Source organism: Macaca fascicularis, chromosome 7, assembly GCF_037993035.2.
Source record: "Macaca fascicularis isolate 582-1 chromosome 7, T2T-MFA8v1.1".
Classification (NCBI taxonomy): Eukaryota; Metazoa; Chordata; class Mammalia; order Primates; family Cercopithecidae; genus Macaca; species Macaca fascicularis.
In genome coordinates, this window is record NC_088381.1 from 152,170,025 (window position 1) to 152,314,203 (window position 144,179).

The following is a 144,179-nucleotide window of genomic DNA, read 5'->3' on the forward strand; positions in this document are numbered from 1 at the left end:
GCTAGAAAGGTCCAAATTTCTACTTTGATTTTTTGAAGAAAATCATCTACAATACAAAATACATGCAAGAGAACTATGTTTTCTCTGTGAAAAGTGAAACAAATTATTTCAAATAAAATAGAAAGAAATCTTTGCCTGCAATCTTCCTGAAATGCCATTTTTTTTTTTCCTTCAGTAGAATATATTTAGGGGCTTTAGCCAGTATTATGATGGATTAGCTGAATTCTGGCAGCTCTTCTTCCCTCAACAGGCCGTCCTTGAGCAGTTGCGTTAACTTATATTGAAATCAATAGAAGGATGATTTGTTTGTACCGGAGATATTTGTTCTTGGAATTGAATACTTATTTGCCTAAGAGATTTCTAACATATCATATCTTACTGAGAGGCAAACATGGTTTACTGTCCTATCAGTAAATGGAGACTTGCATTAAAATACAAACTTCTTGAGTATGTTCTTTATTATTTGGGGAATTGTTAATTGTATAGAAACGGGTATTATCATAACTCAGGAGCCTAATAGAACCTCCACAATTACAGATGTTTCTGTTTTACTGGAGAACCGGCATGCATTTTAAAAACACATCTATTAAGAACTACTGTGTCAGGTACAATGAAGTCTACAAAGAAGTAGAAGCCTGCTTCCTGTCACCAAGACTTTACAAACTCTGAAGAGGTAACAAACAAAATAAAGTAACAAATAACAGAAAAATAATAAACACAACTTTGTACAGTACAGACTACAAAGGGCAGCAAACCAGGAGAGAAGGAAGAGTTTTTAAAGACTCAGATATGGAGTAAACATCTGAAAACATCAATGGACCCTCAAGAGATAATTTACATGACAAACAGGATTTGATTGGCACAAAAGAATGTGGAAGCAAGCATTGTTTCATGAAGATCTAAGAGCAGTGACAAGGAGGTACCTAGAGCCGGGTACATGAAGAAACAGCTAGTCCACAGGAATGAAAGGTAAATGAGAACAGTAGGCTTCCTGTTGTAAATAATGTTGAAAACAAGACTAAGCAATCAATCTAGAATTCATGGCAGTGAAGACACTTTTACATTCATGAGCAACAAGGTGGTTTTGAAAAAGCATATGTGCAAATATACGTTTATGGTGGCAGCAGGGGCCCATCTGGAGCGGCCACTGTGAGGAAGCCAGCTGCACCAGGGCAGTCCTGGTGGAGGCTGTGGGGAGCTAGCAGGGGTTAGGAGCAGGCGGGAGCCCCGTCCCCTACCAAGTTGGAGGGAGCGGGAGTCCAGTGCTCCTCGGCGCAGGTACTGTCGCCAGTCGGGGCTCTGCACGAGGCATCCTTGTGTTCTCAGGGTTCAGGAAGCCCCACTTCCCCCATAGGCTCAGAAGTGCCTGCTCCCGCTCCCTGGCTTCCCGGAGCTCCTGGAACCCTCTGATTTCAGAATACAGTTGAAGTCAAGTCCAGGCGCTGTAGCCCGGACCTTTGGCACCTGATACCTGTTTCCTGTGTCACTTATTTTAGTAGCTCTGCGTATGTTCTGGATATAAACATGGAGATGCATGTTTGAAGAATATAATGCAGAAAATTTATTATTCTTTACTTGAACATTTTAGTCGTATTATTTTTGCATTTATTTTTCCTAAGTGTTTTATTCCTTTACTTATATTATAAAGATATTGTTTTCTTCTAATACATTTAAAGATTGACTATGTTCATTTATGTCATTAGCACAGCTAAAATTTATTTTTATGTCGTGTGAGATAATCAGATTTTAGTTTTTCCGTATAAACATCAATTGCCTCAAAATTATTTATTTAAGAATAGAATCTATTATTTTCATTTATTTCATGACAGCAATTGCTAAATTTTTCAACTCTCTCTAAGCATGGCTCCATTTCTCAATCTTATTCAACTAGCATTTGTAAATTTGTCTTTTCCTTTTAAACAATGTAGATTTCTTAATTCTGGATATCTGGAAGGAAATGTTTTATCTTTGAAATTTCTTTAATAATCTTATTTTTCTCCCTTTATCTACTTCTTTATTTTGCCATATACATTTTTAAAAATTAGATTGCCAAAATTTTTTAAACCATAATATTTCCACTACTATTGCTTTGCATTTCTCATTTATTTGAATAGGAATAACATACTTTTATGCACAAGAAAAAATATTCATTCTGTGCCTTTTATACTTTTCGATACATGTATAGATACTACAAATTTTTGTTATGTTTAATTTTTTCTTATATAAATTATTTGCATTATTCTAATAGGCTATCATATCGTAAGTGTACTATTGATTGTGTTTGTGTTGGAGCACGGGAAATATGTGCTTGTATCTAAAAGGAGAGATCAGAGTGAAAGAGAACTTCTTTTTCCCATCAACTAAAACCTTTCTTTGGCATAACATTTAATCATTATGTCTCCTTCGTGTGCTCTCCTTCCAGCTTTCTCTGTCTTGTCTTATTTTGCATGACTTCAACAGTTTGAAAATTACTGATCTGATATTTTGTGGACTGTTCCTCACTTTAGATTTATACAATTCTTTTTCATGATTAGATTAGGGTTAGAGCTTTTGGTAAGACTATCACAGAAAGTAAAGTGCGTTTTCACAGCATCGTATCAGGGTAACATAATATCTACATGACATCATGGTGACACTAACTTTGATCACTTGGGCAACAGGTTTTTGGCCAAGCTCCTCTCCAATGTAAAGTTATTATTTTCCTTTGAAAGCAAGTCAGTGTGCCCAGCCCATACTCAAGAAAAGTGAGTGATGTGGTTTGTCCCTGTCCCCACCCAGATATTTCATCTTGAATTGTGACTCCCCTGATTCCCACGTGCCGTGGGAGGGACCTGGTGGGAAGTGATTGAATCATTGGGGCGGGGCTTTCCCATGATGTTCTGGTGATAGTGAATAAGTCTCATGAGATCTGATGGTTTTATAAAGGGGAGGTCCCCTGCACATGCTGCCTTTCCTGTTGACATGTAAGATGTGCCATTCTCCTCTTTCGCCTTCCACCATGATTGTGAGACCTCCCCAGCCATGTGGAACTGTGAGTCCATTAAACCTCTTATCCTTTATAAATTACCCAGTCTCAGGTATGTCTTTATTAGCAGCATGAGAACTAATATAGTGGGATTAGGCTCACCTCTTTGAGGGGAGATTATTTATGTATACTATTTGGAATTCTTCTGCAAGAATGATTTATTCTCTTCCATTTATTTAATCATTCAATTATTTATATCACTATGGACTCATAGATGTGTATTTTATCTTAAAATTTTATTTTAATTTTTGTGTGTTACATTTTAAAGAACCTTATTACTATTACCATGAACTCATTAAAATAATTAGAAAACAATTATTGCACTGTGTGCTGAAAAAGAAAAATAGAATTGAAAATACCCATTATACTCATTCCTGAAGGATTTAAAAATATTAATCTATGCAGCTACCTGGAGGGATGGATAGTAATGCTTTCTCAGTGTTGTTTTCACAGATTCTTCTAAAACTTTAATGCATTTGACTTTTCTTGAGTCAAGAAAAATCATATTGCTTGATACACCCAAGTCATATTGCACGTCATACTGCCTTGATACACCCAGTATGTCCAAAAACAAGACATTTAAATTTGCAATCAAACTCTTGTCTCTTCTCTTAAATGTGTCTTCATTAAGCTTACATTCTATAAGTTCAATTTTACCTCCCTTTTATATTCCATTTAGAGTACTTAAACCATGCATCAAATCATGGGTTTTGTTTCACTAAACACAGAATCTTTATTTGTGGCACATGCATGAGTTACAATTAAATTCCTTCTTTTCAGTACAGTTTCTTAAGAAGTATAAATGCAGATTGTACTAACTATGGATACACTAATGTATGCTTATCCAGAAAGTGTGACCATAACATTCCTATCTAGTGATATCAATGGACAGGCAAACTTGCATTCCCAGTGGCAAGCAGGTTATCTCTCTCTCAAGAGTTTTGTGACTTACCATATTTGTGTTGACACGCTTTCTCTAAAATGATATTATATCACTGTGTTTTTCTCTGTTTTAGTATTACCTGCCAGGCAAAATTATTCTTCTTGACAGTAAATTGTCTCTTGAAATGTCAGTGTTCCCTGCTTTAAAATTCCTTTCATCTGTCATCATACCCCTATTCTTCCTTTAATTAGATTTTTCTTAAGTTTGAACAATATTTTAGATTATTTCTCATGGAGGCTTACAAATTAACCCTTCCTTCTTTTTCTAGCCCTTCTTATTAGCTTTCTTGGGTTTCTTTATTCACCATTAGTGCAGTATACATGGATCTGTAGAAGGCATGGCCTTCCTCTGGCATCTCTCACTATTATGTGAGGCTTTTTCCCCCTGTAGTCTTCCTTAAAAAATGTTCAGTAGTCAAAAACTTGCTTTTATCATCTCAGGAAGAAAAATATATATAAATTGTTTTGAAAACTTAACTTGCATGACTCAGGCAAAAAAAAAAAAAAAAAGGAAAAGAAAAAAGAAGACGACACATTGTCAAAAGAAAGAGGCAAAAAATATATGTCTGCCACAGCTTAGAGACCTTTCCAGGTAAGACATGATAAAATACATCACCAGGACCGAGTGCCAAGGACATATCATTCTTCCTACTCTAGAGCAGAATTATTTACTAGATAGGAACTATAGGTGATTTTTATTCAGCCATGATTGCTTTGTGCAAATTGAACATGTTGCCAGTTTTTCAACTTGTCTAAGGTATACGGAAAACTTTCCTGTTGGAAGCCTTTCCTGTTCCACCAAAGTGGAGTATAATTAGGTAGCTGGAACTAGCTTTAAACATTTTATGCAAGATGAAGAAAAGAAACAAGTTAGTCACATGTAATAGACTTTTACTTAAATCTCTGGATGATGTTATAACCACCATGTACATTGAAGACAGTGTTAAGTGAAGAAAAATAAAACCCATGAATTCCTCAATCTGTATCTTTTTACTGATTGTACAGACTGTTTTAAACTTGTCTGTACAATCAGTAAGAAGGCAAAATCACATTTACAAGTGTGAATTAGATAAAAGTCTACTTTATCTTGATTTTATCTTGTAAATGACTTACATGTGCCAAAGAAACCATGCTGAGAGCAACTCATCTGTTAATTCTGGAGTGATGATGGTCAATTTATAAAAACATCTGAATTGCATAATGGAAAACACTATAATATTTAAATAGCGTAGATGTGTGGCCTTTGACAAATCACTTCATATCTCTGGTCTATGATCTATAGGATTCATTCCAATTCTAAATTTTCAGTGACTCCAAGGCAATGTTATTTGATATGTGATTCCAAGACCAGCAACATCAATATCATCTGGGAGCTGGTAAGAAATGCAATTTTTATTTTATTATTTATTTATTTATTTGTTTTTTGAGACAAAGTCTTGCTCTGTCACCAGGCTGGAGTGCAATGGCGCAATCGCAGCTCACCGCAACCTCTGCCTCCCAGGTTCCAGCGATTCTCCTGCCTCAGCCTCCTGAGTAGCTGGGACTACAGGAGCACACCACCACACCAATCTAATTTTTGTATTTTTAGTAGAAGCAAAGTTTCACCATATTGACCAGGCTGGTCTTGAACTTCTGACTTCATGATACACCCACGTCGGACTCCCAAAGTGCTGGGATTCCAGGCATGAGCCACCGTGCCCAGCCAAAATGCAAATTCTTAGGCCTCACTTCAGAACTATGAAATCAGAATCTCTGTGGGGAGGGTCAAGTAATCTGTTTTTACAAATTCTCCAGGAAATTCTTACAAACAGTCAAGTTGAGAAGCACTACTCTAAGACATTTGTTGTCAGTCGGAAATAAGCAGAAGACACAAATACACAGGCCACAAGGAACAACAAAAGCTATACTGGAGGAGGGGTTTTTCTCTATGTATAGAAGCACAAGTTAGACAAAGTTTATAATACATTTCTTGCTGTGGTGCAATACATTTTGAACAAATCTAAACAAAATGGATCACAATTGTCCACTTTGCAATACTCTTTCTCTTTCTTTTGTGAAAGTAGTTGTGTTCCTACAGTGCAGGGTACATTCTGACTCCAGAAAAACCAGCAAGAATGGAAAACTCTCCTACAAAAACCTTGTCAAACAAGTAGTGCTGACATTCTCACAGTGAGCTTATCCTTAAGTGGCAGTCTGGAGGCTAGTGTTTCTGCCATGAACCTGATGCAGTTTTCTGGTCCCCAAATGCATGAAAGGCCATTTTTTTTCTTCATGACATTGAATATCACACTATGGACTGTATAATGCTGCCAATTCTCTAGCTCTTACACGAGGCCTTGTGAGGAATAGATCCTACTGTTATAACAATACTCACTCTCCCTTTTAGCACAAGGAAAACTCATGATTCAGCAAGAACTTCCTTTGGCACTTATAATATAAACTTCACTACACCTAAGGCAGTATAAAAAAGCAATAGAGAGGGAAGGGAGTCAACCAGAAAAACAAGCCAGAAGCAAAAGAAAAAAAACGTCTTCCATAAGGCAAAGGAATTGGACTATCCAGGAAAGAAGATCTGATGAGCTAAAACAGTCGGCACACCTGGTACCAAGTAGAAGGCCCACAGTCACGCTTCTGAGCACTTTTTATCAATCATTCTTATAGAAACTGTTCACTTAATCAGCACTTGTGGAGTTTCATTTTAGTAAAAAATAGAAATAATAAAATCTGAAATCCTCAAAGTGGCAGAAGTAACAAAGCATTATTCTCATAGTAAGCCCAAAATAAGTCTTTACTGAATACACGAATGAATGAACGAGCGGATAACAATGTGTACAATTAGGTTTTGTCAAATACAAAAGCAACACAGAAGAAAAAGACTTTACTCAATTTTTAAAGGATAACAGTTTTATTTTCCCAGTGGATTGTTTAAGACAAAGGAAACTTTGAGGAGTAATACAGGTGTGAAGACAGTTTAAATGTTCTCAGTGGGAAGATATCACATTGTCACTGTAAAAAACTCAGGCACTGGTGTCATACTACTTCTGTTCAAATTTTGAGTTTACTACTTACAAGATGGATGCTATAACCTGTCATATGAAACGGAGACTAAAAATTAAGAAAGTCACCATTCCATCAACTTGTTTTGCAGATTAATATGCTAATGAATGTACATACATTGATACATTGGGTACCAGCTCCCTAAATTATTAATCTATTGTTATTTTGTCACTATTAAAGGCTTTATGAGAAGGAAATTTATAGCACTAAATGCCCACAAGAGAAAGCTGGAAAGATCTAAAATTGACACTCTAACATCACAATTAAAAGAACTAGAGAAGCAAGAGCAAACACATTCAAAAGCTAGCAGAAGGCAAGAAATAACTAAGATCAGAGCAGAACTGAAGGAGATAGAGACACAAAACACCCTCCAAAAAATCAATGAATCCAGGAGTTGGTTTTTTGAAAAGATCAACAAAATTGATAGACCACTAGCAAGACTAATAAAGAAGAAAAGAGAGAAGAATCAAATAGACACAATAAAAAATGATAAAGGGGATATCACCACCCACCCCACAGAAATACAAACTACCATCAGAGAATACTATAAACACCTCTACGCAAATAAACTAGAAAATCTAGAAGAAATGGATAATTTCCTGGACACTTACACTCTCCCAAGACTAAACCAGGAAGAAGTTGAATCCCTGAATAGACCGATAGCAGGCTCTGAAATTGAGGCAATAATTAATAGCCTACCAACCAAAAAAAGTCCAGGACTAGATGGATTCACAGCTGAATTCTACCAGAGGTACAAGGAGGAGCTGGTACCATTCCTTCTGAAACTATTCCAATCAATAGAAAAAGAGGGAATCCTCCCTAACTCATTTTATGGGACCAACATCATCCTGATACCAAAGCCTGGCAGAGACACAACAAAAAAAGAGAATTTTAAGCCAATATACCTTATGAACATCGATGCAAAAATCCTCAATAAAATACTGGCAAACCGAATCCAGCAGCACATCAAAAAGCTTATCCACCATGATCAAATGGGCTTCATCCCTGGGATGCAAGGCTGGTTCAACATATGCAAATCAATAAACGCAATCTAGCATATAAACAGAACCAAAGACAAAACCCACATGATTATCTCAACAGATGCAGAAAAGGCCTTGGACAAAATTCAACAGCCCTTCATGCTAAAAACTCTCAATAAACTGGGTATTGATAGAACGTATCTCAAAATAATAAGAGCTATTTATGACAAATCCACCGCCAATATCACACTGAATGGACAAAAACTGGAAACATTTCCTTTGAAAACTGGCACAAAACAGGGATGCCCTCTCTCACCACTCCTATTCAACATAGTGTTGGAAGTTCCGGCTAGGGCAATCAGGCAAGAGAAAGAAATCAAGGGTATTCAGTTAGAAAAAGAAGAAGTCAAATTGTCCCTGTTTGCAGATGACATGATTGTATATTTAGAAAACCCCATCATCTCAGCCCAATATCTCCTTAAGCTGATAAGCAACTTCAGCAATGTATCAGGATACAATATTAATATGCAAAAATCACAAGCATTCTTATACACCAGTAACAGACAAACAGAGAACCAAATCATGAAGGAACTTCCATCCATTCACAATTGCTTCAAAGAGAATAAAATACCTAGGAATCCAACTTACAAGGGATGTGAAGGACCTCTTCAAGGAGAACTACAAACCACTGCTCAGTGAAATAAAAGAGGACACAAGCAAATGGAAGAACATACAATGCTCATGGACAGGAAGAATCAATATCATGAAATACGTAATTTATAGATTCAATGCCGTCCTCATCAAGCTACCAATGACTTTCTTCACAGAATTGGAAAAAACTGCTTTAAAGTTCATATGGATTGAAAAAAGAGCCCGCATTGCCAAGACAATCCTAAGTCAAAAGAACGAAGCTGGAGGCAACATGCTACCTGACTTCAAACTATACTACAAGGCTACAGTAACCAAAACAGCATGTATTGGTACCAAAACAGAGATATAGACCAATGGAACAGAACAGAGCCCTCAGAAATAATACCACACATCTACAGCCATCTGATCTTTGACAAACCTGAGAAAAACAAGAAATGGGGAAAGGATTCCCTATTTAACAAATGGATCCTTTCCTTACTCCTTATACGAAAATTAATTCAAGATGGATTAGAGACTTAAATGTTAGACCTAAAACCATAAAAACCCTAGAAGAAAACCTAGGTAATACCATTCAGGACATAGGCATGGGCAAGGATTTCATGTCTAAAACACCAAAAGCGATGGCAGCAAAAGCCAAAATTGACAAATGGGATCTCATTAAACTAAAGAGCTTCTGCACAGCAAAAGAAACTACCATCAGAGTGAACAGGCAACCTACAGAATAGGAGAAAATTTCGGCAATCTACTCATCTGACAAAGGGCTAAGATCCAGAACCTACAAAGAACTCAAACAAATTTACAAGAAAAAAACAACCCCATCAAAAAGTGGGCAAAGGATATGAACAGACATTTCTCAAAAGAAGACATGCATACAGCCAACAGACACATGAAAAAAATGCTCGTCATCACTGGCCATCAGAGAAATGCAAATCAAAACCACAATGAGATACCATCTCACACCAGTTAGAATGGCGATCATTAAAAAGTCAGGAAAAAACAGGTGCTGGAGAGGATGTGGAGAAACAGGAACACTTTTACACTGTTGGTGGGACTGCAAACTAGTTCAACCATTATGGAAAACAGTATGGCAATTCCTCAAGGATCTAGAACTAGGAGTACCGTATGACCCAGCCATCCCATTACTGGGTATATACCCAAAGGATTATAAATCATGCTGCTATAAAAACACATGCATGCATACATATGTTCATTGCATGCGGCACTATTCACAATAGCAAAGACTTGGAATCAACCCAAATGTCCATCAGTGACAGACTGGATTAAGAAAATGTGGCACATATACACCATGGAATACTATGCAGCCATCAAAAAGGATGAGTTTGTGTCCTTTGTAGGGACATGGATGCAACTGGAAACCAACATTCTCAGCCCAAACTATAGCAAGAACAGAAAACCAAACACCACATGTTCTCACTCATAGGCGGGAACTGAACAATGAGATCACCTGGACTTGGGAAGGGGAACATCACACACCGGGGCCTATTATGGAGAGGGGGGAGTGGGGAGGGATTGCACTGGGAGTTATACCTGATGTAAATGATGAGTTGATGGGTGCTGACGAGTTGATGGGTGCAGCACACCAACATGGCACAAGTATACATATGTAAGAAACCTACACATTGTGCACATGTACCCTAGAACTTAAAGTATAATAATAAATTTTTTAAAAAAGGCTTTATGTTACCATATAACCTTTGAATAATGCATTTGTCTAAGAGAGATGAAAAATACTACCTGTTTCTCTTTCACCTAGTGTTTCAATTGCTGATCAGAGATAAGAGCGAAATACTTAAGGAAAGGAGACAACAGGCCAGACCTTGTTGCTCACATGTCAGTAAAGACTAAATATTTAAGGAGTTAAAACTCAGGCAATGCTAAACCTGTGACTTTAAACAGTCATCAAGGTTTATTTATTTATTTATTTTTTTATTTTATTTTTTTCCCCCAGTAATCAAATTTTCCACATCTACTCAAAAAGAGGAAAAGATTATGATGTTTTTACTAAAAGAAGGAGTCAGAACAAAGAAGTCACAATCAGAGCACATAGAGTGTTCAGAACGAAGAGAAAATGCCTATCACAAAGCCACAGCAGCTAAGAGGCACCCGAGGTCAGATGAAAGCTAGAGCTTATGAATTGGGCAATGTATTAAAAAAAAAAAAAATGAAGGAAAGTAGTGGGGAGGGAGTAAGGGAGAGGGGAAGTATGGCAGGGGGCAGAGGTTGAGAGGGAGTAGGAGATAAAATGAAACAAAAATTGCTTACCTAAAATGTAAATGGTGTTTTCAAAGTACATAGGAGAAAAACAAAGCCTTTTAAACAATGTTATTGATAAAAACTCATGCTTAAAGGAAACTTTTTTAAATTTAAAAATGAAATTTTGCTCTGACAAACTTTTAATTAAGCAGTTAAACAAATACAAATGTTTTTCTGAGAAAAGTAATCAGGACCCTGATACAGAGAAGTGAAATTGTTTAATAAAAAGATATGAGACAAAACGAGGTAAAAACAATATCCAAAATTGAACAGAGGAGAAAAATTGAACTAATACCAGTAGTTTTTAAAAAGTACTAATTTTGTAAGAAATAAATTTGTAATTAGTACAGTATGACATGTCTGGATTTCATATAAAATCATGGTTATGATAATGTATAAAAATTACATAATAACTCTATGGCTATCATTTCTTGATGTGGATTCAGCTATTCTTTATTAATTTTCAGCTATGTGGGTCATTCTGTATTAAAGAAAATTCTAAATAACTTTATAGATATTTACTTTGTTAGAGTCAATCGTGTCTGACAATTACAGGAAAGAGTCCACTGAGAAGATCAGTGGATAGAATCTACTAGAAACAATTTTCAGGTAATATCACCTTATCAGGCTCATTTTTTACTTTTTTCTGCTACATAGTATGCAACTCCTGGAGGTTTCAACTGTTGACTATAATTAGATTGTTGTTTTCTCTGCAGACCTGCAATACCCCATATAGAAATAGCCAGAATATCAAGAATTGGGCTCACTGATGAAGAGCAATGTATTGGAAATACTCTCTCAGAGTATTCTTTGATAATTAACACTAATAAATGAAACAGCACCTAATATTTTCTGAAGTATACTTTATGCCACGGCCCTCGCTTCGTGTGAATTATTATTATTTAATTCTAACAAACAGCCTATGATTTAGGTATTGTTATGATATCTTTATTGTTGAGGAAGAAATAGAGGCAAGAATTGATTAAATAAATTGCCTGAGGTCACAATGCTGCAGAAGGAAAGGCTGGGTCTCAAAAATGCATACTTGTCATACATTGATATTCTTATGATATCAAATTGTAGTTCAGTGTAAAAGTTGCTTCTTTTAATTATTTCATTTTTTATTTTACATGGTAGCTTTTATGAAATGGACACTTATTGAGTACTATACACTAATTATAAAGCATATGTTAGGAATCAATTGCAGATTTTTTTCTTAAATATTTAATTGGATTACTCACAGAAAATTTAAGATTAAAAAAATTATGCTTTTGTAAATTAAAGCACAAAACAAAACATCAGCATGTACATTCATCAATGCAGGTAATTCTGGCAAAAAAAATCAAAGAAAATAAAACATAATTTAGACTATGTCAATGTAAACTTCTTTTTTCTTGATTCTTCATTAAGAACATGATTTTAGCCAACAGAATGGATCTGATCAAATGATTGCATTTTATGGTCTCTGAAGAGTTCACCCTTTTTTACTTATTCAAGTTAAATGAAAAAGCAATACCCTTCAACTGATAAAAATTGTTACAAAGTTTCTATTAAAAACAGAAAATCTTATCTTATGGGTTAAATTGGAATAAAATATTTAAAGAAGCACACCGTTAAATTTAAATTTCGAAAAATGTTTTTTAGTATAAGTTTGTGCCATGCAATATTTGTGGTGGTAGACACAATATTTGTGGAGACAGACTGAATCCTCTTGTATTTTATTTGGCAGCCATCGCAGAAGTACCAAAATTAATCAAATAATTCATCAAGTTTCTGAAGATATGTCAAATATGTAAGTTCTCAAGTAATAAAAATGGCATTTGATGAAATTAAAAATCTGAGGGATAGACCTTTTTACTCTAGACTAGACACTTTCATATTCCAGTTTAATTAGCTGCTGAAATGCTTCCTGATGAGTTCCTTTTTAATGTTTCTTTCTTTTTAAAAATCACTTTGCTCTTTTTTTCCTGGATTACCATATTTAATGTGGTGAAACTGGGACATTTTATTTCATGTTTAGGAAAAGAAGTAGCCTGATAAATAATTAAATCTAGGATGTGGAATTTTTAGAATTGCCTTAGGATGAGGCACTGTTGCACTATCCTGTCTACCGTTCAAAGGATGTAGATAGAGACATCGGCTATCCTTACTGAAATCCTATTAAGATAAGATGAACAAAAAAATAGGTCAAAAGTCTCCATCTTGTACCCTACAGGTTTTTCTGTTTAGACAGCCTCAAAACCATTCTTTGCAAGGTTATTTTACCTTAGAGTATGGGGGGAAAAGTATGGGGAGAAAATCAACCAAAAAAGGACCCTATTGAAAGATTACTATCTGTAAGACAAAGCAAATGACCATGTTTCTTTATACTCCATAAATGAATCATAAAATATCTTAGTGCATTTCTCTGACAGGTTAAATTAAGAATAATAATTACTCAGTGGCTAGAATCAAAACATAAAAACACATTTTATATTTGTCTCCATACCCAAAACACCTGACTTGGGTTCATGCTGATAATAATAGTTAATGTTTATAGGGTTCTTATTTTATGCCAGCTTTTTTTCGGCGCTAATTGCTTTATGAGAGTTATCTTCTTAAACCCACCAACATTATGAAGCTGGTAGTAATATTAGCTCCTTTTAATGATTAGAAGACTTGCCTAAAATCACATGAATAATAAGTGACAGAACTTCTATAAGATATTTTTCTAAGTGAGAAAAACCTTCTGTAAAGTAGTTAATGGGTAACGTAAATTGTTCCTTAAAAAAGGGAGGGGGTGGTACATTCTACAGAAGCCTCCTGAACTAAGCAGACAATCTTCTTTCCAGTCTTTCTATTGACTAGTTCTAATCCTGATTATTAATAATTAGTTCTTTAATCACAATCCAAGAATTTTTTTGGAAATGTAATAGATTATAGACTCTAACCACATCCCACCTGATATTGTGCTATTTATTCTTAAGGGATTAATGTGGAATCACTTCCCAGTGCTTTTCGACCTTGGTTACCTTTAGAAACTTCTGGGAAGCTTTAAACAAATTCTGATGCTTGAGTCCTCCACTGGATTTTGTTATTCAATTGATCTAGAATGTGAACCAGGCATCAGGATTTTTAAAGCTTCCTAATTGCTGGAAACCAAAAAAACAAAACAAACAAACAAACAAAAACAAAAAACAAAAAACATTAACATTGTCTCTATATGAAGATAGTTTATTGTGTATACTAAATCAGTGATAAGTCTTAATGCAGTTGTTTACAGCAGTCTTTGAAGGTGTCTGAATAACATTCAAATTGACCCTGAAGCTTTTCTAGAGTATATGTGAGCTATTCTTAAAAAGGCATTACTTTTAACAGACATATAACTCAGCTTCTCTTTGGAATACAGAACGAGAAGAATAGGCTTTATCTATTCTCAGAGGAGGGTCAAAAAAAGAAAGAGGAAAGCTGCAAAATATATGAAGGTATGAATAAAGTTGCTTAAAATCACAGCAATGATAACAATAAAATTAAAATGAGAAGACATGCTTTCTCCTCAAGAACTAACATTTCAGCAGGCTGCCTGACTTCTCAACGTCTGGGGGTATTAGTGCAGTAATCCCAGTTCCCAGCCCCCAGCCCCCAGTTTCTAGCTCCAGCTTCTCATAGCAATTGGCATTCTTATGAGAAGAGCAAATAGGTCCATGCATGAAGCCTTTAGCCCCTTGAGGTTCCCAGAAAGCAAATTAATCCACATGCTAGATTAAAAATATAAAGAGGAAAGCAGAGGGTGGTGACTCTCGGTGGCGGCAGGAATAGACACTTGATGATTTAAGAATGTGTAAGTGGCTCTTGGCAACAGGGGTTGACTGTGGGCTTTGAGGCCCTCTGGGCTTATTGGCTGTGGGAGTCCTAATTATAAGCATAACAGATAAACTCATCATGACCACAACAAGCTACTTAATCTGGTCCTGCTAATAACAGTCAATTAAATTTGCATTATGAAATTATTTCTAGAATTGAAGGTAGGTGGACTTTTAATTATAGATTGTTTGGAAACATGAAAGATTTTGAATCAAGGGCTTGAAGCATTATCTTTGGTATGTGGTAATAGTTCTGATCCTTCCAAAATTGTCTCCTGTCCCTATAACAGAAAATCAGTGAGAAGTGGAGTCAAATTGCTGAATAATTTGGATATAGGAAATTAAGGCTGTGTGTTTATATTATTCCAACCTCTAGACATTCTATTATTTCTGGTTAATTTTAATCAAGATGCCAAATGGCCTTTTATCTCTACTTTTTTTCAGCACTGATTCTAACTACCTAAGATTTGTTTGAATTTGGATTTAAATAAATGCCTTCTTCTCAACTTCTACAGCTAGCATTTGAACTAGTGGATTAGTAATGAAGATGTATAAAGATAAAAAGGGAAAGGAACATTAGAATTACCTATATTAGGTCTGCAGTGTCTGAAGATGTCTACAGTCCTTTTGATTTCACACTAGCTGCCTGGGGAAGCCTAAGATGAATAAGTATTAAACAACATATTTCAGATTCTGAGATCACAGGGGAAGGAACCTCATTTAGCCACAGGTCTCTTACTGTAAACACAATTTCCAGTCATAGAAGTAAAAGAAACATTGTTTCCACATGCACATTTTGGAATTCCTTCACTGGCTTATTTTTGTTTGCCTTGTTTGTTTATCTGATTGTTCGGCTTTTCTCTGTAAGGTTCCATCTTTAGATGCATACAAGAATAGGAAGGTAGGTTTCTCTGGAGATATTAAACAGAAGAATATTTATTGGTAAAGTAGATTTAGGTGTAAATTGGTGTGCTGGTTCTCAAACTTTAGTCAGGGTCATCTGAAGGGTTTTTATAAACACAGATTCCTGAACCTTACCCCCATTTTCTGATTCAGTAGGTCTGAGATGGGAACCAACAATTTATCTTTCTAAGAAGTGCCCATGTGATGCCGCTGCTGCTGGGCCAGGGGTCACACTTTGTACTACAGATCTGTTAACATTAATGCAAGAGTAACGTTAAGGCATATGGTCCAGAAATGCATGACCAGAGAATTCAGGACCTAAAGTCTCATTTGATTTACTCTAAGGATGTGATTTCATCAGGGACATCAGATTTTGTAACTTTCCCTTGAACCAATCCAACACATGAGAATGTATTCTGTGATGGTAGTCAATTTCTAACTTCTGTCTATATGTTACTGGCATTGGTGGAATGAATATATGATATCCTTCTACTTTGTTATTATTATTACCATTACTATTACTATGTCTCCATCATTATATGGTACAACTGAGGTAAAATTATTGTTACCAGGTTCTAGGCAGGTAAACTCAGTACTATGGATCTTTTTTTTACTAAATTTCTAAATCCTAGCATTACTGGGTCATGTTAGAGGCATTCCCTAACCCTGAAGATGATATAAATAACCTCAGTATCAGGCACAGCAAACTTTTCTAATAGTTCTTAAAACCACATTTCTGGAGAAACCCAGATTTTTGGCCAATGTTATTGTGTAACTAGACATACAAATGGTCAAAAAGACCAGGAGCTGATATGAATACATAACAGAAATGCAGAGCCAGAAATCCTTACATCTCAGACAGCAACAGTCATTGAACAAGCTAAAGCTAACACATCAAACAAGCAAACAAATGAAAAACAACAGCAAAAGCCTTCATCTGGGCCAGACGGGCACCAGGGTTTCTATAGTATGTTTCACTTTAATGAACCAATTAAATTTATTTCAGATTCCTATGCATGCCTCATACATAGGGACTTCAAATTCCTTACAAGTTTATTTCTTACCTTATGTTTAGAAAATATCTCTCCTCAATCATATTCTTACCTATTCCAGCCCTGTGTTACTGGGAGTTTTTGTATATTATGGTGCTTCTAGAGATGACAATTACCAATGATGGATCATAGATATTATGAAATGTTAGAGCAGGAAAAACCTGTGGCTGTGAGCAAATTTAATTTTGTTATTTTACAGCTAACTGTATTTAGGTAGTGAAGGGTGATAGTCACAGAGGTGGTGAGTGATACAGATAATAAAGAAGGGCTGAATTGTGATTCCCTGCATGGTGCATTTTCTCTTACTCAATATACTTCTTAAGGACTTGAGTTGTTCTGAAATATGCTTGTCAAGTCTAGCCTTATTTAAAGCTGTAGATATTGAAAAATTGATTTTTTTGTGTGTATATTACAGTGGGTATTAGAGTTCTGATTCTCCAACAACAACAACAACAACAACAAAAAAAAAAAAAAAAAAAAAAACAGAACCAATATATATAGGTATCTGGCCCATCCATCCATCCATCCATCCATCAATCCTATCAATCATCTTTCTATATAGAGAGACCTTTTTATAGAATTGGTATGTGATTTTGGTAGCTAACAGGACTGAAACCCATAAGGCAGACAAGCAGCCTGGAAATTCATCCTGATAAATCGAGGTGAGAATTGATGTTGCAATCTTGAGTCTAAATTCTTCAGCATAAGCCAGCAGCCTGAAAATACTGACAGGGTTTCTGTGTTTCAGACTTAAGACAGAATTTCTTCTTCCTCTGGAAACCCTTGTTTTTATGCTCAAGGCCTTCTACTGATTGTATGAGGTATACCCACATTGTGAAGGGGACTCTGTTTTATTTAAAGTTAATTGATTGTTGACTGGGCACGGTGGCTCACACCTGTAATCTCAGTACTTTGGTAGGTCGCAGCACACAGATCACTTGAGGCCACTAGTTTGATACCAGCCTGGCCAACATGGTGAAACCATGTCTCTACTAAAAACACAAAAATTAGCCCAACGTGGTGGTGCATGCCTGTAGTAGCAGCTACTCAGGTGTCTGGGGCACTAGAATCGCTTCAACTTGAGAGGTGGAGGTTGCAGTGAGGCATAATCATGCCACTGCAATCCTGCCTGGGTGACACAGGGAGATTCTGTCTCAAAAACTAATAATAATAATAAATAAAATAATAAAATCAATTGATTGTAAATGTTAATCGCATCCACGAAGGCTTCACAGCAATGTCTACCTTAATGTTTGAATAAACACAATGCTTCATACTACTCTTCCAACTGTCTCTCCACCCCCTCCACTTCCGGTAGAATTTGCAACCCTAATCTTTGTGGGAATAGCAAATGTGAGGTTAATTTAGAAATTCTGGAGAATTAGTACCATCTATTCTTTGGCAGTATATTTGTATATATTTTTAACATTTTAAAAGATTTTCTTGAGTAAATTTTCCACCCATATTTTTCCCGTAAAAGAAAGTAAAAAGTTCTTTTCTAATATTTAGAAATCATATAGTTGTTGTTTTAAAGATGTGAGTAGATATAACCAAAAAATAATTTAAAAAAATAACAAAGTATATTTTACTATACTCTTTTCTGGGAAAAATCATATACTAAGCAATGCAAAAAGGTCTGTAAATTATAGTCATAATTTATTCTAAATTTAATAAACCCAATACTAGATTTTAAACTTTCCTGGATCTTAATGTTTTAATTACCCCAAATCGAGAGTTCAGGGTTTTTATTCCTACTTTTGTTTCTAAAAACAGAATAGATTATTTTACATGAACTGTGAAAATCTCATACCTGTTTTCACACATGCAATCATATTGCCTGGAAATGCTACCACCTTCTTCTATATGTGTATCTCAAAAATTTTGTTTGTTTATCTAACAGATTTTACTGTATATGCGTGAGGTTTACAATATGACATTCTGGGATATACAGAGGTACTAAAGTGGTTACTATAGTGAAGCAATTAACATATCCATCATCACGCATAGTTACCTTTTGGGTGATAAAAGCAGCTAAAATCTATTTCTTTAACAAAGATCTTAATGCAATATCATTTTATTAAGTACAGTCCTCAGGTTGTACATTAGATCTCTAGACTTGTTGATGCTACAGATCTGTTTCTTTCTATCCTTTTTCCTATATTCACCCATTTCAATATACATCACTCTGTTTCTGGGAACCACTGTTTTATTCCCTAGCTCTGTACATTTGACTTTTTTTTAAAGATTCTACATGTAAGTAAAATTATCTAATAGATTTTTTTCTGTATCTGGCTTATTTCTGAGTCTGGTTTTAAAAACTACATCAAGTGTCATGACTTCAATCCGTGATTCTACCTGCCACTAAATCACTCTCTACTCAGTTTCCAGAACAACATTTTGTTCTCCAAATGGTCTTATCTTATTAGGAATAGCTACCATATGTTAGGTGCCTACTATGTGTCAGGCACTTGCTTAACATGGTCACATTTAGTCTTCACAAAAGTCCTAAATAATTGATATAAAGTTCCTGATTTGAGAGATTAAAGGCTGAGTGCTAAATTACTTAAAGGAGGAAAATCTTGCAATTTATAATATGCAAAGACAAAATTTAAACCCCCTACTCGCAATCTGTGTTTCTCCACCCACTTAGAGTTCTGTCAGTACTATATTTTATTTATTCGTTTGTACCCAGCTCTAAATGCAGCCCATGGAACACAGTAATTATTTAATAACTCGAGTGACTAAATGAATGAGTGGCTGAATTATTGAGTAGATAAGTTCCTTTTTTAAAGCCTAAGTCTTTTGACAGCAAATTTGAGGAGAGTCACAAAGTATAAAAACTCAAATTGATATCATTTATTATCCAGTTCTCCTATAGATCCTATAACAAAATTTCTGCCTACCGGTTAGGGCTTTTTACCTTAGATACTAGATTAACAGATAATTATCTCTTTATTGTGAAGAATGTGAAGGTTATCATAATAAATGATAGAAAAATTCAACTAAAAGAATACATCCTGTGAAATACAACAGTCTGAGGGGAGAAGCTATCCAACACTGCGCCTTATTCTTCTGCAAAACATGTAAGAGAGATACATCAAATCAAATATAATTCACATTTGTAAAGCCTGTACAAACTTACCTGAAATTTTGGCAGGTAAAAAATAGGATGAGTCTGCTAATATGCTTCTTGATTATTTATAATAGAGTGGCATTTTATGTTTGCCTGCTTTGCAACCCTACACAGACAAATCTTTAGAAGCTTAAAGTCAAGTCATGTCCAGCTTCTTGAAAAAAGGACTATGATCCCTTCAAAATGTCTATGATTAGGATTCCAATGAATAAATATTATTTCAAACATAAAAAATGTGGGGCACAAAATCTGAAGGCTTACATTCCATTAGTTCATGGTGAACATAAAACAATTTAATCCAGGAGCATATATGTTAGTTTATGATACCAAAATTTAAGTAACATGTCCCTCCCTTACCTAGTGTTATTTCTAGATGGCAACCTGTACCATGCATTTAAGAAATCTACTACGTTGATATTCTATGGACTATTGAAGGCAGTAAGGGTTTTTCTGAACGTATCTGATAGAAAAGAAATTATTCTAAAATTTCTAAACTTGAATTTGGGCCTTCTCAGATATTTTCCCAGAAGTTAACGACAATCATTGAAGACTGCTTGCAGATGAGTATAACATATTTTGTAGGAAATACAGATGATCATTACTTTGGTAAAAAAAAAGAAAATAAACAAAAGATTTTATTAACTCATTAATTAATGAGAGAAACAGTAAGATGGTACAGCTGTTTTGGAGGAGAATGTAAAGAACACATAGACAATCAGGAATGATGACATGAATGTACGACTACATGCGCAATTAGTCAACATTATAAGGCAATAATCAAGTACAATCCATCAAACAGAACTTATTTGCATTTCTATGGACTGGAATTATTTGCATTATTATGAGATCTCTACAACTCAGAGTTATAAATAACTCAAGGACAATGAGAGATGAAGATCTGCCATAAAAGTAAGCTTGACAGAATAGGGCATTCAGCTGTTTTTTGCTCATTTTAAAATCTTTTATGGCCAGGCGCGGTGGCTCACGCCTGTAATCCCAGGACTTTGGGAGGCTGAGGCGGGTGGATCACGAGGTCAGGAGATCAAGACCATCCTGGCTAACAAGGTGAAGCCCCGTCTCTACTAAAAAATACAAAAAATCAGCAGGGTGTGGTGGCGGGCGCCTGTAGTCTCAGCTACTCGGGAAGCTGAGGCAGGAGAATGGCATGAACCCGGGAGGCGGAGGTTGCAACGAGCCGAGATCGCTCCACTACACTCCGACCTGGGCTACAGAGCGAGACTCCAACTCAAAAAATAAATAAATAAAATAAAATACAATCTTTTACAACATGGCCTTATACGTGAACAACAGATTTTGGAAAAAGTTGAAACTTGATTAGTAATTTGTTAGTAGTTGAGTCTCTGTGGGATATGGGATGTCAGACTGTGTTAAGGTTCTAGAGAAGGAAGTGAGGCTAATTTGAATGAATCAAAGGTAGGATTTTCTATGGTTTCTGAGTGTGTGAGGTAGGAAGAAGAGGAACGTAAGTGGGGAAGTTTGTCAGGCTCAGTATGAACCGTTCACCAACTCATCTGAAGTCTCAGCTTCAATAAAGCAACTAAAATGGCAAAACTTTAGTGTGATTGGATATGTAGAGAAATCTGATAGAAAGAACAGTTCACGAGTGTGTTGGGTGTTAGTATGGAACAGGGAGAGCATGTGAGAGCTCAGGAATAGAAGAGCAGAGGGACTTGGAGAGTTCTCATGAAGGTTGGGAGGAAGCTTAGTGCTTTTAAGGCCATTGTGGAATCCAAGCAGTGAGGCAATCCTGTTGCTCTGCAAAGAATCAGAGAGGTGTCCGCTCACTTTGGGATTATGTGTAAGATATTGAAGTCAATATCTATCACAAAAGTTATTTTGAGTAGTAAAATATGTATGCCCTTTACAGTTTTGAAGATTTTACTTGGAAATTAATTTGTGTATTTTATGTAGACATTTGGTTTCGTGCCTATCCGGCCCACAATGAATGCTAATATCCTCCGTGACATACCCAATTTCTGCCTTGATACTATCACTGTAGTTATTTCAGAGATGCTCAAATGCCTTTTTTTCTCTCCTTTCCTTATCTAATAAATTTCAACCAAATCCTGCCAGTTCCATGGAGTTTACTCTGGGTATTCTTGTGGACATTAATCTCCTTTGTCTGAAGATTTATAACACTTAGAACCATACTCTGAAATTTCAGTTGTGCTCTTCTCAGTTTGATCATAAGCTCCTAGAAGGTCTGGAACATAATACATAATATATCTATGTTTCTTCTTCAGTACAAAAGTTCTTCATTTAAGGGGTATAAGTTCTTATTAATGAATTCTGAAGAAAATGAAAGCCATGAAAAAACAATTCTAAGTATTCTTTTATGACCTCTAGGAATTTATATTAAAAATGGCATAATCAAATCTTCTCCACAAATATGAGTGAGGATCAGGTTAAATAACATTCCAAAATCATTTGCTGACAAATGTTGATATATTGGGCATTGCCATACTCATTATCTCACTTAATTGTGCTTATTTTCCTTGAAGTAAAAATTTTAAGAAATGAAAATGGATGCAGAAGTTAAAATGATCATTAAACGGCAGTTTGAGTTCCAATGTAAGAAGTTGTATTAATCTGTTCTCGTGCTGCTAATAAAGATATACCAAAGACTGGGTAACTCATAAAGAAAAGAAGTTTAATGGATTCATGGTTCCACATGGCTGGGGACACCTCACAAACATGGAGGAAGGCAAAGGAGGAGAACGGCACATCTTACATGACAGCAGGCAAGAGAGCTTGTGAGGGGAACTACCATTTATAAAACCATCAGATCTCATGAGACTTATTCACTACCACAAGAACAGTGTAAGGGAAACTGCATCCATGATCCAATTATCTCCACCTTGCCCCATCCTTGACATGTGGGATTATTACAATTCAAGGTGAGATTTGGGTAGGAACACAGCCAAACCATATTAGTAGTAGTAATCAGCACCTCTGATTTCTGATAATAGGTTGCTCGTATCATAGTTACCTCCCAGTTATGTTTGGGTTACACTTAAATAATTCAGAAGAGATCTCAGGCCATAGTAGAATGTGTCTAGAACATAATCAGCCTTCCTGGTAAATATCTTTTTATTTTTCTCTTCTCTCATTTTTTTCAATGTGCTTCTTCCTTTTTTCCTGTAACCACAAGGTTATGTAGATGAAAACAAAGGTGGATTCTAATTATAAACTATATATTCAACCATAAACAAATCAGTTAACTTATGATACTCCTATCTGAATAGTCTAAGTATCCTTAGTTGGAATATTACTTTATTGATAAAACATTAATCATTGAAGTTTATTAATAATAGATACTATAGAAAATGAATGTATCATTTTCATTTTCCCAATTTCACTTCTTTTTCTGCTGATGTTTATATCTTGGATCTTCCAATGCCACTGAAATGAACTACTTAACTCCCTGCTGACACTCAGATCTTAAATAGTTTAGATGGCAATCGAAATTGGTCTTTGGATTGTCTCAATCCCTAGAAAGTGTGAGATATTTTCTCCAACTGTTGCCTTTCACAGGATATAATATTTTAGTTGACTCTTTCCATCAATTTTCATGATAACCTTCTCATTCTTCAAATGAGGAGATTAAAGAGTTGTATCAAGCATTCAAAAACAAAGACAAACCCTTATACCTTCTGCATAATGTATTAAATAGAAATAACTTTACACAGAGAACTATAGACAAGTCCCCCAAAACCAGACAAGTTACCCGAGAACAGCTAAAAGAGCACACTCACCTGTGTGGCAAAATAGAAGATTCATAAGTAGCCATGGCAAGCCTACCGAGAGCCTGGTGATAGTTGGTTGTCCAAGATGGAATTCTAATTCAACTTTAAACTTACCCACAGAATTACCTAATCTTCCTGTAAGTTTAACTGTTAGTCTAAAGAGGGATAACTCTTTAGACCCTAGGAAACAACCTTCCAACAGAGAGTAAAAAATATTACCACCATAGTTGGCCCCCAAACAGCCACCAATTAAGAAAGCATTTAAGCTCAACATCTAACTATCTTAGATTCTAATCACTCTACTGAACTCCTAACATCACATTGGACTAATCTATTACTTAATAGAAGCAATAATGTTAATATAAGTAACATGAACATGTTCTCCATTGCATAAGCTTATATCAGACCTGAATAACCCACTGACAGTTAACAGCCTAATATTAATAAATGATATAATAAGCACCCTGTTATTTACAATGTTAACCCAACACAAGTATGCTCTAAGGAAAGATGACAAAAAACTAAAAGGAAATTGGCAAATCTTACCCTGCTTGCTTACCAAAACATCACCTCTAGCATTACCAGTATTAGAGGCACTGCCTGCCCAGTGACATATGTTCAACTGTGGTGGTAGCCTGACCATGCAACGTGGCATAATCACTTGTTCCCTAAATAGGGACTTGTATGAATAGCCACACAAGGGTTGAGCTGTCTCTTACTTTTAATCAGTGAAATTTACCTAACCGTGAAGAGGCAAATATAAACAAATAACATGAGAAGACCCTATGGAGCTTTAATTCATTAATGCAAATAAAAACTCAAACAAGCCTACAGGTCCTAACCTATTATCTCTGCCTTAAAAATTTTGGTTAGGGTGACCTTGGAGCATAATTCAACCTCTGAACAATCTAAACTAAGACCACACTAGTCTAAGCAAGTTAATACACATTGACTCAATAATTTGATCAATGGAATAAGTTACCCTAGGGATAACAACACAATCCTATTCTAGAGTCCATATTGACAATAAGGTTTACAACCTCGATGTTGGATCAGGACATCCTAATGGTGTAGCCACTAATAAGGGTTCATTTGTTCAATGATCAAAGTCCTACGTGATCTGAGTTCAGACCAGAGTAATCCAGGTTGGTTTCTATCTATTTAACGTTTCTCCTAGTATGAAAGGACAAGAGAAACAGGGCCCACTTCATAAACCACCCTCACTGCATAGACGATGCTATCTCAATCTAAAAAATCATCACATACCCTATCCAATAGCAGGGTTTGTTAAGATGACAGAGCCCAGCAATTGCATAAAACATAAAACTTTATAATCAGAGGTTCAACTTCTGTTCTTAACAATATGCCCATAATTAACCTTCTCCTACTCATTATCTCCACTCTTATTGCTATAGCATTCTTTACAATCATCGAATGAAAAATCTTAGGCTGTATACAACTACACAGAGGACCTAACATTGTAGGTCCCTACGGGCTGCTTCAACCATTCGCTGATGCAATAAAACTTTTCACCAAAGAACCTTTACGGCCCTCAACGTTTACTATTACCCTTTAAATTATTGCTCCCATCCTAGCCCTTTCTATCACTCTCCTCTTATGAACTCCCCTCCCTTGTGAAAATACCTCTATACGAATTTCACCTATGACTCCCTAAAGTCTATGTAGAAGCCCCTATTGCCAGTTCAATAGTACTTGCAGCAGTATTCCTAAAGCTAGGTGCCAATGGTATAATATGGGTTACTCTTACCCTCAACCCCTAACAGAACATATAGCCTACCCTTTCCTCCTATCACCTCTACCAGGAATAGTCATGACAAGCTCTATTTGTCTACCACAAGCCCATCTAAAATCACGTATTGCCTACTCCTCTGTAAGCCACATAGCACTTGTGACTATGGCTAACATTATTCGGACCCTACTGAAGCTTTACAGATGCAGTAACCCTTATAATTGCTCATAGACTCATTTCATCCTTACTATTCTGCCTAGAAAATTCAAACTATGAGGAAGTCCATAGCTGAACCATATTACTTACCTGAGGCCTTCAAACACTGCTTCTGCTAACAACTTCCTGATGACTTCTAGCAAATCTCACTAACCTTTCCTTACCTCCTACCATTAATCTAGTAGAAGAACTCTGTGATTATGGCCTCATTCTTCTGGTCAAATATTACTATTATGCTTACAGGACTTAGTACACTGATTATAGCCCTTTATTCCCTGTATATTCTAAGCACGACACAACAAAGGACCCTTGTATATTACATTGACGGTATTACATCTTCCTTTACATAAGAAAATACATTAATATCTATACATCTTGTGCCTCTCTTCCTATTATCCACAAACCACGAAATTATTATAAGGTTTGCATGCTGTAGCTATAGTTTAATCAAAACATTAGATTTTTTATCTAATAATAGAAGCCTGCAACTTCTTATCTACCGATAAAGTATGCAAGAACTACTAACTCATGCCCCCGTGCCTAAAAACATGGCTTTCTCAACTTTTAAAGGATTAGAGTTATCCATTGGTCTTAGGAACAAAAAACATCGGTGCTTTAAAAAAAGTAACAAACAGGTATTCTTCCACTGCTATAACAGCCCTAATCCCCTTAACCTTACTGATTACTATTTTCTTAGCCAACTCCTGCAAAAATGTTCCTACTCAAATTACGTAAAAACATCTATCGCATGCACCTTCATCATTAGCCTCATTCCTACAACCATGTTTATATGCACAGACCAAGAAGTCATCATCTCAAACCGACTTTGAGTAACAACCCTCTCAAACTCTCACTAAGCTTCAAACTAGACTACTTCTCCACAGTATTTATCCCAGTAGCACTATTTGTTACCTGATCTGTTGTAGAATTCTCAGCATGGTATATAAATTCAGACCCCAACATGAACCAATTTTTCAAATACTTGTTTATTTTCCTCATCACAATATTAATTCTGGTTACTGCCAACAACCTCTTTTAACACTTTATCGGATGAGAAGGCATAGGAATCACGTCTTGCTTACTAATTAGCTGAGGGTACCGCCAAGCAGAAGCTAATACAGCAGCCCGCCAACAGTTCTGTACAACTCCATCAGTGATACTGGCTTTATTTTAGCTATTGCATGATTCCTCCTGTCCTTTAATACATGAGGATTTCAACAAATATTTATTCTAGACCCTACTCCTAACTCCCTTCCATTAATTAGGCTTCTCTTAGCAGCAGTGGGAAAGTAAGCTGAATTCGGCCTCCATCCCTGACTTCCATCCGCCATAGAAGGTCCAACTCCAGTCTCAGTCCTACTGCACTCCAGAACTATAGTTGTGGCAGGAGTGTTCCTGCTCGTCCGCTTCCACCCTTTAATCGAAAATAACCTATCAATGCAAACCTTTACATTATGTCTGGGAGCTATACTACTTTATTCACAGCAATCTGTGCTCTAACACAAAATGACCTCAAAAAAATGGTAGCATTCTCCACCTCAAGCCAGCTGGACCCTATAATAGTCACAATTGGCATTAATCAGCCACACCTAACATTCCTTCACGTCTGTAGTCACGCCTTTTTTAAAGCTATATTATTTACATGTTCAGAGTCCATTATCCATAGTCTCAATGATGAACAACACATCTGAAAAATAGGAGGGCTATTCAAGACTTTACCCCTCACTTCCTGCTCCCTTATTATTGGCAGCCTTGCACTTACAGGTATGTCTTTCCTCACAGGCTTGTAGTCTAAACATCTTATCGAAACCACAGACATATCATACACCAATACCTGAGCCCTTTCTATTACTCTTATCGCCACCTCCTTGACAGCTGTCTACAGTACTATATTATCTTCTTCAATTTAATAAGACTACCTCGCTTCGTGATTCTGATTATTATTAACAAAAATAACCCCTTCCTAGTTAACTCAATTAAGGGCCTAACAATCCGGCAGCATCTTCACCGGATTCCTTATCACCAACAGTATTATTCCTGTTTTATCCCCCCAAATAACAGTACCACTCCACCTAAAGCTCACAGCCCTAAGTGTGACCACCTTAGGCTTCTTGCCAGCAATAGAAATTGATCTCATAACCAATAACCTTAAACTGAAATATCCATTACATTCAACTTCTCCAGTATACTAGGATTTTATTCAACCACAATTCACCATACAACCTTCCACTCCAGCCTATTCACAAGCCAAAACCTGGCCTCACTTCTACCAGAGCTAATTTGACTAGAAAAGTCTATACAAAAGACCATTTCACAAACCCAAATTTCAGCCTCTGTCACTGCATCTACTCAGAAAGGTGTAATTAAACTCTAATTTCTTTCTATTTTTATCCCATCCCTTCTAACCCTACTCTTAATTATCTAATCTATTACCCTGAGTAATTTCAATCACAATATAAATACTAACAAATAGTGGTCAACCAGCAACTACCACTAATCAACACCCATAACTCTACAAGGCAGCCACACCCACAGAATCCTCGCACAATAATCCAGCCCTCTCACCCTCAAAAATCATCCAACTCTCTATGCTATTAAAATCAATCATGACCACTAACCCATCATTCTTAACTATTCACCAAACCAGCACCAACTCTATTAATAATCCTAATAATAAAGCCCCTCAGATGTCAATACTTGACCTTCATGTTTCAGGATATTTCTCAATAGCCATCGCCACAGTATAAACAAAAACAATCACTATTCATCCCAAATAAATAAAAAAGACTTTTAACCCCATGAAAGCCCTACTGAAATTCAACACAATACCACAACCAACAGCATCACTGATAACTAACCCTGGACACCCCAAAAATAGAAGAAGGTTTCAAAGAGAAACCTACAAACCCTATAACAAAAAGAACACAAAATAGTGCATATGCCATTATTCTCACCTGGACTGTAACCATGACTAATGACATGAAAAACCGTCATTGTATTTCAACCATAAGAGAACACTAATGGCCAATACCTGCAAAACACCTTTGCTAATAAAAAGTATTCGTTACTCCTTCATTGATCTTCCCACACCATCAAATATTTCTATATGATGAAACTGCGGCTTACTTCTTGGTGCCTGCCTAATCCTCCAGATCATTACAGGATTGTTTTTGGCCACACACTACACATCAGACACCTCAACTGCCTTCTCTTCAGTCACTCACATCAGCCGATATGTAAACTACAGCTGAATGGTTTGCTTTTTTCATGCAAAAGGCACTTCAATATTTTTCATCTGCCTTTTCTTACATGTTGGCCGAGGTTTATACTATGAATCATTTACATTTCCAGAAACCTGAAATATTGGCATTATCTGCCTACTCACAACTATAGCAACAGCATTCATAGGCTACATGCGTCCATGAGGCCAGATATCATTCTGAGGTGCTACAGTGATTACACATCTACTATCAGCCATCCCATATATTGGAACTGACCTTGTCCAGTGAATCTGAGGTGGATTCTCAGTTAACAAAGCCACCCTTACCGGATTTTTTGCCCCCACTTCATCTTATTCTTCATCATTACAGCTCTAGCAACTGTTCACCCTTTATTCTTACATGAAACAGGATCTAACAACCCTTCAGGGGTCTCATCAGATGCCAACAAAATTATCTCCTACCCCAAGTTACATGTTAACTTGATGTCTAAGGTAAAAAACTCCTAACTTCTAGACAGAGCCTTAATAAACATATAGAGGACCTGAAAATTAATGTTCTATCACTTTGAGGTTTAATAGTTTGTGAACATTTAGATATTTACTTTGAAAGGGCAGAAAGATTCAAAACACTGAACAAAAGTCATTAAAATACAAATATTTGCAGTCTCTTTTCAAAGCAGAAACTGTTTTACTGACACAGAAGCGTCTTGCCTGTAATCAGTACTTGTTTTGATGTTATCAATCAAACCATATAATCTGTTACGCTGTGATTCAAAACAAATTAGGGTGAAAGAGATAAATCATTTGAAGGAAGTGAAATCTTCATTTTTATTTTGGGCCCTGCCAACTGTAAGCTGTATGATTTTGAGAAAGTTAACTTAGGCTCTTTGGGACTTAGTTTTTTTTTTTTTTTTTTTTTTTTTTATCTGTAAAATTTAAGTAACACAGTTCAATATTTGATTTTCAGCTCTAAATTCCCAGGCTGCAAGAGGGAAAGTTTTCTACGCCCTCAACTGTGACTAGTTTGACGTATAAATAAATAGCCGGGGCTTTGAAGTATCAGTCTCAGTTATTTCACCCTTTCTAGGGGTGAGTACTCCTTTTTCTTCAAATGTCTCTTGGGGCTCCCCATTTATCTTCTCTCCACATTGTATGCTTGTCACATTTTTTTTTTCTTTTTCTTTTTATTCTAATTACCATTTTTTTCCCCTCAGAGTACTATCTTAGCTCATCTATGCTTAACTATTTGAGGTAACACTTTCCTGTTATTATCTAAAGCAGGTTTAAAGAAAAAAGTTATAGACTTGGCACGGTGGCTCACACCAGTAATTCCAGCACTTTGGGAGGCCAATACGGGAGGATCACAAGGTCAGGAGTACGAGACCAGCCTGACCAACATAGTGAAACCCCATCTCTACTAAAACTACAAAAATTAGCTGGATGTGGTGGCGCATTCCTGTAATCGCAACTACTCAGGAGGCTGAGGCAGGAGAATCTCTTGAACCTGGGAGGCGGAGGTTGCAGTGAGCCAACATTGTGCCGTTGCACTCCAGCCTGGGTGACAGAGCGAGACGCCATCTCAAAAAAAAAAAAAAAGAAAGAAAATTTATATTCTTGCTCTCTGTAAATGTACTGGTTTATGTCTGTGTTTGAGTATAAAAAATAACCTTCTGCTTTATATTGTTGACACCTAGCTATACATATGTACTCAAAAGATCTTTGTACTCCTAAGGCAGTGGTAGAGTAAATTCATTTTCTTTGATGTATAACAAATTAACAAAGATTTGGTAGCATAAAACAACACATACTTATTTTCTCAGTCTCAGTGGGTCAGAAATCTAGGCATAGCTTAGCTAGATCCCCTGCAATGCTGCAATTAAGGTATCTGCCAAGACTGGATTCTCATCTGAGGCTTTCCTAGGTCATGTGGGAATAATCTGTTTCCAAGTTCATTCATGTGGTTGTTGGCAAAATTCTGTTCCTTGCAGATGTGTGGACTGAGAGCCTCGGTATTTTACTAGTTACAGGCCAGAAGCCACTCTCAGCTGCTTGCCATGTGGCCTTATTAGTAGGGCAACCCCCCACATGGCAACTTTCTTCTTTAAAATCAGCAAAAAAGAGAGCCTCCAAGTATGATGACAGGTGTTGCAATCTTTGTGTAACATAATCACTTTCATCTAATCATATACACCCATTCACCTTTGCCATATCTATTGATAAGAAGCAAATCACAGATTCTACCCGCACTCAAGGGGAAAAGATTTCACAAGAATGCTAGGAGGCTAGGGTCTGACCATCACAATGAGCAAAGGGAGGACTTCTGAACAATGACAAAATATTCACAATATTTTTCTTTTTTATTGATTTATGAAGGCCAGATTATTGATAATCTTGTAAATCATATGAAATAGCGTGACCAGTATTAAAAAGACAATGTCACATCATTGAAGATCTTACTGGTAAGGTAACATAGTCATGCATTTTAGGAAGATCATTGATTACTCTCTGGAAATGGCAATTTAAGGGGAATAAGAATGGCAATAAAAAAATCAATTATGCTGCCCATAAATCCATGTGAAAGGCAATGTCACATCAGATTAGGAAGTGGTTATATAACTGACAAGCACTGGATACATTTGAGATGCTGTTTTGAAAATGGGGCTTAGTGAAGAAAAGAGAATTTTAGTGAAGAAAAGAGAATTTTGAAAATGACTTCTCTGGTATGGATGTCGATGATGCTTGTTTGCTGCGATTGAAATCACTGAAAGAGAAGCAGACTAAGTGAAAAGTAGGTTAGTTCAGATTGGGGTAAGACTTTAACCTATAGAAAGTAATTGAAGGCTTATAACCCTACAATAAGAAGAAATGGTTGAGCATGTTCCCAGAGTAACACTAGTTTTAGATAAGATAAAGAAACCAAGTCAGAAAAGGTACTGTCAGTTAGGGATGCTGTAACAAATAACTTAGGTGGTTTATAAACAATAGAATTTTATTTCTCATTAACAGATACATATGTACTCACAGGATTTTATTGTGAACTCTTAAGAAAGTGGTATAGTATATCCGTTTTATTGATGCATAACAAATTACCAAAGATTTGGTGGCATAAAACAAGTTCCGGAGGCTGGAAATGTGCCTTCAGGGCACCAGCGTGGTCAAGTTCTGGTGAGGATTCTACCCTCATAACCTAGTTACCTCTCAGAAGCTTCATCTCCTAATACCATCACACTGGGGGTTAATATTCAACCTATGAATTTTCCAAGGACACAAATATTCATACGATAGCAAAGAATAAGAAGGGGCATTCGGAGAGAAGAGGATATCTACACACAATGATACCAGTGGATAATAGTGTTTTGGGAAAGAGAATATATATATAAAGACATTTTACGCATACTCAATTACTGCCAGTTTTGCTTAAGTTACAACTCTTTGGCCCCAAGGTCCTTCTAAAGTTATTTATAAATATAAAAAACTAATATTGCAAATTAGTTCTTTAAAGTGCTGTTTACATTCTACTACTTCAGGTGAAAATCCACTTTAGGATAATTCCATCCTGCATTGAATCCTGAAGAAATACAATCTGCATTGGCACTTTGAAAAGTGATAAATGCTGCACAGCATTTCAGGAAACAGAACAATTGAAACACAAATTATTTGTTCATTTACAGATTTATTTGGGATCGAAACTGCCATTTGTTCTGTAGTGACATGTACAGGTCTGGCATTTCTCTTCAAATTCTCTTGCAAGCTTTTATTTAAGCAATTGCAATTGCAGTACAAAGGATTTCTAGAGATTAATGACTGCCTGGGAGGGGTTGCTCCTTAGTCTATTAACTCCAACCAGTCATTAATTTCCTGGAAAAGTGCTGCGTGAAAGTTATTATTGCCATTATGAACTGAAAATGAAAGAAACATACAGTATGCATATGGATTTTACTCACTGCCCCAGAATGATGCAAAGTTAATTCATTTGTATGAGGATATTCAGGAAAAATGAAACCCTTGTATATAAACCACTCACTTTGCTTAGTCTTATTCTCGGCAGCCTAGTTTTGTCTGTGTTGAAACAATTAACTTACATGGACATTAGAAGAGCACAAGCACCCAGATTTAATCCAAAAACCTTGACCCAACCAATATATGTTAATCTTAAATACAATATGTTATACATAGTAGATTGTTAAAATTTTAGCCCACTTCATAATAAGAACTTTTCTAGTTTGACAGAAATAGTTCTATAAGGTACAGATGTTGGCACCTTATAGAAACATAAACTAATCATTTACCCAGCTTAAATACAGAAATATCAAATTAACCTACCAAGAACAAATACAGACCTTTTTCCCAAATATATTTAAAATGCTTTCCAAGATACTTATCACCAGGTTGATTTCTTAGTGCAGGCTGCTATTAACAGAATACTCTGGGCTAAGTAGTTTAAGCTATACGAATGTATTTCACAGGTTTCAGGGGCTGAGAAATTCAAAAATCAATGTGCTGGTGGTTTTAGTGTCCAGTGAGTTAATTATTCATGGTTTGCAGATGACTGTCTTCTTGTTTTGTCCCCACATGGCAGACAGCAGAGAGAGAAGAGGCAAGCTCTCTTGTGTGTTTTCATGATGGCACTACTTCTGTGTAGGATGATGCCACTCTCATGACCTAAGTAGCTCTTTGGTAGCTCCAAAGAGTCTGATGTCATACTGTCAAATTGAGGTTTAGGATTCCAACATATGAACATTGGAGGGACACAAACAGACCATAGTAGTCTATCATGAGTAGAACAGTGCTTCCAGAAGACATAGAATGTGATCAGGAAGTTATATCAAAACATACTTTACTTTTTGGACCCTGAAGTACTTTAAGATTTATTATTTAAGACCCATGAGCAAAAAATTATTTTATCTCTTATACATATATTTGTGAAAATAAATAAGGTTGTTAAATCCTATTTTTTTCTAAAGAGGTTATTAAATATTTATTCCAGTTATGGCCTTCATCTCTTTCAATTTATAAAATGTTTTACACCTTTGTCCATCTCTTTACAAAAAAAAATTACTATTACAGGCTACATCTACTCTCTTCCAGGCCAATAATTTTTAGCAGTATATGATTTTCTCTTTCATCAAGTAGAATGAAAATTTGATTATGAGACTTCATAATAAAAATGGCACATATATGTCTATACACCCATATACATACAGGTACACATATGCATATGCATGCATATGTAGATAGGTAAAAATACATTCATGTGTCTGCATAAATTCATATGCACACACACTACACACATATGCATGCATACACATTTGTATGTGCATAAATACGTGTAAATGTACACATATGTAGTAATTAATCCCCAAATGCCCAGCACATCCATTATACGCATTCACCAAAAAAAATGCTTTGCATCATACTTTTCACCTCTTTAATATCTCACAATTATACCTAAACTTTCATTGACTTATTATAAATCAAATAAAAATAAATATATGTTCAGTAATTTATTATGAAATCTAAAGCTAATTCTCTCTCTAACTTAAGTTGGTATTTTTAGTAATCTGTATTATAAAACATGTTGTGTATGTTTACAAAAAATGCTTATTCATGTGTGTATTTCAATTGAAATATGGAATCAATTGTTCTTTAAGAGAAAAAGTAAGCCTGATTTGTCTGGTCAGCTTGACCATAAAGATTTGCTTAAATATGTAGGTAATGTAATAATTATTCCCATATTTGGAATGACCTAAACCTCAAACTTAAAAGTATTGGCAAAATGAATTTAACATCTGTGATAAAAGTATTTTGTTAAAATATAGCATGATAATAAAAATTTATTAAAATTAATATTTAGATTTTAAATGCTGAGTGTATTAGATTAAATGAGGTGCTTCAAAATAAAAGTGTCACATACATAATCAACCATTTGATAAGATCTTGTTTTTGGTAAAATTTCCAGACTCTGAGGAAATAAATGCTACTAAGGAATTGATAACAAATAATTTTGAAAATAATATGGTTAACATTTTTTTCTTTCAACACTCTTTAAGGAGAAACTCATTACTTGTTGATAGATCATTACAAAGAATTTTTAATGATAAATCATTATTTTAGCTTTTAACACAAAAATTGAAAAACATGATTGTCATTGTTATAATAAAATTTATTTAAATTACATCAGTGTTTTTTTTTACATCTAGAAAAATGAAAAATAATCTTATCAAAAATATGTTTCACAACCAGTGAACACATTGATACATGAAGTCAAGAACACACACACATTTACACAGAACAGCCCAACTTCATTGAAATGCATTTGAAAAGTCTCTTTTTTAGATTTAATCGTAATCAGTTCATATTTGTATTGTATGTTTTTAAATCAATTGTGGACTAGTAATATTTTACTTAAAGTCCTTTTAAATGTAGCACCATTATTTCACAAAATATTTTAAAAATTAATTTGTAATTTTTTGTAGTAAAATATGATATGTTGATTACAAGGGGCTTTTGATCATTAATTTGTGTAATAACAAGATAAAATTATATGTAAATATATAATTTAAGCCAATAAAAGACGTTTTAAATGTTCTCACTGCTTTAAAGAATTTGTATTTTTTTCTTGTTCACAGGTATAATGAGGATACTAAGTGCAAAATTTATCTTGTATGAAGGCAGGACTATTTTGCTTGCTTTTTAAAAACTGAGCTTTACTTTTTAGAACATTTTTGAGATATAGAGAAAAATTAAGAAGATTGTACACAGAGTTCAATGTGCCCCACACTGAGTTTGCACTGTTCTTAACATGTTATATTAGTATCGCTCATTTATTACAATTTAAAAAAAAGTATGGATATATTACCATTAACTAAAGCTTACAGTTTAAACCGGTTTTTAAAATTTCACTTAATGCTCTTTTTTTCTTCCAGGATTCTATCCAGGTTACTGTAATACATTTATTTGTCATGTCTCCGTATGCTCTTCTTGGCTGTGACAGTTTCTTCATTGCATCTGATAAACTCAACAGCTTTGAGGGGTACTGGTTGAGTATTTTGTAGAATGTCTCTCTTGGAATTATTCTGATGCTTTTTATTTTTTTGTTGTTTACTTTGTGCTTTCTATGGTTAGAATGGGGTTAGGGGTTTCTCGCAAAAAAAGCATATTAAAGAAGTGCCATTTTCATCACATCACGCCAAGCGCACTTTCATATTCTGTGCTGTATTAAGAGACTATCACAGGCTGGGGATTTATAAAAAGAACAGAAATTTACCTCTCACAGTACTGGAGGCTGGAACATCCAAGACCCGGGTGTCAGCATTTTGTCTGGTGAGGGTCTTCTTACTCTGTCCTCACATGGCAGAAGGCAGAAGGGCAAGCTAGCCCAACACTGAATGAAGCCTCCTTTGTTAAAGTCCTTAATCTCATGAATGGGGAAGATCCCTCATGATCCAATCACCTCTTAAAGGCCCCACCTCTTAATATTATCACATTGGCAACACCTGGATTTTGGAGAAGACACATTCAAACCATAGCAGGTACATGTTACAAATATGATTTATGGCTGTTGATGCTGATCTTGTTCTTTGGCTGAAGTGTTTTGTCAGGTTTCTCTATTGTGTAGTTATTGTCTTATTCCCATTTCCATGTTGTGTCTTTAGAGGCAGTCACTGTATCCATCTCACATTTAAAGAGTGAAGAGTTTTGTTTCACCTCCGTAAGAGCAGAGTTTTTTACATAAATTATTTGGATTCCTACATTGGAGATTTGTCACTTCTCTTCCATTTATTTATGTGGTTATTCAACCACGTTTAAGTCAAAGTAGACTTCAGTGGATATTTATTTTCCGTGTTGGGTTATAATCAAATATCTCTTTATTTATGTTACAGCTCAAATTTTTCTAACTTTGACCAATGGGAGCTCTTTCAGTAGGCTTCTCCCTTGGACATAACCCCACCAATGTAAGAGTGTGTGTGTATTTTGAGTACTACTTTACCAGGCTTCTGTTGTATATTTTCTACCTTTATCCTGCTTGTCAGCCATTTTTCTTCCTTTTATTGCAGAATGGTATTAATAATCAAGATCTGGGTGTTAGGTGTGTTCCTTAATACTGATTTCATTGCTTTTATATAAACGTAGCTGATAGAGCATGAAAATATATGTGTGCATAATAATCCTGTGTACATACATATTTTCCAGTATTTTGGGGGTGTTACCCTCTGTAGCTACATTGAACCAAATATTAGTTCATACTGATGTCTTCATCTATAATTCATTACCACACTGATCATTCTAGACTTCCCCCTACCTTTCTCAACTGTATCTGTAAACTTTCTCTCTCCAACAGTGAGAAACATGGCTCCATGTACCACATATGTGCTGAATTGCTCACTTTTAGTACACCTGTATAGCAGTATTAGAATTGTAAACCCATCCCAAATGGAAGCAAATATAGCAACTTGAATAGAGTGATTATGTACAGTTCCTTTTGCCTTTATTCATATCGACTCCACTAATTTCCAAAGTTATTTAGGTCAGTATCTTTTCCCTGGACCCCTTCAGTGAAGTTGTTTTAATTATTTGTAATGCAGTTAGAACATTTTGTCACAGTGTGCATTCAATCCTGAGATCCTACATCCTCCTGAATAGGTTTTTCCCACATTATGTTTCTTTATGCTGTAAAATTCTGCAGGTTTTGACAAATGCATAAACTCCTGTATTTGCCATTATCATATCACACATAATACTCCTTCATTCTGAAAATTTCCATATGTCTCATCTATTTAACCTTTCCCCCTTTTCCTAGGATCCCTAGCAACCACTGGTCTTTTTAAGATCTCTTTGTTTGTTCTTTCCAGAATGTCATATTATTTGAATCATACAATCTGTAGTCATTTCAGATTACTTTTTTTCACTTAGAGATAGCTCTTGAATATTTATTCATGTCTTTTTAAGATATGAATTTGTGTATTTTAAAAATTACTGAATAATATTACATTGTATGGATGTACCACAGCTTATCTAGTTAAGGACACCCTGGTTATTTCCAGTTTTTGACAATTATGAATAAAGCTACTATAAACATTTATGCATAAGTTTTTGTGTAGACATAAGCTTTCAAATCAATCAGAGTGCAATTTGCTGCAATGCGTGGCAGGACTATGTTTAGCTTTGTAGGAAATTGTCCAACTGACTTCCAATGCTACTCTCCCTTTTTGCATTCCCAACGGCAATAAATGGGAGTTCCTGTGGCTCTGAATATTCACTAGCATTGCTACTGTCAGTTTGTGTATTTGTTTGTTTTCTAATTTTAGCCATTTGAATTGGTATGGATAGCAGGTGCACTAAGTTCACTGCGATCTTCCTTCTTGCTCTTTCTTTAAACCTAGGTATAAAATTCCCACGTGAAATATGCACCATTTTTAGCATAAGGGTGCAAAATTGTGACCCACAGAATTTTGTACAGATCTTGTTAAAACAACTTATATTTTAAGCCTCCTCACATAATTTAGTTGCTTTTTCACAGTTTTTTATACTTTGTGTAATTTAATACCTAAGTGAAGTGATGGACTCTAACTGCTTCTTTGGACTTTTATACCTTTATGAAAGTGCCCGTGTCAAAAAACAAAAACAAAAGCTTTTATTAAATAAATTTGTATGATTTTCTCCTGTTAATTTGTCTAAAGAGAATTTAATTCTTAGGCCCAGCCAGGGCTCCAAGAGGATGGAGGTGGAATTTATTTTCCCCTATAGTGGTGTTCATTGTTATTTTAATTTTCATTTCTCTAGTGAAAAAAATGATGTTTAACATATTTTTGAACACTTTTTTGCCATCTGTATATCTTTTTGTGTGAGGTATTTGTCAACTATTTTGTCCACGCTTGAGTAGTTTTTTTTTTTAATCATTGAGTTTGAAGGATTCTTTGTATATTTTGAAGATAAGTTATTTATTAGATGTTTACTAAATAAAAATGAGTGACCGCCAGAAGAAAACCTTTTAATATAAACAGATAAGGCCACATTAAGTGAATATTGTTGATCCTATGTACACAAAATAAGTATTTTATTTTTCTGATTTCACCAGTTCCAAAGAGAAATAATCAACGTGCTTATGGTCAGAATTCTTTCAATCAAGCTGTGTTAATAAGAATGTTGATATGTAGAAAATACAATTTTACAGTTCTGACAAAAAAAAGGAGTGGCATTAGTTTTGAAATTGTGAGATCACTCAAATTCATTTGGTTATATTTTAAAAACTGTCGTAACAAAAAAGTCACTATTTTTAATAGACCACAAATTCAAATTATATCCATTTTACTTTTTTCTTTTTTCTTTTTTTTTTTTTTTTGAGGCAGAGTCTCGCTCTGTCACCCAGACTGGAGTGCCGTGGCACAATCACGGCTCACTGCAAGCTCCACCTCTCGGGTTCACACCATTCTCCTGCCTCAGCCTCTGGAGTAGCTGGGACCACAGGCCCCACCACCACGCGCGGCTAATTTTTTGTATTTTTAGTAGAGACAGTGTTTCTCCATGTTAGCCAGGATCGTCTTGATCTCCTGACCTCGTGATCCACCCGTCTCAGTCTCCCAAAGTACTGGGATTACAGATGTGAGCCACCGCCCAAGCCCGTTTTACTATTTTAATTCAGTAATTTAATTAACTTTAAATGGGAACTTGTAGACATCCGCTTTATTAGTCAGGGTTCTCTAGAAAAAGAGAAACAATAGGGAATATACATATATACATATATGTGTATATATATATATGTAGGTATGTATGTATCATTTTTTATTAGTTCGTTTTCATGCTGCTGATAAAGAAATACCTGAGACTAGGTAATTCAAAAAAGAAAGAGATTTAACTGAACTTACAGTTCCACATAACTGCGGGAGCCTCACAATCACAGTGGAGGGCAAGGAGGAGCAAGTCATGTCTTACACGGATGCCAGCAGGCAAAAGGAGAGTTTGTGCAGGGTAACTCCCCCTTATAAAACCATCAGATTTCATGAGCCTTATTCATTATCACAAGAACAGCATAGGAAAGACCTGCCTCTATGATTCAATTACTTCCACCGGGTCCCTTGAACACGTGGAAATTCAAGATGAGATTTGGATGGGGACACAAACAAACCATACCACATATATATCAATGTGATATATAGATATAGATATAGATATATAGATATAGATATATCACATTGGGAATATATATAATAATATATAGTATATTATATATAATTAGATATATTTAATTATATATAATGTACTATATATTATATTAATATAATATGTAATATATTATTATTAATATATTATATATAATAATAGGGAATACACACACATACATACACATATATACATGGCAATTTGGCAATTATGAATAAAGCTGCTCTCTCTCTCTCTCTCTCTATATATATATATAGAGAGAGAGAGAGAGAGAGAGAGAGATTAAGGATAATTGGCTGACATTGTCATCAAGGATATAAAGTCCCATGATCTGCCATCTGCATGCTAAAGACACAGGAAATCCCATGGTGTAGTTCCAGTCTGAGTCCAAAGCTCTGAGAACTAGGAGAATTCTTTGTGTGATTTCCATCCAAGTCCAAAGGCTTGAGAACTGGGGGTCCTATGGTATATGTCCCTGTCCAAAGGCAGAAGAAGACCGATGTCCCAGCTCAACGAGTCAGGCAGGTAGAGCAAATTCTCCCTTTGCCTTTGTATTCCATTCAGGGTCTTGACTGACTGGATGATGCTCCCCCACACTGGGGAGGACAGTCTCCTTTACTCAGTCTACTGATTCAAATATTAATCTCATTAAGAAACACCTGCACAGACACACACAGAAATGTTTAGCCAAATATCTGGGCATTCCATGGTCCAGTCAAGTTGACACAAACAACTAACCACATCAACTTACAAACTAAAGTGACTTAAAATATGAGAACAATCTATTTTAATTTGACAGTTTTCATATTCTTTTACCAAAGAAGCTAATTACATTAATCTAAAATTTGGAGAAATAGATCAATTTTTACTGGCTAAAAGTACATTTTTCATTTAGTAACCTTTTCTATTTCTATTCGAGGGTTCTACATCTTGTTTTCTGTATGAGAACACTAGTTCTATTTAGCATAACACTTTTTTCCTGGAGTAATTTATAAGATACATATGTATGCATTTTAAAATATTAATATTATTGAAGTTATTTTTTAAAAAATAGGTTATCTAACTGCTTTTTAGTAGCACTATTAATGATAATATTTGTTATTACTTTATAGTTTAATAAAACACTTTAAAAATATTTTAACCTGTAAAGAGGTACATAATTGATCAAAATTAATGTGAAGAATAACTGAACAAATATTTTTGAAAGACATTGACACTGATGTCATAATTTGAAAGACATAAGAGTGCCCACTTCATCTCAAAAGATCTTCCAGTAACATTTCAGAGTGCCAAAATTTCTATTAAACAGCCACAGCATAGAAATGCTCCCTCTTTCTCCCTGGCCTCTAGATCAAAATTACAATCCAAATTACAGTGACGTACTGGCACACTAAATTTTTGATAAGAATTGATACTTCACTATGAATAGATAAGCTCATATTACTTCACAAGCTAACAGTAAGTTAAGAGGACCTGGGGCATATTTACGTTTGTTTATTTGACTGTTGGTAAGTACAGGATGGAAAGAAAGTCTTGAAGCATTATTACTGTGTCCAAGGGAAGGACTTGAGCTTGAGATTTGGTTTCAGTCCAGCTTGATATTTAAGAGTCCGGAAGCAGAACCACAGCATATTGAGTTATGCCTGATGTTTAAGCATGAGGTTTTACATACAAGTAGGGTACAACATATGTACACTGACCTATAGATGAAGATATGAGGCCATCCAAATTGGAAACTGCCACCTCAGTGTGAATCATGCTACTTGATAAAGGTAACATTTTCTACTACTACATACAATTTTTCATCTACATATATATATGGATGCATTTTAAATTATATATATAGGTATATAGAGATATGGATGAAATTATGTGTATATATAAAATATATCATATATACATAAAACTATGTATAAACTAAATTATGTATAATATGTATATACTTTTATGTACATACTATTATGTATATACAATGTATATACTAAAGTATATAAAGTTGTATGTATACTAAAAATATGTGTAATATACACTTAAAATTATGCATGTACATATTATATGTATATACTAATATAAATGAAATTATGTATATACAAAAATTAAATATAACATACTTACAATTACATATATATAATATACACTTAAAATTATAAGTTCATGAGGAAGAAAAGTCATTGCATTGCCTACAGTATTCACATCATAATCAAATATTTCTTTTTAAATGTATCATTGCTATATTCCATATTTTTTGATATGTCAAAGGCACTGTACTGGGTTCTTAGAATTGAATACTGTATGTTTGCTTCTCTGAAAGATTTTAAATTTTGAATAGAGCATTCATATAAAATATAATTTTTAAAATTATATTTTTATATTGATTAGTTCAATCATAAGACAATTACAGAACACCAACCAAGTGACAGTAACTATGCTAAGGTTGAGGGTTAAAAAGAAAATTAAAATGTGGCTATTCAGATGCAAGAGTTAATACTCCAGCACAGGAGATAAAAGTTAAGTCAATTAGCACAATAAGGGAAAAGGATATTTAAAAGACACATTTTATCTCATTTAAAATATAGCATGTGCTGTACTTAATAAATTTGCCTATCAAAATGATACTTCTGGGTACTTTTAAGAACATGCATATTTGTGCAAATAAAAATTGCATTCGTTTTCAGTATGTGAATAAAAATCTGTAAGAACTACATAATCAATATTCTGCCTTATTGTGGCAATTCTAAAATGCTTCAAAATAATATGAAGATAAGTAATTGACATGTGTGAAGAAAAAGGAGGAAACAGAGTATTGGAAAAAATTACTGGAATTATTATCACTTTACCAATTTTTTAATATTTGAATAGGTTTATAAATTATAGATCATGCAATGTAACTTTCTGATAAGCAAGGTAGAATGTTTGGAAGCAAAAAGGCCACCAAATATCCTCTTTTTATATGTTCATTCTTTTACGTTTAATTATAATAAAATTTATATAGGCTAGGTATTCATTAAAAAGTACACTTATAATAACTATATTTTATTGTATCCAAGATTCCTTCCATTGTGTACTACTAAGAAAGAAAAACAGGCTCTTACAACTCAGGAAACTTGCTAGTTTTAAGGGTAGAGCTTCCATTAGCACTTCTGTGATGTAAAGTAAATTATTTAACTTCTCTGAATCTTAATGTCCTTATTAATAAAGTAGTGCAATAAAATAGGTATCGATTAATATGTATTTTGCAGACCTGTTAAACCATGTGTTTTAATGTAGCCTAGACTAATGTTTCCCTCCTAAAAGATCAACATCTGGGAAACTAAGGAGGGAAAATAAGATTTGGGAAAAAATAAACAAATAACTGGGAAAAAGAAAGACTGTTTAGAAATGTTTTCTGTGGTTGCTGTAATTGGAAGAGTGGCATGGGGGCCATTTTGGAGTTGTCTGAGTTTTTCCGTTTCCTTTACCTGCTCTACTTAGTTTAGAAAAATAAATACCTGTCTCTTCACTGCAAAAAACCAAGGCCACTGTCTCAACCACTGGTTTAACTTTCTGCAGGGATAATCTGTGCCCAAGACAAAGGCCTGAACTTATGAAGAGATGAAGAAACACCTGTCTATGACTAGCCTCTAGATTGAAATCACTCATTCTTCCATTGTGAATCTCTTGATGCTGATGTACTGCAAAGCCTTATAACACTTTCCCTACAGGCAAGAGGTTAAAAAAGAACAAAAAGAGATAAAAATGAAGTGTTTATTTGCCTGAGGATCTGCAACATGAGGACACCCCTTCTCATTCTTTGAGACCACCTGGGTTGACAAAGACTCGATACAGCTTTTATTAGATGCATTATCAAACAAAAACACTGAGAGTTCCCAGGGAAATATGAGCTCAGGAGGACTTTAACTACAGATTTAAAAAACTGGATATCACCAGGAGCAAAAGTATTAAAAATTTTAAGATATAGATTAAAAACACAGTAAAAATACAGAAATACATTGGTAACATAAAATAAAAATGTATAGTAAATAATTAAATAATTAAGTATGAAAACAAAAAACTGAAATAAAGAACACAAAAGATGAGATAAACGATATATAGAAAAAAGCTGGAGAATACATAATTGATTGGAAAATCACATTTAGGAACTCTCCCAGAATGAAGTGGAAGAGAATATAGAAACTTATAAAATGAAAGCTAAATTGTAAAAGAATAGGAACGGTCAACATCCAGATAACAGAGAACCCTAAAGGACAAATAAAAATAAAGGCAATAAAATATTTGGAGATATAATGAAGATACATTTCTCAGAATTAAAGACAAAAACATTGAGTTGAAATGGAGTAAAAAATGCTAAGCCAAACAGATAATAGCAATAAAAATAATAAATGAAACCTAGACAAATTCAAAACAACTTCCAAAAGCTTTTAAAGAATAATAACAGGCAGTCTAAAAGGGGGAAAAAAAATAACTAGCTTGCTCTTCAATAGCAACCATGGATTAAAGAAGGTGCTAGAATAATATTTTTTAAGTAAAAAAGAAAATATGACTCGGAGCTTAGAACTTATTTAGCAAACATTTTTTCAAATCTATGGGTATAATTTCTGAAAAACTGTCTCAGGCACATAAGTCCTTAGAATGTCTTCTCCTAAATGTATGGTATAAAAATAAGTTTGTAGTCAAAGTTAAAAAATTCTGCAAGACAATGCAAGAAAAGACGCTGCGAGACAAATAAGAACTTAGGATAATCTCATAGCATCCTCAAGGTAATTATATTCTAAACAATTGCTAAGACCAAATAAAGGAAATGTATAAATTCTACTTATAGTTACCAAGAATTGAAATTCTAACTGGACCCTGTACATATGATGGAAATTATAGTGAGAAGAACAAAATACGTTGACTGGACCGAACTGAAACTATAAAACTACATTTTTTAAAGTGAGATTGGATTATAAGGGAAGGAAAATTTGGCAAACCAAAATTAAAAAGTAAAATGGAAGAAAAAATGCTGCTCAATTGTATTAACGTTACAATAAACATAAAAGGACAAAATGAGGTTGCTAAAAACTAGATTTGGATTAGATTTTTTAAAGTAGAAAATGAGAAAATCCAATTATAAGATGTTAAGAAGATATGCCTAAACATAGAGGATAAAGTTATACAAAGCAAAATGAAAGACAAAAAAAAAAATTCAGTATACTATGAAGCAAGATAGTTCACGATATTGTATTACAGCAGGCAAAATTATTTTAAAAACAAAAATCATCAGCAAATATTAATGTTTTATTATACTATGCCATTAGGCTTAATTTTGTAAGAATACATAAAATTAATAGCATGCATGCACCTCATAAAACCGTCTTCAACTATATAAAGCAAAATTTGACATAATGACAGAGACATACACAAACCCAGTGTCAAAGTAGAAGATTTTACTATGCCTCCTCAATTATTATACGTTGAATATGAAAGTTGTGAACAATAGATTTATTCAACTTAAGAGATGGTGAGGAAAAAGAGAGAAAGAGTATGTGTTATGTAAAAAGCAGTACATTCAGTAGTTAGAAATTACATGTTTTCAAGTATGCACTAAATATTTAAATTAAATTGTGTATTACGTTTTAAAAAATTACAATTGTTCTCAAAGAACTATTTATAATTCCCATCAACCACTTTATAATTCTGATTTCAACAGAATTAAATTAGAACTTAGTAGCAAAAAATAAATTTGAAGTACGGCTATTTGAAAAGAGTAACAAAATAGGCAACCTCCAAAAAGAGTCATAGAAATAAAACTAAAGAAAATGCAAATAAAAATTATTGCAAACAAAAATTGAGACGTGATTACAGATTGACCCTAGACGTTTGTATTCAGTTAAATTGTTATCTAATATAAGGATATAATAAAAAACATTCTCAAGAATATAATTACAGATAAGGCAAAAAAAATGTAACCGGGCCATAATTGAAGATAGCAAAGGTTAAAATATAATATGTATTCTATATGTAATTTTATCCCCCAACTTCTAAAATTTACATATGATAAAATAAAAATAAAATCTTAGAAAAATGTAACTTATCAAAAGTGACAGAAAAAGGGACAGGATCTATCAGTAGTACTATGCTTAAGAAAGTAAAGCTGTAATTTAACATCTTCCCTCAAAGAGAACTCATAGTCCAGAGGTTTTACAGTTGAGTTTTGGCAATGTTCAAAAACTAATTCATATCTTATAAAAACTCATCCAGATTATACAAAAGGAAGATTCACTATTTATTTTATTCTGTGAAACAAATGTAACGTTGACACCCAAATCAGAAAATTTCAGAAAAAGAAAAATCATAGGTCCCTTATGCTTATAAAAATAGATGCAAAAATCCCAAAGAAGTATTAGCAAACATCCAACAATATATTTAAAGATTATACTTAATAATCAGTGGCTTTCTTCTGAAATTACAAATATAATTTATATGATAAGTCTGCAGATACCGTGTCCTACTTTAAATAGAAAAAAATCTTGATATAATAAATTCTAGTAAATTAGAAATAGATAAAACTTCTTTTAACTAAAGAATATACCTACAAATACACAACAAACAACAGCTTAAGTGGAAAAATATATACATGTTAGAATATTCTTCCAAAATCAACACACTTGTTATCTCTACTTTTATTAATCACGATCTGGGATTTCTTAGCAAGCCAAATAAAATAATGAGAAATAAATGGCATAACATTAGAGAACAATTTTTCTATGGCTTCTGTAAAAATTACCACAAATGTGGTGGCTTAAAACAACACACATTTGTTCTCTTTCAGTTCTGGAAGCCAGAATTATGAAATGGTTCGCAGTTGGTCAAAATCAGGATGTCAGTAAGCCACATTCCCTCTAACGATTGCAGGGAAGATTCATTATTTGCCTTCTCTGGTAGCTGTCAGCATTCCTTGGCTTGTTACTTAAATTACTTGAATTATTGATTTTAACACCTTGCTTTAATCTTTGCCTCCATGATCACATCACTTTTTCCTCTTGTATCTGTGTGAAATCCCCTTGTGCCTCTCTATCTTACAAGCACAATTGTGATTGCATTTAAGACTGACTTTGATAATCCAGGATAATACCCCTATTTCAAGATCCTTAACCACATTTACAAAGTCTTCTTTTGCCATATGAGATATTATTCACAGACTGCAGAGATTAGAATGTGGATATTTTTTTGTGCGACCATTGTAGAGCCTAGGAAAAAGAAGAAGAAATATAAAACTTTAACTTTCTGTAAATCATATTACTGTCTACTCGCTAACAAAAAAAATCACAAATTATTATAAATACTAAGTGACTGGATCTGAAATTAATATTTGACACTTAAATTGATAATATTTCAATTATATAAAATGGCAACAAATATCAAGAGAAAATCATTTTAAAAACATAATACATGTTATCAACCAAAATTATAATAAGGTAAAATACTTAGTTGTAAACATAACCAGAATATCCAAGATTTACAAGGGATAAATTATAAATCTTTATTGAGAGAAATTAAAGAAGACAAAGGAAGAGATGTACAATGTTTATATATGGGAAGGTTTAATAGAATTAATTTAGTAAAGATTACATTTAATAAATATATAAAATTTCTTCAAATTTATCTTAAATTTTACTGTAATTTTGATAAAAATCTTAAAATTATAGAACTATTCTGAGGTGAATTTGCAATTTACATGAATTACCCAATGACCAAGTATAACCCAGATACATCTGGAGGAAATTTTCCTTAAAAAGATTAAGGTAGGATTTTTGTCCTGTATATGTCTATTTATTATTAAGAGATGACTGGCACATAGATATATGAATTGATGAATGGCATAGAATTACAAACCCAGAAACAAACATGTATATATAGAATATTCTTTTATCAAGGAAGAGCCATGTTGTATCAGTGGAGAATGGAAAATCTATTCTAAAATTGAAGCAGAACAAAATAGCTACCCATATGAGAATACAAACAACAAAAAAATAAGATTTTTGTCTTACAAAATACATCAATTCCAATTATACTACAATATAATTGTAAAAAGCAAAATTTTTAAGTACTTAGGAAAATACGGGTAAATACAAATACCTTTTTAACTTTTGGTTAGGAAAAGCTATTTTAACAAAAAATTAATAAATGCTAAAGAAAAGAAAAATTTATCTATATTAAAGCATAATACTTGTGTTCATAAAAAGGCACCTCAAATAACTAAAAATATAGGTCATAGATATGGTTTGGCTATGTCCTCATCCAAATCTCACCTTGAATTGTAAAAATCCCATGTATCAAGGGTGGAACAATTATCTCTACAAAGTAGAGATAATTGAATCATGGGGATGGTTTCCTCCATGCTATTCTCGTGATAGTGAGTAAGTTCTCACAAGATCTGATCGTTTCATAAAGGGCTTTCCCCTTAGCTTAGCTCTCCTTCTTCTGTCTCCTGCTGCCATTTGAAGAAGGTTGTGTTTTCTTCCCCTTCTACAATGATTGTAAGTTCCTGAGGCCTCCCCAGCCATGTGGAACTGTAAGTCAATTAAACCTCTTTCCTTTATAAATTACCCAGTCTCGGAAATTCTTTATAACAGTACAAAAATGGACTAATGCAGCAAATTGGTACCAGTAGAGTGGGGTGCTGCTATAAAGATACCTGAAAATGTGGAAACTACTTTAGAACTGGGTAACAGGAAGGTATGGAACTGTTTGGAGGGCTGAGAAGACAGGAAGATATGGAAAAGTTTGGAACTTCCCAGAGAATTGTTGAATGGCTTTGACCAAATTGCTGATAATGATATGGACAATGAAGTCCAGGCTGAGGTGATCTCAGATGGAGATGGGTAACTTCTTGGGAACTAGAGCAAAGGTCACTCTTGCTATGCTCTAACAAAGAGACTGGTGGCATTTTTCCCCTGCCCTAGAGATCCGTGGAATTTTGAACTTCAGAGAAATGATCTGAAATTGGAACTTATGTTTAAAAGGGAAGCAGAGCATGAAAGTTTGGACCATTTGCAGCTTGATGATGCAGTAGAAAAGAAAAACTCATTTTTTGGAGAGAAATTCAAGTACCTTGCAGAAATTTCTATAAGTAACGAGGAGCCAAAATGTCTCCAGGACATGTCAGAGATCTTCAAGGAATCCCCTCTCATCACAGGCCCTGAAGGATAGGAGGGAAAAATGGTTTTCTGGGCCAGGCCCAGGACCCCCTGGTCCATGCAGCCTCAAGACATGGTGCCCTGTATTCCAGTAGCTTCAGTTCCAGCTGTGGCTAGAAAGGGGCTGAAGTACAGCTCAGGCCATTGCTTCAGAGGGTGTAAGCCCCAGACCTTGGTGGCTTAATGTGGATTTGGCCTGCTGGCGCACAGAGGTCAAGAATTGAGGTTTAAGAACTTCGGCCTAAATTTCAGATGATGTATGAAAATGCCTGGATGTCCAAGCAGAGGTGTGGTGCAGAGGTGAAGCCCTCATAGAGAACCTCTGCTAGAGCAGTGACAAAGGGAAATGTGAGGTTGGAGCACCCACCCAGAGTCCCCACTGGGGCACTGCCTCGTGGAGCTAAGAGAAGAGGGCCATTGTCCCCCAGACTCCAGAATGGTAGATCCATCAACAACTTGCACCATGTGCCTGGAAAAAACCACAGACACTAAATATCAGTCATGAAAGCAGCCTAGAGATGGGGGAGTTATACCCTGCCAAGCCACAGGGGCAGAGCAGCCCAAAGCTGTGGGAGCCCACCTCTTGCATCAGTGTGACCTGGATGTGAGGCATGGAGTCAAAGGAGAGTATTTTGAAGCTTTAAGATTTGACTGCCCTGCTGGATTCTGGACTTGTAGCCCCTTCATTTTGGCCAGGTTCTACCACTTGGAATGGGTGTATTTACCCAATGCCTGTACTCCCATTGTATCTAGGAAGTAACTAACTTACTTTTGATTTTTGCAGGCTCATAGGTGGAAGGGACTTGTGTTGCCTCAGATGAGACTTTGGACTTGGACTTTTGGGTTAATGCTGGAATAAGTTAAAACTTTGGGGGACTCTTGGAAGGTCATAATTGTATTTTGAAATGTAGGAACATGAGATTTCACAGGGGCCAGGGTTGAAATTACATGGCTCTGTGTCCCCACCCAAATCTCACCTTGAATTGTAATAATATCCATGTGTCAAGGGCAGGACCAGGTGCAGATAATTGAACCATGGGTGTAGTATTCCCCAGGCTATTCTCCTGATAGAGAGTAAGTTCTCAGGAAATCTGATGGTTATATAAAGGGTTTCCCCTTTTCATCTGCTCTCCTTCTTCTCTCTTCTGCTACCATGTGAAGAAGGACATGTTTGCTTCCCTTTCTGCCATGATTGTAAGTTTCCTGAGGCTTCCCCAGCCAGGTGGAACTGTGAGTCAATTACACCCCATTCCTTTATAAATTACCTAGTCTCAGGAGGTTCTTTATAGCAGTATGAAAATGGACTAGTACAGTTATAAACTGAGAGAAAATATTTGTAACATATATAACTAACCAAGTGTTAAAAGAAAAAATTAGATGAGATAGAGAGAGAGAGAGAAAAAAAAAAAAACAGGCAAAGGCACTATTTAACAGAATACAATACACAAGTGGAAAATAGGACTATAAGACTGTAAGATGTTCAGTCTTTATGAGGAAATGTTTAATTTTAGTAATCACGGAAATGTAAATTAGGACTACAGTATGATACTGTTTTATAATTGTTCAACTAGCCTTGGCAAATATTAAATTTGACAAGATGAGAGTTGAAGAAATTGTGAATCAAAGGACCTCTTCACAGAGCAGGTGGAAGGGCAATTCAGTACAGGCATTTTGGAAAAGTATTTGATGTTTTTTAAGTGAAGATCTATGGTTATATGCCTTACAAGCAAGCAATTCCACTCCTCAGAAAAACTTTTGCAAGATGCATATCAGGAGGATAGTTCAGAAAGTTCACCAGAATGATACAAAATTTGGGGAAAAAAGCACCCCGCAGGAACACATTGGCAATGCAATGAATAAACAAACTGTGACATTTCAAATCAACCTCTGGTGACTTTTGCTCCCAAGAGGGCATTTGGAAATGTTTAGGGACATTTTTTGGTTGTCACAACTGGAGGGATGTTGCTGGCATCTTGTGGGTAGAGGCCAGAAGTGCTGCTAAATATCCTATAATGAACAAGGACACTCAGCAAAGAATTATCAGCCCCAAACCTCAATTGTTCTATCAAAGTTGAGAAACTCTGTGTTAAAACAATGAAATATCTAGAAAAGAAATTAATGGATACAACTATATTTTATAATATGGTTGAATGGTAACAGTTTAATATAAAGTGACAGTAATATGGTCCCAAAGATTATTTACAGCATCTTACCTTTAATGATAAAGTTAAAAACACCTAAAACTAAATAATATATGTGTACATATTGGCAAAATGTTTATGCCAAAGCTATATTAAGTAACATCACAGGAATTATGAAAACAATAAAAAGATACATCACTTGGCAAAAGCAGAGATATGAGAAGAGAGACAGGTTGATATAATCTATTGTGACTATTCTAGCTCTCATTTTCGACAGTAGGCTCACAGGTGTGTGTGGGTATGGGTGTGGGTATGGATGTGTGTGTGTGTGTGAGAGAGCGAGAGAGAGAGGAAAAAAAAAAAGGAGAGACAGAGAGACAAAAAATGAACTATTTATGGAGCAGTTATGAAAGTGTGTTATGAACTGAATATTGTGACTAAGTATAAATTTAATTTTGGTATTTCATTAATAAACTGCCATTTTCACAATAAACTTATATATTTGTTCACCATGTTTGCTTACCATCAAAACACAAAAACCTAAACATCAAGAATACTTTGCTATTTCAGAAACAAAATAAACATTAGTGAGATTTTAGATTCTTTCAGCCTCAAATGCTCTATCAATTAGCTTTTCTGATAATTGTCCACAGTAGTTTATTGTATGTAAGTTATTTCTGGAAGCAAACACACTAGCTAGTAAGCAGACTAGCCATATATAGAGATTTGTCTAGCATGTTTTCCTTTAATAATATATTTTTTAAACAGTATGATTTATATATAAATTATATGTAATTTATAGTTTAAAACAGTACATAAAAATACATATTTTCAATGGCTGGGCACGGTGGTTCACGCCTGTAATCCCAGCACTTTGGGAGGCAGAGGCGGGAGGATCACAAGGTCAGGAGTTCAAGACCAGCCTGGCCAACATGGTGAAACCCCATCTCTACTAAAAATACAAAAGTCAGCTGGGCATGGTGGCAGGTGCTTGTAATTCCAGCTGCTCTGGAGGCTGAGGCAAGAGAATTGCTTGAACTAGGACCTGGGAGGTGGAAGTTGCAGTGAGCAGAGATCTCACCACTGCACTCTAGTCTGGGCTAGAGCGAGACTCCATCTCAAAAAAAATATATATATTTATATGTATATATACATATATGTATATATACACACATATATATGTGTATATATATGTAAGTTTTTTTTTTTTTTTTTTTTGAGACTGAGTCTGGCTCTGTCGCCCAGGCTGGAGTGCAGTGGCCGGATCTCAGCTCACTGCAAGCTCCGCCTCCCGGGTTTATGCCATTCTCCTGCCTCAGCCTCCGGAGTAGCTGGGACCACAGGCACCCGCCACCTCGCCCGGCTAGTTTTTTTTTTGTATTTTTTAGTAGAGACGGGGTTTCACCGTGTTAGCCAGGATGGTCTCGATCTCCTGACCTTGTGATCCGCCCGTCTCAGCCTCCCAAAGTGCTGGGATTACAGGCTTGAGCCACCGTGCCCGGCTGTAAGTTTTTTTTAAGAGGAAGATATTAAAATCAAAACGACATTTTGGTGTTCCAGCAAGCTAAATTGATACTGTATCAGATAAGTGTGCTCACCAGAATTGGTAATGAAAGATCTCTGCCTAAAGGGCAGTCATGCAATTCAGTAAATAAACATACCCTCCTTGGGGTGAACAGACCTAGGAGCACAAAAGTTAGGATGCATAAAATAGATTGTTTGAATACAGCTCAGAAGAGAGGCCTGTTGGTCATTGATAACAATCTTGGTAAGATTCAACATTCAATTTTATTTACTTAATGACACCCAAAGTATTAGTATACATTTAATCTCTTCCTATAACTAAAAGTGATAAAGTTCTCAAAATGAGACTAGAATTTGTTTTCTCTGACTCTACTAAATTCCAGGTTTTATTTTGTGTTTGTTTGTTTGTCTTGCAGAGGAAGTGAGGTGTAGGGTATGGCAAAAGTCAGGAATAGTTACAAAATACTAAAACTACACATATGAGAAATGCCAGCTAAATTCGTGTGTGTTCCAGATGCAGAAAAAAAAAAAACAAAGATAAAAACAATGTCAGGATTGAGACAGAGATGGCCTTCCTCTTAGAACAGAATAAGAAGTCTTCGATGTTGAAATACATTCAGAGGCAGCCTCTTCCAATTCTATTTCATTAATGAAGTGGAATGAGTGGGCTGCCTACATTGTTGTATTTGACTAAGTTCACTCAATGACTGTAGTAACAGAACTAGGATCAGAGAAGAATGTTACCTACTCCTTCCACATCTGAGTCACCAACCAAAATATCTCAGAGGTTGTTGCCTTTAGACACCAAACTTGCTATTTTGTTTATAAGCATATGTACAACAAACCTATTTTTCTTAATATTTATAGATTATGATTTTTCTTTCTCTTGAAAGGCAAAACATGGTCTTAATCAAACTTTACATATGAATTTTTCAAAACACAGTTTAGTGGAAAATAATTACTTCCAGTGAAGCAATTTTTTATAGTGATTTGGAGAAACATAAGCAAGTTTTTAATTATCCTGGACATGAAGTCATGTCTTCATAAAATTTATTTATAATTGAAATAGGAGTCTATCACTTAATCCGTTTATTTTATTCTGAGATTCCCCCCACAAACAATGGAAAAGCCAACGTATAACTGGGCTTTATTTGAGCTCCAATTTTATTATGGTACACAGAAGAAAAGTATCAATTCAAAACTGGAGTGAGATAGGCATTAAGGGAACCTATGTGCTTATACCATAAACACAAGGATTCTTGTATTTGTGAATTATTATGGTAATTCTGCAAAGGCATGTGTCCTTAATATGGTGAGCTTAGGTTTTGAGTCACAGGAAGGAAGGTTTCAGCTCTGATAGGGCACTTTCAAGATGTCTATCCAAGGAAGAGTTAATTCACATATTTTCTCAAATTGTAGAGGAAAATCAAGTTGCTAAAGAAAAATTCCGAGGCTCTCTTCCTTGACTCCCACCTACAGTTTAATTTTCTTTATCATGAGAACCAGATGGGATTTAGACACTATTGTCTCCAATGGTCTATTAAGCGAAGCACAACATCATCAAATCCTTACCTGAATAAGATGTGTATCTACTTATGCAATATCTGTAAACTTTCTATTAAATGGCCTTCTTTGGTTAGAGCTCTAATTTTATTTTGTTGTTGCATTTGCTGTTGCCATAAGTCAAGAAGGATTCATGTTCTTCCGTGTGCTCAATCTGGTAACAGAGTTTTGACTAGATGTGCCCTGGGTCTAGACATTCTTCCCTGTGGAAGGAAATTCGTAGAGCAGAGAAGTCTCCACACAAATACAAAATGACAGTCCCCACAAGTTTGGTACAGGATTCTGGCAAAATCTTCAATGATCTATCCAGATCCAGATAATCTCTTGACTTCATTATTGCTTAAACTATTTTCAAAAACATGTCCTTGGTGGAGGGCTGTAGGCCTTAAATTTTGTGAGGCAATAGCACACATCCCTAGTATGGGCTATGCCAACCCATAAACGAGATGCTTTTACTCTAAGAACAAAGCATGTTATCAACTCTAGAAAGACAAAAGTTATAAACCTTTCCACACGTCAAAGAGAGATACTTAGTCACCTTGAATCTTTCAGATTGTGGAAGTCCATAAGATCCTTCAATTTCTGAACCCTCTAAATTAACTTTAGCATTTTGTTATAAATTGCATTAGTTTCCTATTGCGGTGATTATCACAAATTTAGCTCAAAACAACATGCATTTATTCTTTTACAGTTCTGGAGGTGAAAAATCTAAAATGGGTCCAAAGGGTTGTATTGCTTTTTGAGACTCCGGGAGGGAACCCTTCTCTTTTCCATTTTGGCTTCTAGAGGATGCCTACATTTCTTAGCTCCTACCTCCCTCTTCTCTATGTTCCCAGTCAGCAGCATAGAATTTTTCCCTCTTTCTAGTCTCTGCTTCAATTTTCTTTTATTCTCTGTTCTGTTTTTGTTTTGAGACAGCTTTTCGTGCTGTTGGCCAGGCTCGAGTGCAGTGGTGCGATCGCAGCTCCCCGTAGCCTTGATCTCTCAGGCTCAATCTGCTTCCATCTTCTATCTAGGAGTTTCTTTATTATAAGAGCCCTTGTGAATACATTAGGCATAATAAGATAATCTAGGATAATCTCCCCATCTCAAGATACTCAATCACATCTGCAACGTCCCTTTTACTGTGTGTAAAGTACATATTTACAGGTTCTAGGAATTAAGAGGTAGATATCTTTGGGAAGGGGCATTATTCTGCTTACCACATAACCATATTAGAAAGCTATTCTTTTCAAAACTCGTCTTGAAACAATGCAAGATAAAAGGAGCTAACAACATTGTTAGATTACATGTGGTCAAGATGTTTTTACAGATGTAAAATGTGTCCTCAATGAAATGGAACTGTATTTCTGAGTGAGAAAATAAAATATCAGTGACTCTAAATATAGTAGCCTGGAAAACTCTTCAGCGGAATATAAGTAATCCACTTGAGGAGGGTACATGGCGTGAAGGAAAATGATTCTAAAAAGAAGGAGCTAGATTTAAGTTGCTGAGTGCAAAGCATTGTAGAAAAACTTGGAAAACAACAATTTCATGGTGAGGCCACCATATCACAACTGCCTTTAGGGGCTGTTCAACTACTTATCTCTAAAAGGGTGGCGGGGGAAGGGAGAAAACAGACTTGAAAATAGCACAAAATAAGTAAGTAAATGAATACATAAATAAAGCTTAGGTAAAATTGGTAAAGCAGTAAAGTCATGCCTGTCACTATGAGCCTGTTTAGCATTTTATGTAACTGTTCCCTTGCTTCTTAGTTACTCAGGATTTTGCAGAAAATGTTTATATGAATGTTTTGATTTAACCCATGACAGACACATGGACAGATATGGCAATAGTGCAACACCATATGAAGGAAATTTGTGCCTAATGCTTATACTGCACTTTTAATTTATTTCCCCTTGAAGCCTTTTTACAAGATGGGTCCATTTACCGCCGCTGGCTATTAAGCAGATACGGATATTAAACATCAGTAAGAAAAGAAACATTATTGTAACATCTCACATATGTTTTTTGTGTATATAGGGGTAAAATGTGTTCCCCTGGTAGTTACCGGTACTTCCTAAAACCAGCTGCTCTGAGTATAAAAGTCACAGTCACTATCCATGGTTTAGTAGTTCCAAGCAATTTGTAAGATGTTTTATATCTTGACAGTGGTCTAGAATCAGAGAATAAAGTAGTGTATTAGCTGTCTGTGTTGCATAACTAATTACCACGGACTTGGAAGCTTAAAAAAAAGAACAAAAAACCACGAATTTATTTTCTCACAGCTTCTGTGGGTCAGGAGTCCAGATACAGGTTGGATGGGTCCTCTGTTTAGGATAGCATAGGGCAATCCAGGTGGCAGCCAGGACTGGGTCCTCATCAGGATCTCAAGTCAGTAAGGTTATAGATTGCCCTTGGATTCTTTGCAGAATCCATTTCTTTGTGTATATGGAATTCATGGCAGTTTTTGTTTGTTTGTTTGTTTGTTTGTTTGTTTGTTTTAGAAGAGAAAGAAAGAGACAGACTGGGGCAAGTCTGCTGTCAAGTCAGTCATGTGAAATGGAATGAAATCCCTGGAGTGCCATCCTATAGCTTGTGACATATTCAATTGTTGGGAAACAGGTCACCAGGCCCACCCACACTCAAGAGGAAGTAGAAAGTGGGTGCAAACATACCAGGAGCTGGGATAATACAGCCACCTTAAAGTCCTGACCTTCACAGGGAGAAAAATTTAGACAGAATGGAAAACAAGATCCTAGTAGCATGGCTCATGTAAACAATTGGAGACCTCACATAATTTCTATAATATGTAAAAAAAATTGTTAAAACTGCAAATTATGATTGCATACTGTGGTTAGTCTATACCAGAACTAAACCTTCCCTAAGGCTACCCTTATATATTAGGAAGTATAGATATACACCTAGAAAGAAGAAGTCCAAGAATGATGAGAAAGCCCAGCTCTTTTTTAAAAATCATTAAAAATGCAAATTATGATTGCATATTGTGATTAGTCTATACCAGAACTAAACCTTTCCTAAGGCTACCCTTACATATTAGGAAGTATAGCTATGCACCTAGAAGGAAGGATTCCAGGAATGGTGAGAAGACTCAGATATTCTTCAAATGATGTCTCTTAGATTCTGACGATCTAACTATAATAAATTAATTCATTTTGAAAGGCTTTGACTCACTCTAACATATCTCCAGAGAGTAGTATGATCTTCAGCTGCTCTTATTCTTTTATACTTTGATATGAATGGTGGAGTCGATTAACAAGTTCCAGTTAATCTGGACTGAACCAGCAAGACAGCCTGAGGCATGAGAAAGAGTAAAGAGGAAAAATAAGGAGTTTCAAAATGTCATGATGTTGTTGAGCATTTTTTGTCTTCCTATAGAAGATTATGATGCATATGGGTAGTTACTTCTGATTATCTCTAGGCAAAATTCCAGGCCACGTAAAGTATGATTATCTATGTATTAATTTACACAACAAATGAGTTTAATGGTGGGATGGGGAGTGTAGTAAAGAAACAAGCATATTAAACGTAACATCTGATTTAAGTGCCATGAGGTAATTCCTATCGCTTCTAGCTTCCTTAAGATGGGATGTCTAAATCCTAATGAGGGAATCAGGAAAGGTCTCAGAAGGTGAGGACAGGAAGAATGGTCCAGTTGTTCATTCAGAGGAATACAGACAAAATGAACCAATAGTAACTTTACACTTACTCCTGACTAACTTTGCACTTACAAGTCTGTTCTTCTGCACTGGGAAATAGCTCTCTATCCTGAGCACTCGAGGTACTTTGTATGAAAAGCTCAGTGTCAGGTTGAGATGAAACTTTTCAGTGGAGCAGGAAATGGAAACCTTTATAGAACTAGGAATGTGGAATGAATGGAATCTTACAGCTAGAATTCCACTATGCTGCTCCATTCATCACGTTCTTAAATACTTCAAGCAAGGAGGTCAGGGAAACATGTATAATATTTTTGGCCAGTTAACATAACTTGAACATCATTGATTTAAAATATATCAAATTATTTCTGACATTTTATACTAATTATCATGTCCTATGGGATTAGTCTTAAGACTAATAGTAGAACAACTGCTAGTAGCCACCTTGGGATTTGGTCTCCAGACAATGTAATAGTTATAAAGGCATTGGGGCTATTTGTTTAAGGTTTTTTTTTTTTTTTTTTTTTTTAAAAAAAAAAAAAAAGGTTATTTATTTATTTTTTGAGACAGTCTTGCTCTGTCGCCCAGGATGGAGTGCAATGGTAAGATCTCAGCTCCCTGCAACTTCCACCTCCCGAGTTCAAGTGATTCTCCTGGCTGAGCCTGCCTAGTAGCTGGCATTATAGGCATTCGCCACCACGCCCAGATCATTTTTATGTTTTGAGTAGAGACTGGGTTTCGCCACGTTGACCAGGCTGGTCTCAAACTCCTGACCTCGGGTGATCTGCCTGCCTCAGCCTACCAAAGTGCTGGGATAATAGGCGTGAGCTACTTCACTCTGCCTAGGTTTTGCACTATTTATCAGAAAAAATAAAAGACCTGATTTTCACAATTTTGTAAAAAACTTTTATTATTTAATATAATGATATATATATTCAATAGAAAGTAAAATTTGAAATGGTAGTTTCCATCACTATAAATGGTTATTTTTCACAGTGTGACTCAGCAGAAACAGAGTTAATGATATTGAAATAATTGTCTCAACAAATTAAAGTTATATATTTTATCAAGCATTAATTGGCTTATTCATCATGAGAAAATAAAAAAATAAATGCATACACACATGCATACATTTAACTAAAATTTTATAGAAACTATCCTTTAAAAGCGTTAGTTTTGGTTTAACCAACTCACATTGTATTTTCACTAACTTGAACTTTTAAATTTCTGAAAAAAGTATATCATCCTTAGATGTAGGTGGCCAGACAGGATATAGCCCTCATATTGGCTGGTGATTGCTTGGTGAATTGAGAAATTTTATTTACTTATTTGATTAGAGAAGCCAAAACTATCAAAATTGGGAAAACTAGTCATGTTTCAACTGTTACAAGTTTACCTATAGCATTTTACTATTGAATAGTGAATTTATTTACCTTGACTGTGGCCATAAAAACGTTTTAGGAAAACCTCAAAGGCAGAGAAGAGGAATTATTTTATTTCCTGCTTCATTTTCTTTATCCCATTCCTTGCCTACTACAATTATCATTACTGACATAGTTCTGTTTGAAATTTAGCCATGTAGGGAGCAATAAATCTGTGATTGGAACAGAATCTTTGGAAGAAAACATGAGCAGTATTTGTAAATATATTAGGACAGGCATAAAGTGAACACCATCTTAAAATACTTAGGAAATGACCCAGGTATATTACTAAAGGGGAACGAGAGAACAAGAATGAGCCTTGGGTAAGCAGAGAACCTCATAAATCACATAAGATAGCTCTGTGCTTTTATCCCTGCATCCATATGTTCTTTCCAAAGAAAAACAATGTGACAATTTAGCATTATTTCACACACCTCAAAGAGGGCCTGAGAATTCCCTATAGTAGCTAAATAAAAGCATTTACAAAATTGATATTGATACATTTGGGTTTTATTTTCAAGTTTTGTTCAATTTAATTTAAAAATAAATTTATTTTAAATGTTTTTCAAGAAATATTCTGATATTGAGGATCAGGGTAAGAAATATTAAAGTGTTTTATCTATCTGAAACAAATTATTTTCTTGTTTTTTGAAATACCATCTTTCAGTAAACTGCAAGGACCTTGAGGACAAAGAATAGTAAATTTTCTTTTTACAGTGTGCTATATCCCTCTGCCTTATCTGCTCAGTAATTATATTATGCATATATAATTATGATATTATATATAGTATATAACTATATATAATTATATGTATCATATATTTCACATAAATCTCATGAAAATGTTTAAGAATATTCATAATACATTTCTCACCATCATCTGCCACATGCTAAGCAACTCAAGCCATCAGATCCAATTGTTAATTATTCACATTCATCACTAATATTTGTTTTTTCTTTTCTTCTAGGTACAGGATAGAATGGGATTTTTTCACTCGCTTCAAGTTAAACTTGGTCCTTGCTTTGGGCAATCATATGAGAGCAAAAATAGCACGTGGTATTTATGGACAGAAAAGATTGAACAAGCATGTGATTCTCCATGTGCTCTTTCCCCGATCATAACAATCAATGACATTTAAGATGGCAGAGGCTTTGTTAGCTCGTAATTGGGTAAAGAAGGCATTGATCAGATCCCCTGCCAATCTGAGATCAATTTGTAACAAAATTGATAATTATTATACCTTTTTCACTTTAAGCCTCTGAAATGTTGGCTTTGTTACTGCAGCACCCCATAAACCATCCTGACCGATAGGCCAATTATTAGTACATGCAAAAAATACCTAACTAACCAGGTTTGCAAATATATGAACTTAATTTTGTTAGATTCCACAGATACTACGTGGAATCTAACGTAACATTCATTTTTCAATCTACTATTATTTTGTAAAAGCTATTAAGGTTAAAATAAAGGGCATAAATACAATTTTGAGGGTTAATATCTAGAAATGTTTACCAATATCAATACTCAACAATGTTTCTGGTAAACTTACTATATGTGACTAGTAGTTCGATGTATTTATTCGTTCTTTATTCATTCATTCAATAAATAATTTTCCAATGTCTATCATTTGCCAGACTCTATTCAAAATACTTGGAATACCTCAGTGAACAAAAGATCCTTGCTTTCATGGGCCTGCCTCTACCTAAGGGAGGCAGATTTCCAAGAATCTGATGAGTAAACAACAATATTAAAGATAATAGGTGCTTTGGGAGAAAATGTGGGGCAGGATGAAAGGGATTGAGGATGTTGGGAGAGAAGGCATTGATTTGCAATCTTTTAAAAGGTCACTTGGATAGGTTTTCATTTAGAATCTGGTCAGAACAGATACACTCATGAAGGCTTCTAGAGGGAGTAGGATGAAGGAGCTATTTGCAGAAATGTAAACTAGGTTAAGGAATTTTAGAGCACTCGGTGTCTAGCAACAGCGGAAAACTGGCACCATCCTAAGGCCTGAAGGTAAAAGGTCAAACTATTGTTAACTAGAGCCTTGGAAGGGCTGGAGCCATGTAAAAAGAGTCAAGCTGCAGGAATTGTAGTTAGAGGAATACACTATCAAAACTACAGCTAGAAAAGCAAGGGAGAGACAGGAAGAAATGCCCCAGTATCTCTCTCCTGATCCCCAAGCCATAAAACAAGCAGTAAAGGGCAAAGGACACATCTGAGAGCTGGAAGTGATAGAAAACAACTAGCATTGTGGGTTTTATGGAGAAGGTAACATTTGAGGAAGGTTCGAATGAAGTAAAATAATAAACCATGTTTATATCTGGGGGACAGAGTATTCTAGGAGGTGGAATTAGTCAATGTAAAGATCCTAAAGGGGAAATAGTTTTGACAAGTTTGAGGAACAACAAAATGAGGGTGAGACAGAGAACATAAAGAGGAATGAAATAAGAAGCAAGGTGAGAGAAGTAGCAGCAGTCCAAATCATTTATGGCCTGATTGGATTTTAGGTTCCACTCCAGTGAAATCAACAAAGAGTTTGCCTGACCCGGGAATGGGGAGAGACTGTTCAGAGTGTTGCAGAGTCTGGGAATGAAGGATTCTAAAACCTGATTGACTAATGTGCTGATGACTTGAAACAACATTTGATTAAAATACCAGAAACTCAACCGACATGTAAATGGCAACCGATAAATGACAATATAAATTCCTATTGTCTGCCTCATGTCCCAGCATCACATTCTATTATCAAAAATTTTACTTTTGGGTTTCCTTTTAGTTCATAATGTGGCTTTTTGTTCAAAGGTGTTGGTCCCTTGAAGTTAATTTAAATTCTTCCCTTTAGAGTGTCATTCTCTTCATTGAGGTTGTGTTGATTGAGTGTGAATTCCTAATTGATTTTTCCTAGTCATCTAGATCATCTAGACCTAGTCAAACACTGAAGTTAACGTGACTAAAATAGTATTTAGTCCCTGAATTTATCTATTTATTTATTTTTATTAAATGTACATGTCATATTCCATTGTACATAGGCAAGAGGAAAGCCGGAAGGACTGATTTTATCTGAAGGTGTGATACTAACTACTTTCCCAAACTTCCTTCCTTCCTTCCTTCCTTCCTTCCTTCCTTCCTTCCTTCTTTCTTCTTTCTTTCCCTCTCTCTCCCTTCCTCCCTTTCTCCCTTTCTCTCATCCTCCCTTCCTCCCTTCCCCCTTTTCTCTCTTCCTTCATTTCTTCCTTTCTTCCTCCTTTCTAAAATACTTTTGCACATTTTCATTGTGACAGCATAGCGTTAATAGCTGACACACTCTGTACCCTAATGGTACCACCTGGGGAAACGGCGCAAGTTATTTTATCATGATCACTCTCTTACTCTTTTATCAATATTTTATTAGCAACCTTCAAGAATATAACTACTCTTTAAGTCAGCCAGCCAGGTAAATGGCTCTAACATTGCTATTATTAGGCTTGAGGTAGACCATCTAAATTGTCTGGAGACGTCAGAGGTATTTCTTATCTCCATCTGCCACTCCAGTTGCAGTTGTCTCCTCAAAAGCAGGGGCTGCATATCTCAGAAGCCTGTCTTTTATGTAATTAAGAATAAAGTGAACAGAGGCAGAAGTCAGATTTCTTATCCTAACTGGGTGTATTAGTCTTATGTAGCTGCCAGACTGGGTGGCTTAAAAAATAGAAATTTATTTCTCACAGTTCTAGAGGCTAGAAGTCCAAGATTGAGGTGTTGCCAAGGTTGGCTTTTAGTGAGTTTCCTCCTCTTGGCTCGTAGATGACCACATTCTTGCTGTGTACTCACAATAGGCTTTGTTTTGTGTGCATGAAGAGAGACCTCTGTTGTCTTTTCCCTTTCTTATAAGGATACCAGTCCTGGGGTCCCACCCTGATGACCTCTTACCACTATAAACCTTAATTACCACTGTAAAGGCCCCATTGTTTAATACAGTTACATGGCAGGTTAAGGTTTCAATACATAAATGTATTGAGAGGAACACAGTTTAGTCTATAGTATCGAGCCTCAGGCTAGTCTTTCATTTCATTTTCTCCTGCATAGCATTTTAACATTAACACAGTTGGAACACAGTGAGTTAGCTGGGACCTCACCAATACACTGTGTCTAATGGAGGCTCCCTGGATTTGGTGGTGAACCTGAGGTAAACACGACACACCTCTCACATTCCAAGCTCCGAGTGTTGGGTTACTCACTCTGCAGAGGTTTTATAGCTTTCCAAAACCTTTTTTTGCTATACTAGTCTCTATTTTAACTATGTTTTCTTCTGCTCTTGAATCCTGACAAGGACTCATTCCAACTACTAAGCCATATATACAATGGAGGTTTAGAAACGTTGGCTTCAGAGAGCTTCGTTATTATTGTCACTTGATCTCACATGTCTTCCCTCAGGCTTGACTATTTGTAACATGATACGGGGCTTTAGGATCCTCTCCCCACCATTGCCATTATTCCCTTTAACAGCTACCATTTTAGTGTGTCCTGCTTTTCTCTTTTGTCCTTTTGCATTCCTCAGTTTTTTGCTTTCAATAAGCTCTTCACTTATTAAAATTTCCTTAAACCTCACTGTCACATGCACTCTGCCTTCTCTTTCATCCTGTTTATGATTATAATTATTGTAGACAATTGTAACCTTATAAGAGAAAATAAACTCCGATGCCACACTAAACCTTATGATAGTCAAAAAACAAACAAACAAACAAACAAAAACTAGAGAGAGAGAGAGAAAAAAAAAATCCAAGGACACATAAAGAACTTTAAACATTCATAAATTGGTTCAATATCATGAAATTTCTGGAATTTCCTCTTCTCCCTAAACTGACTCGAATTGTCAGTCACTCACAATGTCTTTGATGGTATTAATCATGTGATACAAGGATTTCAAAATGTTACAAAAAGCCAGAGGGCCACAGGAGATGGAGAGTTGCCAGAAGGAAACTTCTGAAGAATAAAGTAAGAAAACCTAAGGTGACCATGGCAAGTATATCAAGATAGAAGATACAGATATTTGAGTCAAAAGATCAAACACTTAGATGAGAATGTGATTAAGAAACATTGACCTCCCAGTGCTTTTGACCTCCCTCCTACATTTGTTGAACTATCTTTGCTGTTGCCATTGGAAAAATAAGCAAACAAAAAATAAATGCATTTCACTCTGCAGAAAGAGTTCTGAAGTGCTTCCCTCATCAAGTAATTTAAAAACTGTCTTCCAGGCCGGGCGCGGTGGCTCACGCCTGTAATCCCACCACTTTAGGAGGCTGAGGCAGGTGGATAATGAGGTCAGGAGGTCCAGACTATCCTGGCCAACACGGTGAAACCCCGTCTCTACTAAAAATAGAAAAAAATTAACTGGACATGGTGGCAGGCACCTGTAGTCCCCGCTACTTGGGAGGCTGAGACAGGATAATTGCTTGAACCCGGGAGGCAGAGGTTGCAGTGAGTGGACATCAGGCCACTGCACTCTAGCCTGGAGACAGTGAGACTTTATCTAAAAAATAAATAAATAAATAAATAAATAAATAAAATAAATAAGAAAAGAAAAATATGTCTTTCATTAGCTCAGGGCTCACTCCCATTAATAATAATAATTTGGTCTGAAATAGTGCCTCTTACTCAAGGAGGTCAAAGTTTTTATACATATGAGTTAGTTCATCCCAGGGCTTTACATATAATCACTGAAAATGAAGCACCTTAGAGAAGTTAAAAAAAAAATTGCACATTTGTGATTATGTGTGTGTGTGTGTGTGTGTGTGTGTGTGTGTGTATGCCATGATTTATATACCAAATTTTTGGCCTCCAGGTAACAGTTCTGATTTTTAGGGGATCCACTTTAAAATAAATAAATGCATTATTATGCCTATAGACCATCAGTTTAAAAGAACAATAATTTATACCCTATCTCTGATTTATCCTATCCATTTCTTAACCCATAATAAGCTCCATTATACTTTCATAATTCTCACTGTCTCAGAATCTCAGTACCCTCCTTGATCTTCAAAACTTAAACATTCTACCAATATACTTCAATGTAACTGCCTTACCTACAAATGCCTGCAGTATTTTGTCTTTCTACACAACAACCTTTAAAATGTGAGTCTATACATTACCAATTTTACAAAACTAGGATGCATAACCAGACCCACCTAAGCCACCAAATCTTTCTTAAGATCATAGAGTTAGAAAGTATTAGTATAATGGGACAAGATATCTGCCATCTGAATGTAGCATCTTCAACTTATCAAATGGTGCTGCCACCTTTGTGTTCTAAAAAATAACCAGTAGTAAGTATGGTGTATTTTCCTTTCTATGGTAAAGAACATTTGTTCAAAAATCATATATAAAAGATTTCCAGGTGCATTCTGATTCCAAAATTAATCATAGTGAACCTTTCTACTTAAAAAAACGATAGAAATCTCATTCTAGTTAACAGGAATGGGAAGCCAGTAAACAAGATAATTGTTTTTTAATGGCATAGTTAAAAGAAAAAAAAAACCTGATTAAAAAACATCAATTTTTTAATATGAGTATAAAGCAAAATCAAACAACCCCACCCCCACAAAAAAAAAGAAAAAAACAAAACAAAAAAGAACAAAAACCAGAAACAAATCCTTAGTTTTGTGAACTAGGTTAACTAAGATGTTGAGCACTGACCAGACTAATGTGAAAGGAAAATTGAGTGTCTGGGATTAGAGGAAGCATGATTCCATCTGGCAAATTCAGGCCAACTAAATTGCCCAGCTCCGTGGTCACTTAGACCTCTCTGAAATGGATCATCTTAGTAAAGGTTAATGAATGTCAGAATAAGCACAACTCCTTTGGGACACAATGCCATATTTTTTTCTTTCAAGCACTTTTTGGAACTAATAACATGAAATTTAAATTTACTTAAAATAAAAGATAATAAAATTACATATTTTTAATTAAAGTGATGCACCTAAGAAACCCACATATGCCCCCAAATGTTTTCTTGCAATTGAACTGCACTTTCATTAATTAATTTTCATTAATGTAAGATTAGAAAAAGGCTATATTTTATTTGCCCTTTCAGCACAAATGGAGACCCATGGTCTACTTCTTTTAAATTGGCATGCTAAGTAATTACATGCTGATTAATCACATATTTGAATCTTTGCAAATGGCCTTTAATGATAGGCTGCCAAAATGTTTAATAACTTTAGAAAACTCTATACAAATAATCATTTATTCTCTATATTTTCTATACAGAATTAATGGCAGAAAAGTAGCAAACAAGAAGTTAGAAAAACTGGATTCTAGCCTTTAGTCTCTCATTATTTTTGGAGGTATGAGCATCATCAAGTGCATTGAACTCTCCCCGTAAACCTCCATTATCGTATTTGCAAAGTAGAAAAGTCAGAGTATGTGACAGAGCCTGGCTGGTTTGCTGATTGCTAAATCCATCTACTGGGCACAGCTAGATGATATTCCACTGCCTCCCTTGCAGTTAGGTGTGACTACAGAACTAGTTTATGACCCAAGAAACGTCGGCAGAAGTTACATAAGCCAATTTCAGACTCTGCTCATAAACTCTTCTCATGAACAATACTCAATAATTGTTTCCTTTCTCTGGCCGTCTTGGAGAGGAATTGAAAATGGTGAAACATCAAGATTGGACAATTCGGGATTTCTAATTTAAAGATGTTAAGAGAGATTCATGCAGATCATAAACACTCATTTTGAATTTTATATAAATGAGATAAGTGGCTATTGTGCTATGTTGTTATTTTAATCTCTTACAGCAGCTACTGTTAACTAATGCAGATTGTATCAACTCTTAGGTCTATAAATGCTATTATTTTGTTATTCTATGCCATAAAGACCAAAAGTCCATAGTTTGGAAGACAAAATTAATTCGCTTCTCATTCAGAATGTCAACAGTAAACATTTGGGCAAAGTGCTTTGGCTTCATTAAAGTCACTCATTTCACAATGAAACAAAACTGCCTTTGGATTTTACAACTTAAATTCCACACCACTTATTATTTTTATTTTTATGTTTCCTTCAAACCTTTGTTTTAGATTCAGGGGGTACATGTGCATGTTTGTTAGATGGATAAATTGTGTGTCACTGGGGTTTGGTGTACAAATTATTTTGTCACCCAGGTAGTGTGCATAGTACTCTCTAGGTAGTTGCTTGATCCCCATCATCATTATCACCCTCCACCTTCAAGTAGGCTGAGTGTCCATTGTTCCAGTATTTATGTCTATGAGCTTTATATCTTTGTGTCTTTAGTGCCTACCATTGATGACAAAGATGTTTAATTTTAGAAGAAAGCTAGACTAAGGGTAATGTATTACTTTTCCATCAGTGCATTGCATAACAGATTATCCCAACATTTACCTCCTAAAAAAAACCAAAAAACAGGTTCATTGTCTCACAATTTCTAGACAAGGCTTAGCTGGTCCCTCTACTTCACTCTCTCTCAGAAATTAGCAGTCAAGGTGTCTGCTATGTCTGGGATCAGTTCCAAAGTTTCACCTACAGAAGGATCCACTTCCACGCTAACTCAAGTGACTACTGGAAGCTCCTCAAGCTCCTCAAGTTTTGTGAGACTAAGGGCCCTCCATTCCTTGCTAGCTATTGGCTGGAGCCTCTTCCTCAGGCCCTTGGCACATGGGCCTCTCCCATATGGCTACTTGCTTTATCAAAGTCAGCAAGAGAATGTCTACTGGAAAGACAGAAGTCACCATCTCTTGTAACCTAACTACAGAACTGACAGTCCCTCAATTTTGCCACATTCTCGTGATTAGTAACAGATTATTTGAGGACAGGGAATTATACAAGGCTGTTCGTACCAGGAGGCAAGGTCACTGAACACAATCTTACAGGACTGCCAGACGTCATCTTTAAATTCATTCATGATTATTCCTCACAGGTAACATAATCTGATGTCTTGGTGAGACATTGATAAGAGTTTCTTTCTTCCTGTTTTTATTTTTCCCTATTGCAATTAGCCAGTTTGTGGAAAAAAAGAGAAAAACAGGGAAGAAATAGAAGACAAGGAGAAAGAATAGAAAGAAAAAAACAAATATAAAGGAAATAAGTTAATGAGAAAATATCAATTTCTGGCCGGGCACAGTGGCTCACACCTCTAATCCCAGCACTTTGGGAGGCCGAGGCACGCGCATCACCAGGTCAGGAGTTTGAGACCAGCCTGGCCAACGTAGTGAAACCCTGTCTCTACTAAAAATACAAAAATTAGCTAGGTGTAGTGGCACATGCCTGTAGTCCCAGCTGCTTGGGAGGCTGAGGTGGGAGAATCACTTGAATCTGGGAGGCGGAGGTTGCAGTGAGCCAAGACCATGCCATTGAACTCCAGTCTAGGTGACAGAATGAGACTCTATCTCAAAAAAATTAATTTCTATGTACTTCAGTTTTCATAACCTGATTGTGTCTATTTGAATGAGCAACATAGTGGTTACTATGTGGATGTCAAAATAGTATAAACCCCTGAGAAGGGATGCCAGGGCAGAGCTGGCTTAGAAAGCTGGAAGATTTATAATGTGAATGTTTACATTGAGAGTTAGAAATATAAATAGCTATGAAGAGAACAAGAAGTGGCACTTTAATAGCAATCAAACAGACTATGAGTGAACTATTCAGGAGTACAGTAACAATACATCAGATCATGAGAGTACTGGTATATGATCTTGTCAAATTATGATGTGATTTTTTTAATTGCTCTAATAAATCTCACTTGATGTCAACCTATTTAAATGAAGAGGTCTGACATATGTGAAATAAAAATGCCTAAAATTTATACAAAATTTTATAAACTGCTTTCATATGCAGGATCTTATTTGATTTTCATAAACTACTCCCTTTTCAAGATATACAGATTTTTCATGTAACCCCACTATTAAAATTTTCCTTGGCTCCCCGTTACTTGGAGAATAAAATCTAGACTCCTTAGCCTAACTATAAAGCTATTTATGAATGACATACAATAGCCCCACCATTCTCCTTCCTCCAACTCAATCCCACATCTAGCAACCTGAAACTACCTGTCCCCTGTACATGCTGGTTCAGGCATTTGTATGTGCTCTAAATTAGAGTTTCTCAATATGAGCACTACTGACATTGTTTTAATGGTAATTTCTTGTTGCAGAGTCTGTCCTGTGTATTGGAGGACATATAGCAGCATCCCTGACCACTACCCCCTAGATGCTAGTAGCAACCTCACATAGTTATGACAGGTAAAAATGCCTCCAGACATCACCAAATGCTTCCAGGGGGTGGGCGTCATCCTCCCTTGAGAAACGATGCTCTACATATTTTTTAAAATTCTGTTTTCTTTGTCTGAAAAATCCTACTCTAGTTTCTACTGTTAACTGACTCTGACATATTCTTTGGAAGTTACCACTGTTGCAAAGTGTCGTGGGCTGAATATTTGTGCACCCCTCCTCAAATTCACATGTTGAAATCCTAACCCCAGTGTGATGGTATTAGGAGGTGGTGCCTTTGAGAGGTAATTATGAAACAGTAGCATTCCCTGATTCCCCTTGCAGGAAATGAAACAGGAATGTGGTTCGCCTGTTTGGTCATCCCTCACCACAGCTCAAACCTTTACGAGAAGCATGTAGATGGGCAGGTGCAGAGGCTGGAGCAAGTGCTTTGGGCTCTTGGCCCTGCGGTAGTGTCTAGGGGTGGGTGCCTGCAACCCTAGTGTTACCAAGCTCTTTCAGCTTTGATGTCTGCAGATGACTTGTGTACTAATCAGCTAAATGGACCCGGGACCTTATTGCAAGGACAGAGGGCCAGTGTGACAGACTTCTGTATCCCAAGCTTTTGCCCAGTGTCACAAAAGAATTAAATCACATGCAGGCTCAAAGGATGAGTACAAGGTTTTGTTGAGTGGTGGAGGTGGCTCTCAGCGAGATGGATGGGGAACGAAAAGAGGGGATGGAATGGGAAGGTGGTCTTCACCTGGAGTCAGGCTACTCAGCAGCCAGACTCTTCTCCGACCACCCCCGGCAGAACTCCCCTTGGCGTCTAGACATCACTCCTCTGTTTCTCTGCTGTGTCATTCCATCATTGCTGGTCTGCTGAACTGCTGGTCTGCAGCTTGGGCTTGGGATTTATACGGTGGCAGGACAGGACGCATGGCAAGCCAAAAGGCAACATTTTGGGCACGAAAACAAGAATGCTTGTTCTCATTTAGGGCCATGGATATCCAGACTTGAGAGTGGGGCCTTTGCTGGGGAACCACCATATCAATGGTCTCCTGTCCATATCAATTAGGCTAAGAGGGTGGAACCCTCATGAATGGGATTGGAACCCTTAGAGGAAGAGACATAGAGCTTGTTTCCTTTGTGTCTCTCTGCTCTCCACCATATGAAAATACAACTAGAAGACAGCCATCTGCAAACCAGGAAGCAGGTTCTCATTAGACACTGGATCTGCTGGCACTTTGATAGTGTATGTTCCAGCCTCCAGAGCTGTGAAAAATAAATTTCTGTTGTTTAAGCAATCCAGTCCATGGTATTCTGTTTAGCACTCTGAACAGACTAAGACATAAATGGGTACCGAGAGGTGAGTTAATGATGTAAAAAAATGGCTAAGAATATATGGAAGAGGCATTGGAACTGGATAATGGGGTAGAAGCTGGAAGAGATTTGATGCACATGTTAGCCAATGCTGTTTTTGCCTGAAGAGGTTTATACATTCTGATTCTGATTCTGGTGAGTGCTCCAAAAGAAAAGCCTGGTTGAATTGTGTTTGCGTTCCTAGTGTTGTGTGGACGGTAGAATTTGTGAGTAATGACATTGTATATTTATTTGAGATTTGTAAACCAAATACTCGTAGGGTGTTTTGCTTTCTCTTAACTTCTTAGAGTAAAATGTACAGGAGAGAACTGAACAGAAGATAGAGCTGTTAGGCGAAATGAAACCAGAACTTTAGGATGTGGAAATTTATAAGCCTATCCACATTACAAAATATAAAAATGAGAAGGTGCATTTGAAAAAGAATACTAAGGCTGTGGTAGAGTGACCATTTAATAAGATTAGTGTGGATGTGAACCATAACCTAATCAGCCAACTCAACAGAAGCCAGGCATAGAGATGGCATTACAGCAGAAGAAACATTTCTATCTGGGACTTAGGAACAAAGAAAACAGGACAAAATGGAGAAAGACTGTTGGGAGACTCGACGGGAATGGATCATAAGGGCTCTTCACCTGCAAATACACAACTTTCTTCAAGATAAGGGAAGAAGGACCCTGCACATAATGCTGATATCTTAGGACTGCCACTTCCACTGCACATCTAGACTGCCTGAGGGTGGGGGGTGCAGGACTGTCTCCATCTCAGTTTCAAAGAGTAGGACCAACACCCAGCAAAGCCTTGGGGGCAAGGCCACCTGACAGATCCACAGAAGCACAACTTCTACCTGGCAGAATCACAACCTGGGATCCTTGCCTGCAGAGCCACAGATGATGAACTGCTGCCATAGTGGGTCTTGGAGGAGGCTGGATGGATGTCCCAGTGAGTCTGGAAGGAAAAGCATTGAGTCAAAAGAAAATATTCTCAAGATTTATAATCTCTTACCCTTTCTAGGTTTTTGGCATTCTTGGGACTTGTGCTCTCTCACCCTTTCCTTCTTTTTCATTTCTCCCTTTTGGAATAGGGGAGTCTATTCTATGCCTGTTCCATCATTGTGTTTTGGAAGCATGTAACTTGTTTGGTTTCACAAGTTCACAGCTGAAGATAAATTTTACCCCAGAATGAGTCATACTTGGAGTCTGACCCATATCTTAGACAATATTTACATGAGTACATGAGAATTTGGCAGCCCTAATAATATCTGCATCCCCTACAGGGCCCTTCTTTCCTTGTCTTGAAGACGAGTGTGTGTTCTTTAGAGTTGATGCTGAAATAAGTTAAGACTTTGAGGGCTTTTGGATGAAAGAAATGTTTTCCCTTCATCTGAGAAAAACATGACTTTGGGAGACTGGGGTGGGATGTTATGGACTGAATATCTATGTTCCCAAATTCCTATGTTGAAATCCTCACCCTTACTGTGATCATTTTAGGAGGTGGGGCATTTGGAAGGTAATTAGATCATGAGGGTGGGGCCTTCATGAATGGGATCAGTGCCTTTAGAAGAAAAGACAGAAGGAAGCTTGCTACTTCTTTTTCTCTGCTTCCCGTCATATGAGGATACAACTAGAATATGACCAGCTGCAAACCAGAAACCAGATCCTCACCAGACACTGGATCTACTGGTGCCTCGATCTTAGATTTCCTAGTCTCTTGAACTTTGAGAAAGAAATGTATACTGTTTAAGCCACCAATCTATGGTATTTTCTTTTAGCACCCCAAACTGACTTTGACAGAAATCTTCTCTTTATTCCATACCGACTAAAAGGGATGACTTTCTTGGTTCCTCTCTCTATCTGTGCACCAGGCACAGTGCTCAGAAGGATTGTTTAGATCTTGGTTTCTGCACACATTAACAGTACGAACATTGATGTTTTACTTAGTCTGTACGCGCCTACTTTTTCTTATCTATTGAATAGGGTTGATAATATTTAAATAATTTACACTATCTGGAAGATAATCAATACTCAATATATGCTAGTTAATATTATTACTATTGTGACTTCATCAGTTGTTCGAATTGAAACATGGTGATTTCTAGTTCATTAGATATGATATTATAAATTTGTAAATTCAAAGTTGATATAATATTATGCAGACAAATCTACATAATAACTGAATTCTTCATTATTTTATATTTCTCTTGCAACATGACTACCTTGCAGAAGGGGGATCCCCTTGATTTTCTAAAGGATTCTTTTTGTTTAGTTGGATAGAGATAGTTAATGAGTCGCACTGGGGCTAAATTTGACCCATAAGGATAAAGTATCTACTGGAAAATGAATTTCATTTCTCTAATCATCAACTGATTTTGTAAGGAGGGTTTAATATGGAATTCTTGAGTGCAAAATATTTATATCAAACAGTAGAAAGACTACAAATGTCAGAACACACATTAAAATTATCTGTAAATCAGCATCTTGTGTTAACATACTAACCAAATTAGTGAGGACACATGCATAGAGTAGCAAAACTGTGGAAGCATTCACACAGACAAATTCCTGAAAAGTATGACAAACTTATAAAATATATTCTTCTTTAAAGGAGATTTAAAGATATAGAGTAACTTTTCTTTATTGATAACTCAATTGGGAGTAGCCTTTGAGAATAAGCAGCTTTCAATTTACTTAAAAATTCACCTCTAAAATAAGACAGATTGATGGATGAAAGGAGATCAATGGGAGGCATAATAATGGACCTCAATGATGTCCACATCCCTATTCCTGGAAGCTTTGAATACATTACATTACGTGGCAAAGGAGACTTTGCAGATGTCAATAATTTAAGGGTTTTAAACTAAGGAGACTATCCTGGGTTATTCTGGGTTCAATATTATCACGAAGGGCCTTAAAAGATGGAAGAATAAGGCAGAAGAGTGAGAGAAGGAGATCTGGCAAGAGAAGCAAGGTTCAGAGTCAGGAAAGATTTGAAGATGCTACACTGCTAGATTTCAAGATAGAGGAAGACACCACAAGCCAAGGAAAGCGAGTGACCTCTAGAGGCTGGAAAAGACAAGGAAATGAATTATCTCTCAGGGCCTACAAAAAGGCCTGCCAAAGAAAGGCCTACCTGCCAACATCTTGATTTTAGCTCACTGAAATCCATTCTGAACTTTTGACCTGTAATAAATTTGTGCTGTGTTAAGCTGTGGTGATTTGTTATAGTGGTGATAGAAAACAAATGCAGATTTAACTGATAAATATAGTCAAATGTTAATTACAGAATAAATGTTATGGACAGATGGGTAATCACTGCATAATTCTAATTTAGTTGTATGTTTAAAAATTGTATAATAAAACATCTAGAAAATAAATATGGGATTATATCAAAATATATTTAAAAATAGTGCATTGTAGAAAAATGTGTTAAAACTGGGTTAATTAACAATACTTGATAATAATTGTTTAATGAATAGATTTCTGTATAGGTAACTCATTTGTGTTACAGAGAGCAGCATCTCACTCTCAAATTAATTTTTCTTCTTCTTTCTTTTGAGATGGAGTCTTGCTCTGTTGCCCAGGATGGAGTGCAGTGGCTCGATCTTGGCTCACAGCAACCTCCGCCTCCAAGGTTCAAGCAATTCTCCTGCCTTAGCCTCCCAAGTAGCTGGAATTACAGGTGCCCACTACCACACCTGGCTAATTTTTTTTTGTATTTTTAGTAGAGATGGGGTTTCACCATGTTGACCAGGCTGGTTTCTCTCTCCTGATCTCAAGTGATCCACCACCTCAGTGTCCCAAAGTGCCGGGATTACAGGCATGAGCCACCACACCCGAACTTCAAATTAATTTTTTAAAGTAGCTAAAGTCACATGCATATTTCAGATTGTTAACACTCAATACATGCTAAATAGAATATAATGCAATAGAATATACACTCAAAATGGAATTAAATTGCATATCTGATCTGAATTCAGGTGAATTGACCTATGATTATGGATAGTAAATTTATCATCAGAAGCATGATGCAAGTATGATTTCTTCTGACTTCCAAATACTAGATTGAAACTATGAAATGCTACTCCTTGATTACTTTCTGAAAGATTCTCATAGCATTGTTAGTACTAATCACTAGTCACTGTATATCTAGTCACTCTGAGAACTAGAGAGAAGAAATCAAGTTCAGTATCTTTTATTATCTTGATATGAACTTGAGAATTAAAGACACAAACCAAAATAAACAGGCTAATTTGTTGTTTCTATTTTAATAGATGTTAGCATGTTTTATATGATAATTAGTGCAGTGGGCCTTTTTACATTTCGATATAAAAAATGCAAAGAAAAGCTTTGTCCTGATTTCTCCATGTAAAAAATGGAAAGGTTAATAGACCTCTTTAGCAGATACTTCCAGTGTCCTGCCTATCCCCCTTGGCATATAACCTGACTTTCAGCTACCAAAATGAACAATGAGAACACATGGACACAGAGAGGGGAACATCACACACTGGGGCCTGTTGGGGGATGGAGGGCAAGGGGAGGGAGAGCATTAGGACACATACCTAATGCATACAGGGCTTAAAACCTAGGTGATAGGTTGATAGGTGTAGCAAACCACCATGGCACACGGATACCTGTGTAACAAAACTGCACATTCTGCACATGTATCTCAGCACTTAAAAAAAAAAAAAAAAGACAGGTTTTATGTCTGAGGGCTTCCTTTGACCACCACTTGGCTTAGGACAGTACTGACTGGGAAGTGCTGGAAACTGAAACTCCCAGGATAAATCAATAACCAGTAACATCGGAAGTTGATGGATAATAGCCTAGCTCCTTGATCCCTCAAATGGGATAACTGCAGCATGGTTGGTTCAGAATGCCTAAATTTCCCATGGAGTTGAAACTCCAACTATCTGCAGTGGTAATGTCCTTGAGAAAGCCTTCCTGATTGGCTTCATCTCATTCTCTGCCTCATTTCTCCAAACCCCTACTGGTGATTTTCTTGGATTACCTCTCAAATAAACTCAGAATCCCTCTGCTTTGAGAAAATTCAAACTATAAAGTTCCCTACTCTCAGAAAGATAATAAAGAAATACAAACCATATTTATAAAAGTTTTAAAAGATGTTTAATATAATAATACACTTTATTGAAAAAGCTTTTCTAATTGCTTAAGACTTTACTGTCTACAAAACCAAATATCACACAAATACTCACATTTTGATCCAATGAAACCGAGTTCTAAAGCCATCGTTTTGTGTGGGTGTTCAAACATCTGTCATCAGCAAAACAAAACAAACAAAAATTTAAAACCTTTGTAATGTCTGCCTCCATTTAGCCACTTGAGCACATGGCTTTAGGCATAGTTCAGTGGGAGAGTTAACTCTGACAACCCATGCATCTTATCTTAGTGATTATAGATAGCAGTGTTAGAAATTTCACATGCACCCTGTACCCTATCAGTGAGGTTTTCTTCTTCTCTATGCACCTTGGCTCGGCACACATGACAGCAAGTGGGACTGAGAGGTTTGGTTCTGCTGAGGCTGATTATCCTAAGTAGTGTTTAATGCAGTGCAGATGGGAATTCTGATGTGTCTATGTCTCTGATGCATGGCCTGTTTCATATAGATGGAACCTAAAGAATCAGAATAATTGAACTGCATGGCTCTTTTCAGTTTCTGTCATATAGGAGAGGAGGGAGGGGAGGAAGGGAGGAAGGGAGGAATGGAGGGAGGGAGGGAGGAAAGAAGGAAGGAAGGAAGGAAGATATAAAAACACTTGAAAAATATACTTAATAATTACATTACTATTACCTTAGAAAGCTTTCAGCAGTAGGAAATAAAAGCTTAGAAGTATTGAATTTCATCAACGGTTAATATGAACCTAGAAATGACTTTTATTCCTGTATCACAGGTTACTGAGGCTTGTCCATGAATGGAGAACAGTCCTATCCTTTATTCGAGGGTGAGAGGGCCCCTGATGCTGTGTTCTGTCAGAAAAATGCTGAAGTGGATAGACACACAAGTCATGCAGTCAGCTTATTCTTTATATACAGGAATTAGTCATCAGGCCTGAAGGATATCACTCATTGACCCGTTATATTTCTTCAGATATGTCTTTGACTTACTTTCTGGCTTTAAATACATGACAGTGACACATTATCAGGCTTTAAAGTCTTAATAAACATTGCTAATTTTGGCCTTGCTAGGCATTCCTTTATTCTCTGATAAGAGGAAACCAGCTTTCATTTCAGAGATTTTCCTAATTTTCTTACATCCTTACTGTGTGCTGATCTGATGGAATTTGCAGTTTAAAAGCATTCATTCACCTGTGGTTGGACACGTAGGTTGATTCCATATTCGCAGTAGTCAAGATATGGAATCAACCTAAGAGCCCAACTACAGATAAATAAAATGTGCTATATATACACAACAGAATACTATTTAATCCTAAAAAGAATGAAATCCTGTCACCTCCAACGACATAGATGAACCTGCAGGACATTATGTGAAGTGAAATGAGCCATGTATAGAAAGGCAAACATCACGTGATCTCACTGCATATGTGTAATCTTAGAAAATCAACCTCATAGAAGGAGCAAATAGAAAGGTGGTTTACCAGAGGCTGGGGAAACGAGGGGAGAGCCATGACAAGTCAGTCAATGGGTACGAAGTTACAGTTAGAAAGAAAGAATAAGTTCTGGTGTTTATTGCATAGTAGGGTGACTGTAGTTAACAATAAGGTATGGTATCTCTCAAAATAGCTAGAAGAGAGAATTTTCAAAGTTCCCATCACACACAAAAAAAGATAAATGTTTGAGGTGATGGATATGCATATTGACCTGATTTGATCATTACACAGTGTATACATGTTGAACATCACATTCTACCTCATAAATAGGTATCATTATGTGTCAATTAAAAATAAAAATTAAAAACATGCTTAAAAGTGCATATTTTAAAAAATCCATCCTCTCTTTCCCTACCTTCCCTTCCCTAGCCAACTGCATGACCCAAACAAGATCACCAATGGATTCCGCTGAAATACTGTCCTCACCAGTCTTCACTAGCTAATGTCCTAGCCCCTGCTAGCCCTGACTTCTGTAATTCCCATGCCTGTTTCACTTAATTTTGCAAGTTAACCATTATTCTTCCCACGCATTGATCAGGTCATCAGAGTCTATTTATGTCTCTTGAAAACAGTAAGTCCTATCTCTCATTAAGGTGTTGCAACCTGATACTTCCTTTTATTTGGCCATTAATTTGGTTTTAAAAACATTTTTTACTTTATTCTTGTTTTTGTGTTACAGGTAAAAATCTTCTAATTTTTCCTCATTTAAAAAAAAACGATGAAAACTACAAGAATAGTTGCTCTTTGCCAAGAGTTACAGTTAGTCATTTATTTATATATGTTATTTATATTGTTTATATACTTATATATTAAATTTTAATATAAAATACATATTTAGTATGAAATATTTTAATATATATTTGTATATTTTAATATGAAATATTTTTAATATAAAAGTATATAATATATGTGTGTTTTATATACATATATATATTTGAAATACATATATAATTTCCTTTGGTCTGCTCCAAACCTAAATTGATGTATAACATTGTTTTAACATGTTTTCTTATTTTATTTTTGTTTCTTATTTTATTCTTCTCATTCTCTTAATAAAAGGCTAAGTACAAAGCATAAACTAGAGAAATAGCTAAAGGTACAGAAAATACATAAGGTATGATCAACATATATATGTATTTATATTTATTTATTTCAATACTTTCTGTGTTCTGTACATTCAAACATGGCAAAAACTAAAGATATTGTCTGCATTACTTAAATTAATATTAATATACCTTACTCTCCAGATCAATAAACTGATACTCAGATACAGACTATGTTTGCCTAAGGCCATCTATGTCATATAGAGACCAAATAGCAGAGGGAGAATTTGAACACAGTTCTATAGGACTACAAAACCAGTCACAGGCCTATCCAGTTCTTACAAAAGAGACCTCGGTAAAGGGCGGTATTCTGGAGATTTATTATCTTTGGATTTGCTCATACGACATATTAAAATATGCCTAATTTTCATTATAGAACTATTTAAGCCTAAGAAAAAAAGGAAAGAAAAACACTGTTTATAAATTCTCAATGACCTTTAAAGCAGAAACAGCTGCTGGGTTACATTGATCTTGAGTGACTACAGGCAGCTCTCTCAGGTGGAGGGACATTAGATTGCACATTCATTGTCACCTTTGAAAGAGCATGAAGGAAGCTGTAGGAAATAATTTATTTCATTTTTAACACAAATAAATATCATAATGCAATATTTAATGACAGCCTTGATTGCATTCACTGATAAACCTGGTTCCTGAATTTCTATTAATAGTTACAAATGACTCCAACGAAACTTTGTCCAGGTCCTCACCTTTGAATACTGTTTTTGAAATAATATATGGATACGGTTTGAGGATATCCACTCATACACCCCTAATGTTGACTTAAATCATTTTAATGTACTGTTATATAAACAAGTGTAGACATGGATCTAGTTTTAAACGTCTTATGCTTATCATTCTTATACCAAAAAACAAAGAAAAATATAAATATTAACTCCAAGCCAACCTACAAAATCAACACTTTTCAAATTAATAACATTAATGTAATTCAAGGGATGTTATAGTTTTAGAGAATTTAAATTGCTACTCATGTGTGACTATGATAATATTGTAGTTAGAGGGAACTTTGAACTTGTTTTGTGTTTACCAGTCAGCACTGTGTGAGCATAACACAGATTTTTCATCACTTTAAAAAAAATTTAAATTTCTGGAAAACTTTAATTCAAATATGGTATGAAGTCATATATTCTATCACTTCTCAGGATATATCATGAATATAAGTCTGCTTTTAAATTGATTAATTTATTTGCTTCTATAATTTGATGGAACCATTTGGCACCAACAATATCTTTAATAATAAGGAGAGTCAATGTGTTAGTTTCAGTTTTCCCAAAGCAGACTGATAAAGGCTAATATGCTAATGGCTTACTCAGAAATATGATTTCAGGGAACCAGATTAAAGGGTGTTGGAGTGAACAGGACAAGACAGGAAGTTCATTCAAAAATGTATTACTGATTGGCCATCTCAAGAGGAGATAATTTGGTTAGCCCAAGAAAGTTTCTAAGAAGCCTTCTGGTATGTCTCAGAACCACCCACCACAGAAATAAAAACGAAAATCATTTATCTGTTGTTTCAGTCTCCAACACATAAGTGCTGCACATGCTTGATTGCCAAATTCTTCATGAGGAACACCCTGTGTCAGAGGAGCTCTGGGCAGCAAGTCAGAGGACCTGCTGTGCATTGTCAAGACACTGTCAGATCACACTTGTGCCAAGCTGCACAAAACCTCCATGGAATTATTCATAACAGCAATGGCTGAAATAAGATATAAGCCAAGAAGATTTGAAGCCATATACAACAGAGCTTCCCATTCACTCAGTCACTGAAACATTAAATAACCTGTAATATTATATGTTCATATAATTAAATCAGTCAGGAGACATTAAAATAATTTTTTTCTCAGACAGCACACATGGACACCCTGTTGAGAAACATTGTTGGTATAGCTTATTCATGGGTGTTTCAGATGATCACTCTATCATTTTAACTGTCATTGTGGGATTATCTGTACTACAGTTACTTTGTAGACATTTTTCAATGCAAACTCTCAAAAACTACAAAATTTTTTTTCTAAGTAGCTAATTCTTTTAACTCAATTTCTTGTATTTTGTCAAATTATCTTTTGTGTGTTGTGCTATACTCTGAGAATTTAAAAAAAAAAAAAAAAAAAAAAGATCAGGTAACAAACAACAGAGAGTCCCACAGTTTTGTTTGAAAGACAAGCACCTACATGAAAAATTATAATTTGAACTAATAGGATTCTACAGTTGACACATGTTCAAAGTTGTTATGAGACCATGATATTTGTTTCCTACATATAAAGAGTCTATTTCAGATATATAATTGACTTTAAAGATAAGTGGGTTAATTTCAAATGTATTACAACAACCACCCAGATATGCTACCCTTGGGAAAATAATATAAATTTGCATGGTTAATCAAGGCTGAAATTTTTATTTGTGGCCCCTGAAGTAGTGAGAGGGAGAAAGTATTCCCTTGACCTAATTAGCATAATAAGTCCAGGCACGCTACATATTGTTAGGGCAGGGAAACCTCTTCTTAGCTCATGATTTAGTCCACTTGGTGTTCCTATAACAGAATGGCACCAACTTGGCAATTTACAGAAGAAAAAAAAATATTTTTTATAGTTTGGGAGGCTGGTAAGTTCAGTTATCAAGGTACTCGCATCTGGTGAGGGCCTTCTTGCTGTGTCATCCCACCACAGAAGGTAGAAGGGCAGGAGGGAGAGCAAACGTTAAAGAAGAGGCTAAACTCACTTTTGTAACAAGCCCATCTTGAAGATAACTAACTGATTTCCACAATCATTACATTAATTTAATCATGAGGGTAGAATCCTCATGACCTAATCACCTCTTTTTAGGTCCCACCCATTGACACTGCTTCATTGGGGATTAACTTTTCTATGCATGAATTTTGAGAGACACATTCAAACCATCACAGTCAACGCAGCAAGTTAAATTAGATTAAGAGAAATGCCATTGTAAACTTTTAACTCATATTTTATCCATATTTTCCACATAAAATTAGATTAGCTTGAAAAAAGAGACACTGAATTTTTGCTGTATTCATTGTTTTCTGACATTTTTAACCAGACAAGTGTCATTCTAGATTTCTAGTATTAAAACCACATTCAGTAAAATGAGTTAATAATATTGCTTCTCTACCAAATTAAAGAGATATTTTCTACCATAGTTATATTTGACTTTGCCAAAATATAAATAAATTCACACACACAAAATAATACAAATACATATGTATAGCTATATGTATAAATATGTATGGATGCAGGAAAGAATTTCCAAGCAGTAATGAGTATTAAGAATAAAAGTGCTTTTTGTGATCTAATAATATTTTGCAATAATTTCCAAAAAAAACCCCTCAGTAAAACATTCTGCCTCCTGGCAACATTAAAGACTAAATCCAAAGCCTAATGAAGCATAATATTATTGAATAAATTACTTCTGTTTGTGTTTTCTTTATATGGCTCTGACAGCCAACTGCTTTCAAATATAGCCATTTGTTCTCACTATGTTACTTTGTACAAATAATAGGGTGTTACTGCTATCACTCTTGTGCTTCTTCAGTGGCATTTTTCATGCATGTAAAATAGTCTTGATCAGAATAAACTTCTAAGACATATATCTTAATTATAGAAGTATTAAACTCACTAAATTGCAAAACATTTTATGATTTCTGAGGTGAGAATATTGAGGGCATTGAAATGTAGCTTTTAATATATATGTCAATGGTGCCCATCTCTGGTTCAATAATTTAAAGGCTACAATGATTTAACTTATTTTCAGGTAATGCAATTTATTTATGTATTCACTTCTATCTTTGCCTAAATTGAAACAAAACAAAACAAACAAAAAACAAAAATAATTACCCTTTAATGCCTCTTGTCTTACTGTGTTGGGCTGGCATAACAAAACCCCATTAGGGTCGGTGGCTTAAACAACAGAAATTTACTTCTTCACACTTCTGAGAGCTGGAAAGTCTATGATTAAAGTACCAGCTGATTTTGTTTCTGGCCAGGGTTCTCCTACTGGCTTGCAGATGGCTGCCTTCTTGTGTCCTCACATGTCAGAGAGGGAGAGGTCTGGTGTCTCTTCCGATTCTTACAAGGGCACCAGCTTCATCAAGTTAGGACCTGACCTTTATGGCGTCATTTAACCCTTATCACTTCCTCCCTTTCTCCAAACACCAATCACACCTGGGGTTAGGGATTCAACATAAAAATTTCAGGGGGCATAATTCAATCTCTAGAACTTTCTTAAGTCTGAAATTTATTTTTAATAAACTCTACAATGCTTATCTCCTATTCCACATAGTGCACGACCATTGTGGCCTCTTCCTTCTTCTCTAGAAAACATTGTTTTAATAATAATTCATCTTGTGGAAGACAAAGATTTTGATAATAGTTAGGAAAATGCACCTGAATAGCTACCATTTATTTAGCAACTATAGCATGACAATTACCCTGTATCCATTGCCTCATTCAAACTTCATTGCTCCTCTATGACATATATTTTATTCTGTACATTTTCCAAATGAAGGATCTGAGGCATATTGACTTTTGCATAGTCTGAATCACTCTTCCAGTGATCTTTCCTCATTATTTATATCTAACATGTTATAAACAATAAGAACTCTCAGCAATGTTTAAATAAACAATAAGAACTCTCAGCAATGTTTAAAACTCTCTTGGGAGAAATGATCTGCCATATTGTTACATTTTTCACTTTCAAACTGATGCTACCAATCTGATCATAGTCTGATCATAGTCCATTTTAAAGATGCAAATGTGTGTTATATTTTCAATATGGAAGTTTTAGAAATCCCTTTTTTGTATTATTTTAGTTATTTAGTATATGTAAAGAAAGTGAGAGAGAGGTGGGTGATATTTGACAAAGTCTTCCATTAAAACATATGGTCGATGTCTAAAATTGAAAAACTCGAACCTTGAACTTTCTCCCAAGAGGCTTTGGTTTCCAGGCATATGCTTCTGATGGTTCCCCTTATGATATAGTGAAGTGGAATCATTTTCAGCATCAATATGTGCCCTGAGATAAACTGCATTTCTTTGTTTTAAGACAGTAGAACATGGCTTGTTGGTTATTATTTCCTCGGTGAGACTTTTTTTTTTTTTTTTTCAATTCACTGGCACTTCTCCAGTGATTCATCCTTCAGGAAAAGAAAACTTGCCCACTCATTTTTCATCACTGTAGTTTCTACTTTCACTCCCAAATATAACAGTTGACAACTTACATTGTACAACTGTACATCCATAGGATACTGACGCTTGGAACCCACATCTCAGTAGAAAAATCAAGCAAAAACTTTTCATTGTAGGTGGGATTAATCACAAATGAAAATGCAAGGTTTGAAATGAGTCACCGAGACATTTAGACCCATTTTAGTACAAAATAAGGTAAAAATAAAAATGTAATCATTTTAGTACCAAAAAAAGAAAAATAGATGCTACCTACTAATTTATAAAAAGTGACTACTTTTCTCTTTTCCAGAATTTAATTCTCTTGAAACTTTAGGGCTCTTTTCTCTCAACATAAATATTGTGATAAACTATGAAAATCCTATAATGAGTTGAAATACAATTTTCTAAAAAGCTAGATGCATAAAATTTTGTATTTTCTGGTGCAATGATTAGACTTGGTTCCTAGTAATGAAGTGACGTTGCCTGTTGGCTTTGGTCTACATGCCCGGCACAAAACAACAACAACAGAAACAAAACAAGGAAACGCAAATAGAATAGAAACTTCTGTATCTCAATAGCTGCATCAATCTGCTCGAGCTGACATAACAAAATTCTTCAGACTGAGTGGCTGAGACAACCGAAATGCATTTTCTCACAGTACCAGAGACTAGAAGTTCAAGATCAAGGTGCCAGCATGGTTAGTGTCTGGGGAGGGCTCCTCCACTGGGTTGCAGATGGCTGCCTTCTTGCTCTATGCTTACATGACCTCTTCTTTGTGCTGTAAAAGAGAGCAAGCAAGTGAGCTCTCTGGTATCTGTCCTTACAAGGACACTAATTCTATCAGATCAAGGTCCTGCCCTTATGACCCCATTTAACATTAATTACATCATTAGAGGGACCATCTCCAAATACAGTCACACTAGGAGTTAGAATCTGAACATATAAATTTGCAGGGAAACAAACATTCAGTCTGCCACAACAATCAACGATAAAACGCATACGTCCTTTATTTAGGAGCCATTCACTTTGTCTATTGTATCCCTATGCAATGTTCTGTGCTCATCATGTATACTTAGGTACACATGTGCAATCAGTTCACCTTCCTACGGGACAGGAAGACAAAAATGATTTTATGTCATATGTACAGCCACTTGGTAATTTATAGACAAAACTACCTTTGTAATCCTAGCCTCTCTAAGAACTCTCAGGAATTTTAAATAGCTGTCTCTGTCTCTAACTTTGTGAAGGTGTGGAGAGCTATATTTGTCCTGTTAAGAAGTAAAGAAAATCATGATTTTTTTTTTCCAAAAGTGTTTACAGCACAGGTGCTTCTAATAAGGAGGTTTATGTTTACACTTGGCCTGATGGCAGGCAAATATTTGGTTTATTCAAGTAATAGAAAGATGGCTCGAGCCCTGAGTATGGGAAGGGATTTAGAGTAACGATGGGAGGCATCTTTTCTGAGAAAGTATAGTTAGGTTCTAATCCTACCTTTGTTTCTAATTAATTGGGGAAACATTTCTTTAGTTTTTGTGATTCCTCTTTTGTTCCTGTATAAACTATTCTCCATAGGGCAGCTTGAGTGATCCTTGGAAAATGGAAATCAGATCATGCCATTCACCTGCTCAGTGGCCTCCAATGTCTCCCCATCACTCTATGACTAAAATCGTTACTACTGTCCTTTGATCCTGCTCTGGTCTGGTTTTTGCCTTTCTCTCAACCCTTTCCACTACCAGTTTTACCCTTCCTAACTTTAATGTTGACACATGCTGCCCTGCTACTTCTTGAATATGTGAAGTTTCTTCCTATCTCAATCTCATCTGTCTTCCTTCATAGAATATAAATTCTATTTCCCTAGCACCTGACAAATATTCAACTACCATGTCTTAAACGAATGGTGAAATAGCAGTATTATGAACGAAAAATATTGTAACCAAAGGTGCTATCGAAATATGTAACTATCATTATAATGCTTTAATTAGAACATTTCATTTAGGAACCATTCACTTTGTCTATTGTAGCATACACAGTTACTTTGTTAACCTCCAGGTGAAATAAATATATATTTGAAGAAAGCGTTTTATTTGCCTTCTATTATTCTTTAAGTAGAACATGAACATAGAATGAATCAGTTAATAACTCAAGTTGGATTGGAATTTACTTATCAATCTATATTTACTTCAAAGAACCTGCTGAGAACTGGAGGTTGCTTCATAATTAATGACAGTTCAGATCATTACTCATAGTCAAATCTTTTCAGCTGTGCTTCCAGAAGAATAAATCAGGATTAGGAAACTGGACATTTTGTTTCCATCTTGTAGAAGCCATGCACAAAAATCTTAGTTAATGTTGATATTGAGAGATGACAATGTGCTAGCAGTCCTCACTCTCAGCGCCTCCTCAGCCTCGGAGTTCACTCTGGCGGGCTTGAGGAGCCCTTCAGCCTGCCACTGCACCGTGGGAGCCCCTCTCTGGGCTGGCTGAGGCTGGAGCTTCCTCCTTCTGCTTGCCAGGAGGTGTCAAGTGAGAGGCACTGGTGGGAACCGCGGCTGCGCTTGCTGGTGGGCCAGTGTGAGATCCCCCAGGCGCCTACGCAGGCTCAGAGGGCCCCACATACGGAGCGGCTGACTGGTGCTCCCGGCCCAGGGCAGTGGAGGGGCTTAGCACCCGGGCCAGCAGCTGCAGAGGTTGCCCCGGGTCCCCCAGCCAGTGCCTGCCCACCAGCGCTGCACTCAAATTCTCACCTGGTTTAGCTGCCTCCCTGCAGGGCAGGGCTCCGGACCTGCAGCCCACCATGTCTGAGCTCCTCTGCTGGGGTGGGCTCCAGCGTGGCCTGAGCCTCTCCGATGGGCGCCACCCCCTGCTCCGTGGCACCTGGTCCCATTTACTGACCAAGGGCTGAGGAGTGCAGGCGCAGCTCAGGACTGGCGGCAGCTCCGCTTGCAGCACCGGTGCAGGTTCCACTCGGTGAAGCCAGCTGGGCTCCTGAGGCAGATGGGGACTTGGAGAACTTTTATATCTAGCCAGAGGATTGTATGTGCACCAATCAGCACTCTGTGTCTAGCTCAGGGTTTGTAAATACACCAATCAGCACTCTGTGTCTAGCTCAGAATTTGTGAGTCCACCAGTTAGTACTCTGTATCTAGCTAACCTAGTGGACACTTGGAGGACTAGCACTCTGTGACTCTGTGTCTAGCTCAAGGATTGTAAATGCACCAATCAGCACTCTGTGTCTAGCTCTGGGTTTGTAAATACACCAATTTGTACTCTGTATCTAGCTAACTCTGTGTCTAGCTAACTAGCATTCTGTGACTCTGTCTAGCTCAAGGATTGTAAATGCACCAATCAGCACTCTGTCAAAATGGACCAATCAGTTCTCTGTAAAATGTACCGGTCAGCTCTCTGTAAAATAGACCAATCAGCAGGATGTGGGTGGGGTCAGATAAGGAATAAAAGCAGGCTCCCCCAGCCCGCGGCAACCCGCTTGGGTCCCTTTCTGCGGTGTGGAAGCGTGGTGGTTTTGCTCTTTGCACTAAATCTTGCTGCAGCTCACTGTGTGGGTCCACGTTGCCTTTATGAGCTGTAATAGTCACGGTGAAGGTCTGCAGCTTCACTACTGAAGCCAACGAGACCACGACCCCACCCGGAAGAACAAGCAACTCCAGAGGCGCTGCCTTTAAGAGCTGTAACACTCACCAGGAAGGTCTGCAGCTTCACTCCTGACAGCGGGACCACGAACCCATCAGAAGAAAGAAGCTCCAGACACATCTGAAAGTCTGAAGGAACAAACTCCGGACACATCGTCTTTAAAAAGTGTAACACTCACCGTGAGGATCCGCGGCTTCATTCTTGAAGTCAGTGAGACCAAGAACCCACCAATTCTGGACACAAGATCAGCTTGGCTAGGCCTGAGAACACAGCTAACCGAATCGATGTGCTTTTTGACAATTGTGTGAGCCTGCTTTTGGGATAGGCAGCCTAAGCCTTCCTTCCACTGGGTAAAAATGAAATTTCCTGACTGGCTGATGTTTATGGTTATCTTCTTTTGGATGCTTTGCTTCCAACTGATTTCTTCTCCATCTCCTTAACTACTGGCGAGCTTTTTATGGAAAAGTTGCCTTCTGGCCGGGCGTGGTGGTTCGTGCCTGTAATCCCAACACTTTGGGAGGCCGAGGCAGATGGATAATGAGATCAGAAGTTCAAGACCAGCTTGGCCAACATGGTGAAACCCCATCTCTACTAAAGATACAAAAAAAAAAAAAAATAATAATAATTAACCAGATGTAGTGGTGTGCACCTGTAATCCCAGCTTCTCAGGGGGCTGAGGCAGGAGAATCACTTGAACCCAGCAGGTGGAGATCGCAGTTTGCTGAGATTGCACCATTGTTCTACAGCCTGGGTGACAGGTAGGGACTTTGTCTCCAAGGAAGAAAAGAAAATGAAAAGTTGCCTTCCTTTCATGTCTCCCATTTCTTCTCTTGATTCTGTCTCTACCCTTTTCTAACCTCCTCTCTGTCCTGACTCTGTGGATTACACCTATGGGGTCTTTCATCCTCTGGTTGCCTGTTGGGTTCAGTTCATTAGAAGAAGAGATAAAAATAAGAACTTGACCTGTTTTCCCACACCCTCTCTGCAGGCCACTGGTTCTGGTGCTTTTCTCTGCCAGAGGCTACAGGGGTGGACAGACCATCCCTTTCACATATCTTTTATAATTTTCAATAACCCCATGGCCCACTTAACTTCTTCAGCCCTGTGAATAGAAATAGCTGTGCATATGGTGTTACAGTCTGTTTCCTTTTAATTGACTTATTAAAGTATCCTCAAATTACTTAATTCTAGTGTGTCAACAGTTTTCTACTAGGATTATGATTATGCATTTACTCATCACCAAGGGAAAAAAGGTAATTCACATGTATCTGCTCCAAAAGGGCATATAAATTTGGGAAAAAGCATGATGGCCTGACAAAGTAATGTAGCAAAAAGGTTAATAGTTTCAAATCTTTATTCTGTCTTTTGTTAGTCATTTAAAATTATGCATATTGATTTCCTCCCTAACATCAGTTTCCTCATCTGTAAAATGTGGAGAGTAATAATATCTACTTATGAAATGATTCTGAAATATGACCTATGTAAAATATATAGCAAAATGTCTATCAAATACTAATTGTTTAATGGTAAACTATAGCTTTAAATTGTCCTGATCTTACTTTGTATTAGAAGTTCAAAAAGCTAAAAAGTTACTTCAAAATTTACCCAAAAAAAGCTGAATTGGAATTTTTGAGCTAGGGGTACAGGGAACTATGTTTAAAAAATGATCTTCCAGCTGGGCATGGTGGCTCACACCTGTATTCCCACTTTGGGAGACCGAGGCGGGAGGATTGATGGAGTGCAAGAGTTTGAGACCTAAGCACAATGAGCTATTTGATCTTACATTTGTCACATCTTCATAGCAGGTTAATGGCCCCAGTTCCAAGCATGCCAACAACATGTAAATAATAAAAAAAAAAGTAGAGTCAAGGCAAAGATGTAGAACTTCTACTCTAAGTTACCTTCTCCTTTTATCAGCATAAGAAAATACTTCAAAAAGTATCTGTTGACTTGCCCTAAAATCTCATTGCCTAAAATCAGTCCCATGGCCTTCTCTCATTGCAAGGCAGTCTGGAGAAGAAATTGCCAAGCAATAAGATATGGGAAGATTATGACAGGCTTAGAAAATACTTTATTCATCAGTGCATCTTCTGGGGCTGTCCACACTGGTACTGTGAGCAGATCAACACTCTATAATAGAAAGAAGAAAGGAGATAGAGAGAAATAATATCTAGTAAGTAATGAATCATGTTTTCCATAGTCATGTTATGAAAAATAAATGTGACTGTATATAATGTGCATAGCATGGTACCCTTTAAGCAAGCAAATAAAAATAAAAAAAATCAAGAATCCATGCTTTGTAAACGAGATTGGTCATTGAAAAAACACTTCTGAGAAGTAAAGCAATATACATTTTTAAATAATTAAACAATGACAATATCGCCAAACACGTTCCATTTACCAAATGCACTTAGCAAAAAATGAGGACTTGGTAAGTATAAAATACAAAGTACTGTGCTAGGCCTTTAAGACATTTGAACTGATTTATCTTCACAGTGCTACTATGACATGGGATGCTGTTAACTCCTTTTACAGAGCAGGAAATTGGGAACAGTGAGATTAAGTAACTTGCCTCAAACTGTAGAGCCGGTCAGTAATGGAGCTGGGATTCAAACTCAGCTTGAACTCAGAATCTATGTTCATACTTCTCCTACTGCTGTATCATCAATAGTACTCTGTGTTGAAATGAACAAAGACCATAGAAATAGATACGAACAGAAGAGCATAATAATCATATGAAATTTAGGAAAATGAAAGTTGCTAGACAAGTCTTTCTTATGTCTACAGCAGAGTCATGTTTGGAGATAGTGCCCTGAAGCAAGGTGTTTACCCATTTTGGCACTCTAGGGAACACTAGGTAGTGGGATCAAATGAGTATCACTACTCTGTCTCTATAAGCCCTCAGATTTTTATTTTTTTTCCCTGGAACTATATATCCATAAAAATGTGGTAGCTTATGGTCATTCTTCACATGGGTCAGTTATGTAACTAATTGAAAAAGCGTTTTCATATTTATGGATTAAATTTCATTGTTTTCAGCAAGATGTCTGAGTTCTCCAGAGACTGGGCTGATGGGAAGCTCTGTCACCTAGAACTTTCCTCAAAAGTTCTTTCTTATCACCCATGACGGGCTATCTTGTCATTTCTTTTTAACGTCTCATTACACATTCTCCTCTCCTCTCCTCTCTCCTCTCCTCTCCTCTCCTCTCCTCTCCTCTCCTCTCCTCTCCTCTCCTCTCCTCTCCTCTCCTCTCCTCTCCTCTCCTCTCCTCTCCTCTCCTCTCCTCTCCTCTCCTCGAGATGGAGTCTCACTGTCGCCCAGGCTAGAGTGCACTGGTGCAATCTCGGCTCACTGCAACCTCTGCCTCCTGTGTTCAAGAGATTCTCCTGCCTCAGCCTCCCGAGTCGCTGGGACTACAGGTGCCCACCACCACACCTGGCTATTTTTTTTGTATTTTTAATAGAGATGAGGTTTCACCGTGTTAGCCAGGATGGTCTCGATCTCCTGACTTCGTGACCTGCCTGCCCCAGCCTCCTAAAGTGCTGGAATTACAGGCATGAGCCACCACGTCCAGCCTCCACATTTCTTTTGACCCATACAGTTCGAGTAATTTCAAAGTCGTAATTCTGACTTATCGAGTCCTCTTCTTCCAGGTGGAGTACATGACTACGTTGTCCACAGCGTGCACATCTCTGCATTTCATTACACAATGTGTGGGTTGGAAGTCAGGTGTTTCCAAATCATCATGAAGTATGTCATTATGAATTTACAAGTCATGGGTTTTGATATTTTGCCATTAAACTTGCTTTTGCCTGTGTAAATGTTAAAACTTGGAATGAAAGTGCATCCTAGAGCTTACAGTTTACTAACACTCAATCAAATCTGCATATTTGGGACTGAGATCATCTAATCCGATGCTTTCCTGGTGTCATAGTTATATAAATACACATCAATTAGAAAACCACAGTCTTTATCCATCTATATCTCAACATCTTCAGTATTACTTCCCACTTTTCTGGAGTCTGTGAAATGCATTTTTTTGGTTCCCATACTCACCGCAACTTTGGCAACTTTGGAGCTGGTTATGTCTAATTGCTTTGCTTAACATCGTCGGCCAAATTTTTAATAAGAAAATCTGGCACCTCTTGACAAATCATCTCCTTTTATGGTACCAGGTTTCATGGTGCAGCTGGACAACAGTTTTCCAGCTGCTGCTTCCCACCGCAAAATTCAATAGTGAATAAAATGCTTCCTAAGGGCAGTGTCCTTTAAGTATCTTTTAGGAGGAAAATACCTTCATCATCATTACTATTAAAGCAAATCTATGTGAAAACTGAGTGAAACTCACAAAAAACACAGCTGGCTCAAGAGTGTCAATAATATTATTTTTTTAGGAGGAAAATACCTTCATCATCATTACTATTAAAGCAAATCTATGTGAAAACTGAGTGAAACTCACAAAAAACACAGCTGGTTCAAGAGTGTCAATAATATTATTTTTATTGGTATTTTTTTTTCTGATTGTGCACATTGTCAGTGATTTGTTTTCTAATTTGACAAGATTTACAAAAATCTGTTTCATCATAAACCCATGTGCTTTGAAGTAAGTAGAAGATAGTATTGTCCTCACTGTTAAACCCCATTTGTTTCTTCTTTTCTCTATCCAGGTAAACTTGACCCAGACTGATAAAGTGAATACTATAAACAGAGAGCCGGGAATACATCCTGGAGCTGCTCACTCTCATCTCAAACTCCTGGGCTCAGGCAGTCCTTCTGCCTGGACTCCCTAAGTACTGGGATTATAAACGTGACCACTACACCCATCCAGATTAATTATTCAACTGAATACAATGCCTACATGTTATTTGTTTTGTGTGATACTTAGCACATGACAAATTCAAATTTTGCCTTTTGGAAATTTGTGAATTATTTTTTCTGAATATGTTTTATAATCTGTTGGTAGAATCCATGGATATGAAATCCATGTGTGTGTGTGTGTGTGTGTGTGTGTGTGTGTGTGTGTATGTGTGTGTGTCCTATTGGTTCTGTTTTTCTGGAAAACCCTGACGAACACAATGTGTATAAAGTACCTAGCATAGTTCCCGACAAAAAGTAGATACTTAGAATGAGTATTTTATCTGTCTTCCTTCTAAATTAGGACCAAAATAAGCAGAGCTCACCCTAAACAATGTTATCTGAAAGTTGCTAAGTACCTCAGTTGTCAAATATATGAGTGAAAATTTACAAGCATCATCATCCATGAAAAATGGGCACTCTTTCCATTTGCTCTGAGTCACTGCAACAGAGACAAAGCCCTCTAAATCTCAACGCCACAGGCAGCAGGTCCCTTGGCATCCTGGATCATAGAGAAATGTAGAAATAGTCATCTAGATCACCAAAACGTGAACATGTCCTAAAACTGTCGGATTAGTTTTGCAGCTCAATGAAATTTCACCGTTTTGACTCACAGCTTAGAAAAGTTTTTCATGGCTGTTTTTATTATTTTGGTGGGAGACGGTGTTTGTTATTTTTGTTTATTTGTTCTCAGGTAAAAAGAAAAACTGAGTTAAATAATAATATGAATTCAGGACTAGAGGAGTGATATGACATCTGTCTGCATGTGTAGTTTCTTGGCGGTCCCAATCTTGGAAAAAATCATTTCTGTAAATAAAAATAGTCTGAAACATTATAGAGAAGTACATCAGAAAAATAAATACAGAGTGTCTGGTATGATTTGAGGATGTTCATTAGTGAAGCTGTACTGAAGCTATGGTGGGAGAAGCGTTTGTTTTTGTGTAGTTTTACACAGTTGTGTTTTTGTCTAGTTTGATCAATGCTAGTCTTGTATCCTATGTCTCCATTGCTTTGCCTATCAAGTGAGTCATTGACCATATGGCTTCAGCTCCTAGTTTGGCTGCTGAGGAGTAGGAAAAAAAAAAAAAAAACAAAAAACAGTATCTATAAACGTGCAGACCATTTACAACACAAGGTTGACATAGCTGATCCCTCCAGCACAGTTTCGAGAGACCTGGAACTTTGAATCTATTTTATTGAAGGCCAAATGTACCCTTTCCTCATCTATGTGCCTAGTTCATCTGCAGGGCCCTTCAGTGCCAAATTAAAATTGCTTACTATTTTGTGTGCATTGCTTACATAAGTGTTGCAATGATTTGTTGTGTTGGGAGAAGACGTCTGTGTATCTAGGGGATCTATGCCTTTCTGTCTTTACTCTGCCCAATAATTTTCCTGGACCTTAAACACTTTTCTTAATATCTTTGTAGTTATTGTTCTGGTAATTTTGCAAGGCATATTGTATATACTGCATTAGTTATTCCTCCTTTGGGATTTCTGACTTGCTTCATAACAATATTATCCTATCTCAAGGATTACATTTTAGATCCAAATGTTGGAAAGGCATTACAATTCTTGCTTTTTAAAGAGGTGGTAAAATCTAACATTGGTATTATGGAAACCACGGTCTTTCTTCATGAGGTTTCTACTCGCATCTTTGCTGCTGTTTGTAGTTTAGTACATTTAAGTAACTAAAGTTATATTTTTATTTTATTTTATTTATTTCATTTCATTTCATTTCATTTCATTTTCTTGAGACAGAATCTCGCTTTATTGCCAGGCTAGAGTGCAGTGGCACAATTTTGGCTCACTACAACCTCCACCTCCCGGATTCAAGCGATTCTCCTGACTCAGCCTCCCAAGTAGCTGGGACTATAGGTGTGTGCCACCATGCTCAGCCAATTTTTTTTTTTTGTATTTTTTGTAGAGAGGGGTTTCACCATGTTGGCCAGGATGGTCTTGATCTCCTGACCTTGTGATCCTCCTGCCTCGGCCTCCCAAAGTGCTGGGATTACGGGCATGAGCCACCATGCCTGGCCTATTATAATTATGATTAGTTATTTTTATTTGATTAAAATGATAAACATTGACCAAATTAGAGGGCGATTCTGCTTCTGGAAAACTAATTGTTGATTTGGCAGAGCAGAAAATTAAACAAAAAATGCTTTCTATTAACTCATTCACTGAGCTTTTCTTAACCTTGAAATAACCAAAGAGGACTAGTAACATTTAAAAGACAAAAGAGGCAATATCACTCTGAATCCAAATATTTTCATTTTTTCTACCAGATCATACTTCATTTGTTGGACATTTTTTAGTGTAGTTGATTTGTTTACTTTGCCTATAGTAAACTTCTGTATGAAAAATAATGTTTTAGCTTTGCACAGTAAACTGTATCAAATTTTGTAGTTGTTTCTTTGAGTCACAATTAGGAAGTACCTCACTCCTATGTTACAAAAGAATGTACCATGCTTTCTTTAACTATTTATTTGAGGTTTTTGTTTGTTTGTTTTTATTGTCAGATATCTGATACATTGGAATTTATCCTGACATATTATTTGAAATTTGAACCTGGTTTTATCATTTTTCAGTAAATATTGGGACACCATTTAATATGGTTTGGTTATGTCCCCACCCAAATCTGATTTGAAAATGTAGTTCCCGTAATCCCCACATGTCACGGGAGGGACCAGTGGGAGGTAATTGAGTCATGGGAGTGGTTATCCCCATGCTGCTGTTCTTGTGACAGTGAGTGAGTTCTTACGAGATCTGATGGTTTTATAAGGGACTTTTCCCCTTTGCTCAGCACTTTTCCTTCCTGCTATCATGTGAAGAAGGATGTGTTTACTTCCCCTTCCACCACGATTCTGTTTCCTGAGGCCTCCCTAGGCATGCTGAACTGTGAGTCAATTAAACATCTTTCTTTTATAGATTACCCAGTCTTTGGCAGTTCTTTAGAGCAGCATGAGAATGGGCTAATACACCATTTATATACTAAAAAACTAGCCCAATACTACCCTTTGGTTTGAGATTCTAATTTTTATGTATCTTATATTGCCATATACACGTGGATCCATATCTGGACTCTTTGTTGTGTACCATTGGTCTATTAATGATCCAGTAAAATCACTTAGTGAATCGGAGGTGATGACTCATTCTTGTAATCCCAGCACTTTAGGATGCCAAGTCCAGCAGGTCACTTGATGTCAGGAGTTCAAGACCAGCTTGGCCTACATGTTAAAACCTCATCTTTTCTAAAATTACAAAAATTAGCTAGGTGTGGTGACACATGCCTGTAATCCCTGCTGCTTGGCTACTTAGGAGGTTGAGGCAGGAGAATCATTTGAATCTGGGAGGCAGACACTGCAGTGAGCCAACATCACGCCACTGTACTCCAGCCTGGATGACAGAGCAAGACTCCATCTGAGAAAAAAAAAACAAAAAAAAAACAACTTACTGAAGCAAGCAGTTGCTCTAAGTCCTACTGTTACTGTCATGAAACATTTAGCCAATACAAGTATATAAATTAATCATCAATTAAAACTTTGATGAATGCTAGAATTATATAAAAAATAATATAGGTAATATTCTAAATCATTTAAATTAAAAAGGTACTTATGTAAGTCACAAAGCAGAAATATGAAAATTAATGCTTCCAGAATATCCTAATACACTGAAATTTATTAAAATAAATGCTGAATCCAGTTTGTTTGGTCCCATCCAATTATATACCCAAATTTCACAATTAGGGAAATATACATAATCTGTCTACATTATTTTGTATGCATATGTACTCAACAATTCCTATAGTGTATTTTTTAGGAATAATTTAACATATTTTTAAATTTCTGTAATTCATATATTTAAACTGCATTGAATGTACACAATGAATTTTGTGAGATGGTTTTTAAAATAACAAATCTGATTTTTGTGTACATAGCTTCTGGAATTCATCACATTTCCCGTTTCTTATTTGTTGATTTAATATTATTATTATTCCCTTCAACATTCTTCTACCTTTAATTTTATTTGGTTAAAAAAAAATACAGCCATAGGAGATAGCACCTACCAAACACCACCTATCAGCTGTAGGAGATAGCACCTACCAAACACCGCTCATCAAACTTAGTTATACGTGATAATATATGTGTATATAATATACGTAATCACATATAATCACATATCACACATATCACATAACACAATATATGCATATATAATCACATATAACTATGCTATATATTTTACATATAATTCATATAATACATATGCATACACTGTGTATATAAAGCATATATGTATATATATTTGTGTATACATATTTATATATAAAAAGATATATGTGATACATAAAATGTATACCACCTAGTGTGTTTCACTATACTAGTGCTGCACAAGGGTAGATATGAGTCACCATTCCAACTCTTATCTCTAGGTTTGTTCTGCCTTCCCTTGTTTGACTCATTTGTAGGTGGTAGGAGTCAGTGATTTTAGGTTTACTTACCTGATCACTCACACACACACACACACACACACACACAAACACACACGCCCCTTACCCTCTGCACCAAGCACTGAACTATTTAAAATAAAACCTATTATACACTGGTAATACTAATTTTTTTTGGGGGGGGTTGAACATATATATTTATTGTTATTATTATTATTATTATTATTATTATTATACTTTAAGTTCCAGGGTACATGTGCATAACATGCAGGTTTGTTACATATGTATACTTGTGCCATGTTGGTGTGCTGCACCCATCAACTCGTCAGCACCCATCAACTCGTCATTTACATCAGGTATAACTCCCAATGCAATCCCTCCCCCCTCCCCCCTCCCCATGATAGGCCCCGGTGTGTGATGTTCCCCTTCCCGAGTCCAAGTGATCTCATTGTTCAGTTCCCACCTATGAGTGAGAACATGCGGTGTTTGGTTTTCTGTTCTTGTGATAGTTTGCTAAGAATGATGGTTTCCAGCTGCATCCATGTCCCTACAAAAGACACAAACTCATCCTTTTTTATGGCTGCATAGTATTCCATGGTGTATATGTGCCACATTTTCTTAATCCAGTCTGTCACTGATGGACATTTGGGTTGATTCCAAGTCTTTGCTATTGTGAATAGTGCTGCAATGAATATATGTGTGCATGTGTCTTTATAGCAGCATGATTTATAATCCTTTAGGTATATACCCAGTAATGGGATGGCTGGGTCATATGGTACTTCTAGTTCTAGATCCTTGAGGAATTGCCATACTGTTTTCCATAATGGTTGAACTAGTTTACAATCCCACCAACAGTGTAAAAGTGTTCCTATTTCTCCACATCCTCTCCAGCTCCTGTTGTTTCCTGACTTTTTAATGATTGCCATTCTAACTGGTGTGAGACAGTATCTCATTGTGGTTTTGATATGCATTTCTCTGATGGCCAGTGATGACGAGCATTTTTTCATGTGTCTGTTGGCTGTATGAATGTCTTCTTTTGAGAAATGTCTGTTCATATCCTTTGCCCACTTTTTGATGGGGTTGTTTGTTTTTTTCTTATAAATTTGTTTGAGTTCTTTGTAGGTTCTGGATATTAGCCCTTTGTCAGATGAGTAGATTGCAAAAATGTTCTCCCATTCTGTAGGTTGCCTGTCCACTCTGATGGTAGTTTCTTTTGCTGTGCAGAAGCTCTTTAGTTTAATTAGATCCCATTTGTCAATTTTGGCTTTTGCTGCCGTTGCTTTTGGTGTTTTAGACATGAAGTCCTTGCCCATGCCTATGTCCTGAATGGTACTACCTAGGTTTTCCTCTAGGATTTTTATGGTATTAGGTCTAACATTTAAGTCTCTAATCCATCTTGAATTAATTTTCTTATAAGGAGTAAGGAAAGTATCCAGTTTCAGCTTTCTACTTATGGCTAGCCAATTTTCCCAGCACCATTTATTAAATAGGGAATCCTTTCCCCATTTCTTGTTTCTCTCAGGTTTGTCAAAGATCAGATGGCTGTAGATGTGTGGTATTATTTCTGAGGACTCTGTTCTGTCCCATTGGTCTATATCTCTGTTTTGGTACCAGTACCATGCTGTTTTGGAATACTAACTTTAAGGGAATAAGTCTGCTGTCACCACTCTATGCCTTCTGAGATACAATGTTGTGTGTATTTCTTCTCACTCCTCTTTGTCTACACTTTATCCAGGATTTATGTCCTGTGAGCCAGAGGGTGGACTGGCAGGCTGATCTACTTAATTTCAATAGCCCTTTACTTTATTAGGTTTATGATCCCCTTAATTTTAAACTTTGAATGTCTTTAGGTAGGGCATAGTCTTTCTATTCCCTGTCTTATGTCAGTCTTCTTCACATATTTATTTAACTACTCTGACCTTAAATCTGCACCTTTTTAAACTTCTGCTGAAGCCTGTTTCCTCCTGTCCATATTTCGTAGTTTTAATCTATTTCCCTTTAAGTGTGTGGTCAACTAGGATGCCTATCTTCTTAATCCATCAAATGTAGTTACAAACATACATACAGTGTACTTTTTTTTTTTTTTTTTGAAGCTATATTCTATTCCAGCAATCCTTGCTTTAATGCAGAACTATGACTTTCGGCACAACTGACACCCAGATCTTCCTAAAAGCCTTATCACTCCATTATGTGGACAAGTACCCCCAGTCTCATCTTCAGCAGCTTTCTAGGTCTTTGAGATTTGAACACCACTTTGCACACTGTTGGTCACTGGTACTGTTTTGATGGGAACTATAATCTCTTCTGTTGTAATTGCTAAACCTTAATCATTTTAGTTTAGTTGTGACACTCAGACAAGCCACCTCATATTGCTTTTACACATTGCTTTTAGGCCAATGTGTAATGAACAGATAATTGGGTTTAAAGTGAGAAAAATGAAAATTAAAAAAGTTTATCTTATCTTATTATTTTCATAAATTGCTGTATTAGTCTGTTCTCACACTGCTACGAAGAAATACCTGAGGCTGGATAATTTATAAAAAAGCAGTTTTAATTGACTCAGAGTTCAGCATGGCTTTGGAGGTCTCAGAAAACTTACAATCATGGTGAAATGGGAAACAAACATGTCCTTCTTCATGTAGCAACAGGAAGGAGAAGTGCTGAGCAAAGTGGCCAAAGCCCCTTATAAAACCATCAGATCTCGTGAAAAGTCACTCACTATCATGAGAAGAGCAGCACAGGGCTAACAAATTACCTCCTGTTGTGTCCGTCCCATAACACATAGAGATTATGGGAACTACAATTCGAAGTGAGATTTGGGTAGGGACACAGCCAAACCATATCATTCTACCCCTGACCCCTCCCAAATTTTATGTTTTCACTTTTCAAAACACAATCGTACCTTTCCAACAGTCCCCAAAAATCTTAACTCAGTCCAGCACTAATCTGAAAGTCCAAGTTCAAAGTCTCATCTGAGACAAGGCAAATCCCTTCCATCTATAAACATGTAAAATCAAAAGAATGTTAGTCACATCTAGATACAATGCAGGTATAGGCATTGGGTAAATACACCCATTCAAAATGGGAGAAATTGGACTGAACAAAGGAGCTAGAAGCCCCATGCAAGTCTAAAATCCAACAGGGCAGCCATTAAACATGGAAGTTCCACAATGATCTCCTTTGACTCCAAGTCTCACATCCAGGTCATGCTGATGCCAGAGGTGGGCTCCCATGGTCTTAGGCAGCTCTGATCCTTGACTTTGGAGGTTACAGCCTCCCTCCCAGCTTCTTTCATGACTGGCATTGAGTGTCTGCAACTTTTCCAGGTGCACAGTGCAAACTGTCAGTGGATCTAAAATTCTGGGGTGTGGAAGATGGTGGTCCTCTTCTCACAGCTCAACTAGGCAGTGTCCCAGTGGGAACTCTGTGTGGGAGCTCTGATCCCATATTTCCCTTCTGCATTGCCCTAGCAGAGGTTATCCATGAAGGTTCCACCCCTGCAGCAAACTTCTGCCTGGACATGCAGGCATTTCCACACATCCTCTGAAAGCTAGGTAGAGGTTCCCAAACCTCAATTCTTGACTTCTGTGAACCTACAGGCTCAACAGCACATGTAAGCTGCCAAGTTTTGGGGCTTGCACCCTCTGAAGCAATGGCCTGAGTTGTATATTGGCCCCTTTTGGTCACGGCTGGAACACAAGGCACCAAGCCTCAAAACTGCACAAAGTTGCAAGGCGCTAGGGTTGGCCCACGAAACCATTTTTTCCTCATCGGCCTCCAGGCCTATGATGGGAGGTTGTGCCATGAAGTCCTCTGACATGCCCTGGAGACATTTTCCCCATTGTCTTGGTGATTAACATTTAGCTCCTCATTACTTATGCAAATTTCTGCAGCCAGCCTGAATTTCTCCTAAGAAAATGGGTTTTTCTTTTTTATAGTGTCGGGCTGCAAATTTTCTGAACTTGTATGCTCTGCTTCCTTTTAAAACGTAAGATCTAAATTCAGATCATCTCTCTCAAGTTCCAAGTCCCACAGATCTCTAGGGCAAGGGCAAAACACCACCAGTCTCTATGCTAAGGCATAGCAAGGGTTACTTTTATTCCAGTTTCCAACAATTCCTCGTCTCTATCTGAGACCACCTCAACCTGGACTTCATTGCTCATATCACCATCAGCATTAGATCAAAGCCATTCAACAAGTCTCTAGGAAGTTCCAAACTTTCCCATATCTTCCTGTCTTCTTCTTGTCCCTCCAAACTGTTCCAACCTCTGCCTATTACCAAGTTCCAAAGTAGCTTCCACATTTTGGGGTAAAAAAGCAGAACCCTACTGTCTGTGGAACAAATTTACTGTATTAGTCAGTTCTCATGGTACTATGAAGAAATACTCAAGACTGGGTAATTTATAAAGAAAAGAGTTTTAATTGACTCACAATTCTGCATGGCTGGGGAGGCATCAGGAAACTCACAATCATGGCAGAAGGCACCTCTTCACAGGGTGGCAGCAGAGAGAATGAGTGCAAGCAGGGGAAATGCCAGATGCTTATACAACCATCAGATCTCACGAGACTCACTCATTATTATGAGAAGATCGTGGTGGCAATTGCCCCCATGATTCAATTACCTCCACCTGGTCCTCTCCTTGACCCATGAGAATTATGGGAATTATAATTCAAGGTGAGATTTGGGTGGGGACATAGAGCCAAACCATATTAACTGGAAAGATTATTTAAATTTATTCTGCCTTAGTTTCTCTGTTTAATGGAAATAATGCCCATATGTTCTAATTTTGTTGAGAATTAAATGACACTGAGCATTCATATAATAGTATAAAAATAACAACCATTTATATTATACATCATTATGTTACAGTTGCTTTACATTATCTCCAGGCCTAACAACAACAATAAAAGCCATTTTTTATATTACAGATTTTTGCAAATGCAGCTCAGGAAATCTAACCAACTTTTCCCAGTCTCCCATCAGTACTTAATGCCAAAATAAGGATTTAAACTGGAATACCTGGCTTCAATGCCCACGAGTTACTATACATCACATCATCCTGTCTTTAAAATTTGGAACTTGTCACATATAAAATGCTTAATAAATGTACATTTTTATTCCCATTATATAATATGAATATTATAGTTACAAAAAATTTTAAATGTCTGCATACTAACAAAATTATGAATTCTTTGAGAGCAGGTATCTTGACTTATTCATAATTATATCTCTCAGAAAATTAAACACAATTTCTTCCAAATAGCTTATGTTCAAGAAATATTTTTTGAGTTGTTATCAGATTCTGACATTCAAGTTTGATTAGACAATAACATTTAATCCATTAGTGTGTGATTTTACATACATAAATTCAGAAGAATGCTTGAAGAAGAAAATATTTTAATAAAGAGTGTATAATCATGATAATCTGGATAAACTTAATTTGTCAACTGTTGTTAAATAGTTATTTATAAGGAGTCATTAGTAATACAACCAAAATGTAATTGAATTTATTTTTAACAACATCATTCACATTAAATCCCAAATAAATATAAAATTCATATAAGTTGTGGTTAGAGTAACTGTTTTTTATCCTCTATCATTTTCTCTCAAAGCAATTCAGTAGTTAACTTGAGATGTGGTAGACGCTGTGTGGGGGCATGGAAAAGTGGGACCTGCTGTTCTGCTTGATATTTATAATATTCATATACCTTTGGAAGAAGATAACCTCACATATGGCTTCTTTCTATGATAAATGACTGTCACAATAATGGCAGCCAATGAGGCAAAGTTCCAACCACAGCCAAAGTCTGTATAGACATTGTGTTGCTGAACCAGTCCTTGGGAGCAGTCAGTGAATAACTTCATAGACAAGGAAGTCTTACTGCAGAAGTCATTTCTTTACCAAAAGCTATCCATTCACAGTGGGCTAAAGATGATGACTATGAATCACCTCAATGCAGAGGTAAATTTCTACCCAAATAATGACACATATATATTCATTCTCAGATAAATGTAATTGCGATTCTTTGCCTAATTATTATGGAGGTAAAATCCCTTGGTGATACAAAACACATTTAAAGACATAAGTCTTAAAATCAACAGCAGTTCCCCCTTAAACATTCCTACTGTATATTTGTAGAACCTTGAAAAACAGTGAGATCATGGTGGCTTTCCTTAAAATCAACATTTTTTACTGTTTTCATTCCTTTAATGAACATACTCATCATTTACTTGTATATCTGGTAAAGATAGCTGCATTTAATAGAGTGGCAACATTAATTTCATCCTCTTTAATTAGTCTGATTAAACAAAAGAAACTACCAACCAGTCTGTTAGATGGAATGTGTTGATTAATAGAATTTTAATTAGTATAAATAACACTTTAAAGGAGAAAAGAGAAATAAAATGTTTTGGATTTACAGAACCCTTTTCAATCATAAAGGCATTTTCCAGTCAGTAAATCCATCTATAAATGTTTGTAGAGACACTATGTATAATGTTCAAGGCAATGTGATAGATGATGCAAGGAATACAAATAATTACACTCTGTGTTACTATATATGATGTGGTCACTAACCTAAGGACAATATAATATAGTTTGTCCATGGTTAGAGAGTAGGTGATAATGCAGAAGGAGTAATTTAGGTTTTGAGTGTCTACTATATGTCAAACACTTACCCATATACTCATATTTTATTTCTTTTTCACAGTAAATCTTGCCCAATGTACACCATTTCTGTTTTTGAGATGAGGAAACTCAAACAGGAAACATTAATGCCTTGTCTAAAGTTGCACGCTGGTCATAGATGGAACCAATACTTTAAAGCAGAACTTCATTATTTTAAAGTCCATATTCTTGCTTCTACTGTATCTCATTTTGTGGTTGCAAAACACAACAGATGGAAATATTAACGTGCCCAAAAGTCAATGTACCATGATATTCAATGTTAGGAGGGAAAATGAGAAAATGAATATTTTCCTGTCTAAAATGAACTCCCAGTGAATCATAACATTCACCAAATCATTCCCTTCTCACAATTTTTTGCCTCTTTACTTCTAGAAAATTCTTCTAAAATCTGAGAGGCAAACCTGTTTAGTGTGTCATACCTATATATGGAAATATAAGCTACTGTCCATGAAATTCTAGAGTTAATAGAGATCCCCTGCCATATTCAAGTTTGTAGACCCTACAAACTGCATCAGGATATTCACGAAAACTCTGAAAAGCAACTCATATTTTATTATAAGTTTACATTTCAACTTAGAAAAGTACTAGATAAGTTAAAAAATGAAAGACAAAAAATATAATCACCTATAATCCTTTCATTCTTCTTCATACAATCTCTTTTACATTGTGCTGGGAAATCTGATACACTTTTATTTTTGTAGATTCGGAACATTCCAATGGATCAGTAGTTGTTTAGCCTGTGTTTTATTTTTTTTTCATTTTTTTATTATAAATAATGCTGTTAGAAACATCCACACACTAACTCTTCACCCCATCATAAGTTCGTATATTGGATCATTTCTTAGAGAAGTTTCAGAAAAATAATTTTTGAGGCAAATAGACTTATGAAGAACTGGAAACTTAGTTAGGATCATGGTTACTTAAAAGAATAACACAATTTTATCAAAAATGTGTGAAGGAATCATCTTTATCATACCGTCCCTTGAAACAAATTAATGGTGTTCTAAGCACTGTTCTTCTATTTATATTTTGTCATCATGTATTTCTTCTCCAACCCTCTTTTCTTTTTATGTAGATCTGAGTGTCTACCCTGAATCACTTTCTTTCTCCCTGAATCACTTCTTTTAACCACTTTGAAGTGCAAATCTGTTAGCTAAGCATTCCTATTACTTTTTGTTTGTCTGAGATTGTATTTATTTCTCCTGTACTTTTGAAATATAATTTTACTGGATATCATATTCGAGGTTGTTGAATATTTTCCTTTAATACTTTAAATATTTCACTTTATTTTCTCCTCATTTCTATACTTTCTGAGACATCTAATTTAATTCTCACCTTTGCTCCTCTAAAGGTGAAGCGTACATTTTTCACCTCCTCTGTTTTTCTTTAAGGGGTTCTGTTTGTCCTTGGTTTTCTGCAGTTCGAATATGATGTGCCTAGGTGCAGTTTTTTGGAAGCTCTCTGAGCTTCCTAGATCTGTTGTTTAGTGTCTGTTACTAATTCTGGAAAAGTGCTTGAATAATGTTATTTCTAACGCTTCTTTGGCTCTTTTACCTGTTCTTCTGGTGTTTTAATAAGGTATTTATTACACCTTTTGAAATTGTCCCACAGTCTCACAGTGCTTGGATATTTTGTTTTTTAATTTAGTGGTTTTTGTTTTAATCTCATTGCATATAAGTTTTGTAAGTTACTATTGATATTTCTTCAAGCTTACTGATTCTTTTCTTGGCCATATTGAGTCTATCAATGAGCCTATCAAGGGGATTCTTCATTTCTGTTTAAAGTTTATTTAACATATTAATCATAGTTATTTTACATTCTTTTCCTGATAATTCCAACATGCATATCATATTTGAATCAAATTTGGTTCCTTCTTTGGTTATGTAGAGGTTATTTTGGCTTGCCTCAGTCAAATTCTTTATATTTATTTATTTATTTATTCATTTAAGAACTAGGCATATTTTTTCAGGTAATGGGAACTTATATTTATATGAATAATCCTTTATTGATAGGGTTTACTCTAATATGGCTAGCAGTTGCGCTATCTTTAATGTTTCCTGTAGCTTCAGGTGGCAGAAGTTTTAAATTCATTTTGTGTTTTTGTGTTTTCTTCTCTATCAACTTTGGACTTCCTTTAGCACTCCTTCTTTTAATCTTGCAGGTATTTCGGCTATAATTCATTATTATTATATTAAGTCCTTTTTCGTGTGGTGGTGGTAAGGTATAGAGGAGATGAATTTATTATTAATTTCATTCTTTTAGTAGGCCTGTGTTTGTAGGCTCTGATCTTTACAAGTTTTCTTTCTGTCTTTTCTTTTTTTTCTCTCACTCTCTTCTCCCTTATGTGAGGCAAGATGGCTAAAAGGCCTTGAATGGATAAAATGATAATATAGAGAGAAGAAAATTGGAACAGTAAGGTGGATAACAGAGGTGAGCAAAACACAAAGCTCTTGACCTCAAGGATCTGCCATTATGGATTAATATATTTACATATATTTTGTATATTTTGTTCACATAAAAGCCATTAGCTATTTGGTTACTAGATAAAAGCATCAAGTAGTATTCACATTGGTTCTAAGAATAAATGTTATCTTCTTGGTTGCTTGAGGAGCAGTTATTCTTTTCCTACTCTCTTTCCCCAAGCATAAGTCTTCAAAGCTTTAGAATAAATCAGAGCCATGTGAGAGGAGGTTGAGTCTTGAATTATCATACAAAATGACCACTCACCAAGGAGAGTCTTCTGTGGGCCTGTGACTTGAGGAAAAAGTACACTTAAGCTACTGAACTTGGAGATGTTTGTTTCAACAGCTAATGTTACCTTAAGAAAATATGATGTGTTAAAAAAATTGCTGTCATTGGCTTTATATTTTATTTTACATGGATAGATTTTTCCAAATTGTCAATACAGATAGTCACTTTTCAAGACCTATGTAGTAACATTAAACGTATTAATGAAGCATCCTTCTTGTAAATTTTAACCTGGTTATCTTCCTTTGAGGCAATCTTTGGTGACACAAACAAAGATAAGCTAAAGCAACATTGTAAACTAGAACTATCAATCAATTTGTTGTCAGAAACTAGAAGAAAATGTCATAAGCTACAAAGTTAATTGAACTAGTCTTTAAAAAAAATGAGAAGGACAAGTAATGTTTGGCCATTAAAGAAAGCTTATTCTTTGTCTGCAAAGAAAAAACAACTCACCTGAAAACAGAATTAAAGACTTTTTCTTCTCTCATTATCTATCTAATCAATTCATTCAAAAAGTAATTATTGAGTATCTACAAGATTCCAAAATCTACACTTTGGAATTTCAGAATTTATATTAACTAGAATATTGAACAAACCATTCCTTTAATGAGTAAGTACTGAATTTTAAAACCTCACTAGTGCCATTCACGTATTTTTAATGAATACTTGCCTTAATCTGTGCAACCAGAGACTAAATTTTTGATTAAATAGACAGGATTTATAGAAGCCTGCTTAAAATTATTACCTATGTTCAGTATTATTATGGATGATCATGTTTAATTATCAGTTAAAAGTAATACATAATCTTTGCATAGATTTGGAAGATATAAACATATAATCAAAAATATATTATTTTATAAACTTTAATTTACTGGTTCGTTGTAAAAATATCCACCAAAAAAACTGAAGGTAGGGAAATGTAAGATTTATAAATTGTAAGTGCAATATCATAACTGGGAATAGAACTTTCATTCTGGCTTATTCGGAAGAAACCTAGTGAGTTTATCTGATACTTTTATCATCTTGCGCAGAGTCCTGGTCTCAGCATACTGTACTACTAGAGATGGTGATGATATAACTTGAAGAGATGATGGTCTTGCTCCTCGGAATGGAAGGTCTTCTATATGGCTGGATTGTAAAGTTTCCTATCTGTATTCTACTTTGGTGACTAACCCAAATTTTTAATGATGAGAAGAAGACTGTCCCTACCACTGCATTCTACCTAAATTTACTTTCTACATATTCTCAGGACTCATGTCCTAAGAGTTTCTTTTTCTCATAAAGTCTTCAGATTTTATGTTCAAGTTTTATAGAGATAAATCATAAATTTAATTTTATGTACAATGATTTCTAGGTGTCTTTGAGACACTGACTTGGAATTGTCTAGTAGTCCACTGTCTATGTATCTGAAGCCAAGAGGACGGATTTGAACTTGAGATAAAAGGCAAAATGTGAGTCTTCTGAGTATAGAAGAGTCAGTGTAGAGAGAGTACAGAATGAGGGGAGAAAAAGGGTATAGGATTAGTCCTGAAAGAGGTTCAATATTTAGAGATCTGGTAGAGACTATTAAACCCACAAAGGTCACAGAGAAAGGAAAGCTGAGGAAGAAGATGATAATCTGAAAAGAGAACTTAATATCCTGGGGAAGAAAATAAGATAAACTTTCCAAAAGGCAGGAGTGGTTGAACAGTTATAACTGCTGAGAGTTCCAGAAAAATAAATATTGGAAAAAAATGCATTTCATTTAGAGATATGGAGACCTCTCAAGAAGTATAGTCAGTCCTCATTATTCATGGAGTCCATTATTGCAAATTCACCTTCTTGCTAAAATTTATTTGTAATCACAAAATACTATTAATGGTGCTTTCATAGTCATTTATGGACGTGCATAGAGGAGAAAAAAAATCTGACATGCTTATTTCCCACTAAGATTGAACAAGGCAATGCTCTGCCTTCTTGGTTCATCTCACATACCATAAGTAAATGTCTTTTTTGCAGTCTATTTAGTAATTTTGCTTTCATTTCATAATTGTGTGTGGTGATTTCACAGTTTGAAATTGCACCCAATCATAATGCTAAAGTGTTGTCTGGTTTCCCTGAGCTCAAAAAGGCTGTGATATGCCTTATCAAGAAAATATATGTGTTAAATAAGCTTCATTCAGGCATAATTTATAGGGTTGTTGGCTGTGAGTTTAATCGTCTGAATCAACAATACTAAATATGCTATTTTTAAATAAAAATATACACTTAACAAGGTAATGAATTAATTCATTGACAAAAAATGTGACCAGAAGCTTGCAGGAATCTAACATGTTATTTCTTCTAGGAACAATGGTTCAATATTTGCTAATTCACTGTTCACGGCAACTTTACAGAGCATAATTACCTTGAATAATAAGAATCATCTATAGATAAGTAAAATGAATGGATAACATATGTATCAAATACTTGTACTCTATTGACATATCATATACGTCACTTGAGGCAGCATAGTTTAACTGTAGATTTTCTACTAAAATATTATTAATTTTTCTGAAATCTCTAGTTCTTCTTTTAACTCTGAGCTTCATTTATTTTCTTTATTTTAGTAAAACTTTATATTCTTTATTTTAGTACAAATTGGAATATTTTATAACGGTTTTATTTTCAATTGAGAGTTTTGCAGAATCACTTTTTCAATATTTTCTTTTATTGGACCAAAAATAAATACCAAGCCATTATTATTGTCTGAGACTTTCTGTTTTCTATTATATAGTTTTGAAGTAAAAAAAAAGTTATGATTGCATTTTAATTTTTTTTACATGATAAATTTACCATTTTGTATCTACATTTGACTTTTTATTTATTTATTTTTTTGCCAGCTAGGGGTGTGGGTGGTGCTGTCTTGTTACTAATATAGATTGTTTAATAAATAAACAAGTGAATTGGTTTATTCCTTAAAGTCCTTTTTAATTGCATTATTCTATGAAATCAGGTTGGAGGCATGTTAGGAGGACCCATAATTTATGTCTTTAATCTTTTATTAGTCAGTCTAAAACTTAAATTTAGGTTTAGTGCATAAATAATTATGTCAGTAATATGTGGGAAGGAATGACAGAGTGCTATAGATTTTTTCAAATCTCTATATAAACAAAAACTTGTGAGAAAGCTCAATATAAAAAAAATGGGTCCAAATGGAGTTGCTTAGGTTGCATAGTGGCAGGGGTGCTTGGGGGACATTTCAGTGGTAGTACTCTAGTTTGTATGACATCCCTGAGTTTTGACCTCAATCTCCTCTGGATTCTATAGGCAATGATACACGAAAATGCCATACAGAATAGCATGCTAGAATCAAGAGACATGATTTCTAGCCTAGGTTTTGTACTTACTGTTTGTGTGACATGGATGAGCTAATTATGTCACTAGATTCAGTATTCTTAATTACGAAAAAAGATTTCCAATGTACAAAAATACACTTATCTATTAAATAACTTTTAGAAACTATAGAAATAGAAGGTATTCTTGAGACATTAATAATCTAGGCATATGAGTATAGGCTTGCCCTAGAATCTTTGTTTACCAAATTGTGAATCTAATATAAATATGACCTAATTATCTATTTTAGGAGACAGAAACATTAATAGAAAAAAGTCTTTTTTTTTTTTTTTTTCATTGTTTGGATTCTGTCTGCCTGCTTGCCTAAGTATTTAGGCCATTCTGATGGATACTTTCATCCAAGGACTATTTGGATTTAATTGATCATGGAGGAGTTAATCAGGTTTGGAGGCAGAGCTCTTGGGAAGGAATTTTGATAGTAAGTAAGGCAATAAAACTCTATTAAAAATCCAAGTCTATTTTCTAGGGAATACATATTTAGCAATGATCACTTATTTATACCTCAGCTGCAAACATCAGGTACATATCAGGTGAGTGCCAGTAGCCAAACTGGATCCAGAGGGAATGGGGCTGAGAATGGGTTTGTTTCATAGTCCATGGCATGAAAGATCAAGGTACCAAGTAAACAGATTTTGTGATTTTTTAGTTATTATGTTTTCTCATTCAAACGTAACATAGGGAAACATTTTGTGTATTTTCATTTTGTTTAAAAGCCCCAGTGAAGTGTTTCAGACATTCTGCTCTGTGAATCTTCTTAGTCATTTGGAGTAAAACAGCGATTTTTCTCTGGCAGTAGCATCTTGTAGTGTTTCTGAATTTGACATTACATTCATCATCCTTTTTTTCCTATCTCTTAAACACATACTTAAATTTATCTGGTCTGTTTCAGTTTTTAAAAAGCACAACAAACAAATTAGAAAAAGGAAATTCGTTTTTAATTTTATTTCAGAAATGAAGGCTCATTTGATGCATTATAATATATTCATTGTCTATTGTTAGGGAAAATATCCAGTTTATTTACTGTAGGTAGATAGCAAATAAGTGTTAAATGTGTATTTTTCAAAATTTTTCAAATAGCAAAGAGTCATTTTTCTTTTTTGAAATCATTGTTTTTGTATCCACTTCCTGCATGCATGAGCTCAGGAAGTGATAAAGTTGACACAGTTGCTGATGGATTTCTTAGTGGCTCATGCCAAGTGGTTTCCTGGTGCCAAACACAATGGATCAGGAAATATGGCACGTGACCAGAAAAAAATCTTATTGTTTTAAGTAAATTTTCTCTCTTACTTATAGCTCCAAGCAAAAATGTCCCAGAATATTTAAATATTTCTCCTCTTTGATAAATGATCCTACAAATGTTCAGATAATGATCTTTACGCAGTTTTCTTATTATCCTAACACTTTGAAGAACCAAATAATAAAATAGTTCACGAAGCCCATGATAACACTTTTCAGAACAGATTAAATAAAGCTTATTTTAGAAGAAGAGATTTGATCAAATAGAAAAGCAAAAAGCCCAACATAATTACCAGGAATTTGATTTGATAAAAGTAATATGTATTCAATTCACTTATTAATGTCATATTAATGATGACAAACCATGCATTTTCAGTGGATCTAAAAGATCTCCAGGCTTTTGCTTCTAAGAAATATTTTGTAGAATGCTAAATTAGCCATCCTTTTCATATGACCAATTGATGCCAAACACTGCATTTTCTTTCCATCCCTATCCCCACAGAGTTAGTAATTTATAAAAAGTATTTTCTTCCTCTACAAAGGTCCTGAACTTCCATGGCTTTTTGGCTGTTGTAGTATAGTTAGTATCAATTTGGCTTACATATTCATACACATTTTTTTCAAAGATTGGAATTAAGGTTTTTATGGGAACGCTAATCAACCAAGTCAGCAGCCAAATGCAGTCTTTAAAATTATCATTCATGTTCCATAAGGGTCTTTTCAAGTACAAAGACCACATCATTATTTATATGTGAGCTGTTTAAATGAACATTTTAAAAATCAACTCTGTTGGCTTAAATAATAACACTCCATTCTCAGCTGTCAAGACATAAATTGATCATGAACTGAGTTGGAAAGACTTTGGTCTCTCCTTGAAGAAACATGCTGCATGGATTACCCTTCAACCAAACACATTAACTGAATAACCATCTTGTAAACGTTTAGCGCTACTAACTGCTCAACTCCTGGGTACAGGCAGCTTTGAGAAAACAGCAAAAACAAACAAACAAAGAAAAACCAAGCATGCCAGTGGATTAGTTATAGGTCTGCTGGCAAGGCTGCACAGTAGTTCAGATTCACAAATTTTCAATTATATCCTGATATTATTTTTCAAGAAGTGAAATGAAAACAGATAAGCAGAGAAACACTACAATAAAATTACTTTAAAACTGAGAATTTGGCCAGACATAGTGGTTCACACCTGTAATCCCAATGAAGCAGGAGGATCACTTGAGACCAGGAATTTGAGACCAGCCTGGACAACATAGAGAGACCTCATGTCTACAAAAAATTGCTGAACATGGTGGTGTTCACCTTTAGTCCTTGCTACTTGAGAGACTCAGCCAGGAGGGTGACTTGAGTCGTGTTTGAAGTTGCAGAGAGCTATAATCACACCACTGCACTCCAGCCTGAGTGGCAGACAGAATGAGACAATGTTTAAAAAAAATAATATGAGAGAGAGAAAAAAAGAGAATTTAGGGAAAAGATGATATATGACAATGATGAGTACATTAAATAATTGGGCTAATTTACCAGAAAAATCTAACTTTCTGTTGGTCTGCTCTCAAATCAACTTTACTATGAAATAACTTTTACAGCAGAGGTACTCAATAAATCAAAAGAAAGAAAGGATTATGGATTAACAAAAATAATGAAAAAAGGAAACAAGATAGACAATGGGGACATAAAAAATGACTGGGAGAGATAGGAACAGGAAAAGAGACAAACAGGGGATGGGGGAATTAATATCCTCTCTTTTTATGTTTTTCTCTTGTTCTTTCAGTGACTCAGATAAGATTCCCCATTTGGCCAAACAATAGTGCTGATCAACAGCTGATCACGTGCCCTAGAAATGACCGAACTCTTAGGAAGATACAGATTATTGTCCAGAAGAATTATGGGTGATCAATCTATACAGATACACATCTTATTTTTTTTGTAACCAAATAGACTCTTGATTTTAAAATTCAATAACCAAAAGGAAAATAAAGACATTTAAAAAGTAAAGCAAACAAGCATAAAACTGCATTTTAGCTGATACTCTTTGAGGAGACAAGAGATTATGCTGATAAGGCCAAGAAAGAACTAAAAGGGAAAAGCCAACCTTGTGAAGTAGAATCTCAACTATGACAATAAGCTTGCAGTTTGTTTCAACAAAATAATATGAAAATGTAACTCTGGTGTAGAATTATTTTGGATCCCCTCCTCCAAATAGAAACAAGATTATATTGTTTACCTTATTTTAAATCTGGAAGCTTGTCATAGGGCACAATTTTTTTCCAATGAAATGCACTAGATAACCTATTGTCATAAATTGATCCTTTCAATTATTTTATTTTAGCAATCCATTGGCTCCAATACTTGAAAATCTATGGAATGACTCTCATCACTTATAGATGGCAGAGGGATGAGTCACAATGTTTAAAGCCAAGCTAGATTTACAAGGAAAAAAAAAAGATAGACTCTCTCATGAATCTTAGGAATCCTTTTACTGTCTTATACCTCTCAAGTAATAATTTTTTAAGCATGGCTCTAAAATGGTTAAAAATTAAATCAAATTCTAAAATAATACCAAAAGCATAAAGTCTTTTTTTAAAAAAAAATCAAAAACATCTCTGGATTTCTACAATGTAGATAGTTTTATATAGCACTTAGTATTTCCACATTTTCTCAACCTTAATATTGGATTCTTCACATTTTAATGTTTTGTATGTTGAGAAAATGTTTTCATTGATTTGTACATTGAATATAATCTGTCTTTTATGGAAAAACAGTTAATTCTGTGTGATTCTTAAAATAAAAATAATTACAAAATATAATCTATAGGTGAAATAGTAAATTATAAAATAAAATAAAATCTAGGTAAGAATTAAGTCTATTATAGTTATTATTAATATTCACTTATACTATTTCACTTATACTATTAACTTATACTATTCACTTATACTATTAACTCATAAATAGGAAGTTAGTAGTAATATTAGAATTACTTTTATAGCAAACACACACACACACAAAGTTTACAGCATGTACCTGGGTAACTCCAGCAAATTCTTAACATTTTTTCATTTAAGCAAAGGAATTATTCACCTCAGAGTGGAGATTTGGGGAACTTTTTCTCTGCCTCCATGAAAACTCTGAATCATTGAACATGACTGAAATTTTTATTATTCAGATTTAAAAACCATGATTCCTAACTGGTTTGCCTACTGGTAATTTTCACAGAGACAGAGGAGTGTGTAAAAGTCCAGAAAATATTAAGCAATATTTATCTGGAAGGGAACTTATAAAAGTGGTGAACACAGCAAACACAGCAGAACGCCCTGCACAGCTCAGCTCTCACTAAGGAGAAAGTGGCCATGGCCTTAAACAAAGCAGAGATCACTGACAAAGAGCTCAGACTGTAGAGGTTGCATCTGTTTGCCCCATATTTTAACTTTATTTTGGAATGCTGACATTTGGAGTGACTCTGATTGGTCTGGAATTAGCCCTCTTATCGTGTGAAACATCTGTACTGTATTGTTCCAGAGGATTAGCTGCCCCTGGGGATTCTGTGAAGTCAGGACAATGGAGGTCATTAAAGGTGCAAACATTTATTTTCCGGCCTCTGGTTCTGTAGGGGAAAGCCAGGCAGCCGCCGATGGATTTTTTTCTTTTTTTCGTTTTTAATCCAAAGCTCAGCATTCTTGCAAATACAACGAAAGAACAGTGAACCCAACTAGAGTTGTTACACTGGAATTGATGACTTTAGGAATTTAGGATTATTTCCAGGCCAAAGAAGAGGAGAGAGAAAAGTCCCAGAGTCTGTGTCGAAGTTGGGAGTTGAAAGGAAATGAGATCCTACCTGTCAAGAGTGGTGCTTGAGAGGATTCTGGGTGATACAATGGGACACAGCCTTCGGTGGAATTGCAATTAAATTGTTTCCCTTCTGAAGTTTCCCTACTTGCAATCAACATTGTTTTTCCCTTTCATCTGGTATCACTAATTTCATCAATAGTCCTTTCTCTAAATCTTCTGAGAATACACTCATATCTGCTAACACAGTTAAAACCTGAGAGGCAACCAGAAATGAGATTCCTAGTGTTTTGGGTTGAACTGTGTCTCCCCCAAAATGACATGATGAAGTGGTAACCTCCATTACCTCAGAATGCAACCTTATTTTGAAGTAGAGTTGTTGTAGATGCAACTAGTCAAGATTAGGTCATACTGGAGTAAGAGGGGAAGCTAATCCAATACAATTGGGGTGCATAGGAAAATGGAGCCACATAAAGCCAGAAACACACAGGAAAAAGACTGTGGAATGATGATGAAACAGATTGGAGTTATACGCTGCAAGCCAAAGCCTGCAAAGATGGCCAGCAAACCACCAGATCCAGGAAGAAGCCAGGAACGATTGCCCTAGAGGTTTCAGAGGGGGCGTGGTCCTGCAGACATCTTGATTTTTCACTAAAAGCCCGTAGAGATGTGAAATAATAACATTCTGTTATTTTAACTCCCAGTCTGTGGTCCTTTGTTAAATGGGGCCTAGAGTTAAATTCAGGTTGCCCTGATTGCAAAAAGGACCTGTCTATACATCCTTTTACCTTCTAAGTTGTTGTATTAGGGACAAAGTATGGGTAGAGTAGGTATGATAAGAGGTGGTGGTATTGAAACATAAAATTAATTACTCAAACAAATATGGCATCTCCCAATTCTCTCTGCGTATTAAAGGGCACTCTTTAATGACCCACTCACTAGTCTGCTCTGAGCAGCTCTCTAAATAATATGAGCCTACCACCTTTGGAAGATCAACTACTTTCGAGGTCTATAGGGTACATTAGTTAAATGCCAATTACATTTACTAGACCAATACTTTTCCAATTGTAGTTAGTGACCATTAGTGAGTGATAAAATCCATTTAATGAGTTATCCTCTTCTGTCGCCCTGACAAAAGAAGGAAACCAAATAAAGTGAAACACAATAGCAGTTTCGAAGTGCACTTTTACATTCTCCAAGTACTACTTTGGAAATATTTATGTCTATGACTATGTGTCCTGGGGGCTGGGGAGTAGGAGATATTATGTCTGTTCTAACTTGTGATATAAAATGCATTTCTTATTATGGGTCAAAGAAAAACATATTTGAAGGCCACAGGATTAGGCTATGTCTCATATCTGAGTACTACTCTATTACATTAAGAAATCTAGAATAAATGGAAGTAAATGTAAACGTAATGTTTTATAGATGGCATTATTAATGATGCAGTGATTCCTAAGATGTTGATTATTTTTACAAATCATATAAACGTGTAGATTTGTAATGTGAGAAAAAGTTTCCATGACTGTCAAATTGCTGTTTCTCCAATCCCAAGACTTGGCAAAAAGTGTAAAATGTCATGAATTTTTTTATTTGCTTTTCAGATGAGTTTCCCGAGTTATTCATGCCTCCTGCTCTAGAAACAATAGGACAAGGAAGCCTGTTATTATAAATATTTTCAAACCTTGAATATACAATATCAAAAACCAGAACAAAACCAAAACGTCGACAAAAAATAACACTTATAAACAATACGAGAACTTTCAAAATAAAACATCTAGTAATGAACAAATACATGGCTGATTGTTCAACTGGATATTCTCCTCTTCCTAATGTGAAAGAATCTATTATTAGTCCCTCAAACGTTATCTAGTCAATTCCTTCTAGGGTGAAGTGACAGGTTTAGCAGCACACAGAAATGAAATGTTTTACCAAACAACACAATCTCAAAGAAAAACCCAGATCTGATCTTGGGACCCTAATTCCCAGACTTGTACTCCTGAGACTTGAATTTCTTTCTCATATAACACAGCCAAATCAATAACTTTTTTGAAAGAGAGATGCAAATTACTAAAATTGATAAGGGAAGAAATAGAAAATCTGAGCAGAGTTATAACAAGTAACACAAATGAATTAGTTTATTAAAAGCTTCCCAGAAAGAACAGGTCCATCCCACATGGCTTCACTGGAGAGAGTCCTAACAAATGTTTAAAGAAGAAATATCAGTCCTTACAAAGTATTTCAGAAAATAGAGAGGAAATACTTTACAACTCACTTTTGAAGATTGATATTAGTCTGACACTGAAGTCAGACCAAGACATCATGAGAAAACTACAGACCAATAGTAAGGAAGCAAAAATCCATGTTATTTCAAAAACATAGACAAAAGATGTGACCATTAACAATATTAGCAAATAGAATCTTTCAACATAAAAAATATTATATATCAGAACTAAATATAAGTTGTAAAGGGAATGAAAGATTGATTTAAAATTTTAAAAGCACTTAATGTAACACACTATTTTAACAAAATAAAGAACAAAATAATCACACATTTATTTCAACAAATATATTTAGAAATACTTGAGAAACTCAAGATCTTTTTCTGATAAATGGTCTCAACTACTAGAAAGTGAAGGCAACTTCTTCACCTTAATAACAGTATCTAGAAAATTTACAGTAAACATCACCCTTCGTGGTTTAAGACTGAGTGTATGCTTAGGAACAAGGCAAAAATAAGTACTCTTGACATGTCCATTTAAAATTGCACTAAAGATTCTAGCCAGTGAAATATGGCAAAAAATAAAAAAATAAAATAAAAGTTATACAGTTTGGAAGAGGACATGAAAACTGATAAACTGATTTTATTTTAGGGTCATGTGATCCTGAATACCAAAATCCTAAAGAATTCACAAAATTCCTGCTAGAATTAATCATTGAGTTAAACAAAGTGACAATATACAAACTCAGTACACAAATATAAACACTGTATTCATACTATAGCAATAAACAATCATTAAACAAAATTTTAAAATTGTTATCATTATAGCATCAAAAAATACTTAAGAATAAACTTAACCAAAAATGTAAGACCTGTGCACTACTATAAAACATGGCTAAAGATTTAAATAAATGGAGACATCCCATTTTTTATATCCATGAAGACTAAATTATGAAGAGGGGTCTTTTCAAATTTTTCTATAGATTGAATGAATCCCCACTAAAATCCATCAAATTTTAAAATAGAAATTTATAAGCAGATTCCAAAATGTACATGAAAATGAGAAGGGTCCAGGATAGGCAAAACAATTTTGAAAATAACAAAGTGAAGGACTTAACTACCTGATTTCAGAACCTACTAAAAAGCTACTGTAATCAAGACAGTGAGGTAACTGATGCAGACACAGGTACGCAAATCAATGAAGCAAAATTAACATCCAGAAATAAACTCTTACATTTATGGCCAGCCAATCTGCAACTAAGATGCCAAGGAAATTCAATGGGAGAATTTTCAACAAATGATGCTGTGGCAATAGAAATTTCTTATACAAAGGGATGAATTTAGTCCTAAATCCCATAATTTTTTTTTTTTTCTTAAGTTGGACTTAAAGTAAAATGAATGCACTGCAAAATACAGTATTACAACAAGTCACAGACTGGAAGGAAATACTTATAAATCATATCACTGGTAAAATACCCATATCCAGACCAGCTCTCACAACTCATGGTGTGAAAATAAATCACCCATTTTGAAATGAGCAAAAGATGTTCTACAGTTTCCGAGTATTGATAAGAAAGTACCACAAACTAGGTGGTTTAAAACAACAGTTTATTGTCTTGCTTTTCTGGAAGCTGTAAGTCCAAAATCTAAGTGTTAGCAGGGCCATGCTCCCTCTGAAACTCTGTGTGGAATCCACCCTTGCCTTTTTCTAGGTTCTTGTGGTTGCCCTCAATCCTTGGCGATTCTCTGCTTGCGGCTGCATCACTCCAACCTCTTCCTCTGTTATATACGGTAATGTCTGCTAAGTCTGTGTCTTCACATGGCGTTTTCCTCCCTGTGTGTCTCTACTCTTCTGAAGGACATGAACCACATTGGATTAAGGCCCACCCTATTCTAGTACAACCTCATCTTAACTTATTACATTGGTAAAGACCCTATTTCCAAATAAGGTTATATTTGTAAGTACTGTGTGTTAAGACTCCAAAATATCTTTCAGAGGACACAATTCAGCCCATAGGAGATGTAAATAGACATTTCACCAAAATTATATAGATTATCAATAAGCACATAAAATGATGCTCAGTGTCCTTAATCATTAGGGTAATGCAATTAAAACTACATTAAGATATAACTTCATACACATTTTACTGGCTATAATAAAAATTATAGGCAATAACAAGTATCAGCTAGAATGTAGAGAAACTATAAACTAGTTACATTGCTCCTAAGAATGTAAAATGATAGAAGTCTGGCATTTTCCAGTAACCCCTCTCCTAGATATCTATAAAAGAGAAAAGAAAACATATAACCACACAAAGGTTATATGTAAATATTCATAGTAACATTATATATAATCACCAAAAATCTTAAACAATTTAAATGTCCATTGATTGGTGAATAGATAAACAAAATGTGATTTATCCACAAGATGGTATACCATTCAGCAGTAAAATCGAACATGTTATAACACGGATGCATCATAATAACATAATGCTAAGGGAAGGAAGTCATATTTGAAATACTATCTATTGTATAATTCACTTTAAATGAAATGCCCAGAAGAGCTAAATCTGTGACAAAAAAATCAGTGGTTTCCTGGGTTAGGTGTCCGAATGGGGATTGACTGCAGAATGGAATGGAGGTTGGGTGATGCAAATGTTCTAAAACTGAACCGTAGTGATGGTTTTACAGCTCTACAAATTTACTAAAATATATGTTTGTGTATTTAAATTAGATGATTGGCGTATACATTTTGTCTCAATAGAACTATAAAACATTTACCAGAGAGGGTAGGTGGTAGAGCAGTAGAGACGAAATCAGCTTGGGAAAAATATTGACAATCATTGAAGCTGGATGATAACTAGTGGGGACTAGTTATAGTATTCTTTTACTTTTGTGTGAAATTCATTTCGCCTAGTAATTTTTTTTTTTTTTTTTTTTTGAGACGGAGTCTTGCTCTGTCGCCCAAGCTGGAGTGCAGTGGCGCAATCTCGGCTCACTGCAAGCTCCGCCTCCCGGGTTCACGCCATTCTCCTGCCTCAGCCTCCCGAGTAGCTGGGACTACAGCTGGGACTAGCCACTGCGCCCGGCTAGTTTTTTCTATTTTTAGTAGAGACGGGGTTTCTATTTTTAGTAGAGACGGGGTTTCACCATGGTCTCGATCTCCTGACCTTGTGATCCTCCCGCCTCGGCCTTCCAAAGTGCTGGGATTACAGGCGTGAGCCACCATGCCCGGCCTCGCCTAGTAATTTTTAAAGAAAAATTAATAATATAAGCTTCTACTTCAAGCTCCTACTAGGAAAAACAACAAGTTAAAAATAACATAAGCATTAAAATGTAAATAAGGCCAGATGTGGTAGCTCACACCTGTAATCCTAACATATTCAAAGCCCTAGGTGGAAAGATTGCTTGAGGCCAGAGTTTGAGACCAGCCTAAGCAACACAGCAATACCTCATGTCTATAAACTAAAAAAAAAAAAAAAAAAAAAAAAGGGCGTGGTTGTGTGATCCTGTAGTCTTGGCTATTTGAGAGGCTGAGGTGAGAGGATGGCTTGGTCCCAGGACTTTGAGGTTGCAGTGAGCTAGAATCATGCCATGGCACTCCTGCCAGGTCAGCAGAGCAAAACCCTGCCTCAAAAATAAGTAAATAAATAAAATAATAAATTTAAAAAGAAAGCAAATAGTAAAGATAAAACAATAAATCAATAAGATTGAAACCAGAGATAAAACAAAAGACAATCAATAAGGCGCAAAGTTGATCCTTTGGAAAAGTCAATAGAATTGATAAACTCCAAATAAGTGAGAAGAAAAAGGAAAAAAATAAATAAATAAACTACAGTGGAGATTACTACACATTTTACAGACAATAAGAATATAAGACATTGTAAAAATAATCATACAATAAATATGACACGGTAGACAAAGTGAACAGATTCCCTGAAAAACACTTCTTATAATACTAGTTCAAAAAGATACCAGAAATCTCAATAGTAGTTTAGCTGATAAAGAAAATGAATCTATGATTAGAAACCATCCCATGAGGATATTTCACTTAGATGGCTTCACGTGTGAATTCTTCCAAACATTTAAGAAAGAAATAGTAGTATTATTCTATCAATGCTTACAGTAGACAATAAGGAAAAGTTCATATGCATATAAATGCATATTACATAATATGATATGACATGATATGATTATAGTATTATTTTAGTTATAGAATCATAAAAGCACAAACTTATTTTAGAAAATTAGAGAATAGAGGCCGGGCATGGTGGCTTACACTTGTAATCTCAGCACTTTGGGAGGCCGAGGCAGGTGAATTATGAGATCAGGAGTTTGAGAGCAGCCTGATCAACATGGTGAAACCCCGTCTCTACTAAAAATACAAAAAAAATTAGCCGGGTGTGGTGGTGGACGCCTGTAGTCCCAGCTACTAGGGAAGCTGAGGTAGGAGAATTGTCTGAATCCGGAGGTGAAGGTTGCAGTGAGCCGAGATTGCGCCACTACACTGCAGCCTGGGCGACAAGCAAGACTCCATCTCAAAAAAAAAAAAAAAACAAAAAAGAAAAAAAAAGAAAATTAAAGAATAAAGGTAAATATAATACAAATTAAGTAACTCAATTTCTCACTTCCTAGACATTACTCCTGGCAACATGTTTTTTTATTTTTTAATTTTTGTAATTTTTTATGTGTGATCTTCATATGGGTAAAGTCATAAACCTTATGCACTATTTTTTTCTTTTTTCACATAATAATATCACAATCCCTTTCTTGTGAATGAAAGAACATAATGGAGGTGGGGCGTGGTGGCTCGCCTGTAATCCCAGCACTTTGGGAGGCCAAGGCGGGTGGATCTCTAGGTCAGGAGATCCAGACCATCCTGGCTAACACAGTAAAACCCTGTTTCTACTAATAATACAAAAAATTAGCCGGGCATGGTGGTGGGCACCTGTAGTCTCAGCTACTCAGGAGGCTGAGACAGGAGAATGGTGTGAACCCAGGAGGCGGAGCTTGCAGTGAGCCAAGATGGCACCACTGCACTCCAGCCTGGACAACAGAGCAAGACTCTGTCTCAAACAAACAAACAAACAAACAAAAACATAATGGAATACTCTCATAATATTCTGTTACAGATGTAATAATAAAAGTAGATACCACTTATAGGATTATATATAAAATGTTCTAAGGTCATAACTATATTACCTCACTTGAGTCTCATGAAATACTATACAGTTATGTATTTATAGGTGCAGAAAAATGAGGCATGCACAGGTTAGGTAATATGCCTTTAGCTACACAGCCAATTACTGACAGAGACATATTCTCAAGCACCACACTAGATTCCTTTCATGCCACATTCTAATTACTTATCCTCTCCCCTAGTGTAGACACTTAGTCTTGACTGTCTCGTGTGTAAGTCTCTCTAGTTTGGATTGAGTGTGTTTCTTAGTAATTAAATTTTCTTCTATGTTCTAGGAATTTCCCCTGTGAGAAAAAATCCATCTTGAGCAAAAATAGTGAGTACATTTGTATCAATCTGTGAGATCCTTTGTCTCCTTTTTTAAAAGTTCCCATTCTTTTGGGAGCTAAGTGTCCCTGAAATTAAATACTAGAGGAAAAATAAGCAAACCACTTCCACCAAGTGACAGTTCAGTTCATTTAAAATAAAGTATTGTAGTTGCAAGCAATTTTTTTGTTTCACTATTTACTATCTTATTTCAAAATTAAATCACCTAATTTCTTCTTTACACCTTGAATTATTTGTCACCATAGAAACAGCATAGCTGACACAAAATTGTTTAATATATGTCTGTTTAATTTTAAAAAATATTTTTTGCTGGACTACTTTTTAAATAATGTATATTGATTTTATTTCTGCCATTTGGAAATACATGTTACACACATAGACATATATACACACACACCTACACACACGCAAACATATATATACACACACACACACACGTATATGTATTACATAGACAAATTACAATTCATATCAATTTGTTTAAATTTTCATCTGAATTTTTTGGGGGTAATTGAATAAGAAGTATTATTATTGAAAGTTTATTGTATGCCAAGTATTATGTCAAATAGTTGGTGTGTTGTATGTGTATTAATTCATTTGTTCTTCTTTATAATATTGTGAAGTTAGTGTTACAATTGAGAAAACCCAGGTACCCTTAAGTAACTTGAGATTTTAGGTCAATTTTTCAAAGTTACAGAGTCAACACAATCAGGATTGTAAACACATGCTTTCTGATTTCAAAGCCTGTAACCAGTACCTCAGGACAGCACTGTCATGATGGAATAGATTGTCAATCGGCAATATAGTCTAGAACTGTTCGCTAGATTAGCATGCATACTGAAATAAGTGTTGTAATACAGCAGTTGATCTTAACTCTGAATGCATTTTTGAATTATCAGGGAAGCTTTTAAGATATTGAAGCCTGGACCTCAATTCACATAAATTGAATCAGAAAGCTAAGACATCAAGTTTAAATGTCAGTACTTTTAAGAAGCATTTCAGTGTGAAGTCAGAGTAGATGACTAGTAAAATAAAACATAGTGAGGAAGTAAACACTTCCTTGAAGTTTGCAGATCGAGGAGACACTGTTTTCTCTATTTCCAATAATAAGATTTAAAAGTTTCAATTTTAGAAACAAACCATCTGCTATTATGACATCATTTATTTAATTAAGATCTGTGAGTAATTATATTTGCAAACTCTGGCTAAATCTACTTAGATAAAAATATCATATTAAAGTCTCTAATTTTTTCCATAAACAGTGGGCTACAGCAATGCAGTTATTAGGGAATAGATTCACATCAGGGCTGGATTATAACTATTGTTAGATATTCCCAACTGAGACATTTGGAAAGAAGTTAATAAGTAATGAATTAATTAACAAAATATGTAATTAGACTAAATAAAAGACTCTAAGTCCAGAGACTCTTAGATACAAATTTCAGAAACAAATAGTGGCAAAGTAGTTATATAAATGAAAATAAACGAACCATATGTCATTTATTATTGAAAATGTCAGGTTTTGAAAAGCAGCAAGAACATAGTGGTGTGGCTTGAATGTTTGTCCCCTCCACAACTCTTTTTGAAATTTAGTTACCAATGTAATAGTATTGGGAGGTAGGATCATTGAGAAGTGATTAGATGATGAGAACTCTGCCCTCATAATTGAATTTAATACCTTTTAAAAAAGGCTTTTTGGAGTGGGCTATCTTTCTTGCCTCCTTCACTTTCCTCTCACGGGAAGAACAGTGTCCCTCCTTTCCCTCCCCTTAGAAGATGGCAGCATTCAGAAGTGGAGATCAAGCCTTTACTAGACATCAAATCTGCCAGCGCTTTGATCTTGGATTTCCCTGCCCCTAGAACTGTAAAAACTAAATTTCTGTTCTTATAAATTATCCAACCTCTAGGGTTCTGTAATAGAAGCAAAAATGGACTAAGACAGTCAATAAACCAAATTGCAAACAAACAAACTAAAAATGGGGAGCAATATAACATGCTACAGGCGGGGAGCAGTGGCTCACACCTGAAATCCCAGTGATTTGAAAGCAGGAGGCGGGAGGACCACTTGAGCCCAGGAGTTCAAGGACCCAGTGAGCTGTGATGGTGCCACTGCACTCCAGCCTGAGTGACGGAGCAAGATCCTGTCTCAATAATAATAATAAAAAATATGATATACTATATAGACACATTGAAAGGTGGCAAAACAATTATTTTTGGGGTGGAGGGTAAGACATGACAGCAATTGGTTAATGCACTTCACAGGTAAAATAACTTATATGGAAGAGCATCAAGTAGTTGTTGGGCCCTCTCATTTTTTATTAATTACTTATAGGCAACCACACTTTGTATTCATTCCTAAGTGATAAAAGGAACTTAATGGTTCATAGTTTCAAACAAAAAAGGACAAAGAAAATGGAGAAAATTTATCATAGGCAAATATATTTACATAAGAGAAGTAATTTGGAAACCTTAGAAGTTTGAAATCATAAAAAGTGAAGTTCGATAAGAAGTAATGGTGTCATATTGAGAAGGAAAAAAAACTAAGCTGGAACAGTTTTATGAGAAATTATTATCTTATGGCATAATTGTCCATTTGAACAGGTGAAACTCTCTAACTTGGGACAGCAAAGACTGGAAAATCACGCTAAGATGTATTATAGGAGATATCTGCATAAGCTAGGGCAGGTGATCCAATGGGATTTAATTCTAATTATGTACCTTTGATCTGATTTATATCAAAATTAAGAAAATGTATTCTGTTTAATTGTAGCTATTCTGAATAAAATTGCCGCACTTTTCATGCTTTCATCCTTTTGACTAGATTTATTTCATATGATGCTATGTAGAAGTAACTCTCATGTAAGGCAAACCACAGAATTACCATTTTGTAGGGCTTTTCATTGCCAGATATGATTTGAAGTGTTGGAGTTAGGCTAAGGTACTTGCCTCAAAGCTGCCTTGGAATAGCAAGCACAATATCTTCCAAGTGACTGTAGGTTAATTTGGGGTGGGTTGGCTGCTACAGGTTGTTTAATCATCCTGTGTTGGGTCTGCATGAGGAAAAACATGGCCAAGAGATACATGGTCATTGGATCTTGAATTAAGAAATAATTGACTTCAAAGAAGTCACCTTCAACAGGATGGCTAAGGTGGATTTGACTCAAGGACCAGAGATGTTGGTGATGGGGTTTCCTATGAATATTTTCCTAGAAAAGTTAGTGGTAAAATATATTGAATGCACTTCAAAATATCAGATCTGGAAGGTGAATCAGGGTCACCAATGGAAGATGGAGCCAGAACCCAATATTAAAAACAGACTGGACAGAATGAGTCTAAAATTAGAAGTCTCCTGGAAAACATTCAAGAATAATGCAGGCTGACTTAAAACCATAGTGATTATCACAAGCCCACTTTTGCCACTTTCAAGGACAAAAACTGAAAATGAAATTAAATAGACACTATATTCATGGAAATGGTTACCTGATGGGGAAAGAAAAATGAAAGGAAGAAATATAAGCATATATTTATATGCAATGACATTCCTAATGTTCTAATTCTTATAAGGAATGGTGAATTTATAGTTGTTCATTTAATTTTTATGCTTCATCACTTGCATATATGCTATAAATGTTCTATGTACATCAAATATGTATTAATAAACTTTACTAATTTGAAACTTTATTTGTATAATGATGACAAAAATAATAGCATATTTACTATCTAGGGAACTATTGGCATTTTATATTCATTTGCTCGTGTAGTTTTTCTTGCAGGAGTTGGGAATGAGAAAAAATGTAGAAAAGGAGAAGCAGCATCTCTAATGACAGATTGAATTTTCATTCTAAGGGCAGGAAATCATAAGATATTTGAAGAGGCTTATTCAAAAAATAAAAGTTGAAAATAATATACACAGCACTTTGTTTGGAAAATCATATTCTATTTTTTTTTTGACTTTTATTTTAGATTCAGGGGATACATGTGCAGATTTGTTACCTGCACAGTATTGCATGATATTGAGTTTCAGGGTACTAATGATCTCATTATTCAAGTTCTTTTTTTTTTTTTTTTTTTTTTTTTGAGACGGAGTCTCGCTCTGTCGCCCAAGCTGGAGTGCAGTGGCCGGATCTCAGCTCACTGCAAGCTCCGCCGCCCAAGTTTACGCCATTCTCCTGCCTCAGCCTCCCGAGTAGCTGGGACTACAGGCGCCTGCCACCTCGCCTGGCTAGTTTTTTGTATTTTTTAGTAGAGACAGGGTTTCACCGTGTTAGCCAGGATGGTCTTGATCTCCTGACCTCGTGATCCGCCCGTCTCGGCCTCCCAAAGTGCTGGGATTACAGGCTTGAGCCACCGCGCCCGGCCATTATTCAAGTTCTAATCATAGTACTCAATAGTTAATTTCTCAGCCCTTGCTCCCCTTCCTCCCTCCCCTCTCTAGCAGTTCCTAGAGTTTCTATTGTTGCCATCTTTATGTCCATGAGTATACATTGTTTAGTTTCCACTTATAAGTAAGAATTTGTAGTATTTTGTTTTCTGTTCCTGGATTAATTTGCTTATGATAATGGACTCTAGCTGCATCTATGGTGCTGAAAAGGATATGATCTCATTCTTTTTCATGGCTGTGTAGTATTCCATGGTGTATATGTACCACCATTTTTTAAAATCTGATCCACTGTTCATGGGCACCTAGGTTGATTCCGTGTCTTTCCTATTGTGAGTAACACAGTGATGAATACACAAATGCATGCAGTTTTTTTTTTTTTTTTTTTTTTTTTGGCAGAATGATTTGTTTTCTTTTGTATATATACGTACCCAGTAATGGGATTGCTCAGTTGACTGTCGGTTTTGTTTTATGCTCTTTGATAAGTCTCCAAACTGCTTTCCACAGTGGCTGAACTAGTTTACATTTCCACCAACAGTGTGTACATGTTATTTTTCTCCACAGACTCATCAGCATCTATTTTTTTTTAAATTTTTTGATAAAAAGCATTCTGACTGGTGTGAGATAGTATCTCATTGTGGTTTTGATTTGCATTTTTCTGATGATTAGTGATTTGAGCATTTTTTTCATGTTTGTTGTCCACTTGTGTATCTTATTCTGATAAGTATCTGTTCATGTCTTTTTGCCCATTTTTAATGGGGGTTATTTATTTTTGGTTTGTTGAATTATTTAAGTTCCTTATAGATTCTGGACATTAGACGTTTGTCGGACATATAGTTTGCAAATATATTTCCCATTGTGTAGTTTGTCTGTTTACTCTGCTGGTAGTTGCTTTTGTTGTAAAGAATTTCTTTAATTTATTTAGGTCCCACTTGTCAATTTTTGTTGTTGTTGCAATTGCTTTTAAGAACCTTAGTCATAAATTCATTACTAAGGACAATATCCACAATGGTGTTTCCTAAGTTTTTTTTCTCTGATTCTTGTAGTTTGAGAACTTACATTTAAATCTTGAGTTAATTTATGTATATGATGACAGACAGGAGTCCAGTTTCATTCTTCTGTGCATGTTTAGCCAGCCATCCCAAGACAATTTATTGAATAAAAATAAGCAGTGGTCCTTTCCCCATTACTTATTTTTGTTGACTTTGTTGAAGAACAGATGGTTGTAGGTGTGTGGCTTTATTTCTGGGTGTTCTATTCTGTTTCATTGGGGACACCCATACTGCACAAAGCAACCTACAAATTCAACGTTATTCCTATGAAACTACTAATGTCATTTGCACAGAACTGAAAAAAAAAAATCTATTTTAAAATTCATATGTAACCAAAACAGAGCCCAAAAAGCCAAAGCAACCCTAAGCAAAAAGAACAAAGCTAGAGGCATCACATTACCTGACATTAAGCTATATTATAGAGTTACAGTAACTAAAACAGCATGATACTGGTACAAAAACAGAAAATCATGTTCTTATTCATGTTCTTATTACTTATCCAGCATGTCTCACAATCCTATTGCAAATAATCATTCGGGAAAATTTTGAGACTCTGTGTTTCTCAACAAATTCAAACAAGTATTTATCCCTGTTTAAAAGAAATGCAGGAAGAAATCAGCATTTGAAAGTCACCTCTCATATCTGACTTTAAGTAAATTTAATTTATGACAACACCTGTGTAATTTCTGCAACTTCACATATTCAGTGCACTTCCAACACAATCATATGCACACTTACAGATCGTATGAGTGAAATAATGAGAGAATGGTTCAAGTTTTCTATCTGTTCTGCAACATAGGTTCCATCATAGGGCTTTCTCTATTTTCAGGGGATAGGAATCCACAAACTGCTAAAGAGAACTGCAAAAGTAAATGAAGACCAAATATAGGAACAGTATCTCTAGTTTACCAAAAATATTTTGTCACCTATTGGGATATCTACAGTTAAAGGCAGCAGCTGGAGAATCCATCTCCTCCCCATCCTTTCAAGCAGGAACCTACCTGTTAAAACTCAGGGGTCAAGTGGCTAGCTGCCAGCTGTGCTTGCTGAGGTGGCTTCATCCCTCATACCATTCGGTCACATAAATGAGAGAGATTCCTTTCCATTGTGGCTCATTTTCTACAGGGTGGGTAATGCCAAGAGGTCCTGTGATTGCCTCGGCAGGCATTTCTTCTTAATAGTGGTGTTTCCCAGTGGCTGAGAGAACAGTTTGCTCCTAAAACACTAACAAAATCTCTCCTTGTCATCTCTTTTCTTGGATAAGGGAATAAGAATTTGTAAAATAGAGAAAGAGATAGAAAGGCTTTTTTCTTTTCCCTTACCTACTAATTCATCATCCAAACAGCCCTTGAATCTGTCCATTTCTCCTGGTCCACACAAACCAACTTTAATTTGGGCCATTTTGGTCTTTCACCACAACTGTTCTCTCTGCCTCTCATGTGTTCCTCTTCTCAGACTGTGGCCTGCACAATCTTCCTACACTTCAAGTGTAGACAGTAACTCCCCCACTGACACCAGTATAAGAGTTCTTCGTCTACTGAATGTACTCATTCATTAACATTCTAACTCCTTAAGTGATTGACACATTCTTTGAATCCCAACACTCCCCAGTTCTTTCCTGTAGCCTTGCTTCCTGCCTCTCTTCTTCTTCAATCTTCTGAAATGCTTTCAATTCCTGACATGCCCAGTGCTCAGGAATGGATGCCCTATGCTCGCTCTTGCCTCCTGGTTGTTTTCAGTACTATTCTTTTGCCCAATTTTCTACACTCCACCTCCAGAATCTTTCTCCCTACCACATGCATTAAAAAAACCGTGGTTCTAGACTTGCTAATACTTACTGGCTTCCTTTGAAGTCTCCATAATCTTACTTTAAGAGACAGCTGTTAATATAAAATCACAAAAAGATGCAACTTTATACTCATAAAATTTACAAAAGTGATAGAATCTAGTCATACCAGGGGTTGGTGAGAATGTGAAGCCAGGTGAGGTATCATATATTGCTGGTGGGAATATAAACAAACTCAACTACTTGAGAGAATAATATAGCATTATTTGGCAATGTGAGGACAGAAAACTAAGCCCTGCAATTGATCTGTTATGTAGGTATATATTCCTAATGATGTTCTTTTATGTCCCAGCAGAAACAGAAGAAAATTGTTCACAATATCATCATGGGCAAAACATAGTTTATTTATACAATAAAATGCACTACAATTCATTTCATCAATAGAAATAAATACAATTTCAGGCCAGGCACGGTGGCTCATGCCTGTAATCCCAGCACTTTGGGAAGCTAAGGAGGGCGGATTGCTTGAGATCAGGAGTTTGAGACTAGCCTGGCCAACATGGTGAAACTCCATCTCTACATAAAATACAAAAATTAGCCAGGCATAGTGACAGGCACCTGTAGTCCCAGCTACTTGGGAGGCTTCGGCAGGAGAATCGCTCAACCCGGGAGATGGAGGTTGCAGTGAGTCAAGATCATGCCACTGCACTCCAGCCGTGGTTGACAGAGCAAGACTCTGTCTCAAAAAAAAAAATAAATAAATAAAATAAAATAAAGAAAAATAAATAGAATTTCAAAATGTACAGTGAGCTTTCAATATTAAACATTGAACATAGGTACATTTCAAAAATAAATTATTGAATAAAGCTGAATTCAAAGACTGAGTATAGTGAGTCAAAATTACATAAAACTGCACAATACACTTAAAATTTTGTTATATACATCGTATTCTTCAGCTGATGACTTATGGAATGAAGTTATAAGGAAAAGTAAGAGAATTATCAACATGAAAGCCAGGGTGGTTACCTTTGTGTGGAAAGCATCATGTAATTGGCGGGGAACAGGCTGAGGGCTTCAAAGCCTCTGAAATGTTCTATGTCTTAAGTTTTGTGGTATGCATATGGAGTATCAATTTACTCTTATTTAAAATAGCACACATAAAATTATATATACACTTTTACATATGATATACTTTCCCATAAAATTATAAGCAAAAAGGTTGAAATATTTAAACCATGTCATAAATAAAATAGAGCTTCATAGATGATGTTATAGTGCAAAGACTTTCATGGATGCACTCTTTGGGCAGACGTACTTAAGAGGTGACAAGGAAAGCTTAAAACTACTGAAAATGATTCTTCTTCTAAGTGATTTATCAATAAGAATGAGCCTCATGGGGATGGTAAAGAAAAAACATGGTCTCATGAAGAAATTGCATTCATAATAGGTTAAGATACATATAGGAATTACCTTACTATTTCTAATGAATGCAAACTCAAGATTCATGAAAATTAGATATTGGGGGCTGAAAATCTTACCAAGATAAGTAATTATCTTCCTATTCATGCTTTTATTATAATACATAAATTGGAAGTTAAAATGCAAGATCATGTTCAGTTTGTCTCATGGACCATTAATTCATTGAAAATAGGGAAACTTTCATTATCACAGTATAGTTCAAAAAATATGTGTTGAACGAATGCATAAAATTTTTTAAAATGCCAGTGTGATCTTTAAAAATGAAGAGCAGATGGGAGACATATGATAAAACTGGGAACAAATAAATATATTTCTGATGTTTTATAAATTGGAGAAAACTGATTTCTAAAGCTAAAATTTAAGGAACTTGACATTACTTCCAAACAAAATATACATATTGCTAAATACATTTTATACAAACAATCCAAAAAGAATATTATGATCCTCAGTAGGCAACAGCTATTGCATAAGAATTTATTCTGAACATCAGTTTAGTCAGGTTTCCAATGGGCCAATAATCCAAAAGATATTAGTAACAATTTGAGAGGTAGACTCTAACCTGTGCTTAGTCCATCTCCGTGCACAAATTTTACTAAACTTAACAATATATAAAAGCTATGTATTTTTACCTGTTACCATGCTTGTTTTGACAGCAAGTAACTTTAATAATGACAATGATAATAGTTAAGATTTTTCAAAAATTTTCACATGCCAGGCACTAAGCTAAAGGCCCACATACTTCATCTCATTCATGAATAGCTACTATTATCATTCTTCTATTATAGATAAATAAATTTAGTGAGCCGATGGCCTTGCCCACTAATACACAGGTAAGTGTCAGAACCAGATTGGAATGCAGGCAGCAGACTCCAATAGAGCAGGTACTCTGATTTGATATATACCTGCTTCCTATATGTCGAAACACGGGCATAATCAGCCCAAACAAAATAAATGCAAAAAATAAGTTCCACTATAGATTTAAGAAAATCATTACACCATTACAGAGAGAGGGAGAATAATTCTCTACCAAACTTTTCCTTGACGTGCTCAAAAAAAGAAGACAGTGTGATATAGTGGTCAAAAAAGGTGAAAATTATTTTTGGCTGAATTATTTAAAAAAAAAACAAATTGTTTCCTGACATATAAATATAGCTTGGCATAATATTCTGTACATGGTTACAGCACACCTAAAATTGTGTTCAATTCTGGATGATTTTAAGAAGTATTTAATACCTGGTTAGAGAGACCGAGATAGATAAACACATCTGAAAAGCATATTGTAGGAGGGATAGTTGAAAGAATTTGAAAAAGCTCACTGTAAAAGAGTTTTGATTGGACACAACAATTTTCTCAACATAGCTGAGGACTACATGGAAAAAGAATTAGACGTTCCATGCAACTCTTTGTTTAGAACCATACCTGGTTTAGTAAATTTAACTTATGTCAATATGCTGAAGAAGAGTCCATTAGGACCTGTCCAAATGGCATATGTGAGCTAAGGAGATACTTAAAGAGTTGAAGTTGAAGCTGAATGAACACCTACCAAAACTATTATACTGGTCCTTTCTGCACTGAGTGGGAGGGTGACCTTGATGAACTTTAAAGTGTCTTCAATTTCTCAGACCAAATCTTATATCTGCATTTTAATTAAAATAAGACAGAGGAAAAGATTATCACTTTTCTTCCCAATTTTATTCTGCACTAGCTAAATAAAAGTGTAATTCAATTTAAATGGCTTACAACCCTTCTGATCTCAAAACTATACTCTGTACAGTATATGTATGCCACATGAAGTATAGGCAAAAGGGCCTGCATTTTATTTTCAATGAATAAATAATTTTAAAGGACCAATATATGCATACATATTCCCTATGAACAAGATAGCATTTATAGCCTAAACATTAGGTGCCTAAAGTACAGTTTATAAAGTTTTATGTAGCAGTTAGAACACAGTTGTGAATTATTAATTTTGTTTTCAAGTTTTACATAAAGCATTCCTAATTTTACCCATTAGCAGGGAGGAAACTGCCTAATTGGAGGTCTTGGGGGTATTGAATGCATAAAGAGACAGAATCTGAGTTTCATGCACTGTCTGCACATTTGCTCACCAGATTGAGCAATGTGCTTTCTTATGGGAGATGCTTATCTTAGGAATTCTCTATTGCAATTCATCATTAAAACAAAGATGATATGTTTATCTCTTCCAAAGCCCAAATTTCTCAAAGCTGCCTTTCTGCTGAAGTATCTTCCTATAAAATTAAGCATGAGTAGAGTGAGTACAGGTGATTGTTAATTTCAGAATCTGAAGGAGTGTGTTTCTGACCAGCCTTCACCATAACCTTGTTGTGTGACCCTTGATAACCTGTGTTGGCCTCTTTGGATTGACTAACAGAAATTATACAGCTTCCCAATTTACTTCACAAGGACACAGAGCAACTCAAAGTTATTCTGTCGAATGCTTGTTATTTGCTGTACGTTTAGCTAGCTCCAGGAGAATGGGGGTTATAAAGTAAAGACAGTGCCCTGGAAAACTTCACTAATTTCAAGATCAAAAAGGAAAACATTTTGCAAGTATGAAATATAAACCTCTCAAAGCCAAGTTTCTCATATGTTTTCTTTATACACTGAAGAGTGCTTGGAATGTGGGAAGTTCTTGATACGCCCGAGCTTTTGATATAAATTATCTCGAATAATTTCCACTTACCCTTGACATCATTATATTATTCCCATTTCACATATGGAAAAAAAAAAAAAAAAAAAAAAAGGCCCAAAGAGGCAACATGGGCAGAACTGGGATAAAAACAGGTTATCACATAATGTTTCTAATAAAGTATATTGTTAAGATATTGCAGACACTATATCTATGTAGCAAAACTCTGAGTCAGCTCTATAATTAGTGAAAAGCGTTAATGGAGGAAAAACTGATACCTAAGTAATTAACAAATCTGGTAAAAATATAAATGTGATAAAAAGGAGTCCGTGTAACCTCACTCAAGTTTTAACCGCAAATATTTAAGGCATTATTCTATGCTTCAGTTTTGGTTTCCTTTTAGCTTCACTTTCAGTATGAAACTAAAATTTACTTGTTTCCTCTCCCAAGTTCCAGGCTAGTTCCAAGTGAAAAGTAATTCTGCATTAAGTCTCATGAAGCATACTGATGGTAGAAGATAATTTCCTCCTTTGGGAATTCCCAAGATTTCCTGGGTTGGCCATATCACAGCTGTTTCCTGCTCACCCAGCTCTCTCTCTTCAGTTAATGGTTCTTTGTGATTTTTCCTGACTTCTGATCTTTTAATTTGAAAAGTATAAGTGTCATGAAGGAGAAACTACCCTTCCCAGATTCTGATTTACAATCTCCCTATATCAAGCAAGGGCATGCACATTTTGCTGTGGACCAGATACTATAATCTTGCCCTCAGCATACTTATCTCTGTCCTTTCTTTAATCTCATTGAAACCTCTTAATTTGTCTTGTCTTAGCATTCCTGGTCATATAGCCATTTATTATCCTGCTCTGGGATCATAATTTGTGAATGTTCTTCTATTTCAGGACATAAACTTAACTGCATTGTTATAATCACAGCTGGCTGTTTACCATAGAAGATAATCTTTTAAGCAATGATGACTGGCAGATAACAAGAAAATGAGAATAGAGGCCGAGCACGGTGGCTCACGTCTGTAATCCCAGCACTTTGGGAGGCCTAGGCGGGTGGATCACAAGGTTAAGAGATCGAGACCGTCCTGGATAACACGGTGAAACCCTGTCTCTACTAAAAATACAAAAAAAATTAGCCGGGTGTGGTGGTGGGCGCCTGTAGTCCCATCTACTCAGGAGGCTGAGGCAGGAGAATGGTGTTGACCCAGGAGGCGGAGCTTGCAGATCGCGCCACTGCACTTCAGCCTGGGCGACAGAGCGAGACTCTGTCTGAAAGAAAGAAAGAGAGAGAGAGAGAGAGAGAGAGAGAAAGAAAGAAAGAGAGAAAGAAAGAAAGAGAGAAAGAGAGAAAGAAAGAAAGAAAGAAAGAAAGAAAGAAAGAAAGAAAGAAAGAAAGAAAGAAAGAAAGAAAGAAAGAAAAAGAAAGAAAAAGAAAATGAGAATAGATGAGTCTTTGAAGTGTTAGTAGCAAAAGGGAGTATCATCATAGTTACCACTAGGGCAATCAAAACTAAACTATGCTTATAAGCTACTTGCTTGTCCTACAGACGGATTATTTCTACTGAACTGCTTTGAGATACTGAAGTACAAGACAAGATTTGCAAAAAAAACTCCCTCTTGTTGGCTTTCTCTATTTTGCAAAGATCTCATAATAGAACGATGGATTTTCAGGTAAATACGATATTTAGTGTTCCATACTATGCTTTAATGTACTTGAATTTCATACCCAGAGTAACTCATCCCTGTAGGCTCATATCCTGTTGTTTAATAGAAGAAGTAATGTAACTGCAAATTATCTACCCTAACTGTTTCAATGAAGAAGCAGACATTTCTATGCTCCTTTAACAAGTATTCAAAGTGTAATCACAACAAGGCTACTTATTCAGAAACTGAAGAAGATGCTTATGTCCCTAAAGATGTTGACAACACGTTAAGACGAAACAAGACATTCTGGAAGCACCTGTCCTCCTCCCTTTAGTTTTATACTACACCATTACCAGGACAACCTTTCTGTCCACTCCAGTTTGAAGGTAGAAACTAATGTCAAGGGAAATGGTAGTACCACATTTAATTCAGAAATATGGAGAATTTATGCTAGCACAAAAACACAGATTTAGTTCCCTCTTTTGACAACAAGAGCAGCTTGGAAGGAATCCAGTATGGAACTTGGGCTTCTATTAAATGCTATGACCTTCACACTTTCTCAGCAGAGATGGTAGTTAGTAACTGCCTCAGAACATTTGCTGCAAACCTAGATGACTTTGAAATTTACAAATGATGAAGTAAACAAATAATAAAAATAATGAAAGCTATAGAATTCAAATCTTTAAAAGCATTTTTAGCTTTGAATTAATGGTGTGTTGTATTCTGTTATAATAATATATTTAGTATTTGATTGTGTAATCAGAATATTAAGATTATGGCAATAGTATAAATTATTCATTTATAAAGCTTTAGTATATATATTAAAATAATTATTTAATATAGACAAGTATTACTGGGTTTTTAGAAAAATAAAACATATTGAGAGGTTTATCTAGATATTATAATTAAAGAAGTTATTTTCTCTTTGAATTCACTGATTGAATTCTCTTCCAGATACTACAAAGCATATTTCTGTTAATTCTCTATCAGAATACTTATATGTTACATTTCTCCTTTATTAACATGTACACCACCACCATCCAGACAGAATGTTTATATTTAATATGATGTACTATGAATTTAAACTTATACATACATTTTTTTTTGACTTTTGTTACTGCTGACTTAATACTTAAGTCAACTTTCAATCAATCATTACACATTCTTTTTAGTATTAGGAAGATTATCCTCCTGTTTCTTGTATTCTTTTTATTTTGTAAGTTCTTAATGATTCTATAAGATCCAAAATTGATCAAAATATGAAAGTCCAGTTCTGTGATCAGCCAATTTAATGGTATTAGGAAACTATTGTTTTTCTTTTCTGCATATGCATACATACACTAACACATACACACACACACATATACATATATATAACACACGTATGTGTGTGTATAGCATGCGTGTGTGTGTATATATATGTATATATGTAAAATAATGTTTTCATTTTAAGGTTATTCATCTGCATAATGATTAAGGATTAGTGGTATGTGGCTAACATTTATAGTAATTAACCTTACATTTACTTTGTTAGACAATGTTAATGGTTTTTCAAATCTCATGCTTAACCTATGTAATTATAACACTCTATGGAGATTCCCCTATAGGGAGTGATAAGTAGGCTTTCAGTTTTATTGCTCAAGTAAAGGGATTGGGATAGGGGTTGAGTGAAGAGGATGAAGCACTTTCAAAAGCTTTTTCCAGAACTTGATGATAAGTTGACACTTGCTATTATACCCAGAAATTTTTAGAGAAAAAAAATAATAAAACTCCTAGGTATCTCTAATCGTGGTAGCTATCACTCTAATATGAATATGTTACATAAGATTGAATATAATTAATACTAAAATTACAGTATGTTAACTAATCAATAAATGCAAAGGACTAATATTGGAGCATCCACCTTTTGATGGTAAAGTAATGAGGAAGTGAGAGATTAAGTGAGTGAAATAGGAAGAAAAAATCCTTCGATAGGTGAAGAAAAAGGAAGTAAAAAATAGGACACTTGCCTATTTTCACAATTTTGAAACAGCCAGTCCTGCTTCTTTTCAATTTTTAATGCATAAATTGAAGCTACCCTCATAAATGCCCAGAGTTTAATATTAAAGCCATGGATATGCCTTGCCGACATACAGTTTGATTAGCATAAGAGAGGCAATCTGTGGATTAAGTACTCAAGTCTTTAAGTGGACATTGAAAAACGGTGCAGCACCATATGGATGTACTCAACAAAGACTATATAGGTGTGAGTTTGAGCAAGGGAAGAGTGAAGAAGAGAGAGAAGCAACTACTCAGTGTTTCTACAGCCAGGGAAAGCGTTTTACATTTTCCAGTCAGTCACTTCTTTTTTTCTTTTTTCTTTTCTCTTTTTTTTTTTTTGACAGAATCTCGCTCCGTTGACCAGGCTGGAGTGCAGTGGTGCGATCTTGGCTCACAGCAATCTCCACCTCCCATATTCAAACAATTCTCCTGTGTCAGCCTCCAGAGTAGTTGGGATTACAGTCATGAACCACCACGCCCCGCTAATTTTTTTTGTATTTTTAGTAGACATACAGTTTCACCATGTTGGCCATGCTGGTTTTGAACTCCTGATCTCAAGTGAACTCAGGCTCCCAAAGTGCTAGAATTACATGTGAGCCACTGCACCCAGCCCAGTCTGTGACTTCTTAATCAGCAAAGTTATAATGAGACTGACATAAATGGTAGGGAATTTAAACCTGTTCTTTTACTCAGCGATTAACAATCTTGGTTACATAAACTAGGTAATGATTAAATTTAATATACAAAGAAAGAACAGAGTCCCAAGAGGAGTAGACACTTAGGAACCATGAAACCAGGTTAAATTAAGCCTCAAAGAGTAAAAACTGGGTCCAAGTCCACAGTGTCATATAACATCATATAAGTGGGCAGAGGTTGGTTACCCAGAAAGCTGATGTTTGGATATAAAAATAAAATTAGTCTGATATAGAAACAAACATGAATGTCAAAATTTAACTTATTAGTTTAATAATTAATTCAAGTGAAGTCAAAGCATCAGCAATAAATTACCTGGTGATCATACCTTAATGCAACTGGTGTCTCAGTCTCATATACTTCCTACCAAAGTGACAAGAAACAGGATTTTTTTTTTTTTTTTTTTTTTTTTTTGAGACGGAGTCTCGCTGTGTCTCCCAGGCTGGAGTGCAGTGGCGCGATCTCGGCTCACTGCAAGCTCCGCCTCCCGGGTTCACGCCATTCTCCCGCCTCAGCCTCCCAAGTAGCTGGGACTACAGGCGCCCGCCACCACGCCCGGCTAGTTTTTTTTTTTGTATTTTTAGTAGAGACGGGGTTTCACCATGTTAGCCAGGATAGTCTCGATCTCCTGACCTCGTGATCCACCCGCCTCGGCCTCCCAAAGTGCTGGGATTACAGGCTTGAGCCACCGCGCCCGGCCAGGATTTTTTAACTTTCATAAGATTTATAGAATTTAGAAAGCAGGCAGGTAAAAGAGACACCTTCAATCTCTTTAGATTCTTATGTCAATTTTTAAAAATAACGAGTGCTTTGTGTTTTCTGAAAATACATAACAGAAACTTAATCTGCCTAAACACTTCATTTGTTAGTAGTAAAACGATTTAGAACTAAGGGCTAAAATAACAACAAAATGTCCCACCTCAAGGTAAAGGTAATACAATAAAGAAAGCAAATGTGTAATTTCTACGCAAGGGAAATGAAGAAAAGAAAAATACAGCCTCAACCATGTGGAATTATTTAGTTCTGAATCATAGAGACTGGGAAAGACTTTGAGATCATCCTCTATTTGGGATTGATTATACAGACTACTTTACGCCTATTATCTTTTACTAGCAAGTGTGTAGCAGTTCTCTATGTTTCTTTTGTTTATTCCACCCTTGTGAAACTAGTGATTGTACTAGATATCTTGGAGTATTTCCTATGTACATCAATGTTGGCCTTTAAGGCTATAATATAGCTGGATAAGGAGAACTTGAAAATATAAATCTAGCCAAGAGTTAAACATAATAAATCCAAAATTTTCAAAAATACGAAAGCCTAGTTCTGTGACTAGGCAATTTAATGGTATTAGGAAACTATTTTTTTCTCTTTTGTATACGCACACACACATTAACATATATATATATAGCACATATCTGTATGTATAGTATTCATGTGTATATATATGTGTGTATATATACATATAATATTTTCATTTTAAGGTTATTCATCTGCATAGTAAGTAAGGATTGATGCTATGTGGCTAACATTTATAGTAATTAACTTTTTATTTATTTTGTCATACAATGTTAATAGTTTTCCAATTCTCATGCTTAACCTATGTAATTATAATGCTCTATGGAGATTCCCCTATAAGGAGTGATGACTAGGTTTTCAGTTTCATTTCTCAAGTAAAGAGATTGGGGTAGGGGTGGAGGGATAAGGAGTTTTCCTCGAAGAATTTGAGTACAACACATGAAATTTTCTCTGTCAAATGATTTTATCCAAACATTTTACAATATTTCTCTGAAATTCCCATGACTATAATAGTGGGGAATAATGTAATTGTATTAATTAAACCATATGTGTGTGTGCGTGTGTGTGTGCGTGTGTGTGTGTGCTGATAGAACTGATGAAAAAACATACAAGTTAGACTAATAAAAACACCATTAATACATATTCATCATACCATATAAGACAGACACTATTATAATTTCCATTTTGCAAATGTGTTAACTAAGCCTCTTAGTGGGCTTTATTAACTAGATTAAGATCAGACAGTAAATTGTAGAATTTAGGTCTGTTGTCAGAGAGACTAGCTTCACTTTCCATGTTGTACCTAATTCCGAAATTATTACCCAGGTATAAAACACAATCAACACTAGAGATTCAAAAGTACGGACTAACAAGGACTGTCGCCTTGAGAGAGACACTGAACATCTCTGAAGGGTTGGAGTTGCCTAATTAGTAAAGTCCATGGCAGAGCACAGAGGTATGAAAGTCATTTCTATCGGTGAGAGAGTAGCATTAACTCACGCTGTTTTGCTTTAAGATGCCTTGGTGAATTTCCGTTCAACAATAGGAATTGACATTATACAGGGCTTTTAACTCCTAAACCAGCCCTCTGTGTAGCAGTATTGGTAAAGTATGGCAAATAAGGTTGGTCATATTATGCCCCACGATGGATGGGAAACTTTATTGCAATGAGTGAGGCCTGGAAGTGTGAGATGCTCAAAGTTCAACAGACAATGTGAGTCCTGAAAACACTCATTCCTAGTTGTTTGCAAATGTCATTTTAAAAATCAGAGAAATTTATTAAAAAGCACTGTTTTAAAAGAAGAAAAATAATTAGAGTAAGACTCAATCTAGCTCCAGCTCTGTGAGAAACTCAAACAGTGACCTGGTATGAATTATCTAAATCTCTGGGTCTTGATTTTCTTATTTTCAAAATGAAGGACTTGCACTAGACAAACTCTGAATTGATTAGGGAGAAGGCCTAGCTGCTGCTGTTTGGAAGACTTTTGTGTATCTTCAAAGAATGAAAACATTTCCCATGTAAATTTAAGACAACTATTATTCAACATAACAGCTGAAGAACTGGTTCCAAATATTAAAACTCGTCTATAATTGCAAAACATAAAAGTAATTTTAAAATAGAAAATAAAAAGAAACTTCAAGTGTTAAATGCCAAATTTCTTTTTTGAGTCACAAACTTTATTTATTTTTTTACGAATGCATGTGAAATCAATGGAATTTATATAGGAATCCAACGTAAATCAGAACTAGTTAATTTTGAGGTTTGTAATCCAGGTAGAGTGAAATATCATTGCCCAGGGATGTAGTTCCAAAAACCTTTTGATGGGGACAAAAATGCCTCAAATATTCTGGCTGGGATTCTCTTTCTGTGAATGTGGTTTGTCAAGAATTCTCTTCTATTGTCCCATTCCTCTCAGGAAAGGTTCATATAAAAAGCTTTAATTCAATATTCTTTCAACAATGTCTTGAGCTGTTTGGATAATAGGTGTTACATAAATCTAATAAACAAATGGCAAATGTTAGAAAATATTAAATGGAGAACATTAAAATGAAGTTTCATTATGCTTTGTTTGGCTTTGGCAGTGTTCATAAACCATAGCCAGTTTAGATTAAATTCATTTCCAATATAACACCAGCTCACCACATGTGTTGGAAATGATTTTAAAAATCCAAACTTAGCTTAGAATGATTACAATTTTCCTAAATGTTTTACTTTTAAGCTGCAGCTGAAGAAGTGTCACTTTTAATAATCCAAAATCTTCTTTAAAAGAAAGTCTCATTTTATTTATAATGTTTGTTAATAAATATTAGATCACTGGGGCACCCACAATGAAATTCAAATTGCCCAAGTATAAAAGAGGCTTAAGCGTATCTGTGCACTAAGGTGATAAGTCAAAGACATATGAATGACCATGTCAAATGGCAAATTCCTTTGTTTGAAGGAAGGAATTACATTCATTTCTCTTTATTTGATATATTGCATAATATTTAAGTACTAAGTAAAAATGAGCCATATTTTATTACTTTAAAAATAAATATATTCAAATATGATTTGACCGTCTCCTAAAAGATAGTCAATCACTGAGGTGAAAGAATTCAATTATCTCCTCACCTCCTTAAAAACCTGCACTGTTTATTTTCTCCTCCTATAAAAAGTTTGATTATTCAGGGTTCATCTTGATACATATGATTGTACCATCACAGACTAGACGCAATGAAGAGGAACCTAATTATCCTCGCATCCAGCATTGCAATTTATAGTGGTCAAAACTGGGGAAAAGAGTGCCTACATTATTTAATCAATTAAACTAATTAATGGCAGACTCATCACCCAGGCCCATATCCTAGAAACCATATATCTCACACAGTATAAAAAAGGGGGAAGGCTGGTCGTGGTGACTCACGCCTATAATCTCAACACTTTGGGAGGCCAAGGCAGGTGAATCACTTGAGGTCAGGAGTTTGAGACCAGCCTGGCTAATACGAAGAAACCCTGTCTCTACTAAAAATACAAAAATTAGCCAGACGTGGTTGCACACTCCTGTAATCCTAGCTAATTGAGAGGGTGTGACATGAGAATCACTTGAACCTGGGAGGTGGAGGCTGCAGTGAACTGAGATCGTGCAACTGCAGTCCAGCCTGGGTGGTAGAGGGAGGCTCTGTCTCAAAAAAAAAAAAAAAAAAAGTAAAAATAAAATAAATAAAATAAAAATAAAATTCTCCATGAGGTCCAAACGTCTTCATCTTATCTATAAGACGTCAATAATTCATGTTTTCATATTTAATTCCCCCATAATCCTGAGATAGCCTCTTCTTAACTTCATTGTTATTTTCCTTTTTGTGTGTGGGCCCTGATCACTGAGGCAGGAGAACCACTTGAATCTGGGAGGTGCAGGTTGCAGTGAGCCGAGATTCTGCCACGGCACTTCAGACTGGACAACAGAGTGAGACACTGTCTAAAAAAAAAAAAAAAAAAGGGGGATCCCCCAAACCCCTCCTTTATTTCTAAGAGATTGCATGGAATGAAGTGAGGGTGGTAAAAGTAGGATGGATTTGAAATAGGTTATGCAATAGTAGAAATTGCGTATATATTTATGGAGCCTGTTTCCTAGGCAGTAGGAAACAAAATGTTCATTTATTCAATAATAGTAATTAAGCAGAGGAAAGTCATCATGTATGAAGTAGGTGGGACCAGAGGAAAGAAGTCAAAGTATCTTTGCTCTATGGAAAATTTGGGACTTAAAGGAAAGCCTTTAATGAATATGTTGATTAAATGTTGCCCACACTAGACTTAATAAACATATATGTTGAACACCAAGGAACAAGGTTGTAATTTTCACCTCCTGAGACTGAAGAACTGGAACTTTCTATGCAGGTTGATAGGTAATCCACAGTTTCACCAAAGACAGTGAGGGGTTCACGTGTGTGTGTGTGTGTGTGTGTGTGTGTGTGTGTGTGTGTGGTGTGGGCACACATATTTGAGTGGAAAACATTATTATTGTTTATATGTAGCATTTTGAGTTTCCTGCTACAGGTAATATCAGTGTAAGATGGAAAGAGGTAAGTTAATTACATAGCGCTAGGTGAAGGGCAAAAGCCATCCTTAACTGAAAACCATGAAATTCGACCCACATCTATGGTATTGATAAAGGAGCAGCAAACAGAAGAAATTTTATGGTTTCTGCTACAAGTTAGCTAAATAAAAGGCAACGTTTTCCAAAGACCAGGGCTTCTCCTCTCCTTGAATGCAGACAGAAATCTCAGAATGACTTGAGATTGTTTTACTTTGGCCATAGTAATTCAGTAACATCCTTCTTTTGCTCCCCAGTATCCTGGAAACATAAACGTCAAGCCACAAAAATTTTGAGTGGTTTCTACCTTCTTGTTGAGTCTCTTTTCTTTTAGGGAAGAATCAACACTAGATGGTGGGAATGGAAACAATTCTGTGAAATAGCTCTGACACTTAAGAAAATGGAAACTTGTTAAGGGAAATGAGAGTGTCATATGCATATATACACACAAACACACACATACCAGAAACTTCATGTGAAAATATTTCTATCTTTATCCTGACCACCAGGAAGACTGTCAGACAGTTAATACATTATCAATAATTGTTTTTAATACATGAGTGATGGAAGTAAGGTTTTAGACTAC